The sequence below is a fragment of the Syngnathus floridae genome, chromosome 13, assembly GCF_059516105.1.
Source record: "Syngnathus floridae isolate MCC-2025c chromosome 13, RoL_Sflo_1.0, whole genome shotgun sequence".
Taxonomy (NCBI): Eukaryota; Metazoa; Chordata; class Actinopteri; order Syngnathiformes; family Syngnathidae; genus Syngnathus; species Syngnathus floridae.
In genome coordinates this window covers 5,031,635-5,144,049 of record NC_142425.1, presented here as the reverse complement: position 1 = coordinate 5,144,049, position 112,415 = coordinate 5,031,635, and the positions used below count along the sequence as shown (strand labels likewise).

Sequence of the window (112,415 nt, the reverse complement as noted above, 5' to 3'; positions counted from 1 at the left end):
AGACGGCAGCATTGCGTTCAATTTCCGCGATTCTGCTTGGGGAGTGTCGAAGGCACACCGGGACTCACAGTTGTGCTTCATAATATAATTACCGCGCTCTCGGCTCCACACGCCGGTACGAGGCATGCCGCTCGGCATAATCCGAAGAATGTTCTGAAATGAACAACAGGAAGTCGATTTTTTTTTTCCCTGTCCAAAGTTTTCTTCTGGAGAGTTTAAAGGCCACAAGGAGGAGTAGGTCCTCAAAAAGTCACGACAGAGAAAGTCTTTCCTTTATTTATAGCACACCAGGTTTTCATTTTTGAGCTTGACCTAAAAGCTTTTGATTTTATGGTGTAATTGCGTTGTATCGGATGTTTTATTTAATTCATAAAAAAATATATTATTATTATTATTATTATTATTATTATTAAAATTATAAGAATCTGGGAAAGCCACTCATCTACAAAAGTTTGCTTGCATTTCTGATTAAAAATGTAAACATTTGTTGACCAGTGTAATTAATTGCACCATTGCCTATGGGAATGCAGTGAGTTAAAAAAACATCCATAAAATGCACTTGGACATGATTCGTTTGTGTACCTAATGAAGTGGCACGTTTCACTGCCGACCTATTGCCATTTTTTTCTGCAATTAAAAGACAATTTGTTGCCAAGCTGGCTGGTACCAGCGAGTCAGAGTGTGTGTGTACTCGCGACGGTCACACATCATATTGGCAGGGGGGAGTTTTGGGGGGTTGGGGGGGTCCCTCAGCCTGCAGTTGATCCCGGCCAGTATTTAAAGCAGCGATCAAAGGCGTACAAAGCAATTGTCATCACGCGTCCTTTCCCGGGGGAATTGTCGAGTACATTAACGCTGCGTCTTTGGGAAATAATTGTGCCACTCTGTGACTTCATTACGCTCTCCAAAGATCTCCTCTCCGGAGGTTGAAAGGCACATCGCTGGCAGACAGCCTCCCAGGGGGCCCAATGAATAAAATAAAGGGGAGATTATAATGAGATTGAGTTAGCCATGACCACAGTCGGGCTTTTCATTATTCCGCTGGCTGGAGAGCGCGCGGGGAAAGGGGGGGGTAGATGGATAGAGAGGGGCGACATGAAAAAATGTTTTGCGGCCAGAACCACACTCGCCATCTGCTGTGGGGGACCCGCTCCCCAAACTAATAGACATCAAATACAAGTAGCACTGCCATTCATTTGTCTCCTGATGTTGATGATGATGATGTTGTTGTCGTCATCTTAACAAAATGTCCTTTGTTAATTAATTTCAAAAACTTCAATTACGTAACAATTAAGAATATTTGATAAATCTTTGTGACCTTTTTTGTTATCAATTTTTAGGGGGATAAGAGATATTTAAACATTGCGAGAAAAGTTTTTGTACTTCTTTGGGTTTAAGTTCGCAGTGTGTCGAAGTGCTGTTGTGGTGGACTTGTTTGTTTGTCCAAATGTTGCTGGAGGCTTAACATGGGCATGGAACATTTCGGAGAATGTTTACACGAAAACAACCAAAGAAAGCAAAAACAATGACAAATTGAGGAATCGCTTTCCTTACTGGGGGCAGAAAAAAAATAACAGTGCAGCCACTTCATTAGGTACACGTGTATTGATATTTCTGCTCTTGGAAACAGATTTGTTGGAGTGTATTTGTGTGTTTAAAAAACAATAAGGACACAAATGTTTCTTACTGACTCCCTTCTGTGGTGGCGTGGCGACTGGATGGATGTTGCACTGGTGGCATTGAGTGCGACTGATGCAGGAATGATGAGCATTGATCAGCACACGTCCTTTCGGGCCTGTTGCTTACACGCTGTGACACCAGCCAGTGCGCGAGTGTGTGTGTGCGTTTGTGTATGACAATTGTGAGACGTATGTCTGTATGTGTATGTGTGACATGACGATTTCTATGTGTGTCAGAAAGAGGCTGCGATTAAAGTGTGTGACAGAGAGAAATGTGTGTGTGTGACAAGACTGTTTTTGTGTGTGTGTGTGAGGGTGGCAATCAATATGTTTCCATTATGTTGTTGGCCGGTGTCAGCATGGTGCGGATGGCGGAGTTACACGGGTGAGACAGGGGCCGTGACACCGAGGGAGACGCGGTGTCAGGCGGCGGGAACAAGACGCTACACGCCTTTGCACTTCCAGGAGGCGTCACATGACCCACAAAGGGGGCAGAGGGTATCAGGGAGAGTTGGGGGGCCCGCTCCCTGGCCACCACCAATGCTTTCACCCCTACATCAATTATTCACCTTGGCGGTGATTGCAGCCAGACAAGCAAAGACGCATTTCAATGCACACACACCTCAACAGGCAATCAGGGCTTGAGCCTGCAACTGATTTTGGCGCCCTGGCATCAAAACCTCTGAACAGGATGCCCCCCAAAAATTAAGCAGCAAAAGGGCCCTTCAAACTTAACATGAACTCCCAAAATGAGCGTTTGGGGATTGAGCGCTGAGTAATGAAGTCGTCAAGAAATCGATACGTTTGGACAAGAATACGGGAAAGACAACCTTTTGGCCCCCTGCAACAACTATTGTTCCCCTCCTGTCACTACTCTTTATTTTTATTGATGCGAGCGTGTTGTGTGTGTTTAATAATCAGCTGTCTCATGACTCACCCTGTGATGTCATCTGTTCTCCTCTTATTGGATAGCTTCCAGCAGCAGGCAAGCGCATTTGTTTTAATACGCACAGTTTGTCACACACTGCTTATTTTTATTTGGACGCCAAAGCCCCCGGGATCATATCTGAAACATAAGAAGACAAAAAAAAAAAAGAAATCATGGCATTTTTTGGTTTTTTATTTTTAAAGAAAGAGAATATATATGATGATATAAAAAAAATTATAATGTACAATAGAAAAAACAATTATAGAGTAAAATTTGGGTAAAAAATAATTTAAAAAAAAAGAACTGCCTGGTTGCCTGCGATTAGTACAACACAGACAGGGACATTCATGTACAAGACTTAAAACTGTCTTAAGCTGCAGTAATATTGGTTGCTCTTTACGGAAGACAAAGAATGTATGCATGTGAGTATTGTCATATTTTCAGTTTAGATGTGTCGCTCCACTCTTTGTATTCAAATATCGGTTACATAACACAGAGACCAATGTGATTCATCGGCCCTTGTATGGACGTTATCATCATAGCATTAAGCTAACAGACAAATTATGCAACGTCTAATTGGGTTGTTTTATATTTAGTTTGCCAGAAATCCTAACTGGGAGTGGCATTAAATATCTTGAAGCTTTTTTTTTTGTCTGGAATTTTTTTTTACACTAACTGCTGCATGTTGTCAACAATATTACCAAACGACAGCTCGAATCTCGAAAGACTCGTAAGTCGGGTCACTCGTCTCTGAAGGCCGCACTATGGACAGATTCTTTTGTTGTCGATTTAATTACATGATTAAATTGATGTCAGATGTTTTTATTTCCCCCATCCTGCAGGCGGCGGTGGCGGCGGCGTTTGTAACGACTTGGGGGAATTCAGGTTAATGCGTTGACAAGGTTTGAGCACAGCGGGTCATGTCGCATGACACGCATGGTCGCTCGCGTTCACTTGAGCAGCTGACAGGTTCTAATCACACGCTGCCGGCCTCCAGGCGCCACACACTGATTTTTTTTCTTTCTTTTTTTTTTTTAATCATCATCAGCGTGAAATGAGAACACCATGATGACACTCAAAGTCGCTCTAATTGTTTGGGCTAATTGGGATGACACAGCTCGCTTACATGAGCCGCTGTCATTCACAAACAACACACACAACAGTTCTATTGAGGCACTTTATTAGGGACACGTCTCATGACAATTGCGCACAATGCAAGAATTACACTCTGTCAGAGACAGAAAAGTGAAACAAAAATAGATCAAACAACAATAAAATAGGTTTAAGTGACTTACAAATTAGATTAATGATTGTTTTCATAATACAAGTACAGTTTGCTGTAGAAAACAAGACAGTGTTTTTATCATAAAAAACAGTGAGATTAAGGGCGTAAAAAGGGAGGGGGGGCAAGCAAGAGGACGTCCAGTCTCCTCAGGCTACGCGATGTGCTTGTTTGCCCCCTAATGAGATACTGTAGGAGAAGGACGTGGAGGAGCGTGGGGGGGTTCCGAAGGGGGAGGGTCCATGTGGTGGTCAGGTGGTCAGGAAGCAGCTGGCCTGCATCCCGCGGGCGCGAGCTGACCTCCTTTTTTTTTTGCCTACGTCATTCGAAGGGAACACAATGGACAGCCATTGCTGATCAAATGACCACTTTTTGGAACGTATTTAAAAGTCGTTGACTTGTTATTTTCAAATTGTCCGCTCATCCTCCTACGGTGACTTGGGTTTATAATGAAGGATCATTGGCTGATTCAGCGGCCCTACTGATTGGTTGCCGTATTGAGTCATAAAAGTAAACGAGCGACGTTGAATGATTACAAGACTAAAGTTGGAAAGTGGTTTTGAGGACAAAACTCTTGTTCACAAAATGCCGCTCACACTATTTTATTGTCATAAAATCAGAAAAGAATCTAAGTCGTAGGTTAAAGTTGCACAGTTACAATATTGCAGCTGTAAAATTATGAGATTACAAGAACAAAATCCAAGCAAGATAAGATTGAAATCGTAATTTAAAAAAACTAAAATCATAATTTCAGAGGAAGAACTTACAAGTCCTGATACAGCAAAATGATTCATAAACCAAGAATCAATTTTTTAAATGAAACAGGCAATGGGGACGCAGGCGCCTGTAGGGGAGCAAAGCATACTTTGTTTTGCTGGGAAGCGTCTTCTGTCTGTTTTTTGTTTAGCGGCGGGAAAGAAGAGAAAGAAAAAAAGAAAGGTGTATGCAAAGGTTAGCAGGGAACACGGCCCCTCTAAAAAGGGAGCAGACGTGACGGCGGCGTGACACGACAAGGCGACGTTTACCCAATAAATGCAAATGACGACAAAGAGACGAGCCAGCCCACGGGTGGGCGCCACCCGTCACCGCCCGCGTTTCTTTATTTAGACGCAAAAAGCCTGAAATGTGTCTTAATGTGATAAACGTCAACGTGACGCATTTGGAGCACAAAACAAATGTTTGCGCTTTCCCTGAAAACAGACAAAAACAAAAACACGCGCTGCGAGCGCAAACGCTTTGGTTTTGTTGTCATGTTAGCGGTTCGAGGCGATGGAAAGCAAACACAAAACAAAAATACAGCCTGTGTGCTCGAAAATTTGTTTGTAGATAGAGAGACAGAGATGGGACCGATAGAAAGAGCAATGGAGAGACAGAGAGGCAGATCATAAGATAAAGAGAGGGCGAGAGAGCCAGAACAATAAATAACTAGCACAGGTGTCAAATTTATGTCCTCGAGGGCCGCTATGCTGCACGTTGAAGATGTTTCCCTGATCCGACGCACCCGATTCGAACGATCGGCTCATCAGCAAGCTCCGCAGTAGCCTGATAATGATCCTGATCATTTAAATCGGGTGTGTTGGAGGAGGGAAATGTCAAAGACACGCGGCCCTCGAGGACCCGAGTTTGACACCTGCGCCGCGGCGACAACACACGCTGTATTCGTCCTATGAGACGATTAAAGATGGAATCACGGCCCCGTCAAGGAGAACGCTCGGTTGGGGTTTTAAATGCGTTTCAAGCAACGGTGAAGATTTGAAATGAAGGTTTGATCAGCCTTCGCTCGGTCGGGCCTGAAATGTCAACATTGAAGGTTGATGTGCCGTCGAGGCGCGAGGAGAACAAAGCCATGATTAGCATGATTAGCGTGCTGCTAAAGAAAGGTGTCTCACTTAGCATTTAGATTAGCGTCTGCACCTTCAAAGTTCAATTCACTTTTCTGCGAGGGGGGGGTGAGGGTCTCGCAGAGGGACAGGGTATGCCCGGGGGGGATTAATCCAGCTTCCCCCGCACGCTTGATTGAATCTCTCATTAGCAAACTTTGTATGTTGGACGGGATTGAAGCTTAGCACGTTTAGCAAATGTAGCTTCACTGCCGCTTCTCCGCTTTCAGCCCCGCCCGCCACTTCGCTTCATTTAAACCTCATCAAGTCGGCCATCCGACCGGAAGAGGCGCACCGCGGCCGCCGGGACAATGGAAGAATCTTTGGCGCAATTCGCAGCTGGGTGGCGCTAAAGCTCACGTGACACCCTGGTAAAGTCGCTTCATATCAGCTCAGGAAAGAACATTCAGCTTATCTTGGCCGGCTCATAAAAATATGAGGGAAAAAAGCTATGCTAAAAAAAGGGGGGGGGGGGAATAAAACCAAACAAATAAAAAAAGTACAAAAAAATTAAAATTTTAAAATTTTTCAAAACAAAAATGTGAAATTTCACAGGGAAAAAGGTCCATTTTTAAATATCTTTCAAAATTCAGATTAACTTTTCCTAATGTCAGCATTTGTACAGTAGATTTTGTGCCATTTATTTGGTTTTGGGCCAAGAGATTTTTCTCATGTAAACGATGTGCCTTGGCGCAATAAAGGTCGGGAAACTCGAGTGGCGGCTCAACACTCGCCGCCGTTGCGTCCCTTTATTGTTCCACCCGCCTGCTGACGCCGACTGCAGCATATTGCCAAGCGGCTGCCCGGTTAATGGCCGACGCCGTCGGGGGACGGATGCAGCCAGAAGAGCGGGCGGTGCGAGGGGCTCTCGGGCCTTGTTTGCTTTCGCCTAAATTACTGTTGTCGTTTCTCGCCGCGGCGGCGTCCATCAATCTTGGGAGGCTCATTTGGACGTTTTCTGCCGTGGCGCGGCGTCCCGAGGCCCGTTACGGCGGCCGCTTCATCATCTTTATACGGCCACCAAAAGGCCCATTCCGGCGGGAAGCGAGGCGCGCTCGCCATCTGTTGCATGCTCGTAAATATGTCCGCCTTTCGGAAGCATCCACCGGCCTCGCCGGTGATGGAGTGCCAAGCGCAGTGACTTGCCATCAAGATGCTTCTTTGAAAGGTTTCCCCGCAGACAATCATTGTCACATTTATTTCAGCGCCAGTGACGGCAATTTACGACATGCGCAAAGTCGTTCGTGTTTTCCGGTGGGAACGCACCGCATGCGAAGCCAAACAACAAAACGGAATCAATTAAAAGTTTGCGTTTGACAAGAAATCAGTCGTAATATTCCAGAAAAAGTCGGAATTTTATGAGAGTCAACATCTGTGGTTGGAAAAAGTCATAATTCAACAATGGAAAAAAGAAAATGAAATTTTGTGCAGAAAAAGCCAAAGGAATTAAGAGGAAAGTCATAAGTTTGAATTTTGAAGGGGAAAAAAATTGGACTGTACAAAGAAAAAGTGAAACCTGTAAAAGAGGCAAAGGCTGAAATTTGACAAGGAATTGGCACACGTTAAGGAATGCTTTGATTAAAAAGAAAAAAAAAACAGAATTTTACAAAAGGCAGAATTTAAATAAAATAAAATATACTTTTTATAGGTAAAAATTGAATTTCACAAGGAAGTGGAAAAACAAACAAAAAGTCAGACATTTACACAAATAATAATCTTACAACAAAAACATTTTCATAGTTCAAGGAAAAATGTCAGAAATTTTCATATATTTAATAGGTGGTATATTGCATATATTTGTATGCTAGTCCACTCGTCTGACTTTCTATGCTGTACTTCTTTTGTCCTAGTTAGTTGTTTATTGTGAACTAACATAAAAGTTTTGTATTTTCCACTATTGTTGTTTTTTTCCTTTGATGTTTTGCCACTAAAAAGCTTGTGATTGGCATTGTAGAATCCAACCCAAGGTGAATAAAGAGAATTTATGCATCAAAATGAAAAATCAATTGCTTCAAGTGTTTCTGCGCCAGGGTTTCGTGTCGATGGGCTGGGGGCGCTGGCGGAGGGGGTTCGGGGGCCCGAATGTCTGATGTGCGTCCAGTGCGTCCTTTCGCTCCTCAACATGGCCGCCGCGATGGTGGCGAGTAATGACCTGAGGGGCCACTTTGTGACAACCGGGGTCCAATAACGCCGGCAGCCGCGGACAAAGAACACCCCGGGGGTCCATTTTTGAACACTTTGATGTTTTTCACTGCGGTCGGCCCATCATTTGTTTGTATTGTAGCCAACGTGCGCCACAAACACGCGGGGAGGCGCACAATCACGCAAAATGTCACAAAGTCAGAGATGTTATCCGGTAGGCATTAACTGACAAAAAAAAAAAAAAAAACTTTCTAGCAGACGTTGAAGATTTACTTTTCCAATCTGCTATTCTAATCATAGCTAGGCTACTTGTACAAATGTTAGGGAAGTAGAGCAGTCAAAGTTCCTGAGTGTGTGCGTGTTGTTGTTATGCGGTGTGTGTGTGTATGTGTGTGTGTGTGTGTGAGCGCGTGTAAAGATGCGGCTCTGAAAGATGTCTCCTAATAGGTTAATTGGTGTTATTGGCCTGGTGGAGCAGAGGAGGATTGTGGGAAGTGATGTCAAGTAAGGCTCTCTTTCCTTCCCTGCAGGAGTCAAATGCTCGCTGCTCCCCCACCAAAGCCTCCTAACAATCAATTTCCCTCCTCGGGGTCCATGAAGCCAAAGATTTGACCTCACAAGCTTTACCCCCCACATCAACATCCTTCACACCTCAAAGAAACACACTTATTACAACACACGGCATCAATACTGTGGATGATGTTGAGTGTTGTCATGGCAACTGACCCACTTTTGAAGGTTATAAAAAGTGGAATGTTTTCCCAAACAAGGTTGTTTGCATTTGTTTGCACTCATCTCAAAATAATGTACATGCATATGATAACGACACCGGCCAAATTATATTCAAGAATATAAATACATTTTAAAATTGTGAACCGCACAAATGAACTTTGAGCACGTCATCCTTTGAAGGCCGCCCTTACTTCCTGTATGAGGCACGTGCAGGCAGCAGAGGCTATGCTATTGCTAACAAACTTTAGCCAACTACTTTAGCATGACAAGCGCATATTTACAACACAGATCTGTTTGGAAATTAAGAAAGACACTCAAGGAAGCAAACTGGCTAACATGTTACAGACAATGTTCGTTAAAACAAATCTTAAAATGTTTTCATCCCGCTCAAGTCGCAGATGTTGCATGTTGGTGAGTTTTTGTTGTTGAGTTTGTTAGCAACTAGCATTTGGCCTTGCTGAGGGCGAGGCAACATGGAGGATATACACGATGGTACGGGGTGGCGGGGGGCATTAATGCACCTCGGCTGGAGCGGCCTACCTGGAGGGTAGTGGGGAGGGGGGGGGGCACTTGAAGAGCGAGAAGGAAGCCAAAAGAGCGAGCAGACATTGTTGCCTCTATAGATTGAGTCCATAGCCTTAAATGAGATGAGGGCACTCCAAGCCCAGGGCGGCGCTTTCTGCTGGACGACCAACAAGAAAAAAGTGCCCGGGAAAGGCGGCGCGCTAACTGTCAACTTGTAGCAAAGGTTGCATACCTTAAAATGTTTTGGAAAGACATAATCAGAGACTATATCTGAGCAGTACGAGAATTGCCGTGTGAACTGCGACAGGATCATTGCGTGAAAGGGGCAACTGCTAGCAAAGCCCCTTTTTTTTTTTACACAATCCCCCCATGCAGTCCCTGTACTTAAGTGTCATCAAACGCAACATTAAGTGGAAAATAAACATTTCGGCCTAATAAGCCGGCGAGTCGGATCACGGGGATGTTAATTTACCAGCTGCCAACGTTAAATCAACTGCCGCTAACGACCGGGTGACGACCCGGTTGCGGTCGACGGCGATAAAACAACAACACGATGGTGTCATTAAAGCAAATGTCGCAGACAAACTTCCCGGCGAAGGAAGCGGGAGTTTTATTCCGCCAGGGCCCCCCATGTGGCATCGTCAGCTTTGTACCGCCACACCGTCGACGCGTGGAAAGCGCTTGTTTGGGGGAGATTTAGCCGCTTTAGCTGCTAATTGCTGACAGAAGCTGTCAAGATGCCGGCTCATTCTTCTGTCAGGGTTACGCTGTTTAGACGGCAAAAACACAAAACGGCTTTCTTCTGCCGGAGGAGAGACAATGCGACGGCGGGCTGGCAGCCCCCTCCCCGCATCCCGTGCGGGATATTTACCCACAAGACATGAAACGCGAGAGCACCGGAACAATGAGTGCGGGATTACGGGCCCGTCACGCTCTTTTGTCTCCGTTTCTGTCACTGAGTCCCGTGCTTGTTTGAAGATGCTCGCCGTGTTTACCCACACACAAGGCAAGGCAAGCGCTGGAAGGGGGTGCGCTATACCAGGTTGTAAACGGGGGTGCGTGGCTTTGGGGAAGACTGCATTATTCCGGGTGGGGTGGGGGTGCTCACATTGTTAGCAAAAACAATTAATTAGTTCAAAATTTGCCTAGTGAATAGATCCATTCACTTATTTGTTGTAATGTTTTGGGGTTATACAGGCGGGTGAAGACTCTATCCCGTTATAAAAAGGGGTGCGCAAAGAATGGATTCAATAATTTGTGGATTCTGTGATTAAATTAGACTGTGTTAAAATTGGATGATGTGATTAGATTATAAAGCGTGAACTGTGGTGTGTGCAGCCCGAGTGTGTGTAAGTGTTCTCCACTTGATCTGGATTTTTTGGAGGTTAATTTCACTCACTGTCACAATCTAGACCACGGTCTGTAGATCACAAAGTATGCGAAAGACTGACTTAAATAAAATAAGAGTTCCCTCACAAAAAGATTAGTCCGGAGCTCGCCAAACTGTGCGCGTGCATCCCTAGGGGTGCGGGAGATTAAAAGGGTCTGTGATAACGATTACAGATTTTCACTTTTTGGGTCAAGACATGAGACAGAAAAAGGAGCAGAACAGCGAGTGCTGGATTACGGGCCCTTTGTCTCCATTTCTGTCATTGATTCTTGTACTTGCCAAAGTAGACGCAAGCAAAAAGGTGGGGGGGTGCACCCCTTCTGTATCTCAGCAGCAGTTACGAGGCTTTGATTTGCTGGCAAATGAACAGTAATCAAGCTTTGCTTTGATTTTTTAGAGCGTGTGTGTGTCAGGGGAGGGGGGGGGGGGACGAGAACGGGTGGAATACAGAAGGCCGTATGTGCCTTATAAAGTAGGCAAAAAAAATGGATTGGTCCAAGACGTCTGGTTTAACAAAATCAGTCAAATGAGTTCTGTTTTTATATATATTTAATGCCTTCTTGAGAGGCTGTGTGGGAAAAGGGTGATTTGGTTGGGGGGTGCGCCAACTTTGTCAGGAGGCAGAAAGGGGTGCATGGCTTTAAAAGTTTGAAGGATATTGGATGAGTCCAAAAGTTTACCATCTTAAAATGTTTGGACTTTTTGAGTGTGTGTGCGGGGGTGCACTAACTATAAACTACCTATAATTTATAAAATACAAAGAAAACTGGTTTAACAGTTCTCACGGCTATTATTGTTTTCATTTCTGTCAGTGATATTGAGCATACTCACAAAATGGCAGTGGGCGTAAGGGGTTCGACAAAAGTGGGGGGGAGCGCCCCCTCAGGACCGCAGTAACAGTAACTAAGGTTTGATTCGCTGGCAAATGAACAGTAATTATCCTGCTCCGCCATGGCGCAATATCCACACCGAGATTAGCGTAGACCCTTGCAGATGGCGGCGGAGCAGAAGTGGGGGGGGGGGCGCGAATGCAGGCGGATCAGGCAGCTAGGTCATCCCCGGCGCGGCGCACCCTCTGAGGGGATTTTGCGGTTATTAGATGGCTGCCAGATGATGGGGCCAATTATAAAAGAAAAGTGTCAGTCACGGCGAGGCGACGCTGGCGTGATTAGCGGCCGGCCAGGAAATCAGGTGAGCGAGCGGCTTTTTCCTGCCGGCGCCTTTGGTTTGCTAATAAGAGGGCGAGCGAGGGGAGCGGTCGCCAGCTGTGGCCCGCTGCTTGGCCGTGACCTTCGCCCGCTCGCAAAGACGCAAAGAAGGGGTTGCCACAAATACCGCTGGAGGTGATCGCCATCCAAATCTAATAAAATAATGTTCATTTTGTCCCGTGAGCAAATAGGCACAGTAATTTAATTACATTTGATTTTGGAAATGTTGCTCATCACAATTCTAGTTACATGGAAAAAAATTGGCCATAAAAACTTGGATATTTTTCCTTCCGCCTTGGCTTCTGATGTTTATGAATGACCAATTCTGATTGGCTGTATCTGGTCATGTGATATTTTATATGTTGTTGACAAATAAACTGTTCTAAATTGATATTACTGTACTTAGTGTATTTTTTGTGGGTTGCTTTTAAGGGCCATGGCCTGGTGAGTGATGTCAGGAGCTGCCAGTGTTGTCCTTTCGTATTTGTATGTTGGACGCTCTTCCTTCGGTGCAACAGGGGCCAAATGCCGCTTAATTAGCGTTAATAGTTTTCAAGATTATCTAGGGCGGGAGAAAGGAGGGCTTTCTCAGAACGGCAAAAAAAGCAGTTTCCTCATTTAGCCGCCTGACATGGAGGGGGCGTGTTTGGGGGTGGAGGGGGCGAGTGCAGCACTGGGGCGGCGCTATAATGAAGCGGGTCCAGACAGCGGCCATGACAGCTGTGGCAGGTGATGCATGGGGCCCATGCTAATTCCTTCAGCCCCCTCCCCAGAGTGATGGATCCTCAAATCTTGACCACACATCCCATTAGCCCGTCCCGTGACAGTGGGATAAAGATATTTTATACCCCCCCAAAAAAAGACAGCGTTGGGTGGAGGAGGGTTTCACAAGCAGTCAAAGGCGCAAAACCTTGCGAGTCCTCCGCAATATTTCCAGAAGCAAAGTTATTGATGACTTCACCTCGGGGGGTGCGGCACGTGGCTGATGGATTTGGTGCACCCCCCTCGCACCCCACCCAAGCCATGCGAAGCAGCAGGATAACAAGGCAGGCGGTGAATCATTGGCACGCAGCAGGTAAAAATAGCCGCTTGACATGCTCCAACATTCCCAAAGACAAAACACACGCACACACACACTTTCATCATAAATACATTCACCCAAGGATGGCCAAATTCTGGTGCGCACACACCTGGTGCTGCCCTTCAGAGTGTTTCCATGATTACGAAATTTCAATTATATACTATTATAGATTTAAAATTTTGGGGGAGATGATGTGGCGCGCTGAACAGTAAGGATGAAGAAGATGGCTTAAAAAGTTTGCTTGACCGGATCTGACGGTGCACCCACTCTAGAAGGCAGGGGGAAAAAAAAGCCGGACCAAGGAGGCACTCAGGTGCGTTTATCATAAATCTTTTGTCGGGATCTGGCTAATACCTGACAACTTTCCACATGGAATACAAACGAGCTGGCCTGGATGCGAGCAGGCCCAGGATGGCGACGAAGGGGGGGGGGGGGGGGCGAGGCCTTTTTTTTTCCCCCGCCCCGGCCCGTATAGACAAATCGCCATGGAGGAAGTGTTGGGGGAGTGGGGAGCGAGCGGGGTTACGGTGACAGACAAGGAGCACAATTATCATGGCGTGATGAAGGAGCGGTGGCAACCGGCGGCGGTGCACCGTTAATTACCGTCCTCCTTTTTTCCCCCTGCATGCCCGCCTCTAATGTGAGCGAGAGAAAACACGGCGTGACAAGTGTGCAAAAGAGCAAGCAGTAAATTACTGTCGAGAAAAAGTAAACGCGGGACGACGCGGACCCGCCAGTGATTTACGGGGGCAATTAGGCAACCGCCCCACCGAGATGCTGAGGACAGCAGTGTGGCGGCATCGCAGCGACGTCGGGACAAGAAAGTGGGAGAATGTTCTCGGGGTGACCTTTAAGTGGCAGAGGGCTTTTCGATGAGTTCCGCATCGGGATAAATCAACGCAGCACACTTCACATCCGGGTTTTATATAACGTCAGCGGGTGTTATGGTGGATTTGGGTCAGTCTTGGATCACCACGGAGCATCGAAAGACATTGTGACCAGGGGCGGAGCTACGTGGTGGCCTTGGCCTTTCCCCCCCCCTAAGTAAGTTGCAATTTACGTTTTTTTTATGCTAAGCTAAACAGTGTCAAGCTAAGTTACACTAAACTAAACTCATGGCCACTGAGGTGTCTTGTCTTGTCCAAAACCTCTCAAGTAAGCCGTGCTAATCACATTTTTGTGAAATTATCTTATTTTAGCATAAGGACAGGAAACAGACGTGTGATAAGCCGGGTTCAGTTGAAGTGACTACAAAATTTTATGATGTGCATTAACATGTTACCTGTCCAAGGATATTCATTTTTCATGCTAAAATAATCTAAGATAAGCTAATATCCAGTGACACATCTCTTCTTTTCGCGCAAAGACCATTACAGTCACTTAGGAGCAAAGCGTTTGAAGCGTTCACTTGGCTTAACGTGACAAAATGTGCCATGTCATGCCGGGACATATTCCGAGTGAGCATTCGCACATGTCTGCTCAGATGCTGACGACGCCGCCGGCTAGCTGAGGAAGTGGGAGGAGAAAGGAAGGAAGCGGTATGCGGGAGACGAATGGGGTTGGGTGGTGGGAGGGGGGGGGCTTCGTGATGGTCTCTCCCGGCCATACAAAACCCAGTCGGGGGGCAAAGTGAGTGGGCTCGCTGGTTTCCAGGTCAGCGGCCTTGAGCGCCTCGTTTGGCAAAAGGTGCCACGAGACGGCCAGTGAGCCATATGCATGTCCACTGCTCCACCGCGCCGACACCCCCGGGCGCCTTCTCCTCCACCTCGGTGGACGCTGGACCACCTCGAGCTGTCAAGGCCCAACCCCCTCTCCCAAAATCACTGCCAAGACTATGCAATGTGAGGTCAGGAAAAAAACAGCTGGAATAAACATTCAAGATTATTCTATAGGTATTCAATACAGCACCGATATTAAAAATGATGTAAATATAGTAAATAGTAAATATAATGCAAAATGTTCGTAAGCGCCATAGATATTTACATAGAGCTTTTACATTTTTCCTGTCGCAGGTACATTTTGTTAAATTACGCAAAGCTATGCTTAACTACGGGAAGCTAAATTAAAGAGCAAATTATTAGTGCGCATTAACGCATTACCGTCCAAGTACGTTATGTTGAGTTATGCTAAATTATGCGAAGCTAAAGAGCTGTGCAAGGACAAATTCATTAGCGAGCATTAACACATTACCTCTCAAAATTACAACATGTGATCCTACGATAAACAGCTGATTGTATCACTCTGTTTTTTTCTTCTATGTAATTACTGCTGGCAGAGCAAAACAAGCACATTGGTCCACTTGGCTGGATTTTTTCTTTTTTTTTCTAGGCCGATTTTAAAAGGCAAGTGTGTGCGATAAAAGCGGTAACAACGAGAGTCCGTGAACAAAATGGGCCAAACGGGGGGAGGAAGGCCGAGTGTCATAAATAAAACAATAACAAGCCTCGCTAACGAGATAGCTCCCTCTGCACGAATCCCGGCTAATCATCCCGGCGAGCTGGCGAATGATGAAGTGCCACCACCATCCGCCAACACCTGCACAATTAAATCGTCCCCCGTTCTTTCCGTGCCTAGCGTAGCGTAGCATTAATTTTACTCCTAAAAGGCCCGATGAGTGCGCTAATAATTGTGGCGACTTGACTCCATGTCCACTGGAAACGGAGCAGCTAATTAGGCAAAGGTAATTAATTAGAGATAAACGCAGCTAATCGGAGCTTGTTGGTGAGCGACTTGTGTAGGTGGTTAGCATTGGGATGGTTTCTAACAAGATGCTGGGCTAACGGCGTTTTTATCCTCAGGATAATTTGAAAATTTTAAAAACAACTCGCCACCAGGGGTCGGCACACAGCAACAATTTGCATAATTAGCAACAAATCAGATGCAAATGCTAGTGCTAATTGTTCAATTAAAAAAAAGGTGCAAAAAAGTTATGATTAATGAGCATTAGCACACTCAGATGCTAAAATAGGCTCTACAAAAGTCATTTTTTGCATTGAAAAAAAGTTCATTTATTTGTAAATCCAAACAATTCAGACAATCTACTAAGAAAACAAAAGTGGCAGCTATCGAGAAATAAGTGACTGTGAGCACTTCTTGGAGTCTTGTTGCCATGACAGCAGCAAAGAAATAACAATAGAGACATGTGCGTTGTGTTTCTGTGACGCATTCCCATTTTAAACAAGGAACTGGATTAGGGGAAAAAAGCGGGATGTGAAGTTTGTCTGCAAATTAGAATATGAAAGGTGCACCATGTTGGCACACACGCACCACTTCCCAGGCGCGCCTGTGTTCCCATCATGTCCAATATTCGCACCCATGGCACAGCAGAGAGCGGGCGGGAATTTAATGGTTATCATAATCAATGTTGACTCTGCGGATCACAACGGGAGGAGGAAGAGGAAGCAAGAAAGAAGGAGGGGGGGGGGGCGCCTTTGTTTGGATCTTCCACGATTTGGATTTTTCTCTTTTTTTAGGTGGTAGACAAGTGCAGAGGTTCTTAAACTGTTTGGATCCAGAGATTTCTGACGGTATAATAATGCTAATGCCAATTAAACGTAACTATCAATGTCAAACTGTCAAACGCTCATTCAGCAATGTTTGAGTATGAGTCCCACTGCCCAAATGCCAAGTGTTCATATTTCTAAAATAAAATTCCCAAATAAAGACATAAGTAGCTCCTCCTTCCATAGTTCTTTAACAATTAAAATCATTCTAACATCAAGCGTCAATAATTCAGTCAGTATTTACATTTTCAGTTCAATTTTTCAACTTCAATAGAAATTGCGGGACCCCATTTTGAGAAGCAGTGCACTGGGAAGAGGTGGGGTTGCGCACTCTGGGCCCGCATCTTCAGCAGGGTGTTCTCTATTTGTCTGTCGGTGGGAAGTCATGACGCCAACGCTGCATTGACAGTGCTCTCATGCGTTTGTCGATAGCGAGAGGCGTCCAGGATGGGAAAATTGGCGGCGCTCTGCCCCGACGTGACTTGAACTTTGACCTGGCGCGTCACTTGTCAGGCAGGCTAAGCTTTTTCTGGGCAGGGGGGCTAATTTGATCGCTTTTATTGATCCAGACTGACAAATGTGGAGAATAAGAGCCGGAACAAAATCTTTATTACCGTTACAAGTCTTGAGGCCCACCCGATTGCTATCCAACAGAAGAATAAATAAATAAATGAATAAATTACAAGTTACAAGGCATGAGGCCCACCCGATTGCTATCCAACAGTAGAATAAATGAATACATAAATAAATAGATAAATAAATAAATAAACTACAGCTGCAATGTAGCGTCTTTAATTAAACATGTTCTAAAAGTTATGATACACTTTTTATTTTTGTTCAATTTTATGTATTTATTTGTTCATTATTATTTATGTATTTTTGCTATTTATTCATTATTATTTATTTGTTATGTTATTATTTATTTATTATCTAATTTTTATTAATCGAAGGAGTGAGGAAAGCATGCCCCCCCAAAAATAAAATCTTAACAGACATCGAGACCTTCACAAAGGCTTGACTGTACAACGATTGTGACACATAGTGGCCAGGACGAGATGATTATTGTCTATCGGTAAAATGTGCTTGAATTGTTGTTTACTCTTGTCCTATTTACCCCACACAGTGACACGACCCCCTCCCTCCTCACCCTCGCCTGCCGCCGGCGGTTGACGTGTGTTGAAAAGAGAAGACGAGCGGGAGACATCACACACTGGGATGGCTGCCCTACATGGAGGCTTTTATTGCAGCGAGCGGCGAGCTCACAGGATGTGGCTGACGGGACTTCAAGTGGTCACATTTAGCACACGTGAATGTCACAACGCATCCAGCACAATTTAGCCCGGCGCACCCCCACTCACCCCCTCGGGCGCATCCTGCTCGCCAGTGACACCGTCACTAAGCTATTCGTGGGACAATACAGAATGCACGGCTGATGAGCAATATTTACTGGATATACTCGATTTTGACAAGGGGAGGGGCGGTATCTACAAGAACGACGTCAAGTCACACGTTATTGGAGAATTATTTGGTGGAAAAAGATGGCACAGTTGAACTTTCTCCTTTGTTTAGTTTTCACTCATAAAATATTTGGGAAAATTACACAAAAAAAAGTTTGACTTCATTTGGACAAAGTACGGATTTTGGCAAAATGACAACTTGCCAATAAGAGAAATGCAACAAAGTCCAATACTGAACATATTGTTGAATAAATAGTACCTCGACAACATGTCAATCAAGATGTTTCTTTTTTTTTAAAGGTGTAATGTTAGCTAAAGCTCATTATATCGCCCGAGTTGGGGGATTGGTGTTTACATCCATAAAATCAGTCAACAAGCTGAATATTTGACATCAAATACTATGAGTATATTCTTGTTTTGCAACTGGCTGACAAAGTGCGAGCGCTCTAATCAAGTGGTTCTTTTTAAACATCTAATTATGTGTCATTTCTCCCTTTTAATCAGCTAACGACATAATAGATCATGACTAATTCAACGAAAACACACGTATTATACCAATTAAAATGGAGTACGCACACACAGGCAAGAGCGAGAGCATCTTTTCCTCTTGAAGGACGAGCTTGGCCCGCAGCTAGCGCTTAATTGCGCGAGCTATCATTACGCGGAAAGTCAACAATTTTAAAAATACACGGAGCACCTTTCATGTTGCTAATGGTAGCAGCCTGGCACGCCGCTACTCGCTAAACAGTGCCGCCGGCAGGACGGCGAAGGAGGGGGGCGGGCGCGTGCGATGCGGTGGGGGTGGGTGAGTGGGGGCTGGCAATCAGCGACGCACTGATGCTGACACTTTTGGACGCCGCTGCCATCTTGTCTCCGGCAGGAAATCGCATGCCTCGTTGTTGCGGCGAGGCCGTGCTAGCCGCCGCCGGCCCTCGGGGAAACGCTATAATGAGGATCTACTTTGCGGCGTGACAGTCCATCATGTCCGCACATGTGCCACTTCACTTTGCGACAGCCTCCACGCATGACAGATTTTTTTTTAACCCTTACATACTGTTGGGGTCAAATTTGACCCGTTTTGACATTTGACAGCAATAAAAATACCCTCAATGGCATTCTCTCTCTCTGTAATGTAATTTGTTTACTTATGTGGAGACACATCAAATGTAATTTCTTTACTGTCTAAATCATTGCACACTATGCTAGCAGTGAGTTAGCTGCACTGTGCAAAATGCTAGCTGTTAGCCACCTGTTAGCCTGTTTCCACATGTCGCTACCCAAATGAAGACCACAGCAATTATAAAAAGTTTCAAAATTGAAGAAAATATTGTTGGCCTTGCCAGGAATTAGCCTTTTACTAACTTCTTACCACACTGTCTATTACCTTGACTAAGGGACCTAGTGTGGGACAAGAATTTGAGCTAAGACAATGAAATGTCTTCATGGAGCTATAAAGCACTAGCGCTCCTAGCCTAGCATACATGCTATCGTGTTGCAAAGAGTCCAAACACGAGCATCTTGTCCACCTTCAGGCTTGCCGTGTGAACTTTGGACACTTAAACGCTGAAACGCGACTGATCTGTGCTGATAATGGGCGGCCTAATAGAAGCTGATCCTTGGCAATGGCTGGCAGTCCGGCGGCACGCTAAGCTAACGCGATGTGAGCGGACAGTTGGCGGGCTAAGGGAGCGAGGAAGCACAAGAGAGAGCGAGGACGGCCGACGCTTTTCTCGGCGAGGTCGAAGGTGGGTAGCGGGAGACGACGGGCTGGGAAACGCTAAGCCGACTTGGCAGTGCGAGTATCCGGGCCAAAGGGGGTGCGCGCCATAGTGTCAGGCGGCCCGTGACCCCCCCCACCCCCTCCCTTCCCTACCACAGCCCCCTGGGCGGCTCTTAGGAGGTGCTCGGACGCGCGGACGGATGGAGGCGTCGGGACAGGACGGAACGGGAGGAGGCTGCGAGTCAGAGACTTGCTGGAGGTTGACAAGAGGCGAGGTCAAGCCGCCGCGTAAACAAGCTGACGGGAGAAAGCCAACAGGGCCGCCAGCGACGCGTTGCCGTGGAAACGCACAGCAACGGGCTTGCTGGTGTGAAGCACGCCTGCAGTGTGTCTGTACGTTCACATATGTGTGGATGTCTGTGCTTCGTCTCAGCCAAAAAGCAACTCGTGTGTACTTTACACAATGAAGCATTAGACAAGATAGTTAATAGTTTGTCTTGCAAGACTGTATTCAAACTTTTTCAGACTCTTACTTCCAGTTTTGTTTTGCAAAAGTACTGAGACAGTACTTTACAGTTGGATGTTCATTCAAAAGTTGACAGAGGTTTGACTGAAACTGACCTTTTTTTCCTTCGTATTCAAGTCTTCGCAAGTTTACTATATTTTCCAAAAATATCCCCTCTACTTATGCCGCGTGGTTAAGGGAGGGGTGGGGGGAGGTGTATTGAAATATTTGTATGATAATGCTACACATCGATTCAATAAATTGATTTCTACAACGATTCAGAGGGATTGAGATCCACTACACAGCTGCATTATTAATTCATTTAATGCTTACGTCTCACTATGAACCACCTACAAGTTGTCACTCGCCGGTTTAAACAGTTCAGGCTGTCACTTTTTGTGTGTGGCCTTAAGGTGTATTGTTCAAAATCAATAGCTGGCTCGCTGCCATGACAGTGAGCTGATCAGTCTTGTCACTGAGGACCAATATATTTCTTTGGGTAAAAGCGAAAGTAAAAGCACACGAGGATGTTTTGTTTCGCATCCTTCCTGCTCCTGCGCGTGGCTTTGCGCCGGCGGCGTTGCGTTGCGGCGCCTGCTCGTTAGCGTTCTTATTATTATTTTTGATGATGCGTTTAAGCGCCTTTGAAGAGCATCTTTGGGGGATTCTCCGGCGTTCTCTCCTTTGCCCGCCGTCTCCTCTCAGACAAAACTTTGTTAATTAGTACGCACCTGAAGGCAGCGTTTTCCTTTTCTGACTTAAAGCGCGCTTCCTCTCCCTTTTCTTGTTTTCGTCTCCTCTAAAGACGCCGTCGGCAGCATGCAAATCCAGGCCAAGCGTTTTCCCGCATCCTCCCATCCTGTTAGCGGCCCCGGGTCGGCCCTCTCAGCCACCTTGGATGCTTCCACCCACTCTGAGTTATCTCACTGGAGTTCAAAAACGTCAGACAGCAAATATTCCACGACACCTCAGCTTTATCTGTACCACTTGTAAACGAATTGTATGATATCATTTGACCAAAGCAGTGCTATTGAGAAAACAGGCTTAATCATCTTATCTTTCTGCTGTGTGTACTGCAGGTGAAAGCCAGAAGGCCGGCCATGTTGGCTACCTGCTAACGGTGCAATAAAAAAAAAAAAAAACACAACAACAACAAGCAGATGGCCACAAACAGAATACCAAGCGATATTTCATCCCTTGAAACAGGCTGATTTTACGGCGTCAAACTACTTTTTTTGCTCCCTTTTGCGTTCAAGACAGCACAGAAACAGCGTTAAAGCTCCTCGGAGGAACTTCACCTTGTTCGGCGGTTTGCCGGCTGGTGCAGATGGATATTTACGGAGGCAATTCGGGGTTAAGTACCTCGGATGCACAGAGGCGTCCCAGATGGGATTCGCAGCTTCTGGTCACAAGTCTGTGCTTTTAAACATGTCTGCTAATTGGGCTGTGGCCAGAACAACTTCACACAATATGTTTGTTTATTTTTAAATCCCCATTGGGCGATCAAAAAAAGTTGAATCCAGAGAAAAGGTGTACGACTAAAGGAAAGGAAAACTTTATGTTGCTACGCTACGTTAGGCTATGCTACACTGTGCTATCTTGCTAAAGTACCCTATGCTATGCTACATATTAGATGCATTGCTGAACATGTTATGCTTACGATTATGAGTGGCTTTGGGTACATATTTAATAACAACACCATAACAAGTAGCCAAATAGCAATGGAAACGTGTTACACAGCTTCTCATATATGACTTTATCACACGTGCACGAGCACACGCACGCATGCAGCCACACACAGCTGCTGGAGATAATTTGCGAGCGTGTGTGATGCGGCATGAGAAGACCCTTTAACCTCTGCATCTTGACTGAACTGTGCATAATTGGTTGGTCAGCTCGCTGCTAATTAGCGTAGCATTAATGTGCACTGCCCAGGGCTAATAAGCTGGTGCCAGGGGGAGGAGCTGGGGTGTGGGGGAGGACAGGCGGTCCACTTGAGCGCCACCATTAACGCCGGCCTGCTGGGAGGCGAGAGCTCAGCGGACCCGATGCAGTCCCGCCGGTTCCGGACCCCCTGCCCTGCCACCCGCCGGCTCTGGGACCTTCCACGTCCTTGCGAAGGAGAGCCGCTTGCGCGTCCGGCTCATAGCGGGGCCGCCCTCGGTGCTTGAGGGGGAAATCAAGCGGTGACTGATGTTGGCATGAGCCGTGCTGCCAAGTGCTCTGCCCGCCACCGCCGCCGCCCACCCCGGCTGAATGTTGATTTCAATTAGCTCCGTCACATGGACCCATGCTAACGACCTCGCCAGTTCAAGGTCTTTGCCGGCCAGCGGCGCCCCGGGTCAAACAAAGCGTTTGCCGACATGTTGGCGCTGGTGGCCTGCCAGGCCTGCTTGGTCATCGGGAGGTTAGGGGGTGGAGCTAATGAGGACCGGTGGCCAGCGATTGGCTGGTGGGACTGATGAATGTTGGCGGATGAACCCCCGCCATGCGGACGCTCGCTGTGAAAAGACTGTCAGCACCGTAAAGCCTTTCACGGCATCAGTGGGTACATGGATTAAATATGATGGAAATATGCTACATTAGTAGTACAGTCGACCGCCATTATTCACGGGGAATGTGGACTTGGTCAGCCCGTGAATAAAAAAAGACGGTTTAAGAAAAAAATAATGCACTGAAAAACATTTAAATATATGTAATGGTATGTAGTCACTAAATTATAATACTAGCTATGGTTTACATATACTATATTACTGGATACACAAATGTTGCATTCGAGCTGTACAGATATTAAATATGCTGTAAATACGGCAGACTGGATCCACATGGACATTCAATGGTTTTCCAAAGCATGATCATGAATGTCAGTGGCACTGTCCGAGGTGGGCTTTGGGCCCCGCTAGGACACCCGCTCCAGTCCCAAGCCGTAGCACCGAGCTCAGCTTCAGAGTTAAGTGCTCCTCCTGAGATGGAGGGGAAAACGTTGAATATGAGAGCCACCATCCATCACAGCCAGACAGTCAATTAAATACATCATTCCCGCAGGCGGGAGCAACAACGTTGCGCAATGAATTTCACTCATCAACATGGTTGATGCGGAGTTCTGGTGCAGGCCTGCGTGAATGCAAATTGCCTCGTCCCAGCCAATGCCTTGACTTTATGTTTTATTGCATTATCAGAGATGGACAAGTATCAATGCTATATATCTGTACCGGGGCCTTATTTTAAGGTATCAGTACTCCTCGAGGCTGCCGACACCAGCCACCGATACTCAAGGCAGAAACATAAGTCCTGCCTCTGTTGGTGCTGTATTGCAGATGTTTGACACATGGGCCAATATTGTCTGCGGCACCAAGAAAGCTTTTTGTTCACAATTTCTTTGTCATTGTGTTAGATGAAATATATCAAAAGTACTACAGGCATCGGTACTAAAAGATTTGTCCTGTAAACTTGAGAATAAACAATAAATATCCACTTTGATAATCATGGCTATTTATTCCTCGGGGAAATACAACCTGAAAATGAATAATGGGATATAGTTAAGTATCTCGTTTTCTATCCGATGGGCTTTACAATTCCACAAAAAAGAATTGCGAGTGCTATTGTGTCGGAGTGAGCGCCAGCTTTCAGCCCATCAGTGTTCTATGTGTCAGTGCTTCTATAGATAGACTTGTCAAGTCGGACCTGCGGGTCGCGGGGGTCCCGGAACCTCTTCGCCGGTGTTGACCTCTAGACAGACGCTGTCAGGTCCCCGCCACCCCTCACCTCGGAACTCCTCACCCCCTCCCACTCCTTTCCCGTCTTCCACCTCAGCAGAGTCTTGGTAGAGCGTAATAAAGACGTCCCGCTCGGACCCTGACGTGACTGGTGGCTCGGCAGGTAGTTGCGCTAATTGCCGGCCTCCCATTGGCCGAGAGGGCTTGTAGCTCGTTTGCGGCTCGTTGGCGGTGTGACGGCGTGCAGTTTATCCGCTTGACAGCTTAGTTAGCGGCGGCGGGACGTGTGAAATGTCACACATTTTTTGTGCCAATTTGAGAGCATCACGCAAAGTGAGAGGAACGTTTGCCATGAAAATGATGTGCCTGCAGATACTCGCACTCATTTCACAAACCAGAGAATTTTGTAGCTCGTTAGAAAGTAACAGCATAAATATGTATTTGCTGGTATAGCACATCAGGTTTGAGAGATATTTTCATTTTTCATCGTCAGAATATTCAGATCAGTAAAAATGTTGAATTCCTTACATTTGATGTTATTGTTATTATTGCATATTTTTTTAAAACACATTAATTATATTGTGTACTGCGATCTTAGCATTACAATTATTTCAGTTGTGAGACCACATCAATCCACCAGCTACATTCTGCAGTATCAAACGTATCGCTACAAATGTTGCGGTGATGAAGACAGGACCCAAAAGAGCAGGGTTAGCGCTAACAAGCTAACATGACCGGGTGCTAGGCTAGTGTGTTAATTATTAATTAGGCATGGGCAAAGGAGCATGGGGGTGTGCTCGCTGAACATGGTGATCCGACTCCCTGGAGCTTTCTGTGGTCTTGTCTGCGGCCACAACACAGAGTGGCTAATTAGCTCGTTGCTACATGATGACGCTGACCTTTTAACTTCACCCGCGCCGTATGGGGAGCAGGCCAGGGTCAGGTCGGGGGGGGGGGGTTTGAACCCTCAGCTCAATGCACCCCGTTGCATGATGACCTAAGTGGCTACATGTTAGCATTACTAGTAAGGTACTACTTGGATTTGTTTCTTGAAACAAAGCTCTTTGGAGCATGTTGCCTTGTTCGCTTCACCGGATAAACTTGCTAGCACCATGGACAGTGACAAGGCCTCATGTTTTAAATTAGGAGGTCAAGACTTGTTTAGTGTTTTAAATTAAGTTTCAAAATGTTTCAATTCAAGGGTTTGGAGTTTGAAGTAGGGTTTCAAGTTAGGCTTGTTGTTTCAAATTAAGGTTTCAAGCCAGGGTTAAGGTTTTGAATTTGTGTTTTACGTCACACAGGGTATTGAAATATATATTAGGTCTAGTGTTCAAGTATTCAAGACAGGATTTGGGTTTCAAATTACGGTTTTAAACCTGGGTGAGGGTTTGAAAGAAGGTTATTAAGATCAGGTTAGGGTTTCAAATTAAGGTTTCAAAATGGGGAGTGGGTTTCAAACTCGGTTTTCACAGCCAGATGAGGGCTGTGAAGTAAGATTCCAAGCAAAGGTTTGGCTTCAAAGTTGGATTTTAAGACAGGGTTTGGCTTGGCATGTGACTTTATCGCTCATTTTCTGTCTCCCATTTCTGTGCAGTTAGAGCTCATTAGTGTAATTTGATGTTTTGGAGTGAATTGCTGCAGGCGGGATGATTACCCCGCAGCACCCCCCCCCCCCCCCCCCCCGCGCTCTCGTCCCCACTCCGTTTTGGGAATGCTAATTCACGCCTTTGAAAGCAACGTGTGTATTTATTGACTTTTCACTCTCCAAATCTCTATCCTTCTTAAGTTGTCATGGGGGGGTGGCACTCTTTTTTTTTTTTTTTTTATAAGAATACCAGTAGTTGTGATCTTGGCATGCTCATCTTTCTCCTCCTCCTCGGTGTCGTTACACTTTCAACGTGGCATTACGCAGATGTCCTATCAGCATATTGCGAAGGAGGGAGGCGGGCAGATTAATGCCTCTCCTCTACTTGAGTGTATCAGGACAGGGATTAGGGCGCTAACAGCTGCGTCCCCTGACTGAGAAGAATTACAAGTATTATCACCTCCATCATTAAAGAAGGCCGCGCCGCTTCAATCAATTCATCCCGGGATAACACGCCGCCAGCTGGACCCCCTGCGTGAGAACTTGACTTAATCGGCCAATAAGTGGTGGGGAAGGGCGCTCGCTATTTGATCAAATTACGCTCGCTCAGGGTGGAGGGATTACCGAGGGGGCTCGCTGCTGAAAAATGGCGGCCCACTTGGCGGTGGAAGACGAGCGCACTATCCAGGTCAGGCTTTTGCTCGGGGAAATGTGCTCGTTCATCATCACCCCCCCCCCCCCCCCCCAACACACACGGCCAAGAACCCCCCTCCCAGCATACGTACACCCCCCCTTTGGCCTCATTTCTGCCTGCTGTAAACTAATAACTTCCTGCTTGTGTCTTGTTTCTAGTTGTGGACACACCTCCCAACACTCGGACGTGTCGTCGTTGAGAATGTGCTCGTCGGACGTGTACCGGTTGGGTGTCGTTGTAGAAGCGTGTCGTTATGCATGCTGGTTAAATCCCGTGTTTAATACTATGCGTGTTCCCCGTGTTGAGTCACGACTATTTCCGCTGATTATTCAAATGTTTCATTAGCATCCAGACGCAAATAAACGTGCTCCAGTAATCAGACGAGTGTCACGGCTACGAGAGGAATTTACATGAGGGAAAAGGCCAACGTTTGAGAGACATTTTCACAACCACGTCCGAGTCATCGCTGGCGGTGGTGTTGGCTCAAGGTGACGAGGTGGGAAGGGGGGGGGGGGGGGGTCACCTTTCTGTGACGCTAGGCTAACGACACACTAATTAGCGACACTGTCCTTAAGTCATATAAGTCACACTGGACACAGCGTAAGTGTCTTGGTGATTTTGTGTGTGGAGGAGTTTTGCTGTGTAGGTGTGCAAGCAGCCATTCCTCAAGATAATTTCTTACTGGAGAGCGTGTGTTTGTCATGGCGGCTGGCATTAATTCAGCGTTGCGCTCCCTCCAGGGGGTCCGGCGTGTGGACTAAACTAGAGCAGCAGAATTATGTAGACTCTTCACGGCGCTGTTAATATGGAGGCAATTAAACGAGATTTTAACCTCACAACCTCACTGCGGTTATTAATGAAGAGCTAATTATGCGGGCTGTCGGAACCGGTTCCAAAACGAAAACGTTAGCAACTCAACGTTTTTTTAAAGCGTTTATTTGTTTGTGCAGGCCAATCAAGCCGCAGGGGAGAGGAGGTCCATTTTGTTTCAGCACGTGATGTTGTAGCAGGAGACTTTTTAGCATCTGAGTGAGCAGATGGTGGCACAGTGACAACTCTCGTTAGCATTTGCGTTTGCATTGGAGTCTTAAGTCTCTGCCTATTGATTAAGAAGAAAAGGTGATGATGGCCATAGAACAGGAATTGGAGCTCATCACGACTCCACATGAACAAATCGAAAGAGACTGGAAGTTAGCTTTGGCAAAGCATTAGAGTGTTACTGTTTTGGGGGAAAAGGAAGACAGAAAAAAATTGGAATCAGCCTGAAAAGAAAAAAACGATACGTGCGAGTGTCAATCGTGTTGGTGTGTCACGTGAAGACAATTGGGGAGGCGGTTGCCGTAGTCACGCTTATTTGAGGTAATTAGCGGCAGCAGCGCGTGCTAACGAGCCCCTTTGATCGCTCGCTGACGAAACTTTGATTGTTCTGCCACGGTCTTTGATTGTCTGCGATGGTCTTTGATTGCTGGGCGATGGTTGGGCGCTTGTTTGCTCTCCCGCTCTGGAAGGAGTTTGACGTATCAAAGGCGTGCGGGCGCTTTATGAAAGTTTAATTGTGTTATTGATTTAGCGGAAGGTTTGACGCCCGCAGTGTCAGCTCCCCTGGCGGAGCTTAGCGCATTCAAATGCTCATCAGCGCCTCGCCCTCCCTCCTTTTCTCCTCCTCCTCCTCCCTTCTTTCTTTCTTCCTTTCTTCCACGCAGAACAATCGCCACAGGCCAGCCTCGCGGGCGCGGTTTAATTGCCATTAATTAAAAGCATAAATCTTTTTTCTCTTCACTGACTGCTGCTCTTAAACACGCCTTTTGCATCGCTCCGCTTGTCAGGATCCCTCCCGGCGAGGCAAGGTTCATCCCCCGTATTCCCTTCGGCCCCTGTCCTCTCTTACCGACACACCAGACGGTTCTAGAATGGTCTTTTTAACGCGTGATGCCATGTTTTGCAAAGGGCCTTCCCTTCTTTATCGACGTCTAATGAGGTCAAGTGAATTGGCTCGTATGTTTTGTGACGACGTGGAAGGAACAGCCGGCATGGTGAACGCCGGCTCCCACAGTCGGGGCCCGGCCATCTAATGAGATGGCCATTAGCCTGCTCGGTGCTAGCCGGACGGTATGGTGGAACGGTTGCCCGGTTGGGCCTTTAATGGCACGTGACGGCTCCATTTAGCGGAAGGAGATGTGACTTTGGTGTGGGTAAGGCCAATTTTCACACGAGTTCTGCTCCACTTGTGACGCGTTTGCACAGTTAGCTGTCACGGCCCGCAGCTAAACTGACATCATCAATGTTAGCATGTGGGGGAGAAAGAGATGCCTTCTTAATGGTTTCCTTCAACTGGATAGATTTCTTCCAGTTGTATGAATTTGTTCTCAGTTTGTAGTTGTATATTCAATTGTTTGAATGAATAAATGTTTTATTTTGTTGAATGTGTTTTTTGGCATTTTTTTGTTCATATTTGTAATTACTTTTTAAATTGATGTGTCAATGTGTTTTTATGATATGATTTAGTAAACTTGTGTAATAATTTGTATTTGTTTTGTTATTTTTAGTTGAATTTGATATACTTTTTTTAACATTTTGGCAAACACGATCGTAGCTCCACCATTTTGGCCAAGCCAACCCCCGTCGGCTGCTTAATGAGACGCCCATTAGCCTCCTTGGCGTTGGTGGGCGAGCGAACGCCTGACGGAATGCTGGAATGAACATGTAGTCGGGGCTTTAATGGCACTTGATGGCTCCATTTAGCGGAAGAAAACGTGATTTTTTTCTGGATGAGGTCAATTTTCACACGGTTTCTGCTCTACTTGTGACGCAACTGCGGATGAGCGCTAACCTGATGTCAGCAATGTCAACATGGCAGCGAATGAAGACTGCTTTTAATTTGTTACTTCTAATGCCATTGTCAAAACAAGTTAACTGTTGAATAATAAAGATTCAAATCAAGTAGAAAAAGAACTGGAACGCTTTTTAAATTTCTTTGTGAATTTTTAATTTTAGGAGTAAAAATCGACATTTTATAAACATTTTCAATTTTGGTTTATTTTTTTGAACTTGTTTTGAGTTAGTTTAATCTTCAAATTTTGTTTTGATGCATTTAATATTTTTTAATGTATTTTCAATGAAGTCGTTTCTAACCTTGTCTTTCTAAAAGTGTTTTTACATTTGTAAATCTGATTTAAATGTTTTAAATTATTATTTTTTAAATGTTTCAGTATGTAGTTTCAAGTTTCTCACACCTCTTATTACATCTGTAAATATATTAAACATTTTGTAATTGCTTTTTTTTCCAAATTTTATAACCATTCAAAATTATGAAAATTGCAGGCTCTCAAACGGTCCATGTGACCTTATTAAATGCAAGAATGCTGCATTCATGGTCATTGCATAAAAAAGGGAAAGTCGTTCGCTTTAGCGCAGGTGATCGACGTCCTTCCCAGCGCAAGCATTTTAAGCGGCGACACTTAATTGGGACATTTCCCACTCACGTTCCGATGTTGATGATGACGTGCCGAGGAGGACTTGGTCAGGCGAGCTGTCAATTTGACCCGCCCCACAGCGCATTTGTAATCCGGCGCAGGAAGCAGGAAGTTCCAATTAAAATTAAAATAAGCCCTTTAAGAGCCTCTTAAATTGACAAGTCCGCAATGATTTTGGAATCGGTGCCTGTCAAAGGTCTCGGAAAAACTCCGTCTGATAAGGCCCAACGCTTCCAATTAGCGGCCGAGCAGGGTCTCAGCCGCTAATGATTTCCGCGTCCCTAAAGATGTGGCGCCGACACTTATTGCAAATTACCGACAAAAGAGCCGCTTGTATTGATGAGCGGGCCAACAGCCCGGCGTCCTCCAGTCACGCCGGGAGGGTCCGCAGGCCGTCCGCCCGGCCCCCCTTGACGCAAATGCTAATGCTAACGCGAGGGAGGGGTCATCAATAACGTCTGGCCTCGTCTAATTATAGACGCCATCTCTCAGGGCCGCGGGAGGCCGCAGGGCAGCGGCGTAATTGAGCCGAAGAGAATCTCCTTGGCTGCCGTTGTTTACAGTCCTTGAAACGGATGGAGAGGAATGGTTCCCAGACGGGATTCCCGGGCGGGGGGCCGTGTTTGCTGTGCGGGAAGCGGGGATATCGGCGGATGATGATGCGCTCCCGGTCAGGCCGGGATTTCGAGTCGAAGGTCAAAGCTGTTTGCTGGCAGGGTCACGTCGTTTATTCTCCCCAGAAACAAAATGGACGAGTGTTTAGCGGCGGAGAAAAAGTCAACATCAACGGTTTTGTGCTCCGGTGCGCCTTAAGAAAAGATGGGAATCGGTTGGTCGGCGTTTAGCTACATGTGTGGTGGTCAAGTGTTTGTACTCTGTTGTGCGATTCTTTTGTGAATTTCTGATTGTTACAAATTTGTTTGCAACAAGACAAAGAAAATGGTCAAAATGACGAAAATGGTCACTTGAAACCACAATAGCAGAATTTCTGTGTCTTTCCGCACATGGCTTCTTGAGATTTTTTTGGTGGTCTGCTCATCATAGACATGCCTACCAAATTTCATGTTGCAAAGTTAAACTGGACCCTTCGAATGGCCAAAATGACCTTAGTAGATCTGCTTGGATCTAAAATGGTAGGCTTCAAGTGTTTTTTTTTTTTTTGTGGGTCTACAAATGACACACTTGCTGATCAAATTTCGTCTTGCTGAGCGTGTTGAGGGACCACGTTTTCCAAACACGCATATCCCTAAGTACAGTAAACGGTTTAAAGATGTATCTGGGTTGAGGCGCATGGTGCAGTGATGCGACAAGAGACGAGCGCAGTCAAGAAGCGTTAGCGGCGTTCGGCGCAGACGAGGGCAGCCGAGACCCCCGCCGGTGCCAAAACGGCTCGGCCGGCAGAGTTTTTTGCCCTTTTGGAAAACACAACCTGAGATGAAAATTAAGGCCGGCGGACATGAGACGGCGTGAAGGGATGGAAGGGGCGGGGCTACCACCTCTGGCGTGGAAAGACAGAGAAAGGATTGAGAAGATGGCAGAAAGTGAGAACAAAAATGGGATGTTGGCGATGTTTTAATACTGCTTTGACTGGCCAAGCGTCGTCGTCCGCTTTTTAAGTTTGACCTATAAAAGCTTTCACCATGCATTCTAATGTAAAAAAAAAAAAAAACTTCAATCTGATGCTGAACCTAACACTGCATTCACAACGATTGTTTAAGATTTTATATATATTATCTGCTAAACTGGCATTTTTGTTTCCAAGTGGACGTGCCATACGACATCAGATATCGTTGCGTGAGTATTTTGGCTAACCACAAACTGTACAGATGCATTATTTTTTTGGGGGGGGGGGATGCAGACGTTTGTTGTGCGTTTGCTAAGTGGTTACAAGATCTTCCATCTGGCCAATTTCTCCCCTACAGCAGACATGACCCCCCCAGGCCTCGCACCCGGCCCCTCCCTCACCCTTTGCATCATTTCAACATGCAGATAATAGGCTTTGACTTGTGGCTGCACGTTTATGGCTCTTTTCGCGTGGTGGTGCGCCGTGACAGGCCAGCCAGTCAGCAGCCAGCCAGCCTGTCAGCCTCTCTAATGACCCCCCCCCCCCCTCCTCGCCTATCCTCCCACCCCCTTTTCAGTCTCTTTTCTGTCTCATTGGCCGTTTCCTTCAAAAACAAAATCGCTCATTTAAATTCTCCCGCCCGGGGGCGTTTTTTGGGGGTCTTCAAATATTGTTGGAAAGTGAGCGGATTAGGCAAAATATGCTTTTTTAAAATGTTAATAAATTTTCTGGTTCACTCCGGGCTCCTCCGAGGCCAATTAGGCGCTCTCTGCCGGCTGCATTAATGTCAAGCTGACATGGCGGCTGTAATTACTCGCGCGCTTGAAACAGCCCAACTTTTTTTTTTCTCCTTCTTCTCTCCTCACCCACTCGTGGCGAAGACGAGCGCCTGGCGGTGACACGCCGGCCGTTTGATCATTTAATCATCGCTCGCTTCCTCGCAAGAGCAGCAGTTCACCTTGTGTTGTGCATCGGCTTGCAAAAAGGCACCGTTGCCAGGCTTGTCGACGGCGGTCATTAACGGCAGAGCAGCGGTGTGCAACATGGACCAAAGTCTTGCTACGCCAAAGCTCTTATCTGACTATTTTGGTTTGACCTGGGGGCAGGACAATACCGACAAAGACCACAGTCCTCAGTAATCCACGGCAATATTGGTTGTTCTATGTTGAGGTAAAAGAATATATTCCCGTGTTACATGTACTGGGCCAGCGATTGAGTTCAAATATTTCTTTCTTAAACGTTAACACTGCCACATAGATGGTATTTGTCAGTCCGTCGACCGACAATGAAATTAGCATTAAGCTAAAGAGATTTTCTGAAAGCAAAGCAATGGGGTTGTTTCAAATTGTCTAGTGGCTGCATGACAGGAAGTGACGCATTGTCCCTTGGTCGGCCTTTTTCGGGTGATCCCAAATGCCAAACCCTCCCCACCGCCTCCACCCCCTCCTCGGTCCCCCCTTTTCCGATTACCTTGGCGAAGCGCGAACGCACACATCAGGAGCGTGGCGGTAATTATTTGTGCGATGCCATCAGCATGGATCAATCAGTCAGGAAGGCTGCCGGCGGAAGGCAGCGAGCGCCGCTTGATTGACAGCTTTGGTAATGATGGGATTGAACCCACCCCGCCCCCCCCCCCCACACACACACACACACTCTTAGACACACACATGCGGGCCCGCTTGTCAAGACCACATTGGAAAACGCTCCGATCAATGCACTCGTCATGTCGGAATTATTTGCCGCGTGGGGAACGTCACTTCCGCCTCGGTCATGTTAGAAAATCCAACTCGCCTGCGCTTCACATCACTCACTGCCACAAACTACTGACACAGGTTTTCCAGGAAAAATTCACACAATTTAGTTGAGAATAGTCTTGAGTAAAGTGAATAAACTTTGACATCAGAAACGAGCTAAAAAGACGTGTGCACTCTGACTTTGACTTTTAACAGCAGAATAAACATCACTTTTAGGCCCACTTAATTAGGTAGGCCCTGAGTATGATCATGTCTGAGTATCTTGTTATATGACATAAGCCAAATAAAGGCCAGTGTAGCTGTGATGAAGAACTGCAAATCATACATGATTAAGACACTTCATTAAGTACACTGCTGGGAATAACACTCTTAACCCTTAAAGGTCACAACCTGGAAGATGGTGAACTGAGGTGGGAATAAGTATAGGGGATAATACACTGCATGTGTTAAAATGTCACGTGTCTTTGGCGGCACAACCTTTCAAGAAGTTATGCCAATGAATGAAACCTTGAACAACTTTCGTCTTGTTTAGTGCTGCTGTAAACGACCTTTAAACGCCACTTTTGGATCATGTTGCAATCATTATGAGTTTGTGTTTTCCTCAAAAGTCATTTACTAAACTGGAGCCCCCCCATCTCACCCCCTCCCTGCCTCCTTTATGGGGTTTGATTGACAGGCTAAATGACGCAGATGCTGCTGCGCTCTGAAGGTCGCCAACGGTGTGAGGTGACAGTTTACACGCCTTTGCCGCTGCAGCAACCACGTCATGCCGCTGGGCCACATTATGCACGTTAAAAAAAACTAAATAAAATGATTACTGTCATCAAAATAAATGGTTGGCTGAGCTCCAAATGTGTTTCCATATTTATAGACTCATTTTTATTTACTATTTATTTTCTAGTAGTCGTAATATTTTTGCTCTTTAAAATATGTATTTTTCTTTGGGCAATTTGTTGCAATTAAACAGTTTATTTTTTACTTCGATTTGTCGCCCTCGTGTGGTCAAAATCGTCAAAGCACCTTGGGTTGAATCTCGTAATTCGCTCCGTTGTAAAATTTTCAACAGCTGAATAATACAACATAACGCCTCCTTATTCAGTGAATAGGGATTTTTTTAATTCATCATTTTTAATCGAGTGTGTTCCTTTGATTTATTTTTAAATCAGAGTTCATTTCTAACCGACGAATTTTCTGATGTGTTGCTCCCATTTGAATAAACACAAAATAGCCTTCCTAAATATGAAATGTAAATTCTTACAGATTACTCTGCAGGACTGACACCATTTTAATGGTGATAAATGCTAAGAGAGATATTTGTTAGCCCGGATGACTTGGAATAATTCAATCTACAGATGAGGAGGGAAATGATCTTGAATTAATAAACACAAATATTTATTAGGTTGATTTCCTTTTTAACAAATTCCAGTACAGCGTTCATGCATCAAATAAACAAGATGTCAATTTAATAAGTTGTATTTGACAATGTTGACATCTAAAGTCTGACTATGAAGGAAATAAAATGCGTTAAAAATGAATATTGCTGCGGGATTAAAATGAATTTAAAAACTATTGCACGATTGAAATATTGTGTGGAAATGATGCAAAAGTGCTTGTCAGCTGATCTGGCGCGCTCATTAGCAGCCCATAATGACTCGACTAATTATAACATGACAACCTCCATTAACGCCATCACTGCTCCACACACACGCGGACAAATACACGCACGAGCACATATTGAAGAATATTCTCCAAAGGAAAACAAAACGACGGGCTGGGCTGGGGTGGGGGGGACCGACCATAACACCGGAATTAAATCTCCCATTTTTTAAGAAAGGGGAAAAAAAGACACACACAAAAAAATCCTGTTTGAGTGTTTAGGAAATAAAAGCTCGCCGCTGAGGCCTGCAGAGGAGAAAAAAGCAGCTTCATTTCTCGGCATCGAGAACAGGATTCAAGAAGCTCCGTGCTGATTGGCCGGCGGGGTCTGAGCGCCAGCCAATGGGGACGTAGGAGCAGGTGGATGAAAAGGAGCAGAAAGAGGAGGAGAAGGATTTTCTTTCTCTTTGGAGTGCTATGAAGAGAAGCAGCGTTGCGGTATTTATTAGAAAGGAGAAAATATTAATCACCCCACCCCCTCTTGGCCGTGGCCCGTGACGTCACCTCAGGAAGTCATTGTAGTGCGCGAGTACGGTGATTAGCGGCAAAAGGTTCGAGCGAGTGTGGAGTGTGATGCGGCAGCCGGACGGAGCTGCAAGCCAGCAGCGCATTGACGCGCAACTTTCACGCAACTTCCAATAAAAGCCAAAGAAGAAGAAAACCTGGGAGTGGGGTGGGGGGGGCGACCTGCGCGCGGATGCCGTGGAAGTTCACCTGCTGGATTGTGGACTTATTTACCTTTTTTTTTCTTTTCTTTTTCTTTTTTTGAATTTTTTTTCTCCAGTGTGCCAACTTTTTTGGGGTTGTGCATGTGAGGAGAGGCGCGCCCGGGCTGTTATGACGACCCCCTCCCGCTAAAATGGAGGCATCGAGCGGCTCGAGCTTCGGAATTGACACCATCCTGGCGGGCGGGCGGGCCACGCCGTCGCCGCCGCCGTCCTGCTCGGACGCCGACACGGTGGCGGATACGGCGCCCTCGTCGCCGCTCTCCGTCACCGCGGAGCACCCGTCGGACCCCGACGCCAACCCCCTCCACCACCACCACCACCACCTCCACCATCACCACCAACATCATCATCATCATAACCAGCACCAGCACCACGGGCCGCCGGCGCATCCTCCCCCTCCTCCGCCGCACCACCACCTCCTCCTCCCCGCGGCCGGCGCGGGTTGCAGCGGCCCGCGGAGCGCCACCTCGTCTTTCCTCATCAAGGACATCCTGGGCGACGGCAAGCCACTGGCCGCATGTGCGCCCTACAGCACCAGCGTGTCCATGTCGCCCAGTAAGGCCGCTGAGAGCGCCTCGGGCCCGGACGGCTTCCGGCCCAAGATGGAGCTCCAGGACGAGGGCCGGGGCGGCAAGATGGAGCGGCGGGATGAGATGCTGCTACACGGCGACAAGTGCAACGGTACGGAGGATCGGAGGGAGGATGTTGATGCGGGGAGGAGGGCTGCATGGGAGAGGAGCAAAAGGAAGAGGAGGAGGGGGATTTTGCCGGTGCATGCATGGGAGAAGGAAGAAGCTGTGCGCGGAGCCTCCCTGGTGGCTCAATTAGAGAGATGATTGTTACTCCTGGAGGCAGGAGGAGAAAAAAAGGGAGGGGGTAACGCAGGGGGGGCTACAAATAGATTGACATATTGATTTTTACAACAACACGCGCCTCAGCTCAAGTTCATTTAAAAGTTGACGCAGGTGATTTGATTTGGGCGTCGCGGACGAAGTGGAACGCAGGCCGCTGGACTTTTGCTTTCCGACTTAATCCGAAAAGAATTCGGATTCAACACAAGCACGCAAAATTTGAAATAATTGAAAAAGTATAAATACTGTTAAAAAGATGAACCATGCAAACTGCACTCAAATTCGTTACTCATCGTTTTAGTTGTTGCTGCAGATATTTCAATGTCAGATAAATTAATTGTTAAAGCGCAGAGAAAAGACGCGACCTGCAGCTAAAATGTGGCAAGTGGATTGTTAAGAGTGTAGAAGACGTTTCGGCAAATGCTTCTTCGGGTCTCTCATGTTATGGACACCGTCCTATTTTTAAGACAAAAATGAATATTTTAGATTTAATTCTTAAAATATATAAATACATATATATTCAAGGGGAATAATAAAACATGCGGACATATTCAAGAAAAAGTTAGTTTGATAAACAAAATGGGTATTCTCAAAAAATATGACCATTTTCAAAACAGAAATCACTCGTTTAATTTCGTGACAAAAAGGTTGTATTGGCAAAAACAAAATGCATACATTAAAGTGTATACACATATTTATTAAAAAATATATTCGAGGAAAAGAAACTATTTTGAAGATCAAATAGAGCAAAACCGTAATAATGAAAGAAAAACGCATATTTCAAGAAAAAGCTCAACTTAATATTTGCATGAAAAACATGTTCACGGAACACGTTCGTGCATTTTTCTTAAAAGCTACAGTATGTATTTTCGAGGAAAAGTTGACGACTTCTAAGATGGGAAAATCAAAACATATCACCGATGAGCAACTATGTGTTTCTCACAAGTGAACAAAAAGGACGCCACGTCAAACGAAGGGGGTCGTATTTTTTTCGCGTATTAATAAACTGGCGCACCATGCATATGTCTGCCACGACCGCCCGGGAATGGAGTGCATGTGCCGCCATTAATTTGCTGCATGTTGTGGTGGTGGGTACGCATGCAGGCAGCAAGGAGGAGGGCGAGCGCGAGATCTCGAGCAGCCGCGACAGCCCGCCGGCGCGCACCAAGAAGCCCCGCAAGGCGCGCACGGCTTTCACCGACCACCAGCTCAACCAGCTGGAGCGCAGCTTCGAGCGCCAGAAGTACCTGAGCGTGCAGGACCGCATGGACCTGGCCGCCGCGCTCAACCTCACCGACACGCAGGTCAAGACCTGGTACCAGAACAGACGGTACGACAATGCGCCCGCTTACGGACAAACGTGCACTCAAAGTGGCGAACTCACATATAATCAAAAGAGACTTTTTTTTTGTTCATTTGTTTTACTTTTACATCGTTTAATATATGTTGATTACATTCTGGTGGATTTTCACAGGCAGACTTTTGTAGCTGTAGTTGTTTATTGAAATGTCGATGATTATTAGTGTCAGAGGGGAAAACATTCTATTCTTGTCTTTTTTTCATTTCTATATGTTAGACTCTGTACGGGGGGGGGGGGGACTATTTTCCACGTTCGAGGCAAAATCTCTTCTTTGGAGTGGGTTTAATGTATGGCCTGTCCAAATGTATTTTGTTATCAACTGGTTAAGTTACTGTTGTATCATTTTCTTGTAGATTATAAAATAACAGAAATGTCAACGGTTAGTTTGAATAGATTTTGATTTATTGGTTTCAAAAAGGCGTTTTGGACGTTTCATATCTTCATGTAAAAAAAAGAAGAGGAATGTACATTTAAAAGAATGAAAAGCAAAATGAATTTTCAAAAATCAATTAAATTGGAGGTTGACAGGATAATGTCCAAGTATGGTCAACACGCCACAGGTTGGCCAACGAGGGTTTTAGCGTTTTTTTTTTTTTTTTTTTACAATGAAAATAAGAAGCATGCATGTTTTTCCTAATTCATCGTGCAGAATGAAAAGAAACACAAAAATATGGCCCCTCCCCCCAAAGAGTTATGAAATCCCACGTGACCGCATGCAGCCCAAATATGGCCCAGATTCTAAAAGTTGACCACTGATTTTTAAGCATGCAACTTTTTCTTTTTTTCCAAAGTGAAAATGGCATCAGCATTTTTTACCTTTAATTTGTCGTGCATTTTAAAAAATGTGTGCCCCCACCCCCTCCCCCAGTCCCACATGCCCATTTTTTTAGATATCAAATTTCACTTCAGACCATGTACGTGCCTGCACACTGGAAGTTGGCCAGGTTGATTTAGGCACTGTATTTGTGCACTAATTGATCATCTGATTTTGAAGTGTATTTTCCCATGTGGAATGGAATTAAATTAATTCATCTCAGATTTTTTTAAAATCAAAATGTTTTTTCCCACAACTTTGACAGTATTCTATGGACATTCCCCACAGTGGAAGTTGCCCACCACTGCTGGATTAAGAAAGGATTTTAAGGATTTTTTCGCTTTATCATTCACAATTATATTATTATTATGATATTCAGATATTTGTTTAAAAAATCAAATAATTCCTGCATTACACGGTGTACTGGATTTTTGCCTGAATGTAGTTGCCTTTAGCTGATTTAGAAGCTTTTTTGCTTGGTTGTTTTTTCACCAATTTTCATGCACAATTCAGCATGCATGCAGATTTAAAAAACAACTTTTTTCTTCCTGCAAAAAAGATCAAATAGCACAGTGTCCCCAATTTGTGGCGCGCAGTTCGTTTATTGTCCACACCTATTTAAAAGTGACGATTTTTTTTTTTAACCGCTTAATTTTATGATGCTTATTGTATGTATGCATTTTTTGCAGCGACTAACTCCCGTTGTCGTTGGGCCTCTGCAGGACCAAGTGGAAGCGTCAGACGGCGGTTGGCTTGGAGCTGCTGGCCGAGGCCGGCAACTACTCGGCCCTGCAGCGGATGTTCCCGTCGCCCTACTTCTACCACCCGAGTCTCCTGGGCTCGGTGGACGGCAGCACTGCGGCGGCGGCGGCCGCGGCCGCCATGTACAGCAGCATGTACCGGACTCCCTCCGCGCCGCACCCGCCGCATCCGCCGCACCCGGCGGCCGCGGCGGCAGCGGCAGCGGCGGCCGCGGGCATCCAGAGGCCGCTGGTGCCCCGCGTGCTCATCCACGGACTTGGACCAGGGGGCCAGCCGGCACTGAACCCTCTGTCGAGTCCGCCGCACGCGCGGTAGGGACGCTTAAAAGGAAAACTACAAAAACAACAAAGCAACCAATTTAAAAACAAAACAAAACAAAAAAAACACTAAAGACATTTAACCCCGCGCACACGTGACGGGAAAAGGAGATAAAAGACTCTGGAACACGCGGACTGCTCGCGTCTGATAGTTCGTTTTTGCTTTGTCTTTTTGTACAAAATCCACTTAACATTAGCAAATAAACAGTTAAAGTTTATTATTAGATGGAGAAGAACGGAATGAATAAAGACGTAATGCAAACGTACAACTTTTCTTTTCTTGTTACCGGGCCGTCTAAAAGCAATTTTGTTTAAAAAAAAAAAAAAAAAAAGTCCAATTTACTTGTTAAACGTTGCAGATTTTGCTTGGTGACCGACATTTGCTCATTGTGGCGGTGAATGCGCGTGCACGCGCTTGGCAACGTAAACGCGCAGGGATTGGGAATGTGGCCCTGCAGCTGCTCACACATTTCTCCACTTCTCAGCGGGACACGCTGCAAAGGAAAAAACGGCAAATTCTCCAGAAGCCAGCAGGGCTGCACGGGAGCCCTTTTCCCATCAGGGGCCATTTGGAGCGCCGTGCTAAACTGTAGTCATTGTGTGATTATTATTATTATCATTATTATTATTATTATTATTATTATTATTGAAAGTACGTTCATATTTAGCCGCACGATTTTACCCCACAGTTGCAATGACGTAATTTGCATTTCCAACTCGATATCAACTTCATGAGAAAATATATTTTTCCATTTAAGAGCATATACTCAATGTTATCAATTTTAGTTGGTTTTAGAACTATGACCCCGGAGGTTTTTATGCGATGATATTTAGATAACTTACATCATGGCCACTTGCACAAACAAACATGCTTATTTTACTGCACACGAAGGAGCAACTATCTTTTTACTACTTTGACATTTCAGTTTTAAGAACTATAGAGTGGACGAAATTTATATGCCCCCCCCCCCCCCCCACCCAACCAAAAACAAACAAACAAACAAAAAAAGCCCAGCTAAAATCGTAGGAATGTGACTTTTTCACAAGAGGCGCAAATTTTGCCATCTTGCTTTGGGGCCGATCCAGCGGCAGCGCGGTGCGGTGCGGTTTGTGCACGTTGCTCACATGCATGACTTCTGTGCCATTATGATTTATTTATTGCGCTCCGCGGGTGGATGGAGGAGGGAGGGGACGGCGCGGGTTTTGGTGTGTGTGCGCTTCATTAACAGCCTGCAAGCCAAACAGAATTAATGTGGCAGCATAGATACCTGCTCATCCATTAGGCAGACGCCTTTAAAAAAGAGAGAGGAAAAACATGATGAAATATCAGATGTCAATGATTTTTATGAGGAGTTAGTTACGTGTAGTTTTTTTTTTTTTTTTTGTGGAGTGATGGCGCAAACAAAGCGGCAAATAAAAAAAAAAGTGGCAGCGACTTGTTTAAAGTGGGTCACACTTGAGTGTGAGTTAAAGTGACAGCGTGAAGCTGACTGGCAGGTTGAGCTTTTCACACGGGAAACGCTCAATGCAGTTCAGATTTGCAACATATTTTACATTAGCATTCATGTTTGGATATATTTGTGAAATTTGAATTTGGTTTTTTTTTGGCTAACATAATAGCAGAGGATGATTAATCAACTGCAGCTTCAAAATTAGCTTGGGGACAAGGTCCAATTTCATTGTGATATCTGCCTAGTACCTACTGAAAATGTTCAAAATGATTATTTTCCCGATTAGATTACATGAAAAGATCAGATAAAATAAGAACATAAGCAAAAATAATTTTTGAAGTTGCACAACAGTCTGAGGATTTAAAATGAGCTGAAAAGAAGTTTGAAAAAAATTACAATACTAAAAGAATTTAAAAGAAATAGGTTTGGGGCATCACTGGACTAAATACAAATGGAGATATCTGAGCTCTAGTATCACCTGTGATGTCACTCAGTAGCTCACACTGGGTAAAAAAGATGTTGTTTTTACCCATTTAAATTTTTTTCTTTACAAAATAGGTAAACATCCACCTCACAGTTCAGAGGTTTTAGGTTCGAATCCGATGTAGTGTTTGCATGTTCTCCCCATGCCTGTGAGGGTTTCATCTCTCATCCCAAAAACAAGCATGGTAGGCTCCAACACGCCAGCAGGAGAATAAGTGCTATAAAAACGCATGGATACATTGGTACAAAAAGTCTACACACCCCTGTTCAAATGTCAGGCTTTTGTGATGTCAAAAAAAAAAATCATTTCAAAACATTGATCTGAAAAATGTAGAACTCAAAGCCAACGAGAACATCTGAAGTTTGGGGTGAATCAGAAGAAGACGAAATTGAGGCAAGCGTGTGTTGACCATTTAACATGAGCTTGAATGTGAACCACATACTGCTTACAAGAGGGTGTGCACATTTGCGCAACCACAGTTGTTTATTTCCAGCACGTCTCTGAAAAAAAATCTCTTTTCTCTCAGTTGAGTTGTTCATGGTTGGCTAAAGGTCACATCAATAGTGGAAAATATTTCGAAACGATTTTCTTTTCTATGTTATATCATAAACACCTGGCCACTGCACAAGGGTATTTAGACTTTTAATGTACACTTATCTTGATTTCAGTTTCTGTCAAAACATACAAAAAAAATGTAAATGTATTAAATGTAAACTAAAAGTAGGTACCGATGACATTGTTAGGCAAGTTTTCCTGTCACTAAGTGGAACGCAATCGGAGGGCTGTCGGTAATTTTTCTTTTTTTTTTCTTTTCGCAAGATGACGGCAGGCCGCTGAAGGATTGCGTGTAAATCGAGCTGGGAGGGCAGCAGACGTGCAGATAGCGGATTAAGGCCTCTTTCCTTTCTTTCTTTTCTGGCTTATTGACAACAGATGGGCTTTCTTGGGAGGGAGGCTTTCTCTCTCGCTCTCTCGCTCGCTCATCTCTTGCGCTCACTCGCCTCTCCTCGTCGGTGTTCGCCTGCAGCGGGAACCTCGCGAGGCTCCTTTAATTGCCACTTTTCTGGGCGTTCGCTGATGTAACGCCGCCATATCTTTTTCATGACAATAATGAGCTAACACTTGCTCTGCTTGGCCTCTCATTATCACATCTGCCGACATCACTCACTAAACAGCGTCTTAACCCCGCCCCCTCTCCACGCCCGCCCGCCCGCCAGCCCCCCACCCTTCCCTTCCTCCTCATCCGCCCCTGCAAGCATCCACCAAAAATATCTCAGCAGCATCTTCCACATTGTTGCCTTCAGACAACACAGCTGACCGAGTGGACTAAAAATGTTCAAGAACAAGAAACTGTACTGGCAGACGTCGTCCATCCATGAGTAGTTTTAGCTTCAATTCAGTAACTCAGAAAAGACATCTGGTACTTTTGTTAAATGAAACTTAAAGCATTCCAAATTTATTTATTTTAAGAATGGACCTCAATTCAATTTATTATGATTTGAATGACCTGATTAAAAATGTAACCAAGTAAATTGCGATTCATATATAATAATCCCTGACTTGGGAATTTAAAAAAATAAAAGTGTTTTATTTTTTTGTAATTTACCACATACAGTCAGTCTTAAAACTGCTGGCTCAAAATTCTAATTTGGGTCACTGACGTGGGTCAATTTCACCCAGCTTCTACAACATTGGGTTGTTTTGTACAGAACAAGTCAAACTTGGGTCAGATTGGCCCAATCTAATGGGTGAGTCAAAAATTTGACCCAGCAGTTTTAACAGTGTACTTGTGCACACAAATGTGGATATAGTGTCTTCGGGCCACCCTTTGGGAGAGGACGGCGGGCCGGCGGACAGCAAGCTGCCGGTCTGAGTGATGACCGACATCATGGCGGCTTAAACGGGCCTCATCATTTGGGCGAAGGCAACCAGTTTGCCTCGTCGGCTCGCCGTCGTCGTCTTTGTCATGTGACGGGACAGCTGATGGCACCGAGGCTACGCTAGCTTTCAAGTTGCAACCGGGCCAACCGCCAACAAGGGATGGAGAAGGATGGAGAGGAGAAGGGGGGGGAAAAGAAAACCCGTCTATCAGCAGTGATGTCAAAAGCTTCATTTTTTTTCTTCCTCCTGCAGAGCAATTAGAGGTTTCATCACAGCGGAGTGATGTCAGGATTCATTACGCCTCAGCCGCGGCTAATTGCTTCAAGGTTAAAGTAACAGATCTGACGCCGTCCCATTTTGAAGTGACAGCCCCGCCGCACGTTCTGCTGCCGTTTGGCGGAACGCAGACGCGATGACACCCCGACGCCGGGAGGGGGAGGAGGGGGAGGAGGCAGGAAGGATGAAGGCTGACAAGCCAGAGCACATCAAAAGGCTGCCGTTGGTCAGCGCGCCGCGTCGGAGAGTTGCCGGCCTTCGGTTCCCCAAAACCGCCCAATTCCAGAGATTAACGTTTGGAAACTGAATAATGGCAGTCATCAGAATATTTCAAGTACGTTGCATAAAGGTTTTGAGTCAGTCACAGTCAAATTCCAGTCATTCCAGAAAGCTAGTATTGTGCATCAAGAGACATGGCGTAAGTCCCATCTTAATGTCATAGACGAGGACAATCTTATTGGCAAACAGGATCTTGGCACAAAAGAACCCCAGATTAGCATACGGGATCATTTCCACCCTCTCTGGAATGCCAACTTGATTTGTCTTTTTGCAGCTCACTCGCTCGTGTGATTTCCTGTGCATCGCAACTGTGTCGTCTCTGGCTGTTACAACAAGCGCCATTGTCTTCCGCAGCTAGCTGCTAATTGCTAATGTTTTGCTGCCAAGCCGCCTTTTGGCTGACATCCACAAAGAACACTGACATGATCTACGGGCGATGAAACCAAGACAACAATCGGCTTCAAATATGCTAAATCTCAAGTGTAGATTGTCTGCTACGGAATGTCTTCACATTTGACAAATTGTCGAGAAAGTCTACAAAGACAGGACTAGCTCCACAAAATTGAGCAAATTTACCACAAAATTTGGAAGCTCGGCTAGATTAATGACTATGTTGGGATTCGCCAAAGTCGACTGCAATATTATCATATTTGTTTTTGCTCTGAATGAGCTCACCAAAAGTCAAAAGTATAAACGATGGTACTATTAATGAGTCGGTTAAATGACGTTAATAAATGCTGTGGGAATAGTTTGCCACTGATTCCAGTTTATGGTCGGTGCGGCGCCTCTTTTTAATCCACCCCGTTCCCCCTTGCTTCAGACCTTCACGTAACTTCCTGACCCGAGCGGAGAGAGAAATCGAAACCAGTTAGCATCTACGTCAGGGCGCTAGAGACGAGCGGTTGTTTACCCTGCGCTTCTCCAAGTGGAACACCTGATCCTTTGCACCGATTGTTTGCTTAACCGCTGCTGGGAACGGAAGAATCCCCTCAGGTCTGAGTAAGTGTTGATCTAAAGTGGGATTGGAAATGGCCTAATGAGGAACTCTTTGGATAATTAGCTGTAGCCGCGGCGCTTGTGCATAATTTGAGTTCTTCGCCAGCGAGGTGGGAGATGATGACGAAGAGGAGGAGAGCGGCGGATGATGAAAGCGCCCAGAGATCGGGGTTAATGAAAATTAGCCTGTCAAGTTTGTCTCTACCTCGCTTCTTTTTCTTCTTGGGCTTCTTTTGTTCTTCTGACGCCGCCTTATTGTTGATGTAATGGAACAATTAGTGTTAGCGCGGTTCATGGCAGGGATAAGGTGCTGGCTGGCGGGCAGGACGCCGCCTGTAATTAGGAGGCAGGCTGATGACATTCAGAAGGAAACGGGAAAAGCAGGGATTCGACGCTGCATTTGTTCTGGAGAAGTCGGGAAAACAGTGAAAGTTTGTAAACGTAAACAAAAAAACAAAGACTGTGTGTGTAGTCAATTGAAGTTATGCACAGAGAAAAAAAAAAGAAGCTAATTTTAAACGTCATATAAAAGCTAACCATCATCTGGCTGCTGTGAAGCGCGCAAATGAAATTTAACAACACCTTGATAATAAGATGGCGTCCCAACCGAAACTAGCGTCCGATGAGACAAAAGATGATGTTAGCCTCGATTTGGTCATGTCGTTATTGTTTTGAACACGAGCGTTAGCCAACGAAGCGGGTGTGAAGACTAGCAGCTAGCGCGAGTCTGGGCTTGCTGAGGCGCTAAGTGCTGCCGGACAACGCGCTCGCTCAATATCTGCATCTGAGATTGAGTGTTTCGTGGATATAAATTAGCATTTTGTCAACAAATTAGTCACTGGAGGACACAAATTAGCATTTTGTGTGCATGCTATGTCTATTGTGGCCATAAAATAGTCTTTCGAGAGGAAGTCATGCCCATTTTGTGACCGTAGATTTGCTTTTGTTTAGCCACAATTTACTATTTGGTGGCTTGAAATGAGAATTTGTGTCAAAGTATATCCGCATATAAGTATATTCCGGCCACCCCTCCCCCCAATCATGTCTGGGATGGCGTACAAAGTGGTGAGAAATGCATCGACAAAACCGTGTTGCCAAGTGGATAAGGAGCCAATGTAACAGAGACTATTGTGTTTCCTCAGCTAGCCGCAAATAAAATACGCAGACAAAACTGGTCTTTCTGCGCATTAGCGATGCTTATGCGTTATTGTGCCTGCAGCCGCACAAAGCACCCCCGCCCTCCGCGGTTGAAGCGATTTGCTGTGCACAATGCAGCGGCTTAACCAGCTAGGTCAGGTCAAGTTGACTCTGACAATGGAGACTTTAGCACGGCACCCACAGCGCAGAGTGTCGCCCGGACAAAGTGGAGCAAACATTTCATGGAGTAGCGGCCCGCAGTCCATAAATGTCCCGTCCAATCTGCTCGCTCACATCAGCCGCGTCTTTCATCACCCGTCTGCTCTTCCTTCCGCAGCACACTCAAGGCCGAATATGGAAACAAATAGGCCACTAAATGTGGAAACAAATATGGCCAGGGAAACACACGAGAATTTTTCAAGATCATTTTTCAGAGCCCACATGTAAAGACAGACAGTTAAAGTACATCTTGGACGTGTATAGTCGTCACTGGCAATGAATGAGTTTAGATTCTGCTTTGGCTGCAGCTCGCACAACGCGGCCAATCGTTTCCGAGCGGCTGCGGCGTCTTTCATTTCATTTTATCCCGCTAGCGAGACGAATAGGCGACATGCTAACAAAAAGACAAAAAAAAGCCCAGCGCAGGATTGACACGCAAAAGGTAATTTATGCTGGCCCTTTATTTACCGGCGTGCCGAGAGTCGTTCTTGAAGGCTAATTTGGAGCGAGCTTGGCACCTCTTCTGAGCTACGAAACGTCGTCATTTGACACACACAAAAAAAATCTTGAACAGGCATTGATCAGCTGCTTAAGTGCCCGAGCTTTTGTTTGTTTTGCCGGCAACGACGCTGTCAACGCTTCTGTCGAGGCTTCGCCGAGTGTGTTCGGTAAGACGTAATGCTCGCGTGACACCTTGCGGAGCGGGAATGGCGGGCGGGGGAGGGTTTGATGGTTAAAGAGGGGACGGCATCTGGCGTGACAATTATGGGAATAGATTACCTGAAAGCAAAGTGCTGTCACATCCTGATCATTTCCTGCACAACAACAACACCGACGACGACGTACTCGTCCTTCTTGATTCCGCCATCTGCCTGCCTCGTATTGTGAGAGGAGCACACTTTCATTATCTAATGCCTTTTTTTTTTTGGTTTGCTACTGTAACATTGAACGCGGAGCTAACGGTCACTTGGTTGGAGTAGGCCGCTCTCAAAAGGAGGCTTTGAAAAAGGTCGAATGGCGACTAAGTCGACGAAGAAGAAAAGGTCCAATTAGAGATGATTTGCCAAAGAGGCTTTGGATTGCTTCCGTCGGCCTTTTTATTAGTTGCGCTTTTGAGGAGCTCGCATGAGTGCGCTCGTTTACTTTCATCTAGCTAGCGGCGGCTCTCGTCCGACCTCTGCGGCGGCGCGACTTTGCTGTTGATTGAAACAAATGAAACGTAGTTGCGAGTACCAAACGTGTTTGCTACCCGCAATTGTTGTCAGGAGTTAATTAAACAAACTGCGATTGGCTAGCGTCTTCACATAATTCAGATGGACACGTATCGTCATTCTCACCGGTCCACTCATTAAAACAAAATAAGCAGCATCAGCTCTTGTCACGCATCACATTATCTTTTGTCAATTTCACGTCAGCAGCGCAAAATGCGTCCGCTGGCATCGTCACTTTGTTTTCCTAAAACAAAGTAACCATCGTCTCAAACGTTCAAAAGGGAACCTATTGAAAGCTTTTTGTTGAAAATTGCAAAATTGACGTGACATTCAAACAAAGTATCCGCGCCGGCTCGGTTTTCAGATCGCTCGGAGGAAGAAAGGTGCAATTAGAGATGATTTGCCAGAGAAGCTTTGGATTGCCCGTGCTGACGTACGATTTGCTCTTAGACTTGGGCTGAGTGCGCTCGCCGCTTTCATCTGGCATTTGGAGGGCGAGCACTTTAATCAACTTAATGCTAGCGATAGCGCCCCTCGGCCCGACTCAGAAAGAGGAGCGCAGATGGACTCTGCCGAGGCTTTTCCATCAAGCAAAAAGATAGGGGTCGGGTCGCGGCACCAGGCGACGACGCTCGGACGAGCCGACGCGAGCCGCGCCGGTTCTCATCTCGCCGACGTTTTTCCCGGGGCCGTCCGACATCAAGTGTAGGTGAGGGACCTTTGTTTATTTCAAAGCTGTTTTCTTCCCTTTGTGGACTCTTGGGCCTTGAAAAATGTATAAGTGTCCTTTTGCAGACATCTGAGGGGCAAATCAAAGGCGGAATCACAGTAGCGGCAGTGGCGGAGTCTCGGGTTCTCAAGCCGCCACCTGCGCACGACCCGCCTGACCTCAAATACGAGCAACCTTCAACATTGACGTCCGTGCTGGCAACATCAATGGCGTGCAGGTTTGAGTTTTCGCTTCAGGTAGATTGCGATTCGTCACTCCGGGCTTTCTTGCGTTCAACTTGAAGTTGTGTCCGTTACGTTTTGGTGCACATCGGTGTACATCTGACAACGTTGATTTTTCCGAAATAAAAATGGAGTCCGACTGTGAATGGGTGAGTGTTATCTTTTTGTTGCTGTTGTTGTGACCCGGCTCATTAAAACAAAACAACATCATTTGAATATACTGGTATTGTAAATCATGACCACAAAAGGCTCGTGGTTACTCAGCTCATTAAGACAAAGTAACAATAATCGCCATTTTTCCACACTGTCCAACCTTGAACGCCCCAGTGCTAATTTTAGCGTTAACACGGCTTTTCACAACTTACGCGCTCAAATCATTTGTGTTAAATAAAGCTGACAGTTAGCGCCGCTACCTTTTGGTGAGGAAGCGCCGCAGAGGGCTCGGCAAAGGACACGGAGACGCGAGGGCCTCGCAGGCATGACATTGTTTTTGACTCTGCAAAGTGCTGAGCTCAACAGCGCGGCCGGCGAGCGAGAGAGCGCTAACGAGGGAGGCGGGCGGGCGGGCGTGCAGCAGGCGGCGGGCCCTGAAGGAAGGATCAGTAAGGCAGCGGGGCTCGTCTTGAAAGCCAGTGCCACTTGGACACGGAGGTCCGCCAGACGCTTTTCATCCTTGCCACCAAGATTCCTCTCCGCTATCAATAATTGACTTGGAAAAGAAAGACACAGGCCGTGTTCAGGTTGACTTCTTGTGCACTGTGTCGCCATTTTGAGTGTGTGGTGAGTAAAGCTTCTTGAAAAGTGGTCGAACAATTGCTAAGGTAGATTTAAGAGCTCGAACATAAGTAAAGTGACGACCACAACAACTAAAAATCTATACAGGGATGAGCGACTCGGGAACGACCAAACGATTCCAAACAGCCGTAAAAAAGGAGGAGCGACTTCAGCCCTGGCGGAGCTTTTGTTTTGACTCAGACCGGGGTCGCCTTTAGCTGGAGGTGCGCTCTCTCCGGGGTCAAACCGCAGATTAATAGGTGCGCTAATGAGCTCCCTGAAGTACCCCCCCATCCCAATCTCACATTCCCCCGAGTGTCCGCGGTGTCCTTCTGTGATGGATAGCAGTGAGCATCACTCACGCTCAACCATTTGTGCCAAGAAGAAACATCAGCTGGCGTGACAAATGCCTCCGCCAAGACGTCACATCCACCGTCCTTTTGTTTGACGCTTTCAATCTGAGGGAATTTGGGCTTTGACACACGGGGAATTTGTCCGCTTTGATTCAATCACAAATACCAGGACGGCGAGCTTAACAAAACACTCCATGCTAATTCCGCCGTCAGTCACTCGAGGATGACTTTGATTGGGGGTGAGGCCAAGATTTGGAAACAATTCATGTCAAGTTAAAAGCGGAGGCTGAAATGAAAACAAAAACAAACTATTATGGTGAGGAGGGCAAAGCTCTGTGGACGCACATACATAACATTGTGCAGCAGGCACAGAATCTACTGGTGGGGGGTAAAAAGAATAAAATGGATATGACAGGGAAATGAGGCACTACGGAATATTAATAATTGGTGCGCGTGCGTACTGAGAATTTTGATGAGCGCGCCAAATTCAAAGACAAACAGACAAACAAAATGGACGCATACAATATCAGACAATTGCCTGGTAAACGGTAACAACTGTTTTGAAGAGAAATCAAACAAAGATTGAGCGGAAATAATAAAGCAGTTCAGTAAAATCCAGTTCCATTTTAGTAACTGAATCATGTGATCGAACACCAACTTGCCCGGCTAGCTTTGTTAGGTCGCGGCACATGCTAGCGTGCTAGCGACGCAATTAAAACGAGCTAGACAGAAAGACTTATTAGACAGGAAGGCCAACTTTTTTCGCACCTTCCCACGACATCCCTCATTGGTCCGTCTTTGATGAGCAGCAGGGCATGTTTAAAATCCCGAACAGCGTTGTCCTGGTCATCCGGCCCAGCTGATTAACACTTGTCGGCAGCGAGGCCTAATCAGCTTCCCTGGTCGGAAACGCGCGTCGCCCGTCATTAAGTGACCTCACACTTGCGGCGAACGGCGACGGGGGGGAGGACAGATGGTCCGGCGGCTCTCGGGAGGTGATTGCTTTACGCCGGTGCATGGAGCGATGCTAATGACCTCTGTGGTCTCGCATTAATGGCCTCCGTCGCTGCCGATGAAGAGCTCCTTACCTCCAAGACGGGATTCTCAGGCCCGATATTATTGCCATGTACGTTTAAAAATGCTTCGTGATTGCGATGTTGGCATTTTTTTTTTTTTTTGCTTGGTTCTTTTGATTTGAGACTAATATATGATAAGAGTACCAATACAAAATACAAAATGAAAAAATGTGATGGCATAATACAGTCTAAAATGACTCATGTGAAGCCATTTGTTAACATGATTGTTTCGAGGCAAAAATATGTGAAATACGTGTGCTCCAAACTTATTCACATTTGAAATGATTTTTTTTTGAAAATTCCATGCAAACTTTACTTGAAAGCAATTTAAAGGCATCACCAAAGTATACACAAAACGTACCTTCAAAGTGGCACAAATGCGTTCAAGAAAACATCAGATTAGCATTAGCGCTTTTAGCTTTGGATCCAATTTGAGTTTGAACAGAAACGTATCAACGGACTTTGTTCAGAAGTTGTTGGTCGAACAATTGCATGTGCATACAGGTTTAGCAAGAAGAAGAAAAATCTGCACTTACCACATTGAAGAGATGTGCTGCCAAACTTGCTCCCCAGTGAGCCATCAAAAGTCATACAACAATATCCAAAACAAGGATGGTAGGATTATTTTACAATGTTTGGCCACATTTCCTCTCCGGGGAAGTGTCACCCATCTTTCTTTTACCTACAAAAAAAAAAATCACAAGAAGGTGTGGCCTTTAGGTCATGACCTGTAAACACTTTTCCTGACAATCACCTTCCCCATGTCACTTCCTGTCAGCCACTTCCTGGTTCAGGCTCGGCTGACGCCTGCTTTGGACAAATATGCCGTTTTGCGTTACACAATGTATTAGCTAGCATTTTTTCCGTCACTTAGGCTGGGCATTCACGCCACATTCCCCTTTGGTGTCAAGTGAGTTGGTAAGCGACGCATTTTGGGTCATTTGCTCGCCGGCCGCCGCCTACTTCAGTGCGCTCGTGTCCCCTAGCTTGGGTTACGAGCCCGCCGGGCAAATGTGTTTATTTATAAGGTCGAGTGGCCCGGTCGCCGTTTTGGGTGGGAGAGAACAGCTTCACGTTAAATTTGCGTCGGGATGCTCCCTGCGTAATAGGGTGCTTGGTTCAAATGGGTTAAGAGCAATTTGGATTCAGTGAATGTTCAGTTCGCACTTGGCCAGTCGAGCGGAAGGTGCAGCTTTAACGGCGGACCATAGACTGCTGCTCTCGTGGATTACAACTTTATCCAAGTCATTTTATTGTGAAATGACTGTCTCCTAATTGCAATGGGTTGAAGAATTTAGAGAAAAATAGGAATTTCTATTTTGTTTTGTTTTTTGGTTTCTAAAAATGTAAGATTTCATCTTGAAAATAGGGCTTCACCATTTTTTAATTTTCACTTAATTTCTAAAGAAATAAAAAGAAGGCTTATTTCTCAAATAAATGGAACTATTCTTGGAAAAATAAGATTTGATAGCAAAATTAATATGAAGTTTATCTGGGAAAAATGATTATAAATCTTGACTTTAACTTGATAAATAATTATCTTGAATTCTTAAAAATGATCAAATAAATGGAAAATAGGACTTCTTATCTGGTCACATTGCTAACTTTTTGCTTTAAGAAATATAATTTTTATTAGTCTAAAAATGTTTACACCAAGTTGTCGTCACATCTCCGTCTGTGTCCCTGAATGTATTTTGTTCTTTTTTGTGTGAAACCTTCCATTATTGCGTTTGTATGCCGGAAGGCAAGACGTGACTGTCTTCATCCTCGCTGCCACTTGCCTCCTTGAAGTTTTTTTTTAATGGCTAAAAAGAAAGGCGAATTGTGCTTCAAAAAAAAAAAAAGGAGGAGGAGGTGGGTTCTTTTTAATCTGGGGAATGAGTGCTTGGCCATGCAGCCGGCGGATCCGCAGAGAGCGCCAGAGTGCCAAGCGGGGCCGGCCAGTGTATTAATATTTAAATTGCCGTCCGGCTAATCAATGGAAGGGCCTACTTGTGCGCGGCGCTACCCTCAGACGGGAAGCGATAATGGGGAGAAAACCTGCTGATTAGCTCTCTGCCGTGTGTAGTGCCGCGTACTTGAAAACTCTACGCAACACAAACCCAAAAGAGCAGTCGCCTCGTTCGCAAAATGGCCGCCTCACTCCTTCCTCTAGCGACGTTTCAGAAAATGCACAGCCATCTTATATTTTGTGCTTCTTTGGAAAAGAAGGAGCGAGAATCCCGGCTTAGGCCTTTTTGTCTTTGTAAAGCTTTGAACTCTTTGAGCCTTTCGGGCCGCTCGCTCTTCTTGTGCCGTGTGCATTGACTGTAAAGGCGCTCAATGCCGCCAGAAGACCACTGCAAGCAAAACGCGGCGGACCACCACCGGCACCTTTGCATGAGTTGGCCAGGCGGCAAAATGTCTTCATTTAGCCGCAGGAGACCTCGCCTGACCTGCCGGCTTGCTCGTTCGGGACACCTCGCAACATGCGGTAACTTTTGTTTTGGGGAATCAAGCTACTTAATGCAACTTTGCAAAATATTAGTACTTTTCTTGAAGAGTGTTAAATTGTATTTACAGTTTTTATCCACAAAATCTTTCTTAAACCCCAACTTAATTTTTTATTTCTTTTGTTTTGTCAATATCTTCCTTTAATATCTTGAAAAAAAAAAAAACGTTCTCACAATATTGCAACTTTTTTCTTGAAACCCACAAAACATCTCATCTTTTGTTCCACTTGCATACTTTACTGGGGGGCAAAACTTCTTCATTGGACCTCTCGACCTTTCAGCTTGGTCGCTGGCTGCCGTTTAAGACCAAATTTTTCCCCTTTAGTGCCCGACGGTGTTCTCATAACACGGCGGCGGGTCCGAGACGAAGGGTCGGGATTTCTTTGCCATTGTCCTCGCTTAGTTAAAGCATCGCTGCCAAATAAAGAAGGGGGGTGGGTCGAAGTGTGTGTTGGGGGGGTGCGGGGTGGGGGGGGTGCTCTGCGGCATGAGGATAATATGCGGTTTGAAGGGCTAGCGAAAGAAAGGGCGAAGGAGCTTGAAGAGGTGTTGAAAGGCAGCAAGGCCAACGCTGAACTGCTCAGTTCATTTTCCGGCTCAGTGGGCGCCGTAATCCATCTTTGGCCAGCTGCTAACAAGATGGAGGCTCAAGTTGACCTCCACAATGACTTAATCAGATTAGGACGCACAAAGATCACATCATGACCCAAGTTCAGCAGCCACCTTGATGGCCTTGTGTGGTCCCGTTTTGGGAGCCTCGTGTCCACTCGTTAGGAGAAGTCGTCACAAGCATCTTTTTAATTAAGTCCATCGGGCAGAGAGAACCTGCGCCAATATCACATTCAGACTTCGTTTGGGGATGTTCGTCGACTTCACTCTCATAATGTTACTGCTTCATCCTTGTAATCATCCCAGCCTGACGTGATCAGTTTCAAGTCGAATTGTCCAAAGTCCAAGCCAGGGGCCATTTTGCTATGACGCCGCGGTCATTCAGTGTTTTATTGTATTTACGTCTTAATTAGGGCAAGTTGGGGCATTTTTCTCGATGTGGCATTCTTTGGAAAAGCTTCCTAAGTGCTGTATAATTGACACGTTTGTAGCGCTGCATTCAAACAAGTCTTAATGGTGGAGGGGATTACTCGGCGAGCCCCCCCCACCCCGACACACACACACACACACACACACACACACACACACACACACACACACACACACACACACACACACACACACACATACACACGCACGATTGTGTCTCGGCAGATGGTGGCACAAAATGCGTCACCTTTGAGAGAAGTTAATTAAGGCGGCCATATTGTTCTGGCTGGATACTGAGCAATCAAACGGAGAGCCGAGCAGGCCATTGAATTATGAGACGGGTTCACTTGATTCCCAGACGCTCCTGCCGGCTGCATTCCCACGTCGCCCCAAAATGTGTGTACACGGCACGCTACAGACAAGGCCGGCTTGTGTTTTGGGCTGCTTGGGAGGGAGCTGTCGACGATTGACTTGGCGTCGTCACTTTAGAAGAAGTACATCATTTGATACTATTAACCTCAACATATTGTTTAAAAAGTTGAAAAGCTTTATCAGAGAGGGGTTTTGGACTGGCTAAGAAAAATATATCTTCGTGAAACAGACCTCAGTTTGTGCACATCCAGGGCTACACATCAACATGTCTTGATTGGGATGCTACAGGGCTCCGCACTATTCTTTTTAAACACAAATAATACATGTGTGAGTTAAAAAATATGGCCTTTTTCTTCCAAAACAACTTTATCTTGTATTATTTACTTTTTTCAGCAAAAAAGACTTGTGTCCTTTTTTAATTTTTAATTTCAATTTCTTAAAAACCAGCGAAGCAGTGGTGCGCTGCAGCGGGAGAGAGGCGTCAACAAATGACTGGAGTTGACCTCACTGGAAAAACTTGCAGCAACATGCGGTTTTGTGGCACTTCAAAGTTTCCAAAAGAAAAGCAAAAGCTCGCTGGCTTTGGATTATGAGAGCGCAGCCCGCTTGAAAGCGTCCGACCCGCTGGGCGCAATATAAGATCGCTCCTTAAGCTTATTGGAGGTCCATGTTGCTTCACATCGCAGGAACTCGCTCGCTGCAAGCCACTTCCGTTCCGCTTGATCTTTGCTAATTTTTTTTAAACCCTCCGCCGTTGTGTGTGTGTGTGTGTGTGTGTGTGTGTGTGTGTGTGTGTGTGTGTGTGTGTGTGTGTGTCACTGCCTCACACCTCTTTTTGATCTCCCTCCGCTGCACTAGACTTTTGTATTATTATATGTATATCAGGGGGGCCACTTGAGCCACTTCCTCTGGAGTTTAATCATCTTTCCCTTCTTTTTTCAATTGGTCTGATTTCTCACTGAAAGCGAGCAACGAATACTTTTGCGGCGACACAAATGAGCATGATAGCATCAACAGCTAAAGTACAAGTTAGCATGATTCATCCATAAAGACTTATGATACACAATGACTCTGTAATAAGAATGGTAGGTGAGCGCGTGGTCGTCTGACACTCATTAAAGCCTCTCCAGCGCCACGGGGTGTGGGTTCATATTAGCGTGTGGGAGTGAGATCTCGCGGGTTCATGACGAGCGACAATGGCGCCAGCGCCGCTCCTCCGTTGGTTAATGACGGCCAGGCCTGTCTTTTAATTAGCGTCCTCTTTCTTTTAAAAGAGCACAAAATGCCAACAATTTCCATCCTGACAAAGCTCGTCATCACACATCCTCGCCGGGGCATTTTCTCAATTCGCCACACAGTCAAAGTGAGTGAAATATAAATAGAAATAATACAAACATGTAATATTAGTTTGCGTGTTAGCTGTCCAAAAAAACTATTATTTTAAAGAAGAAGAAGCTGCTTTGGTGGCTTTTCCTGTGCTTGTCTCATAACAGCCACAAAAATGCACATTTGTATTCAACCGACTTTAATATGAAACAACACATCATCAGGTGCGATAATAACACATTTAATCATCTTTTTACATCCAAATTGTTCTTGGGGATTTTTTTGTTTGTTTTTTCATTTTCAGACACGCCGTTCCCAAGTGGGGAGCAATGGGAGGGGGGACTAAAACGCTAACAGCATTTGCAAATGAAGTGGAAAATTGCTCTTTGAGGTTTGGAGGCAGTAACAAAACAATCCTAATAATAAGCTCCTGGTGATGATGCATGTGAGCGCATGTGAGCGTGTGCGTATGTGTGTCGAACACCCGCGCCCGCCATGAGTGCATTAGCATAATACGACTAAACAAGCTAGCATCCACAAAATGTGTCACGACCAAACTTGAACGCATGCTCGTGTTTTTCACATCACAGCATTCAAACAAAACAAAAAAAACAAACAATGCTGCGCCGCTATTTGCTCCCCCGCCTGTGTGTAAATGACAGCGAGCGCACATTTGTAGCTCGCAGGTAGCGCTGGGGCTACACGCTGAAGCTATGATATGTGACATGTGTTGCAAGCAAGTCTCCCAAGGACCTGTCAGAAGCTGCAGCGCCGCACTTAAAGCCCCCTTTCATACGCACTTTAATCCTCCATTTAGGTCACACTCCCGCCGCCAAGGAAAGGTACTATCAACCTCCTTGTATTTTTCACTGTGTAAGTCTCCCATTTTAATAGCAAAAAAAGAAGCAGCGGGAGCCAACCCACCCTGGCCCCGTACCCCATTCGTCTCTGTGATCAACACGCAAAACTTTCTTTGTAATACTCATTTTCTCAGAATGACGCTCGTCGATGATTTCACAAGGTAGGAAAGAGATACGGTTCTAACATTTAAATTATCACCTCTACAACATTCCGAGGATATCAAAATTTCCCGTCACCAGCAAGCTATTTTTAGAAAAGGCCCGCAGGCTGCCCTGATGCCTTTAGGGTAGCATGTCGGGAACTCCTGCTACATGTAATACTTCAGTACATATAACACTCATACTAACTGAGGACTTTGATTTCCAAAGAAACATTCGTCAAAAAAAGAATTTGAATACAATTGTGACATTTTCTAAAATCTATCCTCAAAATGAATGATTGATTTTTTTTGTCACGAATATTAGGTCACTAATTGGATAAATGCAAATGAAAAATCTTGAGACATACACAAAACACAAAAAATACAAGATTGAGTGGCATTTATATTTTTGTTCAATTTCGCAATTTCTTCTTCTCAGTTGAGGTCTCATTGCCTCATTGCATTACTTTTTACCCCGTTCTTTCCAAGTTTAAAACATCATCCAGATGCGTAAAACGCGGGCAACGTGCGTAATTGTCTTCCGTTACGCCCCGTGAGCTCATGGCCGCTAGCCCCCAGATGCTGCTCCCATTATTCACTCAAGGTTGCGTCATTGCCGAGAGCTCGAGCCGAGGCTGTGTCCGATACACTTTAGCTCAATAGCTAAACACGCGCTTGGCAAATTGCGCTTTAAAGAGCGCGCTTTCCTACGCACGTGTCGTATTTACGCCTGGATGTGCTTTGTGCTGGCAGTCAAAAGATCAGGGAAATGAGGGCTAATGTCTCCATGTGTTGTTCACTCAAGTTACACGCCGGCGTATTACATGCGGTCGCAATGCGAGTAGAAAAGGGACCAATTGGTTATTTGAACTGCTTTAAACACTTGGATGCATCCGCTGAGAAAAACAAGACATATGAGACAAACCTACATGGAAAAGAAACAATTGAAGAATTATTTTAAGAAACATAATTTTTAGAAACGTTAACAAATTGTGTGCAATAAAGTCAACGCTAACTAACGTTAGCTTAAGCGCCCTGTCCTCACTCTTAATGATTAGATTTAACAGCGCTTGTATCGATGTCACACATATTTACCTATGGCACCACTAGTAAACAAATCATTTCACCAAAAATGTAAAGTTTGTCATATCACAACTGGAGTGAAAACAAGCAAGCTAACATAGTTCATGTTGCTAAAAATCCACAAACTGGCAAAGGTGTGTGCGCTGCAAGGGCACAAGCGGGATAAATGACAAACCACCAGGCTACGTTGTGACCTACAGTACAACTGCTGCCTGTTGGCTGTCGACGGGTGTTTTTGTGCGAGCGAATCTGCGAAGAGAGGAGTAGCGTTAGCGAGCTAGCCCACCGCCCGCAGCCCACCGCTGCTGCTGAGTAAGCCCGGCAGAATTAATGGTCCTTGACAGTAAATGTCAACAGAATTTAAATTACACGGCCCGCTCCCTCTCATGAGCATGAGAACGTCTTTAGCTTCTCTGGGCCGCCATCAACACGACCCCGCCGGCTTTTTCAAGGCAGGAGGTGGGGGTAGGCGGGGGTTTCAAGATGTCTGCAAAGCACCAGCTCAGTATTTTTTTTTGTCTTTCCGTTTTTAAAATTAATTGCGAAACCAGCAGCAAGGCGACGGGGCAGGCTAATTAGTGGAATTTAACAGCAGTGATCATCAGACTTGTCGACAGAATTGCTGGCGTCACGGGCTGCTACGCTAGGCTACGCTACGCTGGCGGCCAATCAAGCGAAACCGTACTCGGCAGAGAACTAGAAATCATCTCGTCCGGAGTCAAACAGCAAATTAATTATACAGAATGCGTTTGAAGTAACCCTCTGAACTGTCATGTGGTGACAAGTTGACCATGGTCATGCACAATTAAATTTGATTATCCAACTATTTTCTATCGCGATTATCTTCACTCGGGTCGTTTGTGAGCTAGGGCCTATCCCAGCTAACACGCTGGAAAACTGACGAGTGCTGCGACTAATAAGACAGAAGACAGAATGTGCATGTGTGTGTCTGTTAAGCATGGCAGCAAATTTTGCTATTCTGCTTTGAAGCGGCCATTTTAGGCCATTTTGTCCATTTCCATGTGTTCTGGGAGATTTTGTCTGATAAGATGAACTTTGTTTCCAAGAGAGATGGATGACGCTATATTGTGAAAAATTGGAGTGTTTTGTCACTGTGACACACTGTTGAGTGTGAGTGCCAAGTTTGGCGGTTTACAATGAAGCGGCCATTTTAAAGTAATTTTGTCCAATGTTATTGCAGATTTCGCCTAAATTCAAAGCACGTCTATTGAAAGATTGCCAATGCTAGTTTTGCATAGAGTATGACATTTTGTCACTGTGGACGTAAGCAACGATTGGCGGCAAATTTGGCATTTGGGTTAGAAACATTTATGTGATCTGGGCCTTCAAAAACGAACTTGTTAACAATGGTAAATTTGGCAACTTCCGTGCCTAGACTGGAGATGCAAATTGCAAGTGTTACCAAATGTAATCAGAGTGTGGATTACACGTCAACGACACCTTTACCTGAGGAGGCTCTAATAAGCTGATTGACCTTTTCCCGTCGCCGTCGCCTGTCTTCAAATTGAGACGAAAGCATTTTTTTCCACTTTTAGTGAGAACTGTGACTTTTTTCTTTCCGGCCAAGGAGATTTGACTTTAATGAGCACGCTTTCCACTCGGCCGCCAGAAGCGTTCTCGTCGCGCGGCGGGCAGATGGCGGGCAAACGTCTGGGCGCGTTTGTTTCTGCGTCGCGCCCGACTTTCATGCGGCTATTTATAAATGGCAGTTTGAATATCCGTACGTCGGATGGGATCGCGTCGCCGCCACGCCGACCATGTGTTCCGGTGTGGCGCGGAGAGGGCTGCATTAGGACGGATAAACATCAAAATTCCAGAGTGGCTCCTGTTGTTTGTGCTTCCCAAAGTGCATTTGTTTAATGCTCTTAAAAGCTTGTCTGGCCGTGTTTTTGTGACATGTCTCTGCCACAGAATCACGGCGATTGCCATGAAAACAAAAACAAACGTCAAGACGCATCGCGGAATCGCCAGCGGTCGCAATTCCCCGTTTGTTTCGGTTTTGCCTTGACTTACGACCGGCTCGAGTCGAGTTTTTGCGGTGTGTGCGAATGTTTTGTTCTTCGTGGAGGCAAACCGAGCGCGAAGCGGAAGAAAAGATGATGCTAATGCAGTCTGAGGGCTCAGTTAGAGACGAGAGCGTCTCTTCTGTCCTTAGGTCATTTCGCAGACGCTTCTTCGTGGCCTTCTTCGTCTTCTCCTTCCCCCTGATGCCTTTTTAATGGGCCACCGACGCGTACGCGGCAAACGGGAGAGTTTTGCATAATCTCCCGCATCCCGGCTCCCGCCGGAGGGACGAAGAGACGATCCATACTTTTGCAAAAGTGCTACAAAATGCGGCGCCGCCGGGCTCGGCTATTGCGTGCCGAGATGGACGCCAGCGCCATTTTCACATTCTGTTAGCATCCAATGCTAATGTAAAAGAAGCTCAACTGTATGCTACACAAAACCACATCATGTACAGTAAACTCAAATCTAAACATTTCATTTTAACGATTCAAAGTAGTTAAGTAAGGTCCAATCAGGAGTATGACTAGATTTAGTGGATTTGGGTCAGAGTAACTTGGTGACTTTTAAACTAAACAATGAGTTTAACTGATGTGTTTTTAAATCAAAATTCTCTGTTTTTTTTTTTTTAAATGTGGTTACACGCACACGGAGTTAGTGTTTTGACCCAGGAATACGGTTGTAAACAAGGATTAGCGTTTCAATTTGAGGAAGGCTTGCAGGACAGGTTTAGGATTTCACAGTAATATTTAAGACTGAAATTTCATATTAGGGTTTTTGACTCAGGTTTCTGACAAGCGCTAAGGGTTTCAAACTAAGCTTTCAAGATAAGGTGAAGAGTGCCAGTATCTTTTTTAAATCTAACATTTAAGAGATTCAAGATTCAAGATTCAAGATTCAAGAGTTTTTTATTCGCCATGTTTGAGCGTGCCAAACAAGGAATTTGACTTCGGTAAATCACAGCCTCTGTTCAACATTTAGGTGACTAACAACAACACTCAGGACATGTGAAAAATGAAAGATATTCTCAAACATCCCCTGATCTTAAACTCCCAAGAGGGCAAAAATACAATACATCCAATACAATGACGCAAAATTGCAAACAAAGATCTTTCTCGCCGATGTCAATTCGATAATGTCAACGTGTCGCAGTATACTGCCAACGACTTGACAGATTTTTTTGCCTTAGGTATCAGTGCTGGTATTCATACAGATTCGGTAAATCACAGCCTCTGTTCAACATTTAGGTGACTAACAACAACACTCAGGACATGTGAAAAATGAAAGATATTCTCAAACATCCCCTGATCTTAAACTCCCAAGAGGGCAAAAATACAATACATCCAATACAATGACGCAAAATTGCAAACAAAGATCTTTCTCGCCGATGTCAATTCGATAATGTCAACGTGTCGCAGTATACTGCCAACGACTTGACAGATTTTTTTGCCTTAGGTATCAGTGCTGGTATTCATACAGATTTCAACCCTGGCCTATGGTTTCAATCAAGGGGTACAGTTTGGGTGTCAAATTAAGACTAATGGCACATAAATAACATTGTTATCCTGAGTGGAAGGATAAGAAAGCATGAAGACTGGTTGTCGTGATATAAATAAAGCATACAGAGCAAAGTAGCCGACCGGAGGTCAGACGAAACATGTGCGTGTTGTGCGTGTGTGCGCATATCAAGTTTAATGCATAAAAGTGCTTACACAAATTGGCCTGAAGGAACCCACCAGTAATCATGTCCTCCTTGACATCTTCGTCATTAGAACTCAAGACGCATCAGCGTTCACTTGTTAATTTAAAAAAAACATTGTGACGGTCCGGCCGGGCTAACACACTTTGAAAAGGTTCCAAAGTACAAGATTCAAGATAGGTTTAGAGTTCTGAATGAAGTTTTAAAATTATTATTAGAGTTTTACTATTATTATGAAAACCTAAAAAAGATGAGGCCAGATTCGGATTTAGCTCATTGTTGAGCCGCCTGTGCTGCTAAGTGCGAATATTCCCATCGTTTCCCGCAGGAGAGCTTGTGAGGCTCTTTATAGCAAAGTAGAGCAAAGTGGCTGTGACAAGGGTGGCCTCCTTTTTCTCTGGCTGCTGTCCTGATGCTTGGCCAGGTTAACGTCTCCGTGCGGCGTGTCATCGGGAGCCGGCTCTCAGGCTGGATGCGCGCGCCGGAGTGACGGCCGGCCCGCCAAACGAAAAAGGAGAGCAATTTGTAGAGCTGCAAGGGTGGCAAGCAAATGACACCGCGCCGGCACCATATTGAGCCAAATGCAGCTTCGTGTTGCTCCTATAAAGTTTCATTTATGACAACAATCAGCTGAAGATTGTCTCGACGGGTTGAAAGTTGTACGCCGGGCCACGGTGGGTCCGTCCGGTCCGGCGATGAGGTTTGCATAGCAGTTTAGCGGCGTCTTTGAAAGCGAGATTGCACCTCTCTTGGGCTCATTGTGCCGCCGTGTTTGGGCCCTCTAATCTGTTTAGCTCGACTTAATTTGCTCCCCCCCCCCCTCACTCCCGTTCCCCTTTCACGTCACTTAATATGCCATTTGGTTCTCCCGGGGGACAATCATTGAGTTTAGGAGAAGTTTAACCAGCTTAGACGGCGGCCAATCCAGATGGGCATCTCGCTGATGAACAAACTCCGGGCCGAGGGTCTCGGTGTCGGCCCGGCGGATTAGGACATGACGCGGAGAAAGGGCCAGCTTTTTGCCCACTTTCTTCCCTCTCAATAACATTCTTTCACATATTAGCTTGGTTCCACGCCCCTAGGTAGGGACTTTATCATGCAGAAGACCTTAATCCACTGTTGTTGAGTCCATCTCTGGGCGGCTTTGATGCGCACCCCCCTCGCTAAGACAAAGCACCCGTGACTGAGACAATGGCGGGCGACAAAAAGGAGGTTTGGCGCGCTGGAGTGCCGCCGACGGGCCTTGTCCAGCGCAAATGAGAAAGCGCATCAAAGGCGGCGGCTGCGCAAATGTGGCGCAGTTAACGCCGCGTTGATGAGGACCCCCGGCCCCACTGATCTCTTGTTTGGCACTTTATCTCGGGCTCACCTCTGAACTCGCCGATGAAAGGGCCCCCTCCCCGCCTGATATGATGAGCGTAAGCTCTTCTTTTGAGAGGCGCTATCAGGGCTCGGACAAAATTGAAAAGGCTCGTTTGCCGTGCCGGCGAGCCACTTTATCCCGTCAGCGTGCATGGGAACGGCAGATTAGCAGGACGGGGCCCCTCACCGCAAAGCCCCCCTCCACCTCGGTTCTTGTAAGATGACCACCAAAGGTAAGTGACAAAAGTCAGCACTCTGCTTCTTGGGCCACTTTTTGTCTTCCTGGCTGAACTGATACACTGACAAACACAAGATATACTGCTTATAGTAGTGCTAGAAGAAGAGCGTAGCAAAGTTGGCTACCAAGGTGCACCTTCGCTCAGGGCCCATCGCCATGGAAACGATGACATAACGTAAGAGCTAGTTTTGAAGGCCGTGTAAATTGGGACATGTGTCATGTGGCCTTCCGATCTTTGGAAGACAAATTTGTGTTCATGAAGAAAAGGATATGTATTTATTTAATATTACCACTTGAACAATAATGTCATGCTTAGTTTAAGAAATGAAGCTTTATTTACTGTAAATGGTTCAATTATTATGTCATCTACATAAAACTTCCAAATTGTACTCAAAATATTTGAAAACAAACATTGCATAACACTTAAATACAAATGTATCAAACTCCAAAGTTAAATACAACTGAACTGTTTTGATCTGAGGTGTAAATTGTTCTTATATCTTATAAATAGAAACAGAATGTTCCGGGACGGAATGTTTGGCACGACGACGACGGCACAAAGGCCATTGAGAGCTTCATTGAGCACCTCCCAAAAGAATCCTGAATTCGGTCGGTCACCTGTCTCAACTTAAGCTGCGCATTTTATTGTCAGCGCGTTTCGGCCAACAGATGGTCCCTTCGGCCCCGGCCAGCTCAACTCGCCTGGGCTCGACCCGGGCTGGGAATCACAGACAGAGGAGAGGAAAAAAAAAAAAACTGGGGGTCGGGTGAAAATCCCCTTAAAGAAGAGCATAAGCTTGAGCAGAGAAACAGAAAGGGCCTGCGACTGCTGCTAATTACCCAGAAACCACACAGAAAGTGGCCAGTGAAGAGGTTCACATCCCTGCTTACGCACATAAAAGGCGTAGTACCAAAACATTTCGCGCTGGGACAAAGGCGGGAAGATTACCATAATCTTTGGGTTTGTATCCCCTGTAAGCCATCCTCCCCTTGGCTCTCTCTCTCTCTCTCTTTCTCTCCCGCTCACTCTCTCAACCCCGAGTCCACCGTTCCCGCTCTCGCCTGACAGTCGCGTCGTTCTTCCCGCCTCCCTGTGATCATCCTGCGGCCTAATGGAGACGATGGCGGGCCAAGGGAGGTGTCAGCAAGCTGACAGAAGCTCTTTTCATGTTGTGTCATTCGTAATCCTCATCCATCAGCAAACCAGACCGCCGCCCCGTCCCGCATGACGCCTTCATATTTCTGCGCATCAAAGCGACATTTTTTTTTTTTTTTTTCCCCATGACTCCAAAGAGCGTCCCGGTCACGGAGGAAGAAGCGAGCAGTGGACTGAACGGTGCATTCAAGACTGTTGGAAGTTTGGAAGCATCTCAAAGTGCAAGCAGGGCTCGGCTAGCATTTTATTTTGTTTGTGATTTGACAGAAAGAGAGATGAAGAGGACACCATGCGGCGACGACGCGACGCCAGGGAGCTTTTGATTTGTTCAAATGTTCTCACAGATATGCGTTGGGGTGACGCCCGTTTTGAATCGCATCCATTTTCTGTGGCGGTTAGCCTCAGCCGGGTCACCGACGGGCGGCGACTTTAGACGAGAGGCGGGCTCCACCCCCAACTCATCCATAACGATAACAAACATGACCGGAAAATGGCCGGAAAAACCAAACAAAAATATGTATGTCCTGCAAGTATAACAAGATCCCTAATTGGCAATAAAATAATGATTGAACATAAAACGAGAGCAAATGGTACAGATGAGCTGAATATGAACGATGTGACTGTTCCACGAGTGTTCATTTCTGCTAACGACAAGGTGGCGCGTTGTTTGATTTCTTCTCGGTCCCGTGCACGTGTGTACAGTATGTGGTGCCTGCCTGCCTGCCTGCCTGCATACATGTTGCCAGTTGCTATTGCTAAGCCAAGCGCGCTAATCACCGTGCACTGATGCGTGTGGTAAACACGTAAGTGTTAATTATACGGAGTTAGAGCCGAATAAAAGAATGAGTGAGCGGACGGATGCGTGGAGGAGGACCAGATGGTGATTGACACTCTCACACACAAAACAACGAAGATGCATACAATTTATTTGGGGATGCGTGTTTTTGTACTTAACTTTCAAGTTTGTGTTCTATGACCAGGTCACAAAAATCAGTTGTATCCTAAATTAACTTTTCCCATTTTAACTGTTATTTTAAGATGATCTTAATCCTAGATGCATTAAAAAATATATGAAATGAGAACAACTTTGGGTGGTTTCCAGTATCAAAAGACGTGTTAGCGCCAGCGCTAACAACAAGCGTGGCGCTAAAGAGCTTTGATGGCTGGCACAGGCGGAACAAAAAGGAAGAGCGCTCAAGCTCGGCAGCCAAACACCTTTGGACAGCAAATCCCGCGACGACGCCAGCTACAACCTAAATCATTTCAACCAACTCTTGTCACAAAATCAAGCGCACAAGAACCACCCAGCCAGCCAGTCAGCCAGCCAGCCGGCGCCACCTGGGCATAGGGCCCCGGTACGCTGGCATCTTTTGTCAGCCAAATGGGAAGTGATGCGCCACCATTTTGCCTGCTTTTGCCTCTCAATTATGGATGGTGATGGTAACGAGCGCCGATGGCAGCCAAACACGCGGCGCCGCTGTGCCACCGCTCCGCTTTTCCATACATTCTACCCGGATCGCAAAGATGAAAATAAAGTCAATTTCGGCTTTTAAGGGGGTTCCTGGTCAGGCACTGATGAGAATTGAGAAAATTTGCGCGGCCCTTGAAAAAGTTCCCACTTGCCTCTACAATTGGTTCTCAAACTTTTTACTCCAAGTTACACCTACAAAAAACTACTATAATGATTCAAATGTATTCTACAACCAATTATTATTCTAATATTTCAGTGAACTTGTTAATTATTTTGTTGATTAATCAACGAGTCAGTTGCAAAGGTTTTATCCCTTTAACGATAAAGTAACAATATTAGCATTATTTCTAAATTGACAGAACAGAAAATGCACACACAAAAATCAGTTTTGATTGGTTTGGTCCAGAATATAAAATGTGTCATAAAACGTGCAAAAATGTCAGTCATTGCTTTCCAAAGTAAAACATTTATGAAAATATGATCAGTCCACTTTCACGGACCAAACAATCGATTATTAAAGATAATAATTAATTTGGTAATTGATTATTTGTCAATTAATCATTGCTCATCTCAAAGTCAGAAGTCTCTTTTTTTTTTCCTCTGAAAATAATCTGAGACTTTGTTTCAAGGCCTGACCACAACCTCCAATTGTCTTCCAACACGAGTCTGCAGTTTGGCAAGCTTGCAAGTGACGCCGTCTGTAAACTTTTATGTATTTTACATACACATTTTAACTTTTTTTTTTTTAATATCTGACTGACCTGGCGCATCTCACAGTTTCCCATCTCAAACGTGGCCCCCGAGCACAAAGGTGAGCCCACCCGTGGCGTAGGAGCACAATTTGGCAATTGAAAGGCACCCAACAAGCGGTGAAAGCAAACTTGTGCACCATTGTAGTGAACTTGAGGGTGTTTATCGGCGTGCACAAAAGTCCAACTATCGATTTGATTTTGTTTTTATTTTATGCGCGTCTCCTCTTTTGGCTGGAGGAGCAAGTTGTCGGCGGGGTCGGCGCTTTTTCCAAAAGCTCTCGGATTCGGGGAGCGCGGCCGGCGCTCGTCCCACGGAGAGGCCGAGCCACTCGGCCGGGGTCGCCCGCGTGCCGCCGAGGTTGGCGTGTGCGTCGGATTCCGCCGTCAATCATGAGCTGTTTTAAGCGCAAAAATTACAAGCTGCCCACTCTCCAAATGTAGGAGGACACCGCTGCTCTTTCTTTAGCTCCGGGGGCCGCAGCGTGTACATTTGGCATTTACAATATAGCAAGTGGGAGGCTAAAGATTTCATTTTTATTTTACACACAAGTGAACTTGTAACACGTGTAACTTGTCCCCTATGTCTCCAAATCTTTAGCTTGACTGTGATGCGGCGCTACACAATATTTTTCAAAGCACTCAACTTGATGTCTAAATATATGAAGCGCTTTTTTTTTTTGTAAATGGATTTTTTTAGCATTGCTGTGTGTTCTCTTTAAGGACGAGAACCAAAGACGTCGTGGCCGGGACTTTGAGAAAATAACACGAGTCGTTATACTCCGGACTGCGGTCGAGCAGCCCGACTTCAAACGGGCCTCCTGACCTGTTTGCCGAGGATCCCCCGCCCCCATTTTCTACTCCTTCGCTTACATTATTAATATGTTTTCTACGCACAGTCTCTCTGACCCGGGACATTAAATAAAACATTGTGCGCTTCATGAAAGATTATCAACGAGCAGAATGTAAGCAGCGGGAGGTGTAAAGTCAGCACAATTCATTCTACGATACAATGTCAATGCCGGCAGCGCCCCCTCAGACCCACCTACCCCCACCCTCCACATACACACACATAGACACTCACACTCAGTCTACCTCCAACGCCCCGCAGGCATATCGGCAGAACTAGCTCTGGATGCTAAGCTTTTTCCGACAAAGCTCCAAAGATAAAGTATCTGCTTTTATGGGCGCCGCAAATCGATTGCGAGGCCTTACAGCCAAATCCCATAAAATAAGTTCAAACGCCGGCAAAATTTGTATTACGGCCGAGCGGCTTTGAAAGTGCAGCTCCGCTTTTGCCGGGGAAAATGATTTAAGCGTTATGCGCTAAGACGTCGGCGTGTCAGCGCTTCGCCTCAGTTTTGCTTCACGTGTCGACGGCCGGCCTCGTAGCGCTTTGCCAGATAAACGCGAGAAAGCGGCGCTGGTCGGAAAACATGGCGGCGGGATGGGCTGATGAATTTTTTTTTTTTTTTGAGGCTTCATTCGTCTTCAAGGTTGTTGAAAGCGGGGCGCCGAGGCCGGCAACATGATGAACCGGCAAGTCAAGTGCAGCGCTACCTTGACTCAACTCAATTTACTTGTGTAGCAAATCGATTTTTCGTCATTTGATCTCCACAAAAAATTGTGTTCTTGCGAACAAAAAATAGCACTGTATTGTATTTGAAAACTCATAAAATACACGTAAAAAATGTAAAGAAATAACTGGTTTGACTGTACAGTGATTGAAGCCCTGTTTTTTATTGGCAGTTTGGTATGTGCATTTGCATATTTTTGCGGATTTAAGACGAATGTTGTCAAACAGGAAACTTTTTAACAGTATTGAACTTCTTTTTTCCCCTCTCTGCCCTCAGTGGCGTGCCGCAGTGTACACATCCGGTGGGATGCTCCAAGTTTGTTTGTATTCCCTCTTCAAGCCTCCCTCATCCTGCCGGCCGGCCGGCCGGCTTCTTAATTGCTTAATTACACCCAATTAGTCAGCCGGCCACTTTCTTTTAAGTCTTGACACCTCGCCGGCCTTGCTCGGGGCGGGAATAGAAAGAAAGATGGAGTAGAGGTTATGTTATGGGGGTCTCTGGAGGACGGACGGTGATGCGCGCGCACACACACAGACACACAGACACACACACACAGAGAATGAGAGGCGCGTGTCTGTGGGACATTTGGGTGCTATCACATGAAACAGCTCGGTGTCAAAGCCTGGCCGCCTTCACTCGGAGGTCCGGGGGGCTCCGTGACTTATTTATGACTCTTGTCCCGCGCCCGCGTAAACCCCCACTATGTGCCCCCCCAACACACATACACGCACGCATGCACGCGCGCACACACACACACACACACACACACACACACACACACACACACACACACACACACACACACACACACACACACACACACACACACACACACACACACACACACACACACACACTAATACAACTTATTGGCTTTTCATACGCGGCTGCTGGTGCTGTTTAAAATGTAAACAGCAGGTCTTGTGTGTGTGTGTGTGTGTGTGGGTGGGGTGGGGGACCACTAATAATTGATTTATACACAGTGAGAGTGAAAAAAGTGTTGCTGCCAGGAAGTGACAGGAGCCTTGACGCCTCGCCCTCAATAGAATTGACGCGGAAAGCTCTTTGTACACCTCCAATGGAAAACAAACACACAAATTTTTCAGTCTGTTTATCTAAAATGCAGAATTCTTTTATGGAACACATGCTCCATTATTTACTGAAAACTCACCTATTTGCTGTTTCTCGTGCTCTCTTGTAATATCTGTAGGCAATTGCAATAAGCAGATTTTTTTTTTTAAATAATATTTTTCTGTTAATGTAAATTTTCCAATGTCAGGCTGAATGGCTGCAGTGCATTTTCCATTGGGCCTGATTTGTCCCGACATGTCTTTACGGTGACTCATCGCAGCAAGAAATACTACATGTGACTGTTTAAATGTATCATCAAGCTCATGCTATGTGAAATAGTTTCAACGTTTGCATCATTCAGCAGCATTTTTCTTCAGCACTTTAGTGCCCCCCACCACCACTATCGGCACAATCTTAAATGTTTTTTTTTTTAATCTTCCTCCTTTGTGTAGCAGCTTTTTGTTGGTGAAATCTGTTACTAATGGCTTATGAATTAATCAGAGGTCAAAGTGATTTTGACTTCCATGCGAGGTGATTGTAAAGCGCTTGAAAGCATCCGTGCTTTTTATTCAGATTTCAGCATTTTCCGGCCCAGTGCATTTTCAGGCTACATAGCGCCCCCACCTGCATTTGTTGGAAAATTCAACCCCCGGGAGCTTGTTTTCACTTAGCAATGTAAAATTTGGACGGCACCTCTGTCTCGAGGGGATCCACAATAAAGAATCAATAAGCCATGTCTGGAAAAGGGTCCTTCAATGACAAACTCCTCCAAAAAATTTTGTCTGCTTGCTACTGGATGTATATCTGTATGAGGATGGATTTTAACTTTGGCCTCTGTGCGTGGGCAGAAGGTGCCAGGTAAATCCGAGGACTCGAGAGTCCGATATTTGAATGGGGTTTCCTTCAAACTCTGTACTCTAAATGTTAGCGGCTTTTTCATTGCCTTCCTTTGTGTCGCAGCTTTTTGTTGGTGAAATCTGTTACTAATGGCTTATGAATTAATAAGCGGCCAAACCGAATTAGACTTCCATGCGAGGTGATTGTAAAGAGCTTGAAAGCCTCGGCGGTTTTATTCAGATTTCAGCATTTTCCGGCCGACTTGCCTTCTCCCATAATGCATCCCTCGGTTGCGGGTGCTCTTTGGTATAATTTACTCAGGTCGGCAAAGAGGCATTAATTTTCTATTATTGTGAAAAGATGATTCGTGTTTTGGGGGCTGTCGCCATGATTTATTCACATGCACAGCAGGCAAAGACGACTAATGGAGGCTACAGTGGCGGGTACCCCTGACGTTTAACTACAGCGGCGGCACATGTGTTAATGTGTCCTCCCCGGGCGCCTCCCTCCCGCTAATGGAACGCAACTTAACACGTAAATTCACTCGTCTGCGACTTAAATGCTCCACCACTCGTCTCGGTGGTCCGCAGGGGGGGAGGAAGACGGCGGTAAATCACGGCTCGTCATATTTGTTAAGGTGGCGCTTGAATATTGCAACAGCCGCAAGACACGCAAGTCAGGACCATATTGACTTTATTCAACATCTAAAATGAGAATATGACGTCGCAATCGGGAATTGTCGTTTTGTGATTCTGCGGGGGCCTTAACATTCCCCCAACCTCACCACAAGTTCATGTAACCTGGTGAGAATAATTTTAGGCTTTCAGCGCAAACCCCTAGAGCTCACTAGAAGTGTGAACAAAAAAAAAATGGCCTTCGACAACAGTTTTGCTCAATGACTCTGTCTATCATAACAGATTGCACACAAAAATCTCAGCAACCAAAGTTAAAAAATTAACAAAACATTGGCCGAAACCCAAAGTTTGATCAATTGGGCCTCCAGCACAAAATTGGGCGTACCTTGCCATGCGGGCAGCAAATCTGAAAGTCTTTAGTTACCTAAGTTGCCAACAACTTCCGGACGAAGAGATTAGCACTCGGCGGAGCACCGAAGGCCAAGTGAGCCACTAAACAAATCAAATGTGCTGATGTACAAATGACAGCTCGCTCAACAACTGGCTCATCATGTGACTCAACGATTTAGCCACGCTCCAATGCGGCCGAGTGTCGGGTCGAGGGGCTAAAAGCGTCATGAAACTCTGCTGAGTGGCCAGAAATGTTTGTTTTTAGCCAGGCGTCTTGGCTGTGAATCAGCGGCTCATTATGACGATTAATGACAGCAGCTCGTCCGTGTGACTCACGGGTTGGGTCGCCGGCACCTCCCCGGGCCTTCATCCGGACGCAACGCGACTCCTTCGCCGCCGTCTGGCCGGATCGGGTATAGCTGCCACAAGTCATGAATCTCTTAAGTATCTGTTTTTAAAATGTAGGTAGTAAAAGTAGAATTCAGAATAAGTGCTCAAGTTGAGTACAAATGTCGGGATTTTTTTCTTTTCCTCAAGTACACTGAGCTAATACTAACACATTAGTACTTTGTTACCTCCCACCAGTGGATGTCAGGAATAACGGCCTAATTAAAGGAGGTAAAAAGAAAGAGGTGACAGCGTGTGCATGGCCATTACAAGGTTAATTAGGCAATAATGAAGAGGATACATCAGGTGACTGCGGGCTTTGCCGCAATGTGACTGCATCTAATCCCCACGTATTAATAGCCAACACTTCACACGCTCCGTCGGAGGATTCCAAGCAGGTTCCGTTCGCCGCCTGTCAACTTGCATTAAGTGCGATGAAGCCTGTCGAGCTTTGAGATGGACGAGATTTCCCTTCGACGTGTCGCCGATTAGCAAAACTCGAGTATTGTATTAAGCGACGAGCACGCTTTTTCAAAATTAACCCCCCAACAAGTCAGTATGACTTCGTAATATGACATTTGGTAGGCATGTCTATCAAGTCTAGATCCACTCAAAAATGACAAAAAGCACAGCAAGTCTATACTTCACCAGATACAGAAAGTCTACCATTTTGCTTTGAAGCAGCCATTGTAGGCTTATTGTTTGATAACTCGCCATTCATTTGAAAACTAACAACTCCATAAGGGACCAAGCAACAAAATATTGGCTGTTCCATTTTCAGGTGCAAAGCTATTATTAAGACCAATCAATATAAAGATTGCTACGCCAGATGTGACTTTGGACTTGCTTGGCTAACTCGGGTTGCATGCCGGCTTGTTGAAAGGTCAGCGTGACCATGTGACCCTGCCACATCCTCCACGGCCCCCTCCTCCCTCTAATTGATTTACAAACGCCACATCAGTCTATCCTGTAACGTCAATACGACTTGATTAGCCGCCGTTTGTCATTGACAGCTCTCACTTGACATGTGAACTTGTTGAGATGCCAAGGTGCCGTCGTCATCACGTCACATCCCCCCCGCCGTCCCCCGCGAGACTGGGAAAAGTCGACAGTGTTGCCGCTCCCGGGAGGGGCGCATGGGAAAAGTCGGATAATCCCCAAATCCAACCTCGGATTTAAGGCGCAGAGTGCGAGTGGAAGCTAATTGGATGCTTGCTAATAATTGGGTTTTTCTCAAGAAAAGGAAAAAAAAAACTAACAATGGAGCAAAAAAGTCCACAATGAATCAAATGCTGATGGGTCGCCTGTTGTTATAGATTAACTGTCAAAATGGACTTTAATAATGTCACAAAAAAGCCTAAGTGGCTCATTATTAATGCTCAGTGTTGCTAATGGCTAATAGGTGCTAGCAGGGGTCACTAACATGTTGCCCCTGCAGGCATCCAGTAGCCCAATATGACCACATTAAGCAGCAGTGTGATTACGGTTACACTCACTGCTGACCTAATTGTATTTTCATTTCCCAAATTTCCAAGTAAAATTCTCAAATTCAAATAATTATACAGAGTTTTAGTTAAGATTTGCAGCATTCACACACTATTTCCACAGAAATTGCGCTCTCTAGTTTTGGTATTTAACAAAAATATATATATAAAAAAATACTGGACACCATTCAGTGAGTTGAAAAGTTCTCACGGGCGAGGTTTTCTAGTTTTAGCTGTCGCCGGGCAAACGTTGCGGAAATGAGTGCACGCACCACATGTCGGGCTTGTGTGTGTAGCGGCAGGAGAAGTAGCGGGAGGAGGTCGAGACAACAAAGCTCTCAGCCGAGATTACTGCAAAGCACAAGCTTCACGTTGTTTGTCGGGGATCGCGGCCGGAAGGAGCCGGCGCGATGGCGTCGTGCCTTTTCCCAGGTGAAGCCATTAGGCGGCCGCCATCATCTCCGAAGGCTTTCGCTAAATCCACTGGCTCCCGTCCACGTTATTATCCTCCACGCTCCCGCTGGGGGTTCACGATTCCGCCTTTACCTCAGCGCAAACACAACAAAGACGCTGGAAACACACAAATCCCCTTGGGAATCGAGTGTGGATGTCGAGGTAGGAAATATGACAAAGACGGAAAGGAACTTAAAAGACGACCATGTCCGTTCCCTTGCATTTTGATATTTTTTGCATCGAAAGTTGGATACTTCCGCTTCGACTGATAGGAGGCATCACGACATACAGCGCAATTTGCATCCTTGAGATGTTTTGACATATTTATCGGAGTCCCCCTGTGGTAAATTCGCTTGATTTGGAAATGTGTTTTTTAAAAGATAGTGCTCTATAATACATGTCAAAATGAGAGCTCTCTTGAGTTTTGGGAAATTAGGGAAAACTTTGTTAACGCTCGCCCACATAATTGTAATCACTCGAGCGGCACTCTTTCACTTTGACCTTTTCTGATGGAAATGCGCGTGTTGCCTTTTTTTTTTTTTTTTTTTGCCTCTCCCTTCTGAGGCGCTGAGAGGACACTAACCTGCCATTATGGTTATAATAGTGGCAGATTTACTTTCATTAACTATCATTTCATACACCGCATTTTCTCCTTTGACATTTCTGTGAATACAAAGAGCAAGTCAAATGAAAACAAATACAAAAGTGTCTCAAATCTACCTAAAACTACACTATACATGGATTTAATATGAGTATTAGCGAATAATAACTCAATAGCCACTGTTAGTTGTCGGCAACTGAGCTAATAAGTGACTGTTAGCATTTTAGCTAACGTCCACCTACTGTAGCTTAGAGCCACGCCGACAGCCAATGAGCTATTGTAAATTAAAAGTGTCTAACAAGCTACGCTAATAGTACTGTTTCTAATGAGCTAACTGTAGGGCACCACCTTTTCTAAAATATAAAATAGTATATATTAGTAAAAAACATTACATTTTTTAAACAGTCATGTTTAGCTATCAATGGATGAAAATCTGCCACCAGCTCGGTTGTTGTTGTGTATGCTTGAAATTGTGTTATTATTTAAATGTCATCTCGATGGGGGGGGGCTTAGCTTTCAGGGGTGGAGGCACATGCTGCTATTGTTTGCTACAGGACAAAAAGGCCAAGCCACGTCGCTAATGTAAAAATAAAGATCACACTACAGCTAGCGTGGAAAGACAACCACATGCTGGCTGTATCGCTGACACTTTTCCATGTAGAACAATTGTCGCTATTAGCATATCTTTTATTAATTGTCCCCGGCACGCATATTGCCGTATCTTTTATTAATTGTCCTGACGAGCTCGCTAACTAGCACGTCAAGTGGCTTTGTTCTCACAGAGCGTGGCAGCTGAAGGAATCAGGTCAGATTAGCGCGTTGGCTATCGATAGCTGCAATCAATTCAATTAGTTTGTCATTTACGCTCTAATATATGCATGGATTTCTCTTTCAAAAATTTGCCTTTAATTTCCCCTCGCCGGCATAACCCCAGTCCTCCTCCTCCCGCCAGCGTCCAGATAATTAAAGGCCGCTTCCTGTCTCGACTATGTCTGAAGCGCTAACGCTAATTAGAAAGGGCAACAGTTGCACTGCGTCAATAGCGGATTAAGATTAATTAGGATAGGAAGTGACAGATGAGCGTCAATGACAGCATGGAGGTCAAAGCAGCAAAAAAATGTTGGTGTTGACAAATTAGCAGTATTAGCATCAAGACGTCAAGAACAGTACAAGTTGTTTTGTCTAATCATTTCTAGCGAGGTACTTGTAAATGTTCCAGATTGCACAGATTACTGTTGTCTCCAGGTCGCTTTAACTTCCTAATTGATTGTGCGAGTCATGACACCCCAGAAACAGTAAAAAGTTATTGATAATGAGACACGTGACTCGGCGAGCCAGACCCTTTGTCCTTTATGCACATGTGCTACCATGTATGACATACTGAAAAAAAGCACACCGAAATAAAAATAATAATTCATAAGAATATAGTGAAGGATTTTTAAAGAAGAATAGTTATGTAAAATGTCAAGTATTGTTACTATACAGCGGAAAAATTCTCTCTTTTAGAATGAATAGATTTTTTTCACATTTTATTATACGTTTGTTTGCTACGCGACTAGCTTGTTAGGACATTAGCTGTGACGCTCGTGACAAGCTCTGCGTTATTTATGAAAGCGGCGCATCCATCCATCAGAATACTTGTCGCCGTTGATCTAATATTCTATAGTTGACACTTAATGTGTTGCATTGCGACCCTCGGGAGGACGCTCTCTTGTGTCCGGCAGGGGCTGCACTGCTGGGGGGCATACTTAGCCCTCAAGCCCCCCAGAGGAGCACTGTTATTATTGTTAATAACAAGTGATAAATAGTGTACATGCAGTGCCAGCCCAGTGCAAAAACAACAAACATGCCACTCAGCCGGAAATCTGTCTGAAAAATTGATTATTGTGTTAGACACACAACAGAGAAACATGTGGTGGCAGAGGTGCTAGTTTTGTGAAATGAGTTTTGACTTTTTTATTTTTTTTATTTGTCAATCTGAATTAGCATATTTATATAATTTCCCATTTGAGGGGTTGAAATGCTCACAGAAAAAGTCAGGAACACGGACACTAAAATGTAGCAAAAATATCAGATGGGTAAAATCTGAAAGTAATATAATATAAAAGTCTAATACAGTATGCACAACTTCAACATACTCCAACTCTGTGATGTTTCACATTTATTTTAATATCTACGTATATAGCTAATCTTGCAAATCACACGGCAGTATATCATTGCCTGAAATTAACTGAATATTTGTTTAAAGTAACATTTTTCATTTTGAAAAGTGCTTTAGTTGTGCTTGAATATAAGTGCATAAGCTTGAATTTAGCCATCATGAGGTCGAATGATAGCAAAAATGAGGATAAAATTACCTGTCAAGACCAATATTTCCACTCGAGTCCACTTTTACCATGGAGAATAAATCCTATAATAAAGCAAGAATAAAGAATAAAAACGTGTCAAAGTGTTTCTGGGCCTTGGGCGAAAAACGTTCTGCTTTCCTTAACGGGCACAAAGACAAGACAGCGCATGCCTCCGGGGGGCGCTCTTGTTTATTATTCTATGGCTCATGTGACCTGGCTGAATGGACATTTTTCCAAATGCTTGGAATTGCCTCAAAGAAAAAAACGCGCCCTGAAGAAAGAAATGTGAACGGGATGTCCACTTTCTTCTCCCGCATTAGCCATTAGCTTTCAAGCTAAAGAGTGCTCACAATAGAAGTCGCTTGAAGACCCCGGGCCACACGGGGGGGGGGGGGGGGGGGGGGGGGTGCAGATGTGTCTGTGAGGAGGGGGGGGGTGTCATTTTGGAGCCACAATGGAGTGGTGTGTGCATCTAAACGCCCCCTTTTCCCCCTTTTCGGAGTCACTTTTGCCGATGTATTCCTTAGCACTTATTCCGTTCTTTTACGCCGGAATCTCATGGCTGACTTGGCCCATCAAATATTCACATCTAAGGTCGACGTTTTCTTATTGCCACTCAGATGCCGCTTTACGTAAAGCGGTCCAAAACTTGCAAGTAAAGAAAAAAAAAAAGAGATAAATTTGATCAAATTGAATTATTTACTCATGGATGTGAATGTAATAGTAGCCTTCACTTTAAGGTCAGTAAGACGTTTTCCTACTGCCAACCAGATTATTTACATGCAGCAAAGCAACAACTGTACATGTCTGTGGTTTCATGCAGCATCCACAACATTCACATACCAAAAAGAAAAGCTTATTATTTTGTTTAGAACTTTTTAAAATTATTTTTCAAGAAAAAATGTCGAACATTGTAGCTTGAACACAAGATGGAGCCAAAGCAATAATTTTACATTAGACATACTTTGGCCTAAGCACAAAAACAAGCTTCGCTAAAAAAATCCGCAAAATGTAAATTGGTGAATGCCAAACCACAAAGTTTACTGTATTCCCACATTTTTTCCCAATGGTCAACATTTTGTTAACTATTGTTACAAATAATCTCGTCGGCATTGTCACACTTATTCCATCGCAATTGAATCTCAGCATTTTACAGCCGAATGATGAAATATTGAGGTCGGCGGCGGCACCAAAGGGGAGTTCATGTCCAGCGTCCCGTCTCCGACATCCCGGCAGGAATGTCGTACAGGGGAAGAAGAAGAAAAAAAGCGGTAATAAAAATTTGATGACAATGAGCTGGGATATTGCTAGCATTCTCCCCGGCGTCACAATGAAATCTTAATCCGAGTTAATGGAAGAGATACGAAAGCCTTTCCCCGTTCCTCTGCATTATTTATCAATTATTGTCAGGAAAGTGATTCCGCTCTGAGATTTCAGAGGCAAGGAACGCTGGGAAAACATCTCTCGTCTTTTTGACCTCTAACGCTGGTGGATTTTACAGTAGAGCTAACATCGCAATCAGGTAAACTCGGCGGCAAATGGGGTCTGCGGTCAGGCGGGTAAAAAAAAAAAAAAAAAAAATCTAGCCGGAATCTTTGTCCTGAAGGTCGGCACTTTGCTAAAAGCTTGTTAATGTCTGGAAACATGCCATGATGTTTGGCAGCTTCCTTTTAAAAAGCCTCCTGTAAAGCCGCCACTTCTATTTTATTTCTTTTTTTAATCCACCAATTACACGTCTGCATGACCTCTTCTCATCTTAACTCGACGTGACAGGCTGCTCCTGCACAGCGGAACAGAAACGCTCTCCCACACTGCAGAACACGGCGCGCTAATGTAGCTACCTCATGTCCGGCGCGGGTGCGCGGCCGGTGAGGCCGTGTTCCTGCGCCGCGACATGGCAGCGAACAGATCCTGATTAGCATTAGCACATGTAGCTGGGGCCTCCCTCAAGACAGCCTCACGTCAGTCATCCCACGAATGACTCTTGCGCTCTGCTCAGTTAACACGTTAACACGCTACTTCATATTAACACACACAAGCGCTGTGATTATTAAATAATAGCAGACTACTTAGTAGGCACGGGGAGGCAGCGTTCTGGGCCCTCAGAGATACCGTACAATGTTTCCAAACATCACAAGTCACTTGTTCTACCATACACTGTTGATCTAAAAGTAAGTGTTAAACTAATATTGAAATTAGCAACTTTCTTAGCATCACTACAATTGCTTCTGTAGCCTAACAGAGCAAATTAAGTTCATGCACATTCTCACAGCCAACCATTTGTTCACTATTTGAATTAGCAGCTAACAGGCTTGCTAACATATTTCCAACTCAATAACAGCCAGATACTCATTGATTGTGTGATCTGCTCTTAGTGGTTAACTTTTTTTTTCTTGCTATGCATTCCCACAATATCAATTTTATTGTTAAATGTTGTTTGCTATTGCTCTTGAGCTCATGAATAACCTAAGAGCGCAGTGTTAGTTAGCTCTCAGTTGGGTGATTCCGCCAGACGCTAAACGCTAAAAGCCAAGCAGCAGCGGTCATGCTAAGAGGATGTGTTTTACTTTGGCGATGGGCACAAATGCGTTTTACTTTGGCGGGCGGGGTCTTCACTTATGAGGTGATAAAAGCATAAAAAGGAGGCATCAATGTTGGATGCCGAGTCGCCCGGGAGGATACGCCGCTAACGTAATTTAGGACGCCGAAGACGACAAGCGTTTTCGCTTTGGCGTGTCCGGCTTTCAACACCCGGGAAGTTGCGGGGAAAAAAGTAGCTTCGCAGGAGTGTCGTTAAGCCGCCGTGACTTAACGCAACTGGACGTGTTAGCGTTTGAACAAGCGGCACAATACATTATTTAGCCTCATGACAACATTGCTTCCGTGTAAGTTCGATAGCTAGGATGCTAACTGATGAACTAGCTCATTATTAGCTGAGTGCAGTACTCAGCGGGATCGTCCCTGAGTGACAATCCATCACTTATTGATGTCCCGCCTTGTTCTTAACTCACTTTAATTATGAGCGCTCCTTAATTAGAATCCGAAGGGGGTCGGAGCGGCTGGTTGGCGTCCGAAGGGAGGCGTTGTGTGTCGCTTAGATGTCGCACAACTTCATCAGCAAGTCGTCATCCATAATTCAGCCGCCCTTCGTGTAGTTTCTTGAGTTTAGTGGGAAGTTATGCGGAAAAAGGTCTGTAGAGGAAGTTGGATCGCCAGGCGTAAAAAAAAGGGCCTTTTTCTTTTCTGACGACCATGTGACCCCGCCCCCATCACCACCATCAACCCAAGTGGGAACGGGAGGGGGCGGGTACAATGGGAGCAATTTCTTGACCTTCTAACCACGGACGAGGTGATGCCGTTAATCTTCGTGAGGCTTCCTGTGTCAGGGGCGCCCCCCATGGGGGGCGGCCGCCAACCACCCCCGCAACACCATCTTGCACATGAAACGTCTGCATCGGCTCAAACGCGGAAAGTTCTCCTCGTCTTCTCCCTTGCCTCCTTTTTTGTACATTCCATCCATTTTTCACGATCGCCACTGCCTCAAAGCTAACTCCCTGATTGGGACCACATAAAGTAAACCACAGGTACCAACATTTAATTAAAACCCAATTGACATTTTTGAAAGCCATGTCAGGAAATGCCCTGGTGCAGATGCTGCAGAGCTGACTTACACTTGAAACCTGCAAAATGGGAAGTTCTCCAATAATTTACTCTTGCCTCTTTTTTTGTCTATTCCATCCATTTTTCAGGATATTTTTTTACGCCACTGTTTTCCCGCTCTACTGCTGAACATCAACCCCCCACTCCAACTATATGTGCGAAAGAACCTCTAATTGCATCCCTTCTGATATTTTGAACGTCCTGGCGTCAGGTGGTACTCTGCCGGGGACGGCCGCCAACCACCCTCGCTCAGCCAACTTGCACTTGTAATGTCTTCATTGAAGCCGCCGCCCCCCTCCCCCCACTTCACTACCCACCAGCTTGCACTTGAACCCCGCGAGATGTCTGTATCGACTCGTTCTCCTGTGCCTTCTTCATCTGTCCATTCCGTCCATTTTTCACTATTTTTTTCCCCCGCCGTTCTGCCGCGGCCGCCAAGCCGGGCCCCCGCGCGTCCATCTGTCATCCATCCGGCTCATCCCGCCTTGCTGTTGTTTTTCACCTGCTGTTGGCAGCCTTCAAGCCACAGAAGACATTCTTGTATCAATTACTCACACCTGACAACCTCGGGATAAAAATGTAGCAAACTTTTTTTTTTTTTTAATCACAGGGTTGGCAGCCGCCCCATCTGTACAGCTGGCGAGCTCTTTATTTACTAACACAACCTGGAACGTGCAACTGGCTTTATTAGCTTCGCTTGCTAAACTTGCTCTTGAGCAAAGGCTAATTTTAGCATTGATGCGCGTACTCATAAGTTGTTTGCACGCCTGGCTCCACCTGGGCTTGTTTTGGCGTCCTGTCAAAAAACAACAACAACAACATCCCCATGCATGTTTAATTAGGACGGGACACCGGAGCTCCTTTGAGAGGCACTGCCCCGCCCTCCTCCTCTTCCTCCTCACCACCCCATATTCATTCTTTCCATTAAACTTTTGACTTCTTTTGCCGTGCTGATTTAAACATCTGGACTTTTGTTGCCGCGGCGACACTCGCGAAATTATCGGCCACTGTAATGATGATGATGCAATAGTTTGAAACTGTTTGTTCATTTCCTTGTGGCGGCTCTCGTTTCCTTCGCTAGTTTGACCCATAAAAGCGGGCTTCTAATTAAGCAAAACTCCTGACTAAGTGGAGAAGGTGCAGGGAAAATCAGGAGGAAGTACCAGAAAGATGAGGCAAGTAGAAAAGGAGAAGAGAGGGAGAGGGAAGAAAAAGCAAAAGGATAGGGGAAGGAAGGAAGGAAGGAAGGAAGGAAGGAAGGAAGGAAGGAAGGAAGGAAGGAAGGAAGGAAGGAAGGAAGGAAGGAAGGAAGGAAGGAAGGAAGGATCGAGGAGCGTTAGGGGTAATGTGTTGTGTGGCTTAATTAGCATTAGAAGCTGTTAATGAACACGTGGTGATGACATCATCAATGCTTTGAATTTCGAGGCAGCGAAGAAACCTTTTTTTTTAGCGAGCAAGACGTTGCAATCAAAGACAGGCTAATTGCAGGTGCAACTTTCAAGTTGAGTAAATGAAAGCCTGTCGTGTTAGTACGTGTACACTTGCCATCCATTGCACACGACGACTTCAGAGCCCCCACAAATCATATCGCCAGTCATTTATACTCTTGGTTTTGGAGCTAATCTGGCGCTACTCCCTGCTGGGAACTAGCAGGAAATATTAAGGTTTCAAGTCTGGGTTTGAGTTTCCAGACAGGGTTTTGCATGAGGGTTCCAAAGCAGTTCCAAATTAAGATTTTGAGACAATATTTGGATTTTCCATGAGGGTTTGAAGCCATTATGTCCATAAAATGGAAACTCTAATGATATGCCCAACATTTCTGATGTTAATGAGATGCCTTCATTTGCATAACATCTCGTTCTGTTGAAATCAAGCTTTCTAACGATAGTTTTAAGACGAGATTTGAGTTTTCAAAACCATGATGTCAAGTTCAATCAAAAGTGTAACAATATAATCTTTTTTTTTTTATTAGCAGGTGGTGCTAATCAGGCTGGTAGCACGAGACGTGAATGCCTTCATTTGCATAACGTCTCATTGCAGTGACAGCGCCTGTTAGCGAGCCGGCATTAACGTCGTTTCGGCGCGATTGGAGATGAAAGCAACGCGTTCGCCTCTGCAAAGTTGAAATGGGACATGCTGGACATTTGACGCTGCCGTGCATCAAAAACGCTCGTCCCGCTCGGGCCACCCTTGGATCACATGACGCCTTGTCGCCTTATTATTCAATTTGAGAGCTGCCAGGTGGGACAAACGTGGCGACAAGCTCCTCTGGGAGCAGACGCCGCCGTGTTTTGTCGTCAATTTGCTCATGTAATGAAACGTTTTGACGTCTTTAATGTGTCGCTTACGGACAACGAATGAGTGCCGTTCACTTGAGACCGAGTCAATCAAATAAGAAGATGGGACGCTAATTTAGCTTTTAATTGGTGATGGTGAAGACTCGGATCAGGATTAGTGTTTCAGGTTTAGGTTTGGTTCACGGTTTGATGGTAGGTTTAGGGGTTTGGCATTGGGCAACTGTTATATGTATATAATGTTCAATATGAGCGTAAATGCTTGTTCCGTGCGCTCTGCGATTGGGTGCTGATCAGTTCAGGGTGCAGCCACCTCTTGCCCAAAGATAAAACATCCATGGAAGATCTCAACCACGACCCTAATGAGGATAAGTAGTATAGAAAATGGAAATCTCCTGAGTAGCTTGCGGGGGCTGCATGTTTGTTACCATATGGTCCCCCCCCCACTTGCTAACGAGGCAGCATCTTTTTTTTTTTTTTTTTGCTAACGCGATAAACGGGGCCCGGGCTTAGCACAGCAGCGAAAAGCGTGCTGGCTGTAAATGATTCATACAAGTGCGAATTTTGTCCGTCTTTGACGCCGTCACGCTGTAGGAAACAAATAGCAGTTTATGCTGAGGATGAAATATTCAAATGAGACGTGTAAAATAAATAAGTAGAAGAAGCCGTATACATATTTACACGAGACGGTTGCCATGTGTGATATCGGGAGAAACCAGAGTGAGGAGGGGGAAAAAAAAAGATGTACAATGAGGCAAAAAGTGCTCTGGGATATTTAGCGCCAATAATTTATGAGCAGGGATAAATCATTTATTTAGCGCCGGCTTCAAGTATTTATCCGGCGTTGGCCATTAGAGGAGGCCGGTTAAAGCCTCGCTCCAGATATTAGCATATATGCGTTCCTATTGCTCGACTTTTTACGATAGTACGTCTCTGCTTTTAAGGCTTCGGACCACCTCTCGGGCCTCTTGCCGTGCGCTCAACGTAGTTCAAATAAAATTGCAACGGCTTATTTGGAGCATTTAGTGTCAATATTTACTCATTTATTTTTGTATGTATTTCACCACCGCAGGCGAGCAGAATTGTTGATTCAAATCTGCAGGCTTAAATCGGATTAGTGATCGTTTGGAAAATTGAGCAATCAAGACCAATAACGATAGTGTTAAACTGCTATTTCAAGACTGACATTTATACACCAAATGCATGTTTCGTGACGTTTTGGGGGGGGGGCGATAATCCTATCATCTTACTTTGTCTCTGACAGATACGTATTTTGAAAACATCAATCCATTTATTTTGGAAAACAACAGAAGGTTCTCACCGCCGATTAGCCGGCAACATGCTGGCGGGCTGCGGCGGCATCGACGTCACGCGAGCACGTTTAAAACATTTAACCCACTTCTCTCCGCTGCCAAACGTCTCATTTTTTGAAGCCGATTCATAACTGCAGGCTGTGCTTTGTAGCCTTTTTAACGCACCGCCGTCACCCCACCCCGGCACTCCCGGCACTCCCGGCACTCCCGGCACTCTCGTTAGCGTTACGCTAGGTGTTAGCGCTACGGTGCAGAAGCAGGCAGAAGCCGAAATAATAAATCCTGCAGGTAGCCCGTGGCTATCTTTCACATTAATCGTCTGCCTGCCACGTCTTATGTGCACTTTTGAAACATTAACAAGACCTTTGAGAACGGGCCGGAGAGCGAGAGGGGTTGGAGGGTGCGGGGTGGAAGCGGGCCTGCGGGGCGCTCGCGAGCTCAGGACGCGGCTCAGTGCGCTTTAATGTTTTATTGAAGAGAAACAAATTATTTTGGCCTTCGCTGTTTGGCTTCAAAAAGAGAAAGTGGAGAGACACGCCATCTTGAAACGTTAGCGGTGCTCAAAGCCAAACTGCGTACGAATCTGTAATCACTACATAGCGTGTTGAATCGCCATCTTGGAAAAACACAACAAACTACAACTTGGTCTTTGCAGCTACGAAAGATAAATCATGTTAGAAGCTGAGGTGAACAAGCGACAAGAAGTAAGCAGTGTAATGATGCCGAGAGTCTTGCACAAGGTCATAAATTTGTGATTTGATGTGCCTTTAATTGGCGTGGCCTAGAGAGTGACATTGGGAGCCTTGAATAAGTCATGTATGCGGGTGTGAGCCTCTCCTCCATGCTCCTTGCGAGGGTTTTCGTTGTGTATTTGTGTTTGCACTGCCAAAATGGCAGATTTTTGCACTTTATTGTGCGTCCACTAGACCAGTGTTTGCCAACCACTGTGCCGCAGGTGATTTCAGCTGTCCCATGGGAAATTGTCCAATATTAATTACGGAGCGCATTGTACCGTAATTTTCGGACTATAAGTCGCTCCGGAGTATAAGTCGGACCAGCCATAAAATGCACAATACAGTGAAAAAAAAACATATACATATAAGTCGTACCGGAGTATAAGTCGCACTTTTGGGGCAAATGTATTTGTCAAAATCCAACACCAAGAACAGACATGAACCAGCAACAACAGGCTAAACGATACGGTATGCTAATGTGACATATAGACAAACGAGGAGCTGAGAACAGGCCTGAGTAACATTTAGAGTTGTGTCACTCCAAATTATTAAATCCATCGATCGTCCTTTATGTAAACAATGCCGCTTATGCGCCGCATATGCGCCGCTGACGTTGGACTCGTAAGTTGCATTTCTAATTATTCCACAGACCCATATAACAATATATAAAGTATATTTCAAATAACTATCATATAACAACAATATTATCAAACCATCTGTGTCACTCCTAATCATTAAATCCATTGATCAAATTCCCCGTCCTTTATGTCAACAACGCCGTGCGCGTGCCGCACAGATCTAGTATATAACTATATTGTAGCGTTAACAAAGTACCAGGAAAGACATGGGTTTGGTAAACAGCTCTTTATTTAACAAAACAAGAGTTCAACGAGCCAACAACTACTGAACTGTAACGATAAAAACATATACAAGTTGCTACACGAAATAAAATATATCAAATAACTATAACATAAATGCGTTTTTTAAACCTTGTGTCACTCCAAATCATTAAATCCTTCAAACGTGGGGCCCTTCGTCATCTTCGTCATTCCGTGATAGAATCTTTTGTCCTTATGTAAACAACCGCCGCGCTGCTGACGTCACTTGCAGGTCAAATGACAGTAATCCCTTGCTACATCGCGGTTCGTTTATCGCGGTTTCACTACATTGCGGATTTTTGAATTTTGAAAGTTTGCGAAAAAATTTACATATAAGTCGCTCCTGAGTATAAGTCGCCCCCCCACCCAAACACTTGCTAATCGCGCATGCGTGGATAATCGAAGGATCTTGAGATTTCATGTTGGGTCGGTCTGAATGAGCTGCATCAGCACATATTAATTTGCTCCTGTGTGCTTTTGATAACAGTGATGCTCTGACGGCCGTGATGTGTTTGCGGACTGACGGAAATCCCAGCATGTAGTTCAACCGGAGAACTTGGATTGTTCATTTACACCAACACAAAATACACAATGACACCTTGACTGTGATCACCAGTCAGCTGCTGCCAGAACAGTAGTGTCTTTAAACGTGACTTTGCTCTGATTGTCACAATATTTATAGAGCTAGTCGAAAACAGCAAACAAAGTCATGTTGATTCTTTTGCATTTTAATCCCAATGACTTTCAATAGTTTAATCCTTACACTGTCAAAATACTTTTTTTTTTAAAAAACTCACTTTTATTAGAAAAAAACAAATACAATTTTAAAACAAATCAGTATACAGTGATCCCTCGCTACTTCACGTTTCTTATATCGCGGCTTCACTACATCGCAGATTTTTTTCCCAAATTAAAAAAACCTTTAAAAGTCAAAATAAAACTTTGAAATTGAGTCTAACCTTTAGGACAATGCTTTATTGCACCAAATGTTCATTGACATTCCTATGGAAATCCGTTTTCGCATGTTAGCACGATCGCGAATAAGCATCTTTCCGCTAATTCGTTAGTACAGTACTTCTTGTTGGTGGCCGTACTTCACGGATTTCACTTATCGCGGGTGGTTTTTGGAACCAATTATCCGTGAAAAACGAGGGATTACTGTATTCCAGGGGTGGGCAATTCCGGTCCTCGAGGGCCGGTGTCCTGCATGTTTTCTATGTCACCCAGTCGCAACACACCTGATTCAAATGGTCAGATAATTAGCAAGGTCTGCAGAAGGTGGATAACAATCCTGATCATTTGAATCAGGTGTGTTGCACTAGGGAGACCTATAAAACATGCAGGACACCGGTGCCCTCGAGGACCGGAATTGCCCACCCCTGCTTCATTTATTTTTATTCAATTATCCCACTCTCTCTCCATATATATATATATATATATATTCACTTATGGGAATATAACTTTATATAGCACGTTCACATCTTTCGTGGTAATATAGATAATTTTAATATAGAAGTTGGTGTAAGACCTAACAGATTTTTGTTGGTAATGTGACTCGAGATTTTTTTCTAAGGAAAAGAAAGGTGTGCTGTGGATGACAAAAGGTTGGGAAACACTGCACTAGACATCCATCCATCCATTTTCTGAACCGCTTAGTCCCCACGGGGGTCGCGGGCGTGCTGGAGCCTATCCCAGCCGTCATCGGGCAGTAGGCGGGGGACACCCTGAACCGGTTGCCAGCCAGCAGGGCACACAGAGACAAACAACCATTGGCACTCGCACTCACACCTAGGGACAATTTGGAGTCTCCAATTGGCCTACCAAGCATGTTTTTGGGATGTGGGAGGAAACCTGAGTGCCCGGAGAAAACCCACGCGGGCTCGGGGAGAACATGCAAACTCCGCACGGGGAGGGCCGGAGGTGGGATCGAACCCGCACCCTCCTAACTGTGAGGCGGACGTGCTACCCAGTGTGACACCGAGCCGCCCTGCACTAGACATGTCTACAAAATGTCATGCTTATAAATGAAACTTTCATTTTCAAACTTGAATTCTCCAAACTTGCTGGGTGCCAATATAGTTTTCCCTTTGCCGAGTTCTCAACTTCAAAATAACCTTGGCTAATGAACCACACGCTACTTCGCCAAGTCTCAAAGTATTCTTCCGATGTGACCAGAGGTAGCAGCCTGTTCCTGGCGCCTTCATCAATTAAGCAAGCATCTTACACAGACGTCCTGTTCAGTGATCCCTCTCATGTGACGCAGCCAGCAGATGCTAACGACGCTAAATCACTTGTAAGACGCAAATGCTGATGAAGGTGCGCTAACATGAAGCGACACCAAAGCCAAATGGCGTGTTAGCTAGCTCGGGTAGCGCCCGCTCCGTCGACGTCCTCCCGAGTACACTCCACAATTTATGCATGATTAGCGGCAATAATGCTAGTTCCATTCATGTAACAAGTCCTAGTGCCTTCGGTTGTTGCCTAATGTGCAAACGACACATTAGTGAGACGTGCCAGCGATTCCTTCAGGACACAAAGCTAATCGCTAACGGAGCGTGATTGGTTGCACCCAATTAACTGTGGACGCAACGAATCTTGAGAACGCTGCTGTTTGTCTAACACAACATGATAATAACAACAATGACAGGCCGCTCCATCCTACTCAGCCACGTTTCACCCGCCCATGTTAACAAGCGGATGGGACCTTTGGTAGCTCCGGACGCTTGACACTATTGATTTGGTCGCGGCGACTGGTCAAGGGAGCCGTAATAAAGGGGCCGAGCGACTCATCGATTCTGACTCCCGCTAGAGACGTCAGGCTGACAAATCCTTGCCAAGCCTCCTCGGGGGTCAATCAACTCGTTCGCGCTGTTTGTCTTTCCCCCAGCTGTGAGAGGATTTACATACTAATGTACCAGAGTCTATATGGTTTATATGGCTCTCACATAGCCTACATATTCAGGTGCATGTTTCTCGAGGAAAGACGTCCGTAGCTGCTCTATTGCCATCTCCTGCTTGAATCGGTGTTGGCCGAGACATCGACATCACGCCGTTGTCATCATCGTCATTGCAAAGGATGCTTATTATTTATTTTTATTCTGCGGCACAAAGCAGAGATGAAAGCGAGTGCTTGTCACATTTAAAAAATGTCTCGTGACTGAAGCCGCCATTTGCTTTGTCGTCTTTTCGGCAGACGGAAACGTGTCAATAGCAGCGGCGTGTACGGGATAAACTGTCACCATTTCTTCCCACCGCTCGGGGAGGATGACTTGTCACGTCGCGTTAGCACAAACACGCAAAACTTATGCCACTTTTTCTTTTTTGTGTGCATGAGCGTGCATGTGGCTTTTGCTTTTTGCTCCTTTTTTTCTATCGGAGACGATTTATCTCACAAACGTCTCAAACGAGCAAAATGGAGCGTGACGTGTAGCAAATTGTGTCGGAAAATGTTAGCGTCACGATCGTTTTCCTTCTTAAATGTGATTCAAAAAAACTATGCGCAATGCCCGGGTGGCTACAGATTTTTGTTTAATCTGACATTTTTGTTCAATGAATGATTCTATACAATTTTAGAAACAATACATGTATCACTTTTGACGTTGCTACAGTTTCAAGATTCCAACCATTGCTACTGTGCTACTGTAAGCGTTAAAATGCTGAAAAGATAATCTAATACTGTTGTTAGCTAAAATGCTAACAATGCTATTGCTGTGAGGCCTAATTACGACCGATCAATGACTTCTTTCTTAAGTTGAAGACGGGAAACGAGGGGCCAATCATTCTCATGCACATAATGATAAAGAGGAAATGGAGGTAAATATGAGATAATAATAATATATATCTCAAAGTGAGATAAATATCAACGAGTGAGTGATATTTAATTGGCATTTACGTGTCGCGGAGTTGGCGGGCCTTCCAAAAATTATAGCACAACTCTTTGATGTGCCGCATGATTTCTGAGGAGCGCAAATTTGAATATTTAAAAGTTGGTGTGTGCAGCAGCTTTTTTGATGTGCCAGATGATTAGCGAGCGGGTTTGTTCGGGAAACTCACGCTAAATGGACGTGGGAGAGGCAACCTAGTGTAATCGCGAGGAGGCGTCGCGGCTAAATTGCACTTTTTTTTTAAAGCCGCTTCGTAAACAGTTGATTCGAAATTCTCATTTCTTTCCGCCGCTTTTATGTCTTAATGAGACGCGACGACAGATGCTTCAAAGGCACGTCGGCGGGAGAGCGATGTGCAACGAGAAAGGAAGGGGCGGGAGAGAGGGCGGTGACGCTCCTGCGCTTGATCACAATCGCTTCTTTGTCGCCAGAAAAGAAAAGAAAAAGCGGCAAGACGCAGACATTTTGTGATGGCGACTATCATTCCTGCTGTTCACGCACGACCCCGTTTTGGCAATGATGAGATGACGTTTTTAACACGACTGCGTTTATTTGAGAAGCAGTCGTGCTATGCTACGCTATGCTGCAACAAAACCAGCAATGTCTTGAGATGCCAAAGTATGAGTCGTAAAAAAGTAAAAAAATGGTGGGGAGTGATTGACAGGCGGGCCTAGCGAAGCGAAACATAAGCGTCTTAGCGTCTTATCCGCCGTTAACGTCCAAATTGTCCAGCTGAGGTACTCTCAGACCAAACTGATCAATTATTTTTTTCCTTTGTTTTTTTAGGGCCCATGTGACGGAAGCCCCCAAAGAGGCTCGCTATTGACATTTGAGGCTCGCGGCGGAGGATCGATGGCGACCGCTCAAGACGTCTGACTGAGCACCAGACGTCAACGTTGTTGCTCGATTGATTGATTGATTGGTTGATTGGTGCTGCGTAAATACACTCTCTGGCCACATTATTAACACTCGACAATGACGGCCAATACCAAAACACCGTTGACTCTGTTACAGTGCATGTTTTTTGTCTTTATTTTTTCTGCAGCTCGTTTAGGCAGCAAATGAGTCTTAATTAAAGGCTGCCTGGGTGGCCGCCCGGGCAGAGCGTGACGTGTCTGGCGCGCCATTAACATGTGGCACTAATCAGAGTGGCTCTTTGTTAAATAAAGCATGAAAAAAGCTTTTGCCGTCACCGCCGTGATTCATCAACACGTCGCCCATTTCGCTCCTAAAACTCTTGGACTTTAAATAATCTAGCGGTGTTGCTAACGTTAGCACCGCCGCTAGATTATTTAAAGTCAGAGTTTTACCTCTTAAGGGGAAAATAAAAGCTCCACTGATGGATTTTGAAAGAGATGAGAGCTGCCAGGAAGTATCAGCACATGCTCCACGTCTCCACTGTCAGCAAGACTCAGATATGCACCACTTAGCGCTGTCTTTTGGTATATACTGGAATAACAACTCTTCGCGTGTTAGCATTTTGATCCAGTTTTATCTTAAACACAGGGGATATTAGCATTTCCCAAGTCCTATGTGAAAGAGTAAAGACTAAAAAGAAGGATGTAAGAAGAATTGAGGATTTGCCTAGATATATTTTCAACTGTTGAAATCTGCAATGTAGCTTGATGTAGAATCTTTGTCAATCTGATTTAGCATTTTTGGTAATTAGGTTGTTATCCTGCTACATACTAGCTTCCCAATTGTTAGCATTTTTTAATTAGCAAGCTAGCTGTTAATGTGGTAAGAATCTGCTATAGAATTAGTCTGCTGCTTTTTTTTTTTAACCAGCTCACCGTGTGAATACAAATATTGATTGATTGGACAGCTGCCTCTTTTTTTCCTGGCTTGCAATGGTGGTTATTTCTTCGCTCATAAGAAGTGGCAGGTGGTCCATATATAAGGTGGTCCATATTTCACCTTATCAGAAGGACAACGGCGGGACTGAAAAAGTGACATACCCACAGGTGGCAGCTTTTCACATGTGCCAATAAATGGCGATGAAAGGCGTCCCGGCTTGTTTGGTGGCGGTTGAGCAACACCCGGGCCAACAAGGTGCGATCGTACACACAATTAGCTCCCTGGCGCCCCCTCCACAAGAAAAAAACAAAAAATGGACCCGGGGCCTCTTCGCCAAGCCGAGGCGCATCTAAACACTGCCTCTTACCGGGAAGTGTGAGGTAGCCGCGTCACGCCTGTTTTGACACTTCTGACACACAATTACTGAGCAGCGAGTCCACACAAGCTCGCCTCCAGGAGGACATTGAATCCTAGCATGTTAGCAGCCGAGAAAAAGCCTCCTTTGTGAAAATAAAAATCAGATTAACTAAAACGTCACATGAAAAATGAATATCTCCTGACATCCTGACAAGTGGTAGTCGTAATACTTGTAATAGAAGGTGCAGATTTAGTAATTTTGTTGTACTTAAAGTTGTACTCGTATATTAGAAATGCTTACCGAGAGAAGTACTCTAGTATTAGTAGTAATTGTGTATAGTTAAAGTAGTAATACAGCTCACAGAAGTACAAGCAAGTGTCTTGAAGTAGTAGAGGCCTTGTATTAGCAGTATAGAAGTATAAGCACGAGTTGTTGCTGTCTAGTAATTGTAGTGGTGGTCATCGTAGTAGTAGTAGTAGTAGTAGTAGTAGTAGTAGTAGTAGTAGTAGTAGTATAGGAGTAGTAGCAGCATGGAGTACTAGTGCAGCAGGAGGAGTAGTCATGAAGTACCAGTGCAGTAGTAGCAATAGTAGTAATAGTAGTAGTAGTTGCAGTTATAATGGAGGCATAGTGGAAACCAGCTTGACCGAGTAAAGCATTACATCGTCGCAAATGGATAGGCAAGCACACACTTGTACACAGGCATAAACACACACGCACGTGCACACACACACGCACGCACGCACGCACACACACACACACACACACACACACACACACACACACACTCACGTCTTCAATGGGGGGGCCATCTTGTGTGTGTGTGCGCGCGTGTGTGTGTGTGCGCGTGTGTGCGTGTGTGCGTGCGTGCGTGTGTGTGTGTGTATACGTTTGAGTGTGAAGGGATTCGCTGACAGTAAGGAAGCCAGGATTGAGGAAGTAACTCTCGGTGTGAGGGAGTCGAAAAGTGTGCAGCCAAGTCCTCATTAGCCCCTCTGCACACTTGACAAACACACACACACACACACACATTACGTGTTTACTAACGTTACGACACGTCTGTCACCTGACGTTTGTCACGGCGCTCCAGGTCTCCTGTGTCACTTTTCGAAAGCATTCCGATGGCGGCAGGCAAGGTGGAGCTTAATTACCCACTTCTCGCCACCACAAACCCTCGGACGCCCCCCAACATTCTTCCCCATCGTCGCCTATCCGTAAACAAACAAGCAAACACACACACAATGCTGGACTGTTGAGATGTTATTTCCTACAATTCAAACTTTCTTGCGCTCGGGGTTGAAAGTTGAGCTGGTGATGTCACAATGATGTCAAGTCATCGCCAAGAAAATCAAAACATTTACTGTTGTTTTTCCCTTTTCAATTTTTTTCAAAATCTCTACTTCTCTGCGATATTTGCGGTATGATGGTCGTGGAAGAATAGTTACGGAAATTGCCCACTGTCCTCGTGTTAATACTGGCAGTAGCAGCATATTGGTAGTTGGAATGGTAGAGTAGTAATCAAAGTCGTATGAGTAGTGTCGTACCAGCAGCGATGTTGTGTAAGGTACTAAGATGGTTTCTCGAGTCGGTGAAAACATCGCAAGGGGCTCAAGTGTCCGCGGCCTGGCCTGGTGCGCGTCCTCAAAGAAGAAGAAGATGATGGAGGACGGAGGGTGCCGGTGGCTTTGAGGCCGAGAGTGGCCTTGCCCATCGTCTTGTTCTGGTCCTTCCGTGTGATCCTCTTGATTTTAATGAGGCCACACGGACCAGACCCCCTGTGATGCAGCGGGGCGCGGGGACGGGGGCGAGGGAGGTTCAACAGCCGTGACCTCGTCCTACCCTGCCGACTAACAACCCCCTACCTCTCATAGCACGTGCTGCATCACCATCCTCATCTTCCTCCTCCTCATCGCCCTCATCTTCCTCCTCCTCATCGGGCCTCTGGGGCCTGGCGGGCCCTCTGCCTGCTTCTAATGTTTTATTAAGCAGCTTGACTGCTTCACACACTTCTGAGGAGATGCAGTAGGCTGTCAATCACGCCGCCGGCTAAAGTGGACCGCCACTCCCCACCCCCTCGCCAACCGCCCGCCCCTACGATGGCGCCTGCCGAGCGGCGGATGGACAGCCATGTTTGCGACGCAGGAGTAGGAGCGGTCATTTTGAGTGTTGATGCTCTGGTGATCGTAGTACGTGCACAAGAGAAGGCGGCCGAGCTCGGGATCGTTTGGGGCCGTGACATTTGAGGGGCGCTCTGAACAGCGACCGGCTAGCGGCTCTCGTGTCTCAGCAGACGTCTTCTCAACACGCCTTTTCCATCTGTGACCCGACTCAAGTGCACTAAGTGGGCATGAAAGAGCGCGGCGCTCCCCCGAGCGTCACCGGAGTAAACACGTCAATGCGGCAACAGCTCACCTTTACCACACGCCCGGACATACTTCAGTTTCAACACAAACACTTTTTGTCAATTCTAGTTGTTGATTGGCATGATGGAATTTACTTGACATAATTATCTTTCCTGAATATAAAAATTGTATTTATACATTATAAATATATTGCAACATCTACTCTTTTTTTTGCTCCATTTTTGTTGAATCATTATTGTTCCCGTTGGGCTTCCGTAGTAGTCAAACTTTGCCTAAAGGCCGCATTTACATGCAAGAAAGACCCTTTGGATTAAAAATAAACGTTCGCTAACAAGAGGCGGATATAAAAAAAACAAACAAATATTTTCCGTCAAAAGAGGTTGATAACGTCCCGCAGCTCTGATTTGACATCCTGTCGCATGAATGATTGAAGGCGCGGCGTATAAATATTACAAGCAAGACCTCGACTCTCCATCATTGGCTGAAATGATCATGAAAGATTCAGAGCCTTTTAGAAAATTTACACACTCGTCTTTGAGGCTGTCAGCTCCTGCAAGCTTAAATAATAGCGGAAAGATGTTTACGGGGACGCGCTTCATTTATTTATTTGCAGTCTCCCCAGCGAACGAGCGCCAGTTAAGGTGACTTGGAGACGGGTGAAAGGGGGAAAGAAAAAAAAAAAATCAAAGTCGGACACTCGGTCGGCAAGATGCGCAAGGTCAATCAATGGCGGGAGCGGAGAGCCTAATGGATTGTGAAGAAAAAAAAAAGGTTATGAATTTTTAATCCTTCTTCATGCCAGACCTCCATTAATCAATGAGGATTTATTGGAGACAATCAATTATGCAAACTTAAAAACATTTAATGACACATAATGAAGACGTCCCTTGGGTGGAACGGGGTGGGGCTTTTAGAAGTGGGGGACAATTGTATTGTTGTGGCCCGAGTGTGGAGTAGAACACATACACAGACCAAACGACGTCAACCACACCAGATTCAATCATTATTTATTTATTTTTTTAATCAGTTATTGTAGGGTATTTTGGGAGGAATTAATCAAATAACCTCTAAATATAATGGCATCATTTAATATATTTTGCTATAAATATTTGGGTTAATTTTTTATTTTATTTTTTTCTTGGAAAAGCTTTCTTCCCTCATTTTTTATAACTCAATTGTCATTTTTGTTTTACCCTTTTTCCTCTGATGCTTTTTTGTTTGTTGCTTAGCATGGATGTAACTTTTAAAAAATGTATTTGGACTTATATTTTTATTCTTTTCATTTCATTTAATCATTTTCATCAAAATTTTCAAAACTTTTTTATGCACAATTGTGAGTAAATAGCTAGCTAGCTATGTTTCCTATTTTTGTTGATCACGAGCAGAGATCAATCTTGCTAAATCTCATTTGAAAGAGTTTTCAATCGGAGGTCCTCCTTCCCCGCTTAAGTTAGTCAACATGCTTGCGTGGTCACCAAGGCTGAAATGTGATGTTAAATGGAGTTGAAGATATAATGGCGAGCTCATGGCACACAGCGGATGCCCTCGGGCCACCCCACTGCCGGCCCCCTCGGGGTGGCAATCTAAAAAAAAACAAATCACGGCGCTCTAAACAAGCCGCAGATCGGTTCCCTCGCCGTCTCCGCGTGCTTTTACGCCGTCTGCTGCCCTTTGCCCATTCATGTTTAATGCATCGCCATGGTGATGCAAAACGCCAACTCGGCGGAAGCCTTTAAACTGGACATTCCTTACCACCGTGTGAGGGAATGAGCCAATTCTACTTGATTGGTCGGAAAATTATTCTTCACGACCAGTGATGTGCTTTTGTTCATCTGGCTATTACGACGACGTCTTTAATAATTTAAAATTGACTAACAAGTTCATCCACCTGTTGTCATTCTCACAACAGAATAACGACAGTGTTCTGTATTACGCACAAAGATTTTCTCACTTATTTGCGGATGTTTGGCTCGGGTCGTTTGGTGTTTACATCTCGACGGGAACATTCATTTTTCATCAGATCCCGATCAATCCCGATAGGGAATTCTCCAGATGTTTGGGTGTGCCACCCCGGGAGGGCTGGGGGGTATCTACATCTGTCCCGCCTGCCATCATCCAGGGGGAGCGCGTCTTCCTCCTCATCAACATCATCTTCCTCGGGGTGACTTCCTGCTCTGGAACGTGCAAAGTGCTCTCCAACTTATGAGTGACACCCCCCTCCCCTCCCCCTCCCGCATCCATCCATAATGGCAGAAGGTGGCCTTGAAGGAGGTAAAGAGGCACTTAGCCAGCCGTCACTAGGCTTTAGCGGTGATTGCTTTGCCCCATTTCCTCTCCATTTTCCCAAATGTTGCTCAAGTCGGATAATGAGGTGTCATTTGGGATGACATTTGCACCACTCACAACTTTTCTCCACATTACTTCGTGTATTGCCACGTCCTGGATGACTCGCTGCCCGAAGGCTTTGTTTACATTGACTTTTTTTGTTGGGTTTGAACCACAGCTACAGTTATAACCTCCGCTCGTCTTTCCCGCTATTACAATTGCAATCGTTATGTGTCGTAAAGCTTCGGGAGTTGCCTGACCACGTCCCGATTCCCGCAAGCAGTCATGTCCGCGTGGACGAGCATTTAGTGAGGAGCCGGCGAGGCTAAAAAGGAAAGTTGGAAGTCGGCGAACAGCAGGTACGCGTTCACGCTCGGCCGAGCGCCGAGACCGCAGATGACCCGCGGTGGAACCCAAATGTTTACTGGCAGATGCCTTTTAAGCCAGCGCTGCTTAGCTGCTCACGGCAGCGGAAAAATCCCGGCGACGGCCGCCTTCCACCTGCAAAATCTTGACCTTTTCCACAAATGACGGATGAGCTGGCCGCGCTCGCCGTGATCGCATCCTTTTTTTTCCGTCCCATTGAAGATTGGTTGGTTTAAAAAGCCTCCGATTGACAAGGCGCCCACTCGCTTCGGCTTTGGCCTTTTTTATTTTCTTTGACTTTTTGAAGTTGCATTTTTTTAAATATAATCAGGGTTGTCAAGGCAAGTCATACTTTTTAGAATCAATGAAAAGAAGCACTGATTGGAGCTCTTGCGCTTTTGCCAAATTGATGATTCGCACTTGGCTTGTGCGAAGCAGTTGGCATCACGAGTTTCACCGCTTGCCTGTTTCAGGTTCGCTGCTGGCTAAAAACGTGATGCTTTTGTTGCTGGTTGTGTGGATTACTGCCAATGTTTAGTGCTTTCTTTCGTTAATATTTTCCATCACACTACTAGGCACGCAGATAATTTGAAGTTGTTTATTTTTTTAGGATTAAGTGGTGTTTTCTTTTCAAATAAAATAGCATTTTTCAAAAACAAATGCAGTGAAAAAAAAATTTTTTTTTCCACCAATTTATGACATGCCTTTCTTTCGACATAAAATGTCTTATTTTGAGATTTACAAGAACAATTATTTTCAGGTTTATATTAGAATGCAAATTGTTGTTCATATTTGCTTTCACAACAAGATAGTTGCAATCTGGCATCTTGCTGATGTTAGCTTATAAATGCTAGCCCACTCCTGATTGTCGTACGTCTTTGATGTTAACAATCCTGACGACGTCCAAACATCGGCGAAGTGGCTCTAAGGCTGCGCTTTGAAGCGCTAATGCGACGACACTCGGCTATCGACTGCTCTGCTAGCGACACTGGCGGCCTACGGCAAGGTCAACAAGTCCTCCGCTGTCACGCAGGGACCCGCCAATTCCCGACCCGCGGTCGCCGGGAAGGTGTTAGCCAGCCTGTCAGGAGTACTGACGCGATGAGCGGGACCGGCCGCATCCCCGAGGCCCTACCTTTGAACTTTGAACCCCACACCGCCGCCCACTCGGACCTGCTGCCCCCGGGTCCGACCTTGTCCGAATAGATCAACGGACGTCGACGGGGTGAAAGGTAAACAATTGGCTTTGGGGGTATTGGGGGGGTGGGAGATCTGAGCACTAGCATCAAGAGGAGCTGCCAATCGGAACTAGCACCCACAGAATATCCGGTTATATTTTATATTTGGATATTGTTTGGGGTTTTATTAGTTTTTTTTAGAAAAAGGTATTTTTTCAGTTAGTGACAAAAAAAGTTTTTACGAAAAAGTCTGGTTTTCTTTTCAAAGCATATTTTTAACTGCAAAAGGGAAACATATGAGTGAAATGACAATACATTTAAAATTCATTTTCAAGAAAATCATTATGTTTTCATAAAAAAAATTAGCCCAAATATCCTATTTCTTATTTTTAAAAGTAGTATCTGGTGTGAGAGACTTTGGTTCGTTGGAGAGCGATTTTTCATAAGTCTCTGACCGTTGGACGGGTCTACGAAAGCCTCCCTTGATGGTGCGGCTTAATGCGACGGCAAAGGGTGGAAGGAGAGTGGGGGGTGAGGAGTGGGCTCACATCACATCACCAGGGAGCCGAGTGGACCTGCTAAATAAATCAACTTAGGTTTGAGGGCCCGTCGGTGTTGCTTCGGCTGCTCGGCGAGGAGGTGCGGGCGAGCGAGCGAAAGGGGGCGGGGGGTTTCTGGTTAGAAGGGATGCTGTTGAAAGTTTGACTGGTCGGCGCTTGGCTCCCAGCGGGCACAAGGACCAAAGACGCCAAACACTCTGTGATTCTTTCAAACATTCAATATATTCGCTTGGTGTGAAAGGGCCCCTTCTCCATCTTCTGCTTCTTCTTCTGTACATTAAAGTGGCGGGACTTTCCCATTGGCTTTCCATCAGCGGCGCTTTGAAAAGTCCCGCTTAATGATTTCAAGCTCTTTTAAGAACTTACTTTGGGACAATTTCTTTTCATGTGGAGATGAGTGAGGGGCAAGGGGGAGGGAACACGAGGGACTTTGGAATTATCCGACTTTAGATGGAACATTGCTTCTTTGCCGTCTAATTGGACACGACTGACTTTGGTTTTAATCCACTCGCCACTGGTTTTATTTGCACGCTGACTTATTTATCACAGACACGCCTCGCCTTTGGCTGCCGCTGTCTTTACTGCGGTGAAAATGAAGGATGCCAACAGGATCAAGTCCTCATCTTCCCAGATTGGATTGGATTTTTTTTCATGACAGAATATATTTGCATTTTTTTTTTTTTACCAGGCGAACTTGGCATTTTTCAAGAAAAGAGATTCATAAGATGATCTAATTCAGGGGTCTCAAACTCCAGTCCTCAGGGGCCGCATTCCTACGTGTTTTCCAAGTTTCCCTCGTTAATCACACCCGATTCAAATGATCAGTTCATGCTCACGTTCTGCAGGAGCTTGATAATTGAATCAAGTGTGTTTAACGAGGGAAACTTGGAAAACATGTAGGAATGCGGCCCCCGAGGACTGGAGTTTGAGACCCCTGATCTAATTGTTTTATTTTTGTTGAGTAAAAAGTAAAGTTTCTAAAGAATTAAAAAATATATATCGAGAAAGTCACATTCTTCCAAGATTTCATTAGAAAAAATATATATTTTGCTATGGATAATATCGGCAACCTCCATGAGTACAGGGACACCTTATAATAAGGCCAGTATCGGCGTGATACCGATACCTAGGATCGATACTCAGTCATCCCTAGTTCAGTTAGTTGGGTTTCCTAGTTCGGGTTTCACATTTCAATAGTTCAACAAGGGAACAAACTGACTTTGGAAATTGCTGGTTTACTGAAATCAGCGATCCAAGCCCCCAACGGCGTTTGGCATTTTGACAGCGTTTGATGTGATTGGTGGCTCGACGTTGACACGCTTTCGGCTGCATTTTGTCAGCTGACGCTCCAATTAAACGCTCGACTGAGGGATGCGTCACGTCGGCTGCAAGCGTGCGAGCGGGAAAACTAAACAAAAGGTGTGTTGGGACGAGAAACAAAAGGACAAATTCCCCGCGTGCTTCCTCCCAGTTAGCAACTTAATGGTTGTGTTTACCTTCGCGCGCGCACACGATACACACGCACACACATCGAAGGCTTCCTCTCAAGGCTCTGCTTCAACATACTGTATTTGACTCTAGGAAACATTGCATCCCGTCTCATTTTCCCCGTCACTTGCTCATTCCCTTTGTTCCTGGGCCGCTGTTAAGTTTGCCGCACTTTGCCGAGCGGCGGCAGACGTGTCTGGAGGCGTATCGCCGGCTGACAGAGGCTGCCGTGCACCGGGGCTGACAGGCGGGAAACTCTTGTTCTTGCTTTTTTGTGCCGGCGCTAACACAACACCCCTGTGATTAGAATCTCTTTCTGATATCACCCGCAACATTTCCACGCGGCGGCGAGAGGCTGCCAAAACCGACAAGCAAACGCGGCGTGAGACGGGATGGGATGGGATGGGAGGAAAGGGGGGGGGGGGGGGGCGATGGCGCGAGAATAGCGGGTATTTAAAATATTGAAGCCCTGACTGCTTTATTGTGAGTTTGTTTGTTGATTGCATGCTTTGGAAAGCAGGGCAAAACAACGTCAGCGTCCAGCGGCAACACGGCACTGCACGTTGCTACGAATGGATATTGCTACGCGCAAAACCAAACAGCAGAGTCCAGCGTAAAATGCACAGAAATATTTTCATACATCGTGCGCAAGCATCTGACCTTCAAGGAGAACTTTGCAATTTCCACATTTGCACTGACCTGTTATCTTGGGCTTCTGGAGAGTTGCTGAATCTGTGGCGGAATATCCAAATCCATACATTTGTTTCCTAAATCACTTAATATTCAGTGTGAAGCACTTTGAATACCTTTGGAAAACAACAAAAAACAACTCTATATAAGATGAACAATCAGAAGCAGCGAAAATAACAAAACATTCTTGTTCGGTACGAGTCGCATCAGTGGTACACGGGCTCCCTCCAATGTCACAAAATACTCCCTGCCTATACAGTTCAGTTGTATTTAACCTTTTATGACTATATATCTAATCTTTTGAGAAATATATTTTCAAACTTTTATTTTGGTATACTGCCCCTCCCAAAATAGCAAACCGGGAGGGGGGGCGCCCCTCCCCCACCCTGCGCCACTGCAACCGTCACCCACCATCACACAACAACAATGCCCGCAGACAACAATTTTTAAGTGGCGCTTCTTCACCGTTCCGCATTTCCACCTGCGTCCCAGACAAAAGAGTCATTTACATTTCCTTGGGCAAGGCCCAAGCCCCCCTCAAAGCCCCCCTCCCGCCCATGCCGCCACCTCCATGTTTCACTCTGCTCCCCTGCTAACAAAAGCTTATTTAACCCGAGGTTGGATTACACCGGCGAGGTGATTGCCTGGCCCTCTTCCAACACCCCCATTATCAAAGGGGCGGCCACCTTCATTAATGTATTATTAACGAGCATGTCACAGTATCGTCCCCGCCGGGCCGGGTGTTGGGGGTCCGTCGGGCTAATGGCGAGCGAGAAGGGCCGGGCAAAGCGGTCCTTCACTCGCCGTCATCCTTCGTCGAGCCCCGGTAGCAATTAGCTAAATTGCATATTTGCACTGTTAAAGACAGCGGGCTTTAATTGAAAGCGACTCCCCCACTGAGACACACACACACACACACACACAGGTGGCCAATCTGTCAGCACAGGCCACCTCCCTCAACCTTTTATAATAACAAACGCTGCTAACAAGCACCTCGCAGACGAAGCAGCGCATCAAAGAGCTTCTCAACAAAGCGAGCACGTGAAGACATGCTCGCGGGGCATCCGAGTCGAGTGGAATTAAGAGTAAATAAATGATGAAAATGCAATAAGTGACAATTTGGCGAACAGAAGCAACACGGCCGTAATTAAAAGACATTGAGAAGGTGCAGCAGGGAGCAAAGATGACACTACTACTTTTTTTTTATTCAAGATCTAATGAGACTTTCTTTGATATCGCATGATCCACGTTGAGATTTTTTTGTTGTTGTTGTTTTGCTTGTTTATTTGACGTTAAAGTTCACATCGTCACGCGGCCAAACCCAGAAAAGGGCTGAGCCATGACTTTTCTTAAACACAATATAGATAACCCATTTACTGCTTGATTTTATTGTTTGGTGGCCACTGGGTGGCACTCTTAAAATGATTTTTCTGTGAGAAAGCTCTGCATGTTTTATTGCCCGATACATAATTCTGGTGATTCAATTTTTTTTTATAAAATGCTATTTTTAAATCAATTGCTATTTTGCCTTTTAGAAAACAAGACGTTTCTTGGAGGTCTAGAACAGATTAATAGCATTTCTACTCATTTCAATGGGGAAAGATGATTTAAAACAAGTATTTAGGGTTGCAAGCGCAGTCGACAAATTCAACTCGTATCTCAAGGCGTCACTATATTTTTTTGGAGAGGTACTTAAAAGTTTGAGAACCAATGGTCTCTATGGTGTAACATTGTTGCCATGTTTTTGGATATAAAGCACTGGTGGGGGGAAAAAAAGAACCATATTCGGCCCATGATCGAAGAGGAAGTCATTTTCAAAAGGGTCTAAGTTAAGCCTCTTTTGCAAAGGTGCCCCCTTTCCCTCCCCTACTCCTTCCTTCCTGTGCTCTTCACACTCCCGCCCGGCCGCCTAATTGACTTCATGTCTGTTCACGAACTCGACGGCGCTCTCCACCTGCTCGCGTTCCATTCACGGCGTAACACCCGAATTCTCCCGCGCTCGCACTCTATTAACGCGCACACAGCCAAGTTCAGCTCCCCGCTATTACAAGATCCAATCTCATTTTCAACCCAATTTAACCCGGACCACCTCAGAGCGGGGGGAAGGGGAGGGGGGGGGGGGCTTCGCCAGGCTTACTGTAATTAAACATACACAACAAGTCAGAGTCAAGAACATTTTGGTCCGAACCATTCGCCCCAATTACAACACAGTACAAACAATACTGCACATTGACATCCTCAGAGTGATTCGATTCACTTCAATAACAATGCGATTCAATCCCAACACTGTAAGATTCATGCCAACTGAGTGACCTAGGCACAAACAGTGATTCTCGTCAATCACGATACCGTTCCCGCCAATTCACCCCGATAACGACCCATTCACAAGGTATAGAAAGTGACTCCCGTGAGCTGTGATTCATTCCAATCGGTATTTGATTGACTCCGATAATACTGTGATTCACTACAATCCCAGTCGCTAAGATTCACTTCAATTCAAATGCTTTTTACTCAATTCTGACTGCAGTTACATGATGCTCTTAGAAACTTTATAAGGCTACTTTTAAGGTTTCAAAACACTTAACTCCTGCAAAAATATGACCAGATTCATGCCTATTATGCTATAAATTTTCAATATGTAGAAAGCTTTGTGAGGTGATTCACTTAAATTAGAATGCAATTAGATTCGCTCCAATAACATTAAGCTAGGGCGTGATTCACTCGTATTACTATATAATAAGATGCATAATATTCGAGTGTCTAATATTCAAGTGATTCCTGCATTTTGATTCAACCTTCGAGGTGCCCAAATTATGATGAATAATTCAGTGGTCTTAATGCACTCACTTCAAGTGACCTACATAAATGCCTTCAATCAATGATAATGAGTTTTTTTTACAAGCAAAACAGACACCAAGTTAGTCTGAAGACCTTCTCTGAAGAATCTATTCTTTCTTGCACTGCACAATAAACAACTTTACGAAGCATTCCGTGCTTCAGCTATGCGCAAGCTAGGCATTTTCCGACATACGAGTCAGCCTTAGCACGCTAGCGGCCCGGGGTGGGAGGAGGCGGAGTATCACGCCGGGACTTTGCTCCGAGCTCCCCTCGAGCGCATACAACAGATCGTCAGCCACCGCGCGGCGGATCCGTGTTTCGCCAGCGCGCCGACACCGGCTCGCGTGTGATAGCGACGACTCCCGTCTGCTCTTCTCCATGGCGGTTGTCGTCTTCTTCCTCGCAGCCGTGGTGACGTACTTAGCGAGCCATCTGTGGCTCAAGTGCAGCGCAGTTAGCCCACTTTTACACGCATTAGCCCGTCACGCCGCAAGCATTTTTAGGGCGGTACTGAAGCCAGCAGCTTTTTACTGTCAATCAATAATTGATATAATAATTAAGGGCAAAGCTAGAACTTGGAAGTTAGAGATTGAAGAAAAGATTGTAGATGCCACAGCAAATTGGCAGCAAAGCACTAAGGTCTGAATGAAACAACTCACTTCAATGTACATCCGAGACATAAAAACAGCGCATAGGTGAGTTTTCCAACGAATCGCAGAATGCATGTTTCCCTGACAAATCAGTAAATAGGCAAATTTGTAAATATTCAAGGGGGAACATGTGGGAGTTGCCATTATTTGCAGTTCGACACGACATCCACGCGACGCGACTGTTGTCGTGGGGTGAACACATGGTCTCAGCCGCTCGCACCCAGTCCTCATTTTCACCTCATTCGCACCCGCAGGGAAGGCGGCGTTGACGCCGCGCTCGGGTCGTAGCCCGACGGCGCGCCCCCCTGCTGTAGGTAACACCTCAGAGCATCTGTCAAGCAGCGCCCGGTGCCTATTCATGTCGCTTTCGTGACGCAAACATGGGGATGGGGGTGAGGGGGAATAGTTGAAATTGTGCTCCGACGCCATTTTTGAGGGAAACAAACAAATGCTGCCGCACTCAAGTCAAATATCAACCACAAAAACTCTTTGGCAGCGAGATGCCACAAGATGGCGACACGCATGGAACATGTTGAAGGCAACTCAAGGCCTGTTTGTCAAAGTGCTGCTAGCAGCTAATCGCTAATAGCGTCGTTCAGCTTCCCTTTAGTGGCCGAGAGCCGAGCTTTTTCTTTGCCGCTCTGCTCGTATTCCCCGAAGTGGAAGCGTGTCCCCTCCGCTTGCGTTAGCCCTCTTTATCCCGAGACTTCCACAGCGCCGAGACCTTCAAGCGCTTTGCGACATGTCGATGCAGGCGCGCCCCGGTCGTGCATTATTCATCATCTAAACGCTGCCGTCTTATTGCGGAGCAGTGATCCCCAAGTCTGTTTTTCCCCGTCCGGTCCGATCCTTCATTAGTTGGGCCTGATTGAAAAACATTATTGTTGTTCCGAGGGCGGCATTTGAGTGACAAGGTGACGCTCTTGACTTGCGTTGAATTAAAAGCGGATCCACCAGTGCAGGTTTGCCGATATTGGAACGGACATTTGCATATTTGCTGCGATATTAAAAAAGGATTAGCACAGCAGAGCACAACAAGTGTAGGGAGGGGGGGGCTTCATATCATAAATGACAGAGGTTGGAAGGAGGGGAGTGCGGCCCCCACATTCCCGTATGGCAACCTGATTAGTGCTTCTTAATTAGGACAGCTTCTCATCTCCGTCCTCATGTTCGGCAGGAGTTAAGTCCCCACATTCAATATTTACTCGGCACTCCCGCACTTGTAGCGCCACTTTCTACGGTGTGGGAGGGGCGGAGGGGCTCCTAGGCAGGTTCCTCGTGGAATTATCTCGGAATGTGCAGGTGCTAACCAATTAGCGAGCTGGCATTTGAAGGACTTTTAATTAATATTTAGTCACACAGGTAAGGTCGGAAAAGAGCGGGAGAGCAGCAGGCACTTGACGGAAATGGAAAAGTGAAGGGCGCGTTTGAAATGTCACTCTGAGTCACATCGGTGGAGACCAATTTTCCAGTTTTGTTTTTTTGGTGGTTTGGGATTGCACTAGTAACCACCACACTGTACTAGCAACCACCACACTGCAGTAGTCAACAGACTTTTTGCTCCGATTTCGAATCAGCCGTCATTATTTTTCATTTGATTCTAAATTAGGATATGAAATCATTCAACTTAGTCACAGTGCAATTGCCTAAGATTATGATGCAATACTATTCAGTTATGATACAAAGCATTTAAATGTGATTTGGTCAAAAATTCCTCTTCGCTATTGCGATAGCCCTTGCTTATGGTGTTCGCACGCAAGTGACGATGTTGTGGAGACGCACGACTAAACAATAGCACACTAGCCCGGCAAAGGTACGTGAACACAAGCGCGCCTGTGGCAAGGCGTCACGCTTTAGTGGCCGGCTAACGTGCGCCTGCATTCACGCCCCGAGGCAGCCGCGGGGTTGCCGGCCGGCCCGGTCGACGTGTTGGATTATTGTGGGGGGGGGTGTCCCAAAGAGCCTCACCCGGGAGGATGGCGGGTGGCTGCTGCGGCGGTTGAACTTTGACCCTGGTCCCTCTGGCATCCCTACCACGAGGAAAACATGATGAGGTCACGGCCTCCGATGTGATTGGAAAAACGTCATCAATGTTTCATATATGCTCACCGGTCCACTATATTAGGTACACTGTCCAATGAGAGCGAGTCAACTGTACGGAAGGGGGTATTATAGAACAAAACCAAAATATCAAATTTGACAAAAAACATGAAAATACAAAATTTGAGAAAGGGATGTTTTTGCCGCAGGCTCTTCCTTTTTCCCGGGCTCCAAGTCACATCGTACCTCAGCGATGTATTTTTCTCCTCCCTAGTTTCCGAGTAAGGGGAGTGCATACTAAGTGCGTGCTGATTGGAAGTCGCTTGAGCACAATTAAAATATGTTTGCTCTCCCTGTGTTAGCGCCTACTGACGAAGAGGAGGAGGAGGAGGAGAAGCAGGGAAGGGCGGGCGGGGTGGAAAAAAAGTCATATTAGCAAAAATAAATGTTGGCGGGCAAATTGTGGCTAATGAGTCAAGAGACTGCGCTGGTTCACATGCATTAAAAGAGCCATCATTAGGAAATTAGGGCCCAGATTAATCCCGTTAATGACACGCCGGCGCTCCTGGGAGGGATGAGAAGAAAAAGATAGCGGGCCCAGATGTCGGCGTAAGACGGCTCCCCCTCTCTTCCACTTGAAATGCAAAACGAGAAGGGGGGGCGGGGTGGGGGTCTCGTAGTCGACTGCTAATGAAAGCACATCCTGGAGATGAGGGGCGAGAGACGCTGCAAAGAGGATGGAGAGAGAGCAAGAGAGAGGAGGGAGAAGGGAGGCTGGATAAATGAGAAAAAGAAGAAGAAGAGCGCAGGATAAGACTCGGCAGCGGGAAGTGTGATGTCCCCAATTAGGTGGGATGTCGCCCCCCGTCTGGGCCCGCCGTAATAAAGCCGTCACTCGGTATTCGCCGGCACACGGCTCCGACACTGTTAACATTCTAATATGTCGCTGGCGCGTGCGAACATTAATTACTTTGGCCATTTGGACGCCGCTCGCTGTTTGCTCCCCGACGGAAAACGTGAGCTCGGGCTTAGCGGCGCTACATTAGGAAATAATACGCCCTATTTACCCGCCCAGCACGCCTGCCGCCTGTTGACTTTTGCGTGCAAGCACCCACACGCACAACGACTGCCTCAATTTGAACTCCATCTTCTTTCTACATGTGTAATTTATACACCAGTGCCTTGATTTCAAAGGAAATATTCTGAAAAATTAGATGTACGATGGGGGATGTGTTTGTGAAGGTAGCAGGCTGGTGAAATCTGCGCTTTGACACGGGCCATGCTACATTTACATTTCATTACAACTAATCTCAGGCCCATCGGTCCAGGCTGATAACGGTGTTCGTTGTCACCTTGGTCGGACAACTTGTTCTCCGAATCTTATTAAATCGTAAATGGAGTCTATCGTGTCGTGATTGGAATGAACTGTAGTCAACTCGTAATAGGTGTGAATTGTATTTCTATTGGAGGATTGGAATTGGAGAAAATCGAATCTTCTTGTAACTGGAAAGAACTGCGTTGCCGTTTCGTTGGATAAACGGAATCCTTTTGAAATTGTAGTATGTCATAATTGGCAGATATCGTATTCTCCGTGGAATTAATCGTATTGGAATATTCCTATCTTTTAATTGGTGTTTTATTGGTGTAAATGACATGATAATTGTTTTATATGTTACTGTAATTGAAAAAGATTGAACTGTATTGTAATCCCTACTCAAGCGCCTGACGTCAGGCATTCAGCCACACCCCTTAAAGGCACAGGAACAGTTTGGGCACTTTCCAAAACCTGTTTATTTACAGCGCATACTGTACTGTGTGCATGGCGTGTTTTTGCTTTGTGCTGTGGCCTCCCTTGCGTTGCGGTGGCCATGCTTGTCTTGCATGCATTATTGATGCAGCGGGCGGAGGCAGGTGCGGCGGCCCAGGAGAGACGGCGGGCTTGTGCAGCAGCGACAGGGAGTCTCTGCTATTCAACCACCTAATCAATGTTAACTCGCGCTTTCTGTCAGCCACGCGCCCACAATTATTGCTTCATTGCGATGGTAAAATACAGTGAAGAATTAAACAGTTTTTGCTATATCTTGTGTGTGACTTGGCCACTTGGGAGCAGTATAACACATCTGTATTTACGGAATACCGTATGACAACAAGCCAACAACAATCAATAAAATTGCATTATCGTTTGCAAGTGGAAGATTCCCTCTAAATCGGAGGGTACCGAGCCCCAACTGCCCCCCCCATTACACCGCCCCTGCCTTGTACAGACATATGCGATTTCTGTGGGCATGATTCCCGAATGCATAAGCGTGTCTAAAAGGTAAAATACTCGAATCGGTGTTGAGCGGGCGAGCGGACATCCTTCTGCATGCTGGTATGTGAGATGAGATGAGATGAGATTAGGATTGAAATTGGCTGCCATTATGCAGCGAATGATGCTTTTAGAAGAGGATCACACCAATTTCACTTCAAATGGACCCGATTCATTCATTGGCTGGAGCCAAACATGCATCGGAAGTCACACACTGCCCCCCTGTGGTAAAAACCATTTATAGCTAATCACTGCTACCATAGTGGAGAGGGAAGACATTTTTTCAGGAAGACATTTTTTCAGGACACGATGGAATATTTTTTAAAGATATCACAGGTTTTTTTTAAGACATGAAATACTTTCATGGTGTCATGGACTTTTTTTAAAACACCATGGGGATTTTTTGACATGGCACAATAAATATTTTTAATCCAAGTGAAAGCGGTCAAAGCTCAAAAGTTCTTTAAAAAAATTGAGAATTTTAAAACAGTAGTAAATATGTCAATGATGTGAGTTTGTTAGCAACATGTTTTTAAAAATCTAAATGTTATGAATAGATATTAAAATATTTTGTTGTACTTTTTGAAAAGCAGAAAAAAATATTTTTAATCCCTCACTCATCTTCGGACTGAATTTGTGGGCCAAATGTGCATGTTTGCACATGGCCTGTATGGTCATGTGGTCAGTCCAGATGCGGGTTAATGGACTTCCTGATTGAGGTAGAATTCCCGCTATTCCTTTTGCCGGGATGGATTGAAAAGAAAAGCCTTGTGCTGCAGTAAAATCTTCTCATCCGGGCTCACGAATGCTAATGAGATGCTAATGTTGTCCGATTAGACGCGGCATTACGGGACGGAGATGTAATATGTTTCGCCTGTTAGCTGCCACCATTCTGATTTTGACTCGCGACCGATTGGGATTGTGGGAGCAAAATGAAAGCATGTTGGTAATAAACTTACATTACTAACAGTACATCGGACAATCTCTTACAACTCACTATAGTTGTTTTAATTAAGGGAGGGCGTGGCTTGATGCCATTTGTCCGCAACAGCCCATTTGGGCGCAGACTAGTGGAGGCAATAACTCCTGTTAATTTTTTCCCTTTAAAAAATAATCTTGGTCTAAAAGCCAACTAAAAAGCCTTTTTTGACAGAAAATATTGTCAATCCAAAGATATGTTTTGAGCGAAGTATATTGCAAACTTTCAAGATAAAAAGTAATACAGGGCACCAAAAGTTTGCTTGTTTTTACGAAAAAAAGTGTACTTTGACCAAAGTCTTGATTTCGGTGCGCCGCGGGTTGAACTGTCAACTGTGTGACGTCAAACATTTTGTACGTGAACCCCGCCAAAGCGTCAGCATGGCCAGTGCAAAGTAAAAAGTGGAGCAAAGTGCCCAAAAGCGACCTGTCATCGCGTTGAGCCGAGCAAAAATAAACATTTGTCGAGAGCGAGCCAAGAATTGATCGTCAGTCTTCGGGTGAGATGGGGAGGGGAGGGGGGAGCAACGCGCTCGCCCGTCGAGCTTGGCCCGAGGCTCTAGCTTAGCGCCGCTTTTATACATAGTTTATTTGTACCTGTTTCTCGGACCGCTGCCGTATTGGCCGTTCCCCCTCCTGCACCCGCCCGCGCCGCTCTCCTTTCAACGCGCCAGCTTGTGAATAAAACAAAGCGCTCGGCTTGCTGCTGTATAATGCACCGCCTCGCCATTGGACATCAATTGACAACACGCGTAGGATTGGAAAGGGGGTGGGTCCTCCGGACCGGATCGCCACCAGATCTGTGGATGGAGTCGCTGCAGCAGGGCTAGGCTTTTAAATATTTCATGGCTCCTCCGAGCACAAAAAGACTACAAAAGTCACTGAGCGAGCTGCCTTGGAGGTCGACGAGCGTTCAAGGTCACGCAAAGCCTTGTGGTAAAAACGCATGCAAAGATTGCGCTGGTTCATCAACGGCGCGGTTAAAGCGATCGTAAAGTTTGTAGCGCCGACTGAGACGAGGACGCACCGAAAAAAGAACGTACAAGAATGGAGGCGTAGTTTTACCAAAATAGTCAAGTAAAGTTGTAGTAATATTGTAACAATAATGACATTTTAGGAAAAAAAATTAAGATAAGTCATTTTTTATGAAAACTACAGAGACAGGAAGGCAGTGTACCAACCGCCGCGACCTTCAAGTTCAACAAGTCCAAATGTAAAGACAAATAAATCTGGACAAGTCGGATTTGTTGAGTATCATATAAGAAAGTTGCTGCCCGAGCATTTTTTTTTTTTTTTGTCTTGAAATACGACCATTTTCCAAGACAAAAGCTAGCTGGCAGAAGTGTGTGTCAGTGGTGTAATGACGAGCCCCTGGGGTTGAGCGTGCTGTCACGAGGGACCCCCCTCCCTGCTTCCCTCGTTGCCTCCGTGAAAATGAAAATGAGGACATTGGCATTTCAAAGAGAATGGGTGCGGGCCCCTGATCACAGCGGTTGGACCCCCGCCCTCAACACGTCCACGGTGCATGCGCAGTATACCAACTCAAATCTACTCGGCAGAAGTGCGAGAGTCGGAGTTAGCAGACTATGTGGCTAAACAGTCGAAGCGAGCGATATTGCGTATCGATTGGCGGTTGCCCCTTCAAAGCGGCGAGAGCATCGATCATCTCCTAAGTGGAGTCATTAACATACACGCTGTTAACAAGCGGCGGCGCGGTGTAGCGCGTCCGGGCATCAAGACAGCCATCGACACGCGCGCTTAGCAGCTAACTCACGCTCTCGCCGAGTAGATCATCCTGAGCCTCCAACCTCTTTACTTCAGCGTGAGAGCGCGCCCATCACAAATTCAGAAGGCAAACGGAGGGGAAAAGGATCCAACAAGCCGGGCCAAACTCAACGCTTTAGACTCGACGCAAACAAAAGTGACCAGAATAACCCCACAGAACGCTAAAAGCAAAAAGCATCACTACGCCCGCTAAAAGGAGCTTTTAGCAACAAACCAGGGCTGCGAAATGCGTCCTGCAAAGAATACGAGAAGGACACAGGAGCATTTCAAATACTGCATACCACACATGAAGAAAATGCAGCATTATTTAGTACAACTTTGAATCGTGTCCAAAATCCCATTTGCAAATGCGGTTGAATAATTAAAGCGTCTGCTGACATCAGATCAGCTCCTGAGCGGGCGCCGCTACTTCCTGTCCGACGAGCACAAATATCAGCGGGAATATTTCCCGCCGCGTGGATACAATTGTACTTGTAATTCTCCCATTTTCTCTCGCTTCACTTCCATAAATACGCCAACGTGATTTACGGCTCCTCCGAGGGCTAATTTAGAACAGGGGCCCAAAAAAAAAAAGCGAGCGCATTTATTACCGCAGAGAGAGGGGGAAATCCCGCGGTCGGCTCGCATCAGCCGCGATTTTCTCCTTCAAAGGCAGCACTGATAAATGCCAGCGGACGGCGCAGTACGATCGATATACGCTCCGAGGACGTAACGGCCTTCCCGGGATATGTCGACCTCTTTCCAAGGCCTTTAATGCCCGACGTTTAATTGCCCGCTGCAGAAATATTAATTGGCCTCTTTTTACTTTACGTGTCTGTGTGCTGTTTTGCCATTTTGTGTGTTTGTCCATTCTCAGACACATCAATATTGAGGCTTATATTTTTTTTGGTGCATCGGAGGAGGAAAAATGGAAGGGTTGCCATCAAGCCCTTTATGTATACCCGCGAGACGTCGCTGATGGACACTCAGGTTTGTGGCCGGTGGAGGGCGCTCCCTCCCTGGAGCCTACCTGGCCCGGTCACCTCCATGCTTCCTCCGTGCCTCATCGCAACATTTTGACAATGACGAGCACCTTAACGGAGGCAAAGTGCTCTCGGCCCCCAGAGAGTAAACACAGAAGCTGCTGGCAGATGTGTAAATGCATCGCCGCCGCAAGGGAACGTGGCTTTTTATTTTTTTATATCCCAACTACATGTCACGTTAACCACTGAATGCTAATGGAATGGATACCAAGTTAAAAAGGTATAAAGTTTGATAAGGCTTGTTCCATGCTGTTGAATAGAAAAAACATATTTTTACAATAACTAAAATAATATTTGCAATCATGTCCTATCGAAAGACAGTTTACTGGCACAGCAAGTTTACCAAGGACCTCAAAATAATAAAATAGTTTTTTCTTCCATGGAGAATGTGATTGTTCTGCATTTGAGTATCCAAGTCAACGTTATTAAATTAGTCACAGTGCTCTTTTGTTCCGGAACCTCCAATTTATCAACCACATGAATTGAGATTAACAGGTCAACTGTCCATTTTTTTAAAACGTAAATTCACCATACTTTGAACCAACACATCAATTATAGCGATTGCAACCATAAACCACAAATTACAATATACGTACTTATTTGTATTTTTTAAAATGAAAAGTCCTTAAATGGATAGTTTATCATTTACATTCCTATTCTGTCAACACACAGTATGACAAGTACTACGCCAGTATATTCTCATTGGCAAACCTGCTCA

The 112,415-nt window shown here is 45.5% G+C and overlaps 1 protein-coding gene and 3 long non-coding RNA genes across 4 annotated transcripts in view; 3 read left to right on the top strand and 1 right to left on the bottom strand.

Annotated features, from left to right (window-relative positions):
• The window catches only part of LOC148388264 (uncharacterized), a 5,440-nt gene extending 3,263 nt beyond the window's left edge, over positions 1–2,177 (top strand). Inside the window, exon 3 of the long non-coding RNA XR_015862177.1 lies at positions 2,038–2,177. This is a non-coding gene — a long non-coding RNA (uncharacterized LOC148388264). The remainder of the gene's footprint in view (positions 1–2,037) is intronic.
• A 32,683-nt stretch (positions 2,178–34,860) lies between these two features.
• On the top strand, positions 34,861–39,575 carry barhl2 (BarH like homeobox 2). Its single transcript, XM_088393154.1, has 3 exons — positions 34,861–35,883; positions 37,158–37,383; positions 38,950–39,575. Exons 1-3 carry the CDS (start codon positions 35,334–35,336, stop codon positions 39,302–39,304), a joined length of 1,131 nt encoding a protein of 376 aa, XP_088249280.1. The 5' UTR covers positions 34,861–35,333; the 3' UTR covers positions 39,305–39,575.
• Positions 39,576–42,591: 3,016 nt separating this feature from the next.
• LOC148388262 (uncharacterized) lies at positions 42,592–73,095 on the bottom strand. The gene is made up of 3 exons (XR_015861966.1): positions 73,059–73,095; positions 50,931–51,076; positions 42,592–43,245 (listed from the first exon to the last, which is right to left on the bottom strand). It is a non-coding gene; the product is annotated as an uncharacterized LOC148388262 (long non-coding RNA).
• LOC148388261 (uncharacterized) lies at positions 73,035–90,132 on the top strand. Its single transcript, XR_015861967.1, has 2 exons — positions 73,035–73,401; positions 89,738–90,132. It is a non-coding gene; the product is annotated as an uncharacterized LOC148388261 (long non-coding RNA).
• Positions 90,133–112,415: the final 22,283 nt, after the last annotated feature.

Excerpts from the sequence above, each read along its gene's own strand:
- barhl2 (XM_088393154.1), top strand. The coding sequence starts at position 35,334 with ATGGAGGCATCGAGCGGCTCGAGCTTCGGAATTGACACCATCCTGGCG. Across the intron at positions 35,884-37,157 it reads ACACGGCGACAAGTGCAACG|GCAGCAAGGAGGAGGGCGAG; the intron begins GTACGGAGGATC and ends GTACGCATGCAG. Across the intron at positions 37,384-38,949 it reads ACCTGGTACCAGAACAGACG|GACCAAGTGGAAGCGTCAGA; the intron begins GTACGACAATGC and ends GGGCCTCTGCAG.